This window comes from Antennarius striatus, chromosome 1, assembly GCF_040054535.1.
Source record: "Antennarius striatus isolate MH-2024 chromosome 1, ASM4005453v1, whole genome shotgun sequence".
NCBI lineage: Eukaryota > Metazoa > Chordata > Actinopteri > Lophiiformes > Antennariidae > Antennarius > Antennarius striatus.
The window spans coordinates 9,137,342-9,238,463 of NC_090776.1; the positions used below are offsets into that span (position 1 = coordinate 9,137,342).

Sequence of the window (101,122 nt, forward strand, 5' to 3'; positions counted from 1 at the left end):
GACGGAACCCACATTATTCCTCCTCAATCTGAGGCTCGACAATTGGCCGGACCCTCCTTTCCAGTACCTTGGAGTAAACTTTCCCAGGGAGGCTGAGGAATGTGATGCCCCTGTAGTTGGCACACACCCTCTGGTCACCCTTTTTAAAAAGAGGAACCACCATCCCAGTCTGCCACTCTTTCGGCACTGTCCCAGACTAAAGAGGCGTGTCATCCACGACAGCCCCTCGATCCACGACCCAGTGTGCTCTGGTACCAGGTACCCTTATGAGCCTCCTTGTGTTCGACATGGTGTTAGTTATGAAAAATCCGTGACTAGCACAGAAGTCCAATAACATAATAACACCACTCGGGTTCAGATCAGGGAGGCCATTCCTCCCAGTCACGCCCCTCCAAGTGTCTCCATCATTGCCGACGTGCGCATTGAAGTCCCCCAGGAGAACAATGGAGTCCCCTGCAGGGATCCCGTCAAGGACCCCATTTAGGGACCCCAAGAAGGCCGAATACTCTGAACTGATATTTAGTGCATATGCACAAATAACAGTCAGAGTCCCCCCCCCCCCCCCCACAGCCTTAAGGCATAGGGAAGGGACCCACTCATCCACCGGGGTAAACTCCAACACAGCGGTGCTCAGCCAGGGGCTTGTGAGTATCCCCACACCCATCCTGCGCCTCACGCCTGACGCAACTCCGGAGTAAAACAAGGTCCAACCCCTATCCAGGAGTTTGGATCCAGAACCGAGGCTATGCGTGGAGGTAAGCCCCACCAGATCCAACTGGTAACGCTCCACCTCCAACACAAGTTCCGGCTCCTTCCCCGGCAGTGAGGTGACATTCTACGTCCCCAAAGCCAACTTCTGCCGCCCGGGTCTGGTCAGTTGTGACCCCCTGTCGTCACTGCCACCCATATGGCAGCGCACCCAAACCCATCGTTCTGCCCTGCGGGTGGTGGGTCCACAGGGGTGGGAAGAATCCACGTTGCCTTTTCGGGCTGAACCCGACCGGGCCCCGTGGCAGACCCGGCCACCAGGCACTCGCTGACGGGCCCTCCGTCCAGGCCTGGCTCCAGACGTGAGCCCCGGGCTTCCTCCGGGTAGGGTCACATTTTTCCCTTTCCGATTTGTCATGGGATCTTCTGAACCATTCTTTGTCTGGCCCTTCACCTGAGACCTGTTTGCCTTGGGTGACCCGACCAGGAGTACAAGACTCCCGACAACATAGCTCCCAGGATCCTTAGGGCACACCAACCTCTCCACCACGATAAGGTGATGGTTCCTTGGAGAGGAACATAGTTAATTAGTTTGTCATTAGTTTCACCTGAGACTAATTTAGCACCCTGGCCTGTCTATTTAAGGCGCTTCACTTCTGTTCAGCGCTGTCACAGCGTTTTCAGTATTCTTTTGAGCAAAGTATCTCGTATGCCAATTGTTACTGTATTACTCGACCACTTTTTATACGACCACGAGTTTAGCCTTGCTTTGTCTGTTCTTGCTTCAGTTTGACCCCTTGCCTGTTCGACCACGATTTTTGGATATCCCACTAGTGCACCAACCACCACTAGAACTGAAGAAGACTCTTGGATGAGAGGTGAAACGTCGTCAAGAAACGTCCAGTAGATTGATTTAAATAGCTTTGAATACAACAATTGATAAATGTCAATGAGAGGTAGTGGCAGATATGTGTTCTCTCCATTTGTTTGTTTGTCTTTTTTTCTACCTGTAATATGTATTACAAGGTATTCTTTGGATTAATTTATGTGACTGGATGCAATTCGCAATCCATCCATTTCCATCCGTTTGCTATCATCTCATCTACAGTGTTTATCCATCTTGTGGGTCAAGGGTCTACTGGAGCCTATCTCCGCTGGCTACGTGAGAACACCACCTCTTTTGGTGTGACCAATTCACCTAAGCTGTAAGTTTTTGGGGGTGAGAGGAAGCCAGAGAACCCAGAGAGAACCCAGTTGGACATAGGGAGAACATGCAGTAGAAACTCCACACAGAAAAGCACACAGAGTCCAATACCTTGTTGCTGTGAAGCAACAGTGCCACCCAATATGTCAATGTGCTGCCATTATCTTTATCATAAATGGAAAGTATTCGTATTTATTTGAGGAGCGTAGAAATGTTTTTGTCAACTGATGTAGCTGAGATCATTTAGATTCAGAGGCAAGCACTGAATAAAAGTAGAACAAGAACCAATGCAGTCAGAGACTGCAACATCCCGCGACACCCCTGAATTCCAATTTTTACTCGGACCTACTTGCATAGTCAAAGAGCAAAGCTAGTGATCTGACCTACTTTCATAGATCAATGAAAGTAGGTCTTTCTATCTTATCCGGTTCCTGAGTGTACAAAAGTTAAAATTTTCATTTTCATCCCCCTTGCCACCCGATTAATGTGCTTTTTGTTTCATCTTTCTAACTGCAACGGTGGCCAAGATATTTGGTGGACTAATGGATGGACAGACGGAGGGACAAACACAAAGAAGTGATGCTCCATCTTTGTAAACATCGATCACAGCATGAAACAACAACACTGGACTTCTAGACCTGAATATTTGGCTCATCATTCCAGCAGGGAGTTTCATTTCCTGTGAAATTGAGTTCCTCACCTCCTGCCTCCTCTCATATTTAAAAAACAGTAAAGATAAAGGAAAAATTTCAACGCAAGGTTTAATCTATATTAAGCTAATTTCTGCTGACAAAAAACCCCTGGGAAACACACTACTTTTCAATTTTAATAATTCATTGCGATCCAATAATATAGTATAAACATTTTAACAGGCCGCAGTTCGATGATCGACTTTGTGGTCGTGTCATCGGACTTGCGGCCGCATGTCTTGGACACTCGGGTGAAGAGAGGGGCGGAGCTGTCAACCGATCACCACCTGGTGGTGTGTTGGCTCCGATGGTGGGGGAAGATGCCGGTCCGACCTGGCAGACCCAAACGTATTGTGAGGGTCTGCTGGGAACGCCTGGCGGAATCCCCTGTCAGAAGGAGTTTCAACTCCCACCTCCGGCAGAACTTCACTCATGTTCCGGGGGAGGCGGGGGACATTGAGTCTGAGTGGACCATGTTCCGCGCCTCCATTGTCGAGGCGGCCGACCGCAGCTGCGGCCGTAAGGTGGTCGGTGCCTGTCGTGGCGGCAACCCCAGAACCCGTTGGTGGACATCAGCGGTAAGGGATGCCGTCAAGCTGAAGAAGGAGTCCTATCGGGCCTTTTTGGCCTGTGGGACTCCTGAAGCAGCTGATAGGTACCGGCAGGCCAAGCGGAATGCGGCTTTGGTGGTTGCTGAGGCAAAAACCCGGGCGTGGGAGGAGTTCGGTGAGGCCTTGGAGGACGACTTCAAGACGGCTTCGAAGAGATTCTGGTCCACCATCAGGCGTCTCGGGAGGGGGAAGCAGTGCAGCATCCACACTGTATATAGTGGGGATGGGGAGCTGCTGACCTCAACTCGGGACGTTGTGACTCGGTGGGGAGAATACTTCGAAGACCTCCTCAATCCCGCAGACACGCCTTCCCATGAGGAAGCAGAGTCTGGGTTCTCTGAGGCAGGCTCTCCTATCTCTGGGGTTGAGGTCACCGAGGTAGTTAAAAAGCTCCTCGGCGGCAGGGCCCCGGGGGTGGATGAGATCCGCCCGGAGTTCCTAAAGGCTCTGGATGTTGTGGGGCTGTCCTGGTTGACACGCCTCTGCAACATCGCGTGGACTTCGGGGACAGTGCCTCTGGATTGGCAGACTGGGGTGGTGGTCCCCCTTTTTAAGAAGGGGGACAGGAGGGTGTGCTCCAACTACAGGGGCATCACACTCCTCAGCCTCCCTGGTAAGGTCTATTCAGGGGTTCTGGAGAGGAGGGTCCGTCGGGAAGTCGAATCTCGGCTTCAGGAGGAGCAGTGTGGTTTTCGTCCTGGCCGTGGAACAGTGGACCAGCTCTACACCCTCCGCAGGGTCCTTGAGGGGGCATGGGAGTTCGCCCAACCAGTCTACATGTGTTTTGTGGACTTGGAGAAGGCGTTCGACCGTGTTCCTCGGGGGGTTCTGTGGGGGGTGCTTCGGGAGTATGGGGTACCGGACCCCTTGATAAGGGCTGTTCGGTCCCTGTACGGCCAATGTCAGAGTTTGGTCCGCGTTGCCGGCAGTAAGTCGGATTCGTTTCCAGTGAGGGTTGGACTCCGCCAAGGCTGCCCTTTGTCACCGATTCTGTTCATAACTTTTATGGACAGAATTTCTAGGCGCAGCCAAGGCGTTGAGGGTGTCCAGTTTGGTGGCCTCAGTATCGCGTCTCTGCTTTTTGCAGACGACGTGGTGCTGTTGGCTTCATCAAGCCGTGATCTCCAACTCTCACTGGAACGGTTCGCAGCCGAGTGTGAAGCGGTTGGGATGAGAATCAGCACCTCCAAATCTGAGACCATGGTCCTCAGTCGGAAAAGGGTGGAGTGCCCTCTCCAGGTTGGGGATGAGATCCTGCCCCAAGTGGAGGAGTTCAAGTATCTTGGGGTCTCGTTCACGAGTGAGGGTACAATGGAACGGGAGATCGACAGGCGGATCGGTGCAGCGTCTGCAGTGATGCGGACTCTGTATCGGTCTGTCGTGGTGAAGAAGGAGCTGAGCCGAAAGGCAAAGCTCTCGATTTACCGGTCGATCTACGTTCCTACCCTCACCTATGGTCACGAGCTATGGGTCGTGACCGAAAGAACGAGATCCCGGATACAAGCGGCCGAAATGAGTTTCCTCCGTAGGGTGTCCAGGCTCTCCCTTAGAGATAGGGTGAGGAGTTCGGCCATCCGGGAGGGACTCAGAGTCGAGCCGCTGCTCCTCCGCATCGAGAGGAGCCAGATGAGGTGGCTCGGGCATCTGGTTAGGATGCCTCCTGGACGCCTCCCTGGTGAGGTGTTCCGGGCACGTCCTACCGGGAGGAGGCCCCGGGGACGACCCAGGACACGCTGGAGAGACTATGTCTCCCGGCTGGCCTGGGAACGCCTTGGGATTCTCCCGGAGGAGCTGGATGAAGTTGCTAGGAAGAGGGAAGTCTGGGCTTCCCTGCTTAAGCTGCTGCCCCCGCGACCCGACCACGGATAAGCGGAAGAGAATGGATGGATGGATGGATGAAACATTTTAACAATACTGACAACAACCAAGCTTGTACTAGACATAAATCCTCAAATAATATATTCCTGGTGTGGTTGAGAGGAAGCCTTTTAAAAAGCATGCCAAAACATCCGATATAATTCAAATGTTATAAACGTTGCAAAACTTTTTCATAATGTCTGGTATGTCCATTTGGCGGTCCACCCTTGTAAATTACTGGACATGCAATAAAATGACTGCTTTAAGAGTGAAGCCTGTTGTTTTTGAATACATACACAAAAGTAAATTCCCAAGATGCACTAGATGGATGGATGGATGGATGGATGGATGGACGGATTCGTTTTAATATTTGTCTGAAAATTCAGATGAGCCTGTGTGTCATGCTGCTGTTACTTCTTTCACCGCTAGAGGGCAGACACACCAAAGACAGAACGGGAAATGCAGTCCGGAAACGGTAGGAGCCGGAGAAGAAGTCGGACAACAACAATCCAGTACAGCTGACGAGCCCAGAGAACATCACATAACGTGGAACAGACGAAAAGGACGAAATGCCTGTTATTTGTGCAGCAACGGGATGCAACAATAAGTTTGTCAAAGGGTCAGAAATACGATTTTACAGGTAAATTGTTTCTCCATTTTATCCTTCAACAGTTTGCTTAGCTCCGGGAGTCAGCCCGGAAAACACAGTCGGTCGAGCTCATTTCAGAAACTTTCAGACATTGGAAATAAATGTATGTGTGCACAGGGATGCAAGTTAAAACTTACAGTGGAGATTTTTCTGATGCTTTTACTCTCTGCAATTTACAATAAGGACGTTTAGATGTGAAGCTGCAGCTCAAATGTTCCCTAGATTTATGCAGAACAATTAATCTAACAGTTTAACTCCATCCAGTGCTCTCGATCACCTGCTGGGAGAGACGGCTGAAAGGAGTGGTTGAAATAGGAACTCCTCTTTCTCTTTGTTTTTCAGGTTTCCCCTCAGCAAACCTCAGCTAGCAGGCAAATGGGTTCACAGCCTAGGGATGAAAAACTTCATCCCTACAGCTAACACCTGCCTCTGCTCAGAGCATTTCCGGCCAGATTGTTTCAGGGACTATAACGGCAAACAGTTCCTGAGGGAGGACGCAGTACCCACTCAGTTCACGCATGGCCAGGATTCATCAAAGGTGGGGTTTTATATGGCATTCAATAGCATTTGATTTTTCACAGTTTTTTTTTTCGGTCAAACATTCTATCCCATTTGACTTTAAAATAAATGATTAAATAAATGTGAATATTCTGTAGATTGAACTTCGTAAAAGAGGAGTGGTACCAAAAGAGACAAATGTTGGAAATAAAATTGGACCACAAACTGAACAAGACAGATTGAGAGAAGCCGTGAGTCTACGCAGAGAAAAAAGAGGAGGATTGAGGGTAAGTGTTCGTTTACAAGTGTCAGTACTGTGGCTTCATGCTGTTCCCATTCAAAATATTGTGTCTTGTCATTGGGATAAATCATTCACTGTACTTTAAATTACATCCGCATTAGACTACTTTCACTTGAAGAATGCTTAAAGTTTTAAGTAGTAACTTGGATAAAACTTAGAGAAATATCACAAATGTTCACGTTTCCCCAGTGCTGTTGTTAAACACAGCAAACCGAGGCTGAAAATATTCTGTATTCATGAGTCACATGACTCACAGCATCCCGCACAGTATACTGCTGTCACTGCTGCTCATTCTATCCATAATTGTTGTGCTAATGGTGACAAATGATGATTCAGTTCTTACAATGTCACAACCTGACAAATGAGACCAATGTTTGCTCAACACATTCATCTGACTCATCAAAACAAAATCAAAGGTCAGCTACTACTAGTTGTGAGAATCTCAGAGTAACACGTAATACTGTACATCACCCGCAATAATGATAGTATCGTTATATACCAATTCTGGCATGTTTTTTAAACTTTACAAAACAGTCGTGTGAGATAAACCACCTTGTCTGTTTGACTAAAGAAAATAAAAAAACACAGACTTTACCTACCGCACTTTTGTGGACAACTTTGTCATGTGGAGTGAGGAAAAGCACCTCCAACTCAAGTCTATGTTGTGCTGGACTTGAGGAGGATGAAGGGGAAGATAACCCCTGTCTGAATTCAGGAAGTCAAAGTGGACACTGTAGAGGACTAAAAGCACTTGGGGGGACCACATTGGCAACAACCTGGACTGGGGGAAGCACACGGACGCCCTCTTTTTCATACAAATACACAAATACACTACTGAGCACCATAGGAAATTTTTCCTGAATCTATTTCCTCTTCTTGGGGCTCTTGCGATGGGGGTGCGATGGTCCCGTCTCTGTGCGTTGAGCCATCCAGATGAGCCAGTCTTTTCCAGCGCTGGCGGTCTTGTACCAGCTGCTCTGCATCCTCCACAGCAATTCCCTGTTGTCTGATGTTGCCCGTAATGACGTCGAGCCATTGCCTCAAGGTCGTCTCCAGCCTGCAGCCTTGGGGTCAAACTGGAGATTCGTTGGTCGGGGCAGGCTGGGGTCCGTTACCGTGTTGGGCAGTTCAGCATCTTTTTCTGGTCAGTTTCATCAAGGGTGAAACTGACCAGGAGAAACGGATTTCTCCTGGGTCGGTTGTCAGCCCTCTGCAGGGTAGTCGGTTGGTGGGGCTGCCACCTCACAGCATGCAGACACACTGGGGTCTTTGTTCGTCTGGAGCCTACCCTTGAGACCAGACTGCCAAGGGTGACCCTACCAGGAGCAAACTCCCGACGGTATTGCTCCCCAGGGTCACTGGAACACACAAGCCCCCGCACCACGTAGAGACCAGACGTGGCCATCAAACTGTACAACTCCTCACTCTGTCAGTGATGGTGAGTGGAGTTCACAGTCAGTGATGTTTTGGGGTCTACTGACTGGACACTTCACTCTGGACTTCAAACCACCATGGTGGACATTTCACTCAGTGATGGTTTGGGCTCTATGTCGTCTACTGTTGTTGGTCCATTGTGTTTTATCCAGTCCGGACCAAAGTCAACATGGTCTTACCAGGAGATACTTGAGATGCTGATTTCCTTTAAAGGAGGACGTGCCATCTGTCCACAGAGCTAAAACCACTCAGAACTGAGTGAACTGAGGTCGAGTCACGTGACATGAACCCTGTAGGGAATCTGATGGGTTGAGAGAACAGAAGAATATGAGAAATGCCAGAGCTGGACTCCGCTATCAAATCAGCTTTGTTTCCATAACATCTCACTTCCTGTATCACTGCATCGCTACAGGAAGTCCTTCAGAAGAAGCCCCAACCAAGTATCGAAAGCATAAATGGACATTCTTTTCTGAAGTCTGATTTTAATTTGTTATAAATCCTTCTTTGATGGATCATATTGCAATATTTTCTTGCTGGGTTGTGATTTTTATCAACTGTAACCATAATGACTGAAGTTAAAACAAAAAGCTGGAGATGTATTTGTTACAAGTTACTAACAGAGGTTTCACTGGAACCAGTCACAACAGCATCTGCTGGTCTAATTGTTTCATTTGAAGCAGAACTATTCCTGCCCTGCCTGAAGAGTGGAAAACATTTTGATAAGCCTGCATCCTTTTATTATGATCAGCTGAAACAAAAATACAAACTACTGTGGACCTGATTTTACTGTAACTTTAACATGTTTGTCATTTATGACAGGGTGGACGAGGAGGCCGTGGAGGAAAACTGATAGCAGACAGGTGAGAAACTGTTGTCTATCATTCTTCTTCACTAAGTGAATCATGAGAAATATGTGTTATAGTTTCATCCCTTTTATTGTTATGAATCAGGGAATTAATGTTTTTGGAAATACAAAGCTCTTCGTCTTGTAGCCCATCTCAAGATAATCCTACTGACAGGTTTACGTAGGAGGGATCCTGTGCATTGGTGGGAAACTTGATTCTTTTTCTGACTCTATTTGTTTTGTGTCCTCCAGTCATTCATGAAACAAACTTTCTACACTGAAGAGGGCTGGAACAAATAAAGCCTGCTTCTGACATTATTAATATACTGTATTTCTCTTTGGTTAAATTCTTACCAAATCAACTTGACTGAGATATACCTGTATATTTGTATGCACTCACTGTTTTAACAGCAGTAAATCAAAGATTAAATACTAGTGCTTTGAACTAATGTGCCATTGTTGAAGGGGCAGACACTCTAATGTCTCACTGTGGTTTTAAATAGTAGGATGAAATGAAGTGATGGAGCAAGTAATAGTAAGTCCCAGTAATGCCTGTGGTATCACAAACAGACATCTTTTTGGATGTGGCCTTCATCAGAGTCGTCACAAAATACATCGCAAACTAGGGCTGCACAATTCTGGAAATAGTTTCTTTTTTTCCCATTTATTCATTTTGTATACCCAATTCTTAGGGAGGCTTAGGGTCAGTGTTCTCTGCACCTTGGTCCTTGATCCTATGTAAAGCTGTGCCACAAACCCACACTCCAAGTATAAAGCGGTGCTTTTTAACCATAGATTTGGCACTTGTTTCACATGGCAATTCAGATTCAAAGCAGGAAAAAGTCTAAACTATGAAACAGTTGAAGCTGCAAGCAGCATCGATTGAGCCTTAACATGTTGACAATTTTGCCAGATTAGAGTATTTTAGTTGTACAAGTACTTCCTTGTTCATGGTTAATTTGCCACATGTTGTCATGGAAATTTCTGTAATGAAGGCAATCACAAGGAACTGTAAGATTTTATTTTACTGTGCTGCATCAGATAGTAGGTAAGTGATACAAGTCAACCTATAGCTGGGCTGTATGTCTTACTAAATTATAATTCAGTGAGTGATCATTTTTATACAGGAGAAAGGTATGCAAAACAAAACATTCCCTATGAAAGAAACCATACTTTTTGGTCATAGTCAACTTTATTGTCAAATGTACCATATATGCACGACATACAGCACAGATGAAATTACTGTCCTCTCAGACCCATTCCATACATACGGTGGCAAAGGCACAAGAGGAAGCTCGTCATGGGCTCTGGCCTTGGAAACTAATTCTGGACAGTCAGTTTTAATAAGTAAGATAAAAACATGAAAGAAAAGTGTAGTCTAAATAAATGAGATACAAACATGAAACAGTATTCTTCTGTGAAGACAGAAATTAAAGTTTTTCCATCAAAAGGTATGACAAGATCATTACAGTTATGCAAATTCACTGGATAACTTAGTCATCCAGTGAATTTCTAGTTTCTCATTCCTACTTTTAAGGTAACAGGGCTAATACTATAGGACTTAATTTTATTTCAAAACATGAAAATGTAAAATATAAATAAATTCACAAGTTTTTACAAAAGTCACAATTTTGAATAAAAATGGTTTACTTCATGTTTGATTGAGGTCATGGCACCCAGAGGCTTTTTGGTAGATCTCCATGCACTTAATGTGTTTACCAAATTTCAGAATTGTGTGTAAAATGTAATGTAGGTGCTACTTTATAGACATTTTCATAGTGCCAGTTTGTATTGAAGCATTTTGTGACAAACAAATCTGAAACCCACTGCCTCCGCTCGGTGCCTACATTTTCATCCAGCCTGAATAATTCAACCAAGTTGATACCAATGGCTTCCACTGCAATTCAAGACTGTTGTCAACCATTAAATGATTTTTTCTTAGCCAAAAATGCCTATTCACTGCTAGGGGAGATGAGATGTTGGATGAATCCACATCAGCTTCACATCAGCTCCACAAGCCAATGTTACAGTATTTTTCTGAATACCTGTAGAAGATGGTGGTTTGAGTGGAAGCTGTAAAAGACAGACCTAACAGACAATTATACACGAACCACTACATTAGATCAGTGAGAACTTCTGCATAATATCCTTGCAGACAACAAAAGCTGGAAGTCAACATCCCAATCTGACTGTCATCCAGTTGGTGTTTTCAGGGTACAAGGCTTACCTTGATGCTCTGGTCTGTTTAATGAGAGCTTCATTGAATCTGAATGAGGATTTGAGTGTTTCACACCGATGACAAAACCTGCAACCCTGGCTTACCTGTAGGTTATCAATATCATCAATATTTGGAACTCTGTGAATTAAGATCTTTAGGTTCAATAAGGAGATTGGTAGTAGCAACTCTATATAGAGCAGTAAGACCTCCAGCACACAAAAACACACACACACACACAGACACCGTGGAAGTATAATAAGAAAAATATATTTAAATTTATCAGGTTTGTTCAGTTTCCTCCCTTCTTTCCACTTCCCTTCTTTGGTTTTATCAATGTATGTCACTCCTTTCTTATACCTCAACTAGGCAATTCAAATATATAAACAATACACAAAAATGCTGCAAAAAAAATAAAATAAGTGAGTGTACACAGGAAAAATGCAAAAAAAATTATTCAATCAACCGTCAACCTTAATATGTTTTAACCCTTCCAATTATCCGTCGTTGGGCCCAAAAAAAAAAAATAAATAAAATATATATATATATATATATATATATATATATCCTGAGATCTCAGTGGAGGAAAAAAACAACAACAAAAAAAAGTTCCAAATTCACCATGGAAGAGGGGAAAGAAGTGCTCCTCCTTGAAGTCTCTTATCAGTTTATTCCTACCGTCCTCCTGAACGGCTCAACTATTGGACAGGGGTGAAGTCTTCCCAGGGTTGGTGTTAAGGATCATCCACTTGGTCATCTGGGAGAGTTTTCCCTCAAAAAAAAAAACCAGCCTGCACAGCCAGAGTGTGCAGAAAATTATATATGGTCTTAACACCAGCAGAATCATCACAATAGAGATGTTTTTTATTTATGTTGTTATACTAATAGTCCATTGTCTCTTCATTCACCTCTCAATCAATCATATTAGCGTTTTACTCATTTCCAGAACATTAGCTTGTCCATATACACACACATGTGCTTACTTAATTTGCATTTACAACCAGCATAATAATCACAAAATAAAACACTGAACAGTACGCAAACAGATTTATCCTGACTGTTTTTTTACTTCATACAATCTTTTATGGTAGCATTAAACAAATGTAACGAATGTCAGTATTGAACAGCCAACTCACCAGGATAATCAATGGAAAACACTTGAAAGAAAAACGCTAATTGGCTCTGCTGTGTCTCTCTTGTAACAGTGGGAACACCACGTTACCAACTTCCACGTTATGGGAAGCTACAACATATTCCGAAGTTATTCACTGTGTCTGATGAAAAAAAATAAAAAATCACGGAGCTCTCTTTCTGCTTGCCGTTCCCTGTATTCCTCCAGCTTCACCTGTCCACACGAGCCGTCCTGGTTTTTATTTTTTACTTCCTGGTTCTAGGGAACATCCCCCCCTCCACTCAGGGAGCGTCTACAAAATGCACGCATTAAGGGAGTGTCTGTAATTTAAATTAATTACTATAAACCTGGGTTACACAGGGTTTCCCTCTGCAGCAAATGTTTCATATTAATCATCACTTTCAAATCAGTGTGTGATGACTGTGTTGAATCATTAAATATATAAATTATGCATTTTATAGTCAGGTGTGATCATTTTATACTGAAATTAAACTGGTAATTGAAGAAAACCACAGGGAGAGAACTGTTTGACGCAAATGCAGAAACACTCAATAATGTCCCTTTTTCGTCTCTCTCCAGCAGACAGAACTTTGGAGCCAAGAGCAAAGTGTACGACAGCAAAGGCCGGCTGCTGTCCAACAACAAGGACATGTGTGACTGTCTGGATGTGGACTGTATGGGCTGTTTTTACCCCTGCCCTGAATGCGGCTCACGAAAGTGTGGAGTGGAGTGCCGCTGCGATAGGAAATGGCTTTACGAGCAGGTGGAGGTGGAGGGGGGTGAAATCATTCGGAACAAGTTTGCTGTGTAGTAGCGCTGACTTTTTGGCCTTTGGATGATTTTCTTGGTTTTTTCTTGAGCTCTCCTGCAGAGACAGCCTGATGGACCACTTGAGACTGTGATAGAACCTTTGTCCCATTTAATATTCTACAATTTGTTGTGTTTAAAATGTTAAAGATTGTTGTTCCCTCCTCACTTAAAGGTTTATATATTTCTTTAAACAAGAAAAATGTTGTTCTGCATTAATAAATCCTTCAGTTCGGTATCTGTGCTGCTGTTTTGTTACCTCTGCAGAATTGGGAGTAACTTTGTTTTCTACTGTCTTAATGTCTCAGTTGAAATCTCCAACTTTCTTAGTCCCATTTTTTGTTGTTTGCTACTATCTGCTAGAATTGTTTACAGAAACCAAATATTTGTAGAATCACAATGTGTCTAACATGGGTTAAATACTGACTTACAGTTTATACGTTATTGATCCTAAACTAAAATGAACGTCTGCTGTAACTTTCATCACCTTTGGGCTCTGTGATACTGCAAAGAAAGGTGTTTATTTGGCCTCCCAGTTTGTCTGATCCCGTTCCATCAGTGGAATGAACCGAACAAAGGAGTCTCATCCACGGACTCCTTTCCTGCAGGATTTAAATTTTCTCCTGCTGATGTTTGTGCCAGATATTGCAGCACGCCTTCACAGATGTGATGGAGTCCATGTCTCAGTGGTTCAGAGCTGTTCTGCCACAAATGGAAGACATACAATGTAGAATTTGCAAATTTGTGCTTTTGATTTTATGTAGGAGTCCTACAGACGCTGCTGCATGACATAGAATTATCTTTGGTCAGTGCACTGATTACCCTCCTGTGCTGCTAAATGTCATGAACCCATTAAACATGCCAAAAAAAAAAGCACCATTAATGATTTTAGGCTGTTAATAGAGACGTTGTTTGATATGGATCTGAGTCATCTTAGTATTCCATTGAGAAAATTCCCTTCTAAAATGTAATTTTATTCCTACTAGGGCACATAAAATCAAGACTAACACACACAGAAACAGTTCAGGCTCAGTTCACATCCTGCTGTCGTTGAATTCAGCTCAATAACTCATCTTCCTTTACTCTAAATCAGAGGTCCCCAACCTTTATTGTGCCACGGACCAGTTTAACTTCAAACAATGTTTTCACAGACTGGCCTTTAAGTTGGATAAATACAACAAAATAAAATAATACCATGTTCAAAGAAACTCCAAAGAAGTTTGTTTTCTTTGCTTGCTTGAGAGTTTCAATTTAGCGGTAATCTGTTTTACTGGCAGGTAGTCATGTGACCGAGGCAAGCATAAAGAGTGAGTCATAGACAGATGTGAGGGAGGCAATCAGCTAATTTTCCAAAGCATCTTTCAGGAACAGATAATAAATAAATGTACTCTCTGTGTGGCCAGGCACCGATTGGCCCACAGACTGTCTGCTGGCCGGGGGTTGGGGACCACTTTTCTAGGTGCTGGTCACAGACCATCCTCTGGCCTGGTTCCTGTCTGTTTGACTCTCGGCTAGTTTTACATTTTCCTAGTGCCCTTGACACTAGTAGTATCTCAAGGCAGTAACTGCAACCAACAGAAGTTGTTCGGGTAGTGCAGCTACTCCACATGTGCAGTGGAGAGACATCTCTCAGCACAGTGTGAAGAGCATGGAGAAGATGCCAGGACACAGGCCAGTTTACTAGGAGAGGTGGAGGAGGCCAAAGGATGGCAGCAACCCAGCAGCTGGAACACTATCTGCTTCTTTGTGTATAGAACAAAAGGAAGAGCTCTGCAGACCTCTAAAATGACCTCCAGCAGGCCACTGGCAGAGTGCAGCCAAAGTGACATTTGTCAGAGAACACCAAAATATGCATTTCACCACTGGCACACTTTTCACAAATGAAAGCAGGTTCACCCTGAGCACGGGTGACAGATGTGGCAAAGATACCGTGGAGAAATTTGCAAATCCTCTATTATGACTGGTTTGGTGGTGGATCAATGATGGGATGCATATACCTGGAGGCCCACGCAGACCTCTGTGTGCTAGCCAGAGGTGCCTTGGCTCCTGTTAGTGCCGGGATGAGACCTTCAGACCCACTGTCAGAACATATGCTGATACAGCACATGATGGGCTCCTGATGTGTGGCAATGCCTGGTTTCATGTGGATGGAGTGTGCCAGCAGTTCCTGAATGATAAAGGAATTGATGCTATTGGCTGGCTGACCTGTTCCCCCAGATCTGAATCCAATTGGGAACCTGTGGGACAGCATGTACTGTAATATTTACCGCTGCCACAAGGCACTGGAGATTGTCCATGAGCTGACTGACACCATATTCCAGGTCTGGGAGGAGGTCCTCCTACAGCCGCTGTCTCATCAGTTGTATACCCAGATGTAGGGAATGCATTCATTCACATGGAGGGGATACATACTACTGAGACACATTGAAAGTGGACCAGTGGAAATTCAAACAAGTTGGATCAACCTATGTTCTGTTTTCCACTTTGATTTTATGCATGGTTCAAAATCCAGTACTCAGTGAGTTAATGATTTTGTATTCTTTTGATTGTTTTAAATTATTACACTATGGAATGTTCACTTTGAACATTTAGTTTATTGAGGGATATGTTATTGGGATATGTGATTTAAGTTTTACCTTTTATTCATTTATTTTTTGATCAGTATATTAGGATTACCATTGAGGGTATGTTATAATACCAACAAAAACTTAAGGCACCTCTGTCGATCCTTTGGTGTTAATAGATTACACAATTACCTTTGCAGAGGAATTTACATTCTTTGTTTTAGTGCAAGATAATTCAAGAAATACTTCCTGGATTGGTAGAAGAATGAGATAACAGTCAGGAGAAGAAGCAGGTAAATTTTAGTGGCAACATTTAGAGAGACCGATAATGAAATATTATATAATTTCCCCTAATAAGCCCATGTGCCATTTTTTCACTATTTAAATGGAGAGTTGTGTCAGGGGCCATGCAAGAGAAACAAATAAGCAGAACTGTTCTGGCAAGGACATGTAGGGCATGTACTTCCCTGGAGCATTTAAATTAATTTTGTTAACACAGTTCAGCCCAGTTACTGTGGGGATCAGTAAATTCTGAAATAGTTTCAATTTCCCATGTTGACACATACCTCTCACTGTATTTTTCCATTAAGATTACATTTGATTATAAATACTAACAAAACATGCAGTAATAAAATAATGCCATGCGCAAAGACTTTGAAGATGAATAATACTGCACATGTTTCTTTTTTATGTAAGTACAAAAAAACTGTAGTTCAGTAACCTTTTATTTCAATAAATAGTGCAAACCCTTAAGTATCATGCATTGTCACTGTGGCAATTCAAAACTAACATCTACAGTATAAATAAGGAGATATACACAATTTGCTTTAGGTTTTTTAAGCTTTAGCTGGAGGAATTAATCAGTCTGACACATAACCATTCAGTTTGTGACCTGTTCATTTCCCTCCTCCAGCTAAGGGACAGACTCGTCCATAAGCTTGATAAAGTGTCTATCTCAACAAGGCTGTGGCAGTCATTAGTGAGAGGGGAGAACAAACCTCTAGGGGACCACTGGATAAAAACAAGATGCTATTAAAGAGCTCCGATGACCTGAACGGCCTGAAATCTGTCAGCAGACATCCAGCCTGTGGAATTCACAGTGAAGAGATGTGACAGAGGGATTTTGTGACTGTAGAGTCAGAGGCTGAAACTACAACTATTAACATGGGGGTGAGAAGGTTGAAGGTTTGCAGCAATGTTGGCAGGATATCATAGTAATAGCCTGCTTATGTGTAGTTAGGCTCAGCATTAAGCATTACTAGATGCACTAAAATGGAAGGTGAAAAAAAAATTATTCCAACCAGTTATCACATGTCAACATATATTTGGAATCACTCTCTGACATACTAAATACTCAATCTGTGCATAATTCTCACTGCCCATTGAATGTACTTTATGCATGTTACGACTGCTGCTGACACCACAGTTGTGAAGAAAGACTATTTTTGGCCAACAGTTGATACCGTTTATTTCTTGCTCATAGACTTTGATCGCTTCTACACTAACATACCCATAATTAAAATACAAGACACTGATGATTAACAGGATAAAGTAGGGTTGTGTGCACCTATTAGCTTGAGTGTTGTGGGATCAATAACTTGCCCCTGGTAATTGTAGCTACTGTTTTCTGGAAATCAAGGAAAACAATGAAACTTGCTTTCAGTGCAAGTTTAGTCATTTCTTACTTCTTAGGCCTGACATTGTCTTTCTTTGAAAATGGTCTCACACAACCCACGCAAACACAGGGAGAACATGCTAACTGCACCAGGGCCTTCTGGCCATGAGGTACTGGTGCTATCCACTGCACCACTGTGCTGCTCCTGTGGTAGAAATTAGGTTTTTATAGAAATTTAGCACTGGTAGATGTGTGTGTGTGTCTGCTTGTACTAACAATGTGTCAATAGTATCAGGCAACCGCTTTCAACCATGTTTTGATTTCAAATTTATCATGTCCCACTCCTAGCTGTGTGCCTGAGGGCATTGGTAGTGAAATAAAACATGTTGGCGTTGTGATGCAGTGCAGGCCTCACGCAGTGCCTTCAACAACCAGTTCCTTCCTACAAGTCGGCTTTTACTCCTCACTAGAAGCATCTTTGATCAGCTTTGCCTGCAGGGTCAGTCATCGATCCATCAATTGACAACTTATGTTTCCTTCCAGTCCTGTCAAATAAATGGCCCAGCTCCATCTCGTATGATAACAAGATGAAGTTAAAAGAATACTTTCCTCAGTATTCTTTTAACTTCACCACATCTTGTTACTTGTGAGACAGTCAGCGAATGATCAGTGACTATTATACGAAGCAATGGAAGTGTTAGATCAATGTATATATGTTATCCCATATTTACTCGTTTTCATTTTTGAACTAATAAAGGTGTGTGTGTGTGTGTGTGTGTGTGTGTGTGTATGTGTGTGTGTGTGTGAGTGTCTTTTTATGAGTTGTGTTCAGATACGGGTCAAAAAGATCACAGCTGAGGTAGCATAGATGACTAGTTTAAGATGTAAACCTTGACCTGCTGAAAATAAAGACAATACCATATAAAGAAAAGGGTTTAACTCTTGTGACAGTATACCATACATGGTGCATTGTTGATATTCTTGTCCCCCATCCTTTAGGACACATTGTAAACAGGGACTGCCCAAATGAAATAAAAAGAGGGTTCGGCAGAGACATGTTGAGAACGGGGTGGAGATCTGTAGCTGATCACATCTCTGTCCGTTCTCCTCGCGAGTAAAAAATATAACTGTTGTCTTCTCCTTTTTGTGAGTGTGTTTTAAATGTTCTAGGTTGTTTGAACCTGACAAGAAGAAGGTGACCTTGTCTGATGAATCCCGTTTTATTTTACGTCATGTGAATGGATGGGTGCCTTTTGGAACTATACTTGATACTTATACTTGATATCAGGCAGGTGTTCATTATGTTATGGCTGATTGGTTTCTTCTTGTATCAATGTCAACTTAATTATGTTCATTTACGTTCAATCATCAAGATAGGATATGAAATTATGCAAACAAAAATTGAGATTTTATGTCTATTTCCTATGTTTCATTTGATTATTTCCTATTATGTGTTATTTCACCTGAAGAAAAAAATCACGTCACCTCCCAAATCAGTGTGTTTGTCGGTTGGTGGGTTAGTTGGCGGGTCCTCTCCATAAAGTTTGCAGATGACACGACTGTAGTGGGTCTCATCAACAACAGCGATGAGACAGCCTACAGGAATGAGGTGGGCCTCCTGGTTATGTGGTGCAAATGCAACAATCTCTATCTGAATGTGGAGAAGACGAAGGAGATTGTTGTGGACTTCAGGAGAGCACCTACCCAGCATGCTCCACTAACCATCAACGGTGCTGCAGTGGAAAGGGTCAGCAGCACCAAGTTCCTGGGTGTGCACATCTCCAAGGACCTGTCCTGGGACCGCAACACCGCATCATTGGCCAAAAAAGCCCAACAGCACCTCTACTTCCTCCGCAAGCTAAGGAGAGCAAGAGCCCCACCCTCCATAATGCTCACCTTCTACAGAGGCACCATCGAGAGCATCCTGACCAGCTGCATCACCGTGTGGTACGGCGCCTGCACCGTTGCCTGCCATAAGACCCTGCAGCGCATTGTGAGAGCAGCTGAAAAGATCACTGGTGTCTCTTTCCCTTCCCTTACAGACATTTATAACACCCGCCTCACCCGCAAAGCCATCAGCATTGCAGGTGATCCCACCCCCCCCCCCCCCCCCCCCCACAGCCTTTTCAGCCTACTGCCATCAGGTAGGAGACCGCAGAGTCTGCGGGCCAGAACCAGCAGGCTCAAGGACAGTTTCTTTCACCAGGGGGTCAGGAGGCTCAACTCCCTCCCTGCTCTGCCCCCTGCCATAGCCTTGAACTCTACCCTCACACTGCCCTGCCCTCCCCCCAGCACCTGACTACCTATCTCTCCCTCCCCCGTCAACTCAGGGACTGCGCACACGTCACTTCCTCTTTGAGATTAGAGTGTATAGAGATGTTAACCATCTTGTGTTTCGTCTCATACTTCGTGCTGTACTGTCTGATGTACTGCCTGTGTTGTACTGCCTGTTGTACTGCCTGTTGTACTGCCTGTCTACTGTGGGTCAGAGACAATTTCATCTGTGCTGTATGCCGTGCACATATGGTACACCTGACAATAAAGCTGACTTTGACTTTAGTTGTGTGACAAGTCAGTCATTGTTTGGTGTATCCCATTATATTTAGGCCTCAATAGGGGTTAGGATTACAGTCATGGATTGAGTTATTATCTTTCGTATTTCATGTTTTCAACATTATCTCCAATTTCTCTGAATATATTTCATAAATCAATACATTTGTGATATTGAAACTATGGTTGTCAAATGTTAAAATGAATTTCCGATTTTTATAAATCTCAGAAACACTTTAACAGAAACACAATGTGTCCTTCCTGCTTATAATAATTTAATGTTTATTATTAAGAACTACTTATTAAGTATTAAAGGGGATACCATATGTTGGGATACCCTATATTGGTCAGCCAATATACCTACTATACAAAGTTTCTCTGCTGTGCCACTGACATCTGTACTAACTTACTTCAAACAAAAATTGCCTTACGCTTCATTAAAAGTAATCTAATGGAATGTAATCTACTAAAGCCAATTTTGAAACATAATGTAAGTTATGACATACAAAAATACATAAACATAGATGTTGCATGTTTATTTTAATACCAAGTGACACAAAAGTTACAAGCTGATGCCAGATTGATGATGGCTTGCTTTAAAAGAGCAGACAGCTGGGAATATCTTCAAGAAGGCGCCCGCAGTCCGTGTTTCCTTCGTTGCAGGTTGTACAGCTGCAGTGTTTGGCCACTGGGTAGGTGACGCTCACTGGACATCCTTTAATGTGTTTGACTTCATAGGACCACTCCCCGTTACAGATGCTCTGTTCAGCCCGGTCACCATGGCCGATGTAGACAGGATACTGAGATGGATAAGTTGGAAAAACACAGATGTCATGAAATAAGGGTACAGAAAATTAGTAGACTGCAACTAACTTATCCTTCTTCTCTGAACCAGCACTTTGTCTGTTGAAGGCCAGTGTAGAAATATGATAATCCAACATGGTGAACCCAGTGAAGGAACACCCTGCACCTCTTTACGTATTAAGGGAAAACATTAAAACCAATTAATAGTTTCATGTAATTGTGCACAAATTAAAATACAGTACAATTTTAATTAGATCCCATTACTATCAACATCATTAGATTTCTACCGTAAATACCTTAAAATAGCTAAAACCTGACAAGATGCTCATTCACAGATTTCACTTTGCACCTGGTTATTCTCACTAAAACCCTGTTTTCAACATGTTCCTTATTTGTATTATTCATTTAGTTCAGAAATTGGCCTCTGATTGATTTACATAAAGCTTTGTGGGGATTAATGAAATGGAAACACCACTAAGACTAAATGCAGGAACATGATGGCAGATTGGAGCCCATATATGCAAAAATATTCCTGCATACAACAACTTTTAGGCAGAAAACTTGAGTCACCCATTACCTCAAGATAGCAATGCCCCGCACACATGGTGGTGTGGACGGACTCGATAATGCCACAGCTCTCAACGAGGATGCTGACGTTGGTTGGATGACAACCGAGGATGCAGCTGTGCCCCGTCCTCACCAGCAGCAGCACTGCTGCCATGACAACCAACTGCATCCTCTGCTTGGTGCAGGGCAGACGTCTACCACAAGAGGGGATCAGATCTCACATCAAAAAGTTTCAACTTTAAACAAATACATGACATTTATTTGAATGACATGATTGATTACAAAGCTGTGATAAATTTATTCTCAGAGGTTAAATCAAATTTCCCCGTAGTCAAACCCTTCCAACTTTCTGGCAGGAATTAAAGGGAAGGTTCACTGAAGTTATACCCCTCCATACAGATGCAGTCACCAAGAGTCAGAGGAGAAATGAATAAAGATTGATGCACATCCAGGTACAAGATGTCCTTTCTGGATTGCTTGTTTTCTTTCTACATTGTGAGCGGGATTTTTCACATTTCTTTGTCATGAAAAATACTAAGGTGTAATTGAGTAATACATATTTGACTAATAAAAATTCAAACAATTCTGATCATAATTCTGACATGGTTTCCAATTGCACATCCAGGTCAGTATGTAAAATAGATTTATTTAAAGATCAGCGTTATACACTATGGGGGGGGGGGGGGTTGTAATGGAGAGGAGTTGACACCAACGTTGTCAATACCATTTATGAAAATTTAGAGCCATTCCAACACATTTCATGTATCTTTGGGGGGTAAAAGTAAGATCTAGATGAAAAATAGATCTGGGATTTATATTTCTGTTGACAAGTCATAAATTACTGATGATAAACACATGCTTCCAAATGATAGGGGTGTGTTTATACGTTTTCAGGCTTCCACTTATTTTGTGCACACACGAGTGTGTCCAATTTTTAGTTGACAGGCTTGAATGAAAGGGCTCTTACGTGAAAAACCTATTTTTCCATTTTTCAGGTTTTTAGTGACAGTCAGGTCTGTGCTGTCCTGCTGCTTTCTACATTTATTTGAGACGTCTGTCTTTTAGACACAAAATACAAAGGATGTGAATGGAGTTTGTTTTACTCCAAAAAATGCTTCCCTATTCTTCATCTTCAAAGTCTCAGAAGCTCACACATCATTCAAATAGTGTCCCAGTGCTTAAACTGTAAATATGACAATGTGTGTTAATTAACAACCAAAAATCAATGAAGTACCTATAATGTAATAATTTTAAAATATATTAACCATCCATCCATCCATTTTCTGCCGCTGTATCCGCTGTAGCGGGTCACGGGGAGCTGGAGCCTATCCCAGCTGGCATAGGGCGTGAGGCGGGGGACACTCCGGGCACGATGCCAGTTTAGGATTTATGTCAGCAGAGCTTTCATAAAATATATAATTTAAACCCACACCTACAAGTGCAACGAGAGACAGAGAGAGAGAGAGAGGGCGAGAGAGAGAGAGAGAGAGAGAGAGAGAGAGAGAGAGAGAGAGAGAGAGAGAGAGAGAGAGAGAGAGAGAGTAAAAGGGGCGTACTTCATGTTAATGTTGTGGCATATTGTTGAGCTATAGCTCTAGAACATCACAGTGTTGTCATTACCAGATGGCTGCAGCTGGAAGTGAAACACTGTCCTCCTAACAAACTATCATGCCATGTTTGCTGGAAAAGACAGGAGTGATGGTCAGGCTCAGAGATTTTGTTTTATGCTGGAAAAGAATACGATGGCTATAAGTGTGATGAAACATTAAATAAATTATCCACTACTTTTTAAAAAATAAGCCTTTTGAGGGTTTTTTTTTGAAGATTATTTGAAAATCCCTTTTTGAGTGTGAATATGATCATTAAAGAGTGACTTATTGGCACAAAATTGGGAGAATGTATATAATGAAAAAGACATTGATAGTGCATATGAAACTTTTATAAAAAATATTCACATCATTATATACTAAAAATTGTCCAATAAAACAATGTGACAGAAATCAAAAGTACAAAGATCGACCATAGTTCACAAAGGGATTACAAAACGCCCGCAAAAAATAAATACACTATATAAAGAGTTCATTAAAAGACGAACTAAAGGCAGAAAATAAATTTAAAAAAATAAAAAATAAGTTAACTAATATTATAAGGGTGTGTAGAAAGGAATATTACAGTAAAATATTATGTAATAACATAATATTACATAAAGGAATGTGGGACATATTAAACAGTGTTATTAAAAATGGTACTAAACAACAGAGCTACCCTCAATATTTTGTTGAAAATAACATGAAGATGGATCATATGGATGATATTGTCAACAGTTTTAACAGTTTTTTTGTAAATGTTGGACCAAAACTGGCAGATGAAATCCCAGATCCATGTTTAGATGACAAGTGGAGTGACACCCTTATAGAAAGGAATCCCAGTTCAATGTTCCTCACAGCAGGGGAGGAAAGGAAATAATAGATATTGTAAATAAATGTAAAAGTAAACCATCTACGGATTTAAATGAAAAGAGCCATAAGAATAATTCATAATGTCGGTATAGAGATCACACAAACCCCACTATTCTTAAAATCCAGAATATTAAAACTCACTGACATTATCATTTTCAAACAGCACAACTCATGTACAAAGCAATACATAAGACACTTCCTGGTAATATACAAAAAATGGTTTTTAATAGAGAAGGGAATTATCATCTGAGGGGGGAGCACAACTTAAAATATCAGAGGGCACGTACAACAATGAAACGTTTTTGTGTTTCTGTTTGTGGAGTGAGGGTGTGGAACAGGTTGGGTGTGGAGCTCAAGCAGTGTCCAAGCATGATCCAGTTTAAAAAGCGCTACAAGCAAATGGTTTTCACTGGGTACAGGGGGGGGGGAAGGGGTCTAACAATCGGGTGTTTTCTATTAATTCTATTTGTAACTTATTTTTCCTTTTATTGTCTTTTCTTGTATATATGTTTAGTACTTCATTTGTTTATTTATTTTTTGTACTTGGGGAATTAATGTCAATGGAGAAGTGAAGAAGGGGTAGGATTCAATAAGCTTATGCTTCCTCCTACTCCTTTTCGAGCATGTTTTGTGTGTTATTAGAATTATTGTTGTCTTCATTTTTGTTGTTATTCTGCGCACATGTTCGAAATAAAAGCATTCATTCGTTCATTCATTCATTCATTTCTCAGTTCGAGAAATCATTTGATCTTCCTTTCTTTCTTCATATTTCTTTGAGCTATGTGGTACATGCAGCATGACTGGTCTAAGGTTCTAGTAGGATCACTGGTACTCTTGTCCAACATTAGCTTTTTAAAAAGCTGTGTGTTAAATTTCAAGCAAACATCAAAACAAACATCGCTTGTTGCCAGCCAGATCACGTGAGGTCATCAGGAAAGAGGTTCAAAATATGATACATTTTACCACAGGAAAAACTACCATGGAACCGTTGAAAGGGGTTCTTCAACCTTTCACCTCAAATAATCATTTTGTAGCATTGGCATGTTAAAATGACTCAAATGTCCAGCTTCTCAGTTTCATATGGTGTATATCACTTTCATGTAGCATATATGTGTGAGCTGCTGTTGCCCCAATGATTCTCTGCCAAGCACGTCTCTGACAAGAATGAATGTTTGGTAGGGGCTGAAACAAATTATTCAGGCTAAATACTAGAAAACAGCAATAAACCTGAGACTGTCAAGGAAGAAAAGTTATCAATAATCATTTACATATTTTTCTTTTTCAAGATCATATCGATGAAAACTGAATTAGAGCAGCTGTAATCTACCATAAGTCTAAATGCTTTAAAGTAACCAGCACATAATGAAGATGTTTGGACAAAAGCAAGCAGATGCAATTGAATTAAATTCTTTGCTAATAGTACTATGTCCTCTTACAAGTGACTCAAGTGAGAGAATATAAGTGAGGACTATATTTCTAAATAAAGTTATTAGCAATATCACAACTTTATCAAAAACATATGTATTTAGCAGTTACATGTAATGTGCACAAACTGTGAACAGAAAGCATACCTGTAGGGTTCTGCTGTGGTCGTGCTTGTTTCTTCTGTCACCCTCTGAAACATCTGTAACAGCTTTCAAGCTGCAGCTGTCCTCTGTTACTTAAATAGAATGGCTCATAAATCCCTTTAATCCATTCAACCTTGGGCTCTGTGTAATTTTTCCTACCTGCTTGGACTCAAAGCAAATCCTGCGTTCTTTCCCACATTTGTCCAGGGGTGGGTTCAGGCTCAAGGCCTTTGCTTCTGCCTTTGAGTGGGAGTGAGATGGTATCTGCAGAAATCTTTTTTAGCCTACATGAGTCAAAGGCTTAAGTGGAACACAGAAATAGAAATAAATCAACCCCCCACGGTAAGATTAAAAACACAGACATGAACTTTAGTAATTAATTTATTCCACACTCCATCTTCAGTGCTCACAGTCACATGTTGTCCATGGGAGACTCTCAGACAGTTCACAAGCTTCAGATTTCAAAACATTTACACTTTTTTAAAATCTATTTATTATGTATTTTTTAAAAATTTCTGGCTTTGATTTTTACTTGTTGGAACAATGAGACAATTTCAGTGACATTGGGGCCTTCTGTGTTGTTTGCAAACCCACTTTGAGACATTTAGACAAATGAAAAACCATCCATCAGAGTTTATTTTGATCCCCCCACCAAGCCAAAAGCGTTTCTCTCAGTCGGATAAAGTAGTTGTTCTAAAAACAGATACACCGACATCTACAACTGCAGATATTGCTATCGATATTCTCAGTCTGTACAAATAATCTAAGTTAATCATAAATGACTCAAAACTACCTTCTTTTTTTAATTAATGAAATGCAATTTATTTCTGGCAACAGCGAACCGGAGAAAATACAGCAGTCCATGTAACAGTCATGTATCAAGGTAAAAGAGTATTCAAGGAAAGAGTACACATACAGGATTTTGGAGAATTGTTACGATAAATACTGTTTATTATTAGATCATTAAAACATTTTAATGTTGTATTTTTTAGAGATGTGGCTAAAGGAAATGTTTTTACTTCCCTTCAATTATTTAAGAGTTTTAACTGTCTTAGAGTTTAAGGTCTTTGTATACAAAACAGGTACGACTGAAAGGATAACTTGATTAATTCACTGACAAAAAAATAAATTATCAGCTATTTTGTTTGAGCATTTCTTCAAAGAACTTTCAAGATCAAGGTTTTAAAAATGTGAGAATTTCTGCTTTTTCTCCTGATGACATTAATTATTCTGTAATTCTTAAAGTTTGCTCTTTTCGATGAATAGATTAAGCGTTGTGAAAATCATATATGCACCTTTTCTGTATTTTCTGTGCACAATATGAACAAAATGAAATCAAACAACTTTAAAAAAATACCAAAAAAAATGTACACTGTCTGACTAAATGTTATTTACATCACCGCTGCCTTGCTATATCAACATACACCTGATCCAGACTCTGTTCATCTCAGTGTCTCAGCTCCTGTCGTTTGCGTTGCACCACAGGCAGAAGAGTCTGCAGTGACAATTATATTCTATTTGGGCAGCAGCCATGCTTCATCCAACTGCTGCTCTGTCTGCCATTCATGAAGTTGTGCAGCATCCTGGCCAGCTGAGTGGCCATACTGGTTCAGTACCAGCCTGACAATGACTTCCCGTGTCTCTGCTTCCCTCTGTGATAACATTCCTCAAGGAAACTTCAACTGAAATTTATCACCGTTAGCTTGAAATTTTGTCCTTAATGAACAACAGTCACGACTGATTAATTTTGTATTTAGAGTAGAACAAGCCTTTTTTTTTTCCTTTTACGTTTAAATAGAAGCAGGCAATTCCTCATTAACAGAGAATCTGCATCTGCACCCAAACTTGATTAACTAAAGCATGGTGCTAAGACCATTACGTCACATGCATTGTATGAATCTGCTAACTACACAAGCACCTTATTTTACTTATAGCACAGCAGGGAAGAAGTGTGGTTTCACATCAATGCTGTGATCCTAAAATAGTTTGTGTAGCACTACATTAAAAAGACCTTAATGTCTGTGTGAGCAACTCATTTCTTTTTCCAACAGCCCTAAGCAGAGAAAACCTGCCTTGTCCACTGGGAATCAGTTTAGACATGATGGATGAGGTGATGGTTTCAGTGCACAGGATGATTTTCTGGTTCTTTACTATATACTATAAAATATGTTGTTGCTATTTTAAAAAAAAAAAGCTTATTTGGCTGTAACAGCACAAATAAACTTCACATGAAGCCTCACATCATGCTGACATCACAGATTTGAATCCGCTCACTTTTTTTGGTAGATCAACAAACACATTACTGTAACGACATCCACAGACCCTCTCAAGCATGATTTGTTCCCCTGTGTGCAGAACGTCACCTCCTCTGCTGCTGCCTTCTGCTTCTGACTCTGTGATCAGAGTCAACCGTAGACAGAAAGTCATTTAAAAACATTGTTTCACATGAAAAAGAATTTGTCTGGGCCCCTGAACGCAACTCACCACTACACACTTATTTTTTCACCCACCTTCCATCAGGTCTAAACTAAACGCCTCCACATCACTCCCAAGGACAAAACTTTTGTTTGGTGGCTGTGGATGTTTCTGAGAGCAGGCTGCGGACGTAGGTGTGTTGATGTGTATCAATGCTGATTCTTCAGCGTCCTCTTTCCTCTCCTTTCTCTACTCACTCCATTTACATAATAAGTGTCATCTATTGTTTAATTTTTCTAATACCTAACTTGTGCACAATGCACCTGGTTTTACTCAAGACTTTCTTGAGATTTGATAACTTCATTTTTCATGGAAGCCAGGCACTTTGTGACTTCAGCTTGCCCTAAAAAATCTTTCATTCATGCATCACAATAGTGAGAAAGACAACATTTTGGTTCAAAGAATTCACCAAGGACAGTAGAGATTAAAAAAATGTTTTTTTTAAAAAACGTGGCAATTTGCAGAATTTATAAGACAGGTAGATTTTGTACGGCGAAACCTCAAAGTTGATGTGTCGTATTTTGAGAGAACCTTTTAAAAATAAATCAAACTTGTTGCACAGCAGCAGAACATATAGAAGTTTGGATGTGGCATCTACAGCTTAATTCCCCACCCACCCCACCCCCACCCACAGATTTACCTGGGGGTATTGTAAATGATAACAAAACCCCCTGAACCCCTACATAGAGCCTGAGGGTGGTGGTAGGAGTGACAGATTAAATAGCAGTAAACAAGAGCAGGGAGAGGGACTGGAAAGAGCTACATCTTAAACAGTCCGCCACTGGGCTCAAGCTGAAGTCTGAACAGCTTGCAGTTTCCACTGCATCCTCCTGTTTCTGCCCATGAAACATCAAAACAACATTTTTGCAATACATAGCAATGCAGAAAGTCAATGTAACACTCCAGTATGTTTGGTATGTTTAGCATCTGACCACATTATTCAGAGCATATGTATGATCCTTGATGCTAAATAGCTAAATAGCTAAAGCCAGTATTTACAAAAACTACCAATATAATTCTTCGAAGTGGCCTCAACAAAAGCTCACAAACCCAAGACATTTTTGACTGATTTTTTTTTTTTGTGACTTATTTCAATAAATTTGGAAATCTGGTTATTTGTCTTTATATTGAGGTAACTAATTTAGGTTTAAACACACACGCGCACGCGTGCACACACACACACACACACACACACACACACACACACACACACAAACACACTGTATATATACTGTATAACACAAAGTGTTCAATACATCTATAAAACATTTCAATTTCAGGGCGGTCCAAATAAAAGGTGTGCCACAAGGAACTTGAAGTGAAATGAGCATTGCAAAGGAAACTGCTGAGTTGTCTGACAATAGATTACCCACAATGCAATTCATTTACTGTTGCCCATGACTGCTGACACGATTTCAAACTTACTCCAACCTACCTGATTAGAAGTGATGATTTTGGAAGTGGGAGGAAGCCTGAGAACACGGAGAAAACCTACGTGTCGTGCCCGGAGTTTGCCCCGCCTCAGGCCCTAAGACAGCTGGGATAGGCTACAGCTCCCATGACCCACTGCGGCGGATAAAGTGGTGATTAGAAGATTGATGGATGGACCTCTGGAGGAAAGCAAAGAGAATATTATCATGTAATGGTAATTTGCTTTTAAATCTCATATGTTATATTTGCATTTGCCATTAGAAGCAAAACTTGACCGGTAAAGTTTAACTTTTCTTATTGCATGTCTTTCTCTTAAAAATTACCGGCAAAAATGTCAAGTTTCTCTGCCATCTTCAGCCAGTTTTGAATTTCAATGAAAATCATTTTTGGATTCAATGTTTGCTATGTCGCGGTGCACTGGCGTCACACCTGGAGTTTTCCCCGCCTACGCCTTCAGTCAACCGGGATAGGCTCCAGCACCCCCGCGACCCGCCACAGCTCCTGAAGCGGTAGGTGATGAATGAATGAATGAATGAATGAATGTTTGACCTTTTTCTTTGTAAAAATCCTGTAATGTGAACAATGCATTGTAAATAAAAGTGTGTAATAATATTCTGGAGGACTTTATGAGAAGATGCAGCTGTGATGCAGCTTTGGCTTCAGCTCAAAGTGCAGCTGAACTATGCTGTAATAAGGTTCCTCTCCCCACTCTATCACATCCTATTATTACTGACCTCACAACTCCCCCTGGTGCTGACTGAAATGAATGCTCAATGAAGTGAAAGAGGTGAGTGTGCATGTTGCGTGTGCTGTGGGTGGAAGGAAGGTTGCATACATGTTGTTCGGACCAGGACAGAGCTGCTGTAATTTCTCAGGTAAGTATGTGAAATATAGAGATGTCGGTGAAGAGAAGCTATCAGGAATCAGTCAGTGATATTTGTACTTTCAGTAGAACTAATTATTCCAAGTGTAAATCTGACCTCGATTCTACATTTTATTTCAGATTTCTCCTTGTGAAACTGAAGAGACACAATTTTATGCAGAAACTGTACAAGAAACCAAAACTATCCCTAGAGGACTATTACATCCAGAGATTTTAAAAACACCTTCAAGGATGAGTCCTTAGGGAAATGCATCAACAGTTTCCATTCTAGAATAGAAAGCTGTCCTAATTAGACTTTTTGATTTAAACAGACTGGTTGACTTAAATGGACTGGGCTGAAGGGGCTATGGCCACTGGTTGTTGTGCATCCCTGTACCAGGCCGGTGGTGGTTCATGCACAAAAAGCAAATACTGTGTCTACATATTTAAATTCAACCTGGGGTGCAAATAATACAGTTGTACTGTCCCATATCTCAGACTGATCCACAGAAATCTAAAGCAGCCTCAGGGTGATCAATATCACTGACTCGGCGTTAACCTGCCACGTAATGTCTGGTTTTTAAAGTTTGATAGGTTATCACATTGGTGCTCTGTAGTCTAATTTAGTATGAGTCAACATTTCACACCGTTGCATGCTATATGCTCACTACATGTTGGATGGCACAGAAATGTTTACCGGCATCTTTCACCTCTTGGGTTTCTACCTGATGACCTGATGAAGCTGAAATTATTCATTTATATGTATTATTATGTTTCGCATTGCTTCCGTTGTAGTTACAGTTCACAAAAAGGTTAAGGTTGGCCTGGTGTTGGACTCCTACCTTTCCCTTCTCCTCCAGATACAAGAGGTCAGCTCATGTGTGTCTGATCATAACATGATAAACATTTGTTAAAAGTCAAAATTGTGACATCCCATAACTGCCTGCTGATGTACAACATCAAACCACACTCGGTGGTTTTCATTCTGATTCACAGTCAATGCTCCGAGACGCCTGAAAATAAACAAACATGGTGACTTTGTTCATGAAGAGATCACAAGAATTGTAGAAACAGTGTGCATTAATAATTCTATGGTTTTTTTTTCAGGAACATGAAGACAATGTTTGCTTGACATGGACATAATTAAAATATATGTGTGATAAAACACCTGTAGGCCTGGTGCTATTATGTTCAGTATAGTAAAAGACGTTTTTCTGTAACTTTGGTCCAGGGCCCAGAAATCTTGACTTGATGAAGAGAAAAAATAAAAATTTTCCCGTTTCTTTCTTCTTCTTTTTTAAAAATTTTTACTTATTGAATATTAAGATTTCCTCTTGGTGAATAATGTCAAAATATGTTCCAGGATATGAGAATATTAGGAGGATGAATTGAGCTGAAACCGTTCGCGCACCAGCGTTTCACGCTCCAATCCCCAGCTTGTATTCCACGTTACTGCAGGAATAAATGGAGAGTAACGCGTTACTTTTCCGAGTAATGACACCGGTTGCCACCCAGCAGTGACGATGGAGGGCAGAGGAGGTTCGGGTGTTAGACTGCAGCACGGTGCGCAGTGACTATCTGCATCCACTGGAGGAGGACCGCGCACCGCCAGCATGCGCTGCGGTACAGGAACGACTTTCTCATCGAGGCTCTCCATCGTCACACACACAATGGGAAGGGTAGCGGAGTGTCGGTAGGGCTACAGCGGTAGGCATACAGATGTGTGGACGCTCACTCTCAACCGTGGGGCCATTTCGCCTCGCCTGTGGGAAGGTAAACTTTTACCCACCCTCGCATCTTTTGGCCACGGTGGAGGGGGAGCCGGCTCTGATGCCGTAACGCTGCTGGCACACCTGCTTCTTGTTCTTTTTTTTTTCCCCTCCGGTGATTGTTGGTGGCAGCGTGTCAGGAGCGATGCAGCAGGACTAAAGTGGAAATAGATCCTGTTGAATTGAGACAAGACGTCGAGACGCAGCAAAGTGTCCTCAGAGTGCGTCAGACCACGGATGTATTTGCTGGATTGATATGGTCGCTGGTTGGATACGACGAGGGATTTCTAATATTACCTCCCGAAAAATCAGGAGGGAATTTTGGGCAAAAACGATGAACTGCATCTTCACGTAGCATCTCTCCTCCTCCTCCTCCTCCTCCTCCTCCTCCAGTAGATGTGCTTGTAAGGAGGCTGAGAGGATTTGGTTTGGCCCCTTTTCAAATGTAAGTATAAATGTCAGAATGAAGGGAGGTGATTTTAGGGGGAATTATTTCGTGCGTAATGTCCGATGAGGACCTGAATTCTCTAAATTACATTCACTTCCGATATGCTCAGTATTTACTAACACTAATTCTAATGCAATGATACAAACAACACTATTAATAGTGATAATATTTATATTACAATCAAGTTTTATCACCTTCATGTTGCAAAAGATGCGTAGTAACCCGGACTATGCGGTCGCCAAAACAACGAGTGTCTCCATTAATCATGTCTCCGACTAAACCAAATTGCTGATTTCTCTTGTCTTTTTCTTGCAGCTCTGGAGAGCGCCGGAGGAATAAAGTCATCCAGATTCACCGGAGCGCCACAATATAACAACAAAGATCCATTTTATATGTCATCATATAAAATGGCAACCAGGAATGACCACGGAGGATCAGGAGAGGCATTTGGGCGCAAACAGCGGTTGTGGAGAAATTAACCACCTGATGGGCACTGGACAAACCGAGGGCAGACAGTTGTTTTTTTGTTTTTTTTTTTTTGGGGGGGGGGGGTCGCTTGTTGACTTGGTGATTTATAATGCTGGACAAATATAGGGCGCTGCAAGTTTGACACGGCGCGTCTGCGTAAAAGGAACGCTACCAGCCCTCACATGCTGAGGTTATGGGCATGATGTCATGACATTTTGGTGGCCTGTTCCTAAACGAGGAGACTGGACGATCAGTAGATCTGATCATGTAACGACGCGGACTGCACTCAACCATGGACCTAACTAAGGTGTGTTTTAGATTCAGATATTCTGGCGTGATGATTGGTTGATTCCGATTGGTCGATGCCTCGTTTCCTCTCTCTCTGCTCCCTCTGAGCTGCAACTTTTTATCCTCTGGCCTGCATCAACCTCGCCTTGAGGGCCATTTCTAGTGGAGCTCACGTTCACCAACTCACTGACTTAAAATGGAGTTTGCCATGGTGGGGGCGGACGGCGGGTGCAGCAGTCACCTGCCTTACGGATATGCCCAAGCCCGTGCGCGGGAGAGAGAGCGCGAAAGGGAGAGACAGGCCGCCCAGTCCAGGGCGGCTGCGGCGGCGGCGGCCGCTGCCGAAAGTGGGTCCAGCGTGGAGGCAGGAGGTGGGGGTAGCAGCGGTGTGGGGGGGTCCACCTCCACCTCAGGCGCTCATCTCCATAACAACCGCCAGCATCAGTCTCGCGCCGCCTCTTCCACGAACGCCAACATCAGCAGCGGCGGTACCGCCTCCTACTCCTCCTCCTCCTCCTCCTCCTCCTCCTCCTCCTCCTCCTGTCAGCCGCCACAGCACCAGCAGGAGCCCCAGCAGCAGCAGAGAGTTCTCAGAGAGCGGAAAAAGCAGCGCGGCGGACGGTGGAGACGCAGCCGGACGACTCTCGGAGGAGATCTGCGCCATTCGGAGCTGGCGCTGCTCGGATCGGAGGAGGACATCATGATAGAGGAGGAGGAAGAGGCCGACGGGGCAGAGGAGGAGGAGGAGGAGGAGGAAGAGGGGGGCAAACGGGGGAGCAAGAGGTCGAGTTTCGTGTATAACATGGATGATGAGGAGGAGACGGTGTCCCTCACCGACAGGAGACCCCAGTCCGGCTACGAACACGCGTACAGCGAGTGCGGCTGCTGCGAGAGGGTCGTGATCAACGTGTCGGGTCTGAAGTTTGAAACTCAGCTCAAGACTCTCACTCAGTTCCCGGACACCCTCCTGGGGGACCCCGACAAGCGAATCAGGTACTTCGATCCGCTGAGGAACGAATACTTCTTCGATCGGAACCGGCCGAGCTTTGACGCCATTCTTTATTACTACCAGTCCGGGGGGAGGTTGAAAAGACCAGTCAATGTCCCGTTTGACATCTTTTCCGAGGAGGTCAAGTTTTACGAACTCGGGGAAGAGGCGATCCTCAAGTTTCGGGAGGATGAAGGTTTTGTGAAGGAGGACGAGAAGCCTCTTCCAGAGGACGAGTTTAAACGCCAGATCTGGCTGCTGTTCGAGTATCCCGAGAGCTCCAGCCCCGCCAGGGGCATAGCGGTGGTGTCCGTCCTGGTTATTGTCATTTCTATTGTCATTTTCTGCCTGGAGACGCTGCCGGAGTTCAGGGATGAAAAAGAGTATCTGCAGCCGAGACACAACTCCACCCAACCGGACCACGGATTCACTCCCTTCAACGACCCGTTCTTCATCGTGGAAACGGTTTGCATCATCTGGTTTTCCTTTGAGATTATAGTTCGCTTCTTTGCCAGTCCCAGCAAAACGGCGTTCTTTAAAAACATCATGAACTCGATAGACATCGTTTCCATTTTGCCTTATTTCATAACTCTCGGCACGGACTTGGCGCAGCACCAAGGCAACGGGCAACAAGCGATGAGTTTTGCCATCCTGAGAATAATCCGCCTCGTCAGGGTATTTCGCATCTTCAAGCTGTCCAGGCATTCTAAGGGGCTGCAGATCCTCGGGCACACCCTGCGCGCCAGCATGAGGGAGCTGGCCCTGCTCATTTTCTTCCTGGTCATAGGTGTCATCCTGTTCTCCAGCGCGGTCTACTTCGCCGAGGCGGACGAGCCCACCTCTCAGTTTACGAGCATCCCCGACGCCTTCTGGTGGGCGGTGGTGACCATGACGACGGTGGGCTACGGTGACATGAAGCCCATCACCGTAGGTGGGAAAATAGTGGGCTCCCTCTGCGCGATCGCGGGCGTGTTGACCATCGCGCTCCCGGTGCCGGTCATCGTGTCCAACTTCAACTACTTTTACCACAGAGAGACGGACAACGAGGACCAGACGCCGGCGGTGGAGAGCATGCCGCCGGGCTGCCCGTATTTCCCGGAGTTTTTACGGAAATTCAAGGGCTCTCCTTCAGGATCGTCGTTGGGTGACAAAGCGGAATATATGGAGATGGAGGAGGGGGTGACGGAGTCGCTATGCGGGTTGGACAAGAGCCCCAGTAAAGGAAATGGCACAGACATAAGCAGAAAAAACAGTACTAACTCAAAATCCATTCAGACTGACGTGTGATTCCAGTAGTTTCATCCTTTTCTTTTTTTCTTTCCCTAAGGAATAATATGCCCTTATTAAGATACTGTATGTCCATGAGTAGGTGGTCCCACTAATGCAGGTTGAACGAGCTTCTCACACCCCTCACCATCATCATCATCATCATCATCATCATCATCATCATCATCATCATCATCACGCACACAGCCGCACGTTCACGTGACCACGCACACGCTCCTCAAATGACAAGTTCAAATGACCACACACACTCTCTCTCTCTCCTTGTCATCACAGCAGTTTCTAAAAGAATCCTCTCCGTGATCATGTAGGATCGATTCTGACAAATATTTGGCTTCTAGGTTGATTGACTGATCGAACCTGCGCGGGCTTCCGAATCAGACAAACGTCAGATCCAAATTGGCCATGAGACAGGCTATGCATTCGCACTTTATGAGTTTCATCTGTCAGCAACAGGAAGTGTAGGAGAGATCGTTTTGCTGTTATGCAATAAAGTTCATATTTGTTTGCACTAACGTAGAATTTGCGCTGGGTTTGGCTGATTTTCTTTATTTATTATAGTGACAGAAACTGTAGGCAATATTTTAGTCATTCTGAGCTGACAACTTAGCCGAAAAATGTCTAAGTAACTTCCTCAAAGACAGAGAGCTAAGGATATTAATAACCTCTTTCATACGCTGCCAATAAAAATTGGACACCATTAAAGGAAAAGCCGAAGACAGATAAAGGCTTTTGTTGCCGTTCCAACACCTAATATAAACAAACAGCTTATTGATACGACATAGCATTTAGTATTCATCAAACAAACCAGGGCTACAATTATTTCTATGACATCTGCATTAATATGCTTTTTCCACAAACAGGCCAAAAAAGCCTTGTGTTGTTGAATCTCCGTTAGAGCAAAGCACAGGAATCATCAGATAACACTGGCTGGAGAAGAGACTTGCTCTGCCAGGTTTTGTATGGACGGGCTTGGGACAACACTTTCCCCAATGAAACCACCTCAAAATGACAATATCCCTTTACATGGACGGAGATGGAAAGCTATAGCAAAAATGACTCTATTTTGAAATCTCCTTGGAGGGGAGCCTTTGAGCAACGTCCATCCCTGTCCGCCGAACTTCGTGCACAAGATTTTTTTTTTTTCTCTCTCTCAAGACGACTATGATTATCTCCGAGCTCAGAGAATCATCGGGATGTGGATGTCTTCCAAGGTATGTGCAGTCTACTTTTGTGCATGACGCTGATTATTATCCAGTGAGGATGAAAACTACTCTCGATGTTTTGGTAGTGGGTGAAAATGTTCCCAAACATTTTTGAGAATTAGGATGAATCCAAAAAATGCTGAAGCCACACACCATGTTTAAATGTACAGTAATTCTAACATTTGTCCGCCAAGGAATTCGTTTTTAACACTTGCTCGCTCCCAAGATCGGAGAATGACGCATGATTACGCATGCGTAATAGTGCGTAAAATGCTGTACATGGACGCTGGCCAAATATGGCGCACATTCCAGCCTGTCATGTGGTCACCTTATGTTCCTCCTCTGCAAATATTATGCTGCTCTGATGTCTCATATCCAGCAACACCACAAACACACTGTTTTTATTGTTAATTGTGATTATCTTGTGGGAGGTGATAACTGAATCATCCTGCTGAGAACTTTAACCGAAGGTTATTCAAAGGAGTATGTGGCTATTTATGTGTATGAAACGATTACTTGCCCTAAATGAGCTCAAGATTGTGAAAATGATTTTGAAACCCCTTTAAAAACTTTGGTACAACTTCATAACTGTCGTAACTCTAATAGTATAACTCATAACTGTCAAAGCATACATGGTTTTAGTTTTTCTTTTTAAATTTTGTCTCTGCTGTCCGCTTGTGTTATTGATAGTTGTCTGAGAAGCAACAGCAGGTGTAGCTGGAGGAGATGATGACATATGAAGCCAGAATATATTCTTTCCTCGCATTTGACATGTTAAACCATAATTCACCAAAATTTAATGTCAGAATTTTAAATTCTTTGGTCCTTATATCAAAACATGTCGTTCTCTAAGTTTACAAGTGACTTTCAGACATTCCTATGTAAAATGTCCTTTATTGTTTATGTCAGTAGAATGGTTGAGCTTTTGTTTACAGTTTGACACCACAGGATGTTTACACTGTTATCTGCTGAAGGGCAGAGTGAGTCTGTGCTTACCTTAGAGGAAATATAGTTTCTAGTTGTCAACTATGTAACTTCCACAACAATGATGTGTAAACTTTAAGCCTCCAGCAAACAAACACTGAGAAACAACATTTATGTAAAGTTGAAGATCACTTCTGTACATCAGGTAAAGGTTTGAAAGTTTAAATATTTGTAGATTCATAGATTTTGGATCGGTGTTTGAAAATCGGTTATGAAGTAATATTTTTTGGGAAATAAACCATCGACACGATAAACAGATACTGTATATTTCATGTCTTAAGTCAAAATTGTAACGGTGGCACAGCGGGTAGCGCTGTTGCCCCACAGCTAAACAGTTCCCGGGTTTGAGTCCTGTTCTGTGCGGAGTTTGTATGTTCTTTCTGTGTCTGTGTGGGTTCTCTCAGGGTTCTCCGGTTCCTCCCACTTCCAGAAGGATGAATTTCAGGTGAATTGGCCGATCCAAATTGTCCATAGATGTGAGTGAGTGTGTGCGTAAGTCATTGTTCGTCTTTCATGTGGTTCCGCGATGCACTGTCAACGTGTCAGGAGTGTCTCCCCGCCTCATGCCGATAAGTCCAGCGACCCCCTTGACTTGTGGAGGAAGCGGTACGGAAAATGAATGAATGAAAGAATGAATGAATGTCCCACTTCATTTCAAGATGGAATCCCAAAGTTAACATTATTTTATCCAAAAATAAATGGAGGACTATAAATGTTTCAGCATTTGGCATTCATTCTCAAATACTCAGGGAAAATATTTATTGACAGTGTTTTTTGCTATGTTTTATATAAACATTTTAAAAAGCAATTTTAGATCCCGGGCGGCTTATTTAAAAATTGGAAAATTGGAAAACCTTTATCACAATCAATGGATGGTTGCTTTCATTGACTTGATCGTTGCTCACCATCATTCACTCCATCACTGCCTCTCAGAATTCCTCAACACATAATCACCACATCAGCATTTAATAATATGCTGCACTGTGTTTTTGTATCCTCAGAGGAACTACACATACAAGATATATTCAACACCTGCACGCACACACACGCACACGCACACACACATACACACACACACACACACACACACACACACACACACACACATACACACACACACACACACACACACACACACACACACACACACACACACACACACACACACACACACACACACACACACACACACACACACACACACACACACACACACACACAGCCAGCCCAATCCTGGGACGGAGCCAACCCCTCTTGATACCTCACATTTCACACTTACATAATGTGGCTTATGGCAAGAGGCGCAATCCGAAACATTTTTCAAGCAAAGTGTGTGGGTCAGTTATATTCTTAGGCCTGTAGCTGCTGAGCCAATGGTGAAACAGCCTGTATCATCCTGAGCCACGCAACAGATCTGAATGGTTTTGACTGCTCATACCATCTCATTGTCACGTGCGCAGTGAGTCTTTGTAGAGCAGATTTAGACCATATGGTGGGGCCATGTGACAAAGTGAGAGTTATTTATGGTTATTTGTCAAAAAAGAACTCCATGCCTGTCAAAGGACATAAAGGCAAGGTGAAGAAATAAATAAAGTGAGTATGCAGTACACAATGTCAGATTAGGTTGTGTAATAATAGGAAGAACAGACTACATCAATAGACAGCCAATCATCAGTGTTGCTCCTGACTCTTTTATCTGTTGACAACAAAACATTTTCCAGTTTTAACTTCTACAGTGGGAAATTTGTAAACTGACTTTAAAGTAGTGAAACATAAAGACATCAGGGCCTTTTGGCCTGTCAGTCAGGTGAAATAAAGAGTGAAGGTATTCTAATCCATATAGATTAACTTTCACTGAGCTGGTGCTTTGCTTTTGTTAATGTTTATGTTGCATATGGTCTAAATAACTATATGATAAATAACTATTAGATTATATCTAGGAGATTTACAGTTATAATTCAGAGCTATAGTACTATACTCTTGTGAATGGTAAATGATACAATCCCCCACTCCAGCAGAGTGCCACGAGATATAATCTTGTGGCACTCTGTTTTTCTCATAAAGATCCCTGGGGTTTCAGAAGCCTCAGGTGTTTCATATGACAATGTCATTATACCTTTGTTTGGGAATAAATGAGCACAACAGAAAACAACAACAAAGTTTCTATTTTTTTTATTTCTTAAAACAGAAACTTTTAACATTAGAGTTGTGTGATTGGTGCCATTTTTACTTCAAACTAGTGGTTCAAGTAAATAAGAATGTTTAGTACGGCAAATTATATGTGATAATTAAGAAAGATTGAGTTCAAAACCACACACACACACACACACACACACACACACACACACACACACACACACACACACACACACACACACACACACACACACACACACACACACACACACACACACATGCAAATTTTCATCTTGACATCCAGACAGTGGGTGATGGTCACTGATGAACCTGATGAGGATGATGAATGATGAAGTTGGTAAATCTAGAAGAGTGGATATTGGAGGGAGGCGGAGGGCACGTGAAAGAGCAGCACGAAAGAGGGTGAGGAACAAAAACAGTCATATTTAAAGAGGGCAGCAAGATAATAGGCTGACAGTGAAGGTATGTCAAAGTGCTGCTGGACTGATGCGAGTAGGTGATTTTAATTGAAGTCCTGACGTATGACTGCAGGAAAATAATAGTGAGCATACAGGAGAGGTGAGAATTAGAGACAGGCATGACAAAAGTGTGCTAACCTTCCTGACTGAAGTTATGTAAGAGTGTCATTTAGTGTTCTGTGTATTTGATTGTTTGATCATTCCAATTGCCCATAGGTGTGTGTGTGTGTGTGTGTGTGTGTGTGTGTGTGTGTGTGTGTGTGTGTGTGTGTGTGTGTGTGTGTGTGTGTGAGCGGTTTCTTGTCTTTCGTGTGACTCCCTCAGTGCACTGGCGTCACGCTTGGAGTGTACTCCGCCTCTCCCGTAAGTCAGCTGGGATAGATTCCAGCAACCCTGATACTGCAAATGTGGGAAAAAAAAGCGGACAAGTAGATGAATGAATGTATTTGATTGTTAGCAGGATAACTTGAAACATTAAGAATGGATGTTAATAAGGTTTTGCAGAAAGGCTGGCCCTGGTGTGTGTGAGAAAAGTCATAGTCATGCCAAGCCAATCAGGAGCAGAGTAGGGACTCTTCCTGGTTTGCTGTAGTACACCTACATTTACTTGACTGAGGTAAAGTATTTATTGAATTATTGGTATTTAATCCAAAATGTGTCTCCCCCCTCTGGTGATGAAAGTATTAACACAATCATTGCTGACATTCCCACAGCAGACCGGACCCCCAGCTTTACAGGCATTCTTCAAATCTTACTCTTAAGGTTGATCTCCTTTGGTCTCATGGACACTTTCTTGTTATTCCACCACATTTACTCTATGTTGCTGTAGACTATTTTGTCGCTGCAGTGGCCTCCTTATTCAGATCTGGCAAACTAATCATTGCTGGTTGATGGATAATGCCTTGCTACCACTGAGGGAAGACAGGAAAGACACATTAGGCTAGTGCTGAAACAAATCCAGCATACTGTGAAATATGGAAATGTTTCTGGTGGTGTTAGACTTAATCTGTATTGTGTGAGATCACTGCAATCAAGCAAGGGCTTGTTTTTAACAGATGCTCCAGAAAGGAAAAGATAGAAAAGATACAGCACAATGACAAAGGACATGAGAGAAATGAAGAATATCTGTCATTTTTCAACTAATACAACAAACTACCAGAGTCAGATTCCAGCTTCAAAGGACTATTCATCATAAAACAGAACAAGGCTGGGCTATTAAAGGCTGAACAACTGCAGAGTAGAATGTCAGACTGGCCAGAGGTTTTCTGACTGTTGATTAAACACAGCAGAGTGGTAATCAGGCTTTCCATTGTGGTTCTCACGCTGGCATCCACATTTACAAATGTTTCACTGAATTAGGTCACTCATACCACACTGTCCACATTTTATGTGACAGTTATCTTGTCTGGAACAACCAGTCCTGCATAATGGACGCTAAATTGGTCTGACCACATTTGGTCAATGTCACAGTTGACCCTGCTAACAAATGGTTTATTTAGCTGCTTAGAAAATGACTCCTAACCGCAGCCAAGACACACATCCATCTTTTACATCCACTAATACCTGTTCAGAGTCGCAGCAGTTTAAAGTCCATCAGCGTATGCTGGCTGAGAGACAGAGAGCGCTCTGGACAGGTTGCCAGATAGCTGCAGAGGTAACATAATGACAGACACATTTACAGTCATCTTCATTCCTTAGGGGTATTTGTAGTTTAGTGCACCTGACCTTCATGTCTTTGGACAGAAGCATTCAGGCAGTGCCGTTACAGATGATACCCCATGGCACATGACAACCACACAGTGTCTGATTGTGGTGATGACAACACGCCAACCCCCGCACACCCAGCTAAAAAAAGTAATTAATGCAGTCTGATGCAACAACCGTACATTCTGCCTGACCTTCATGTAGGTTGTAATGAGTATTTGTTGAAACTGTTGTGGAAACTTAATTTTGCTCCATTTAACTCAATGGTAGATCACAGTAAATAAAAATGACTGTCGCCAAAGCAAAAAGTAGTTAAATAACACCACAAACTACAGCTGGCAATGTGACCTATAACAATGAATCAGTATTATTAAAAAGTTGAACCAAAAGTTCAAAAGTTGAACATTTCTCATCTCCTCATTAACTTATATACAAAACTGCATTCATTACTCGACCCTCGTCAAAGAAATAGAGGTTACATCATACTTATATTTGTTATGCACTCCTTTGCAGGGGTCTGGGGTAATATGTCATCTTCAGATGACTCTTCTTTATGATCTGGAACCCTCATTACTTCTGTGTTCAGCCTGTTCTCAAACATAAAATATGTCAGTTTAGTCAGTGACCCGACTCTAGAAAGTCTAATAAGTAAGAGAAAGCAGAGTCTGTGTCAGAACAAGGTTACAGTGGTCTGTTGAGTCAGACAGAGGAGCTTCAATTAGGAGTTCCGAGTTTGACTTCTGTGTGAAACCAAAAGTCAAAGTTGATGTGTTTATGAGTTACATAACTATCCTGGTTATTTTAGCCGTGACCGTGTTGCCCTGCATATGCAAAACTGACGTAGGAACACCAGGGGGGTAAATAGAGCTTATCTTAGTCCGAAGCTGTGGAACACTGACCAAGCTGCTGAATTTGAGGAATTGAGACTAAAACTTGTTGCTAGCCATCTGGTCCTTTGCTTATTTTTTTTGCATTGTGACCAGCTCCAATGCATCACTGGATAAATGTAAATCTAGTGGACCGTTTGGTAATATGCATGCTCGTACCTTTGTTTGTTTCTATTTGTGTGACATCCAGACATTAAAACTTTGTTCCATAGTGTTTACAATGTCTGTGGAGTGTGTTTCAATTGAACCACCATTCTCTTTGATGTCCTCAATGAGTTTCCTCACAGATAAAATATTTCTGCCATGAATGAGGATTCAATCTTAATCTCTTTATGCAGGAGGCTGAGCTGCAACTCATTTCTCATTTCTGACATAGTTTGCATATGAAGTTGTAGAGACAGTTACGATGGTAATGTTCACTGTTTTTATCTCATAGGACGGTGGGAGCCACTGTGCTAAATGCTATTAAGTACGTTCTCTCAATATTTAACACAAATGTGAAGGTGTAAGAATAATGGGACACTAGATACTTTGCATAGGTCGGTGCAGTCTGGAGGGCAGGTCTGATAAGCCAAGATAAGTAAAGTCTTCAAGGGAACTTCGTAGATTTAAATATTTTTTCAGGACATTAAGGCTATATAAAGCTTTAAATTTTGAAGAATTTGAGATTTTCTATTCTCTGACGGTTTTTCCCTGATCCAGCCAGCCATTTGCTGATAAATGTGATGCAAAGTCATTAATCAAGGAATGTTCGACAGACTGGGAAATGCTTAATAATGCTTAACTCGTTTTTGGAAAAAGTATATATGTATTGCTTTAAGAAGACTGATTCTATTAAATATTTGAGTCAAAGATGTGCTGTGATTGAAAAACTTTTTTTTTTTAAAACTAAACCAAAGCAACAATAAAAGTGGACTTACATGAGGGCAGAATTTCTCTCACGTCTGGTTACTTCATTAATCAGACCTGATAAAGGCCTGTCAGCAAACTGCAGCGATAACACAGACTAAAGATGTTGTCATAATGTATTTACGATAATTTAAGCTGACTCAAATTCCGTCTGTGAAAAGTTGTTAACAAACAGTTCAAATCGGACAGGACTGAATCATCAATGTTCAGCTGAAGAAGGCTACTGCTGATTATTGATGAGCTGTTGGCCGAGCTGGGAGACAGCTCAAAGAGAAAATCAGCCCAGCAACAATTCTAAAGTTGCTGGGCTTTGAAAATGAACTTTTTATGGAAATCAATGAAAAGTATGTGTTAATATTTATTAGCACGAGTTCCTTTCATTATGGTTGTTTCAGTAACTTACTTCCCACATTATTATCCTCAGTACTCGACAGACTCATCATACCTGACATCCAGCAGCAAAAGTGACCTTAGTTAATGCGCTCCAGTGATCTGATGGAAAAGGTGGTGTTTCCAATGGCCTCCTGTTCGAGGTGCACGCAGCACTACTGTGCAGAAAAAAGCACTCTTTAACATTAGCACACATTCACTGCAATTAAAACATGGACAATGGATTTAATTAATGAAGGCACGTGCTGATGGTATAAAGAACAAACTACATTATTAATTAGTGACTCCAGTAAGTGAGCAAGAGGTGTGCAGAGGACAGCAAGATAAAAACTCATCTTTACTCTGTTTATGTACAAAAACAGTTATGTCTGAATCAAATTCGGTGAAAAATAATTTTCATCAACAACAAATATGGCAGGGCGGCACAGTGGGTAGCGCTATCGCCGCACAGCAAGGCGGTTTGCTGTCTCTGTGTGGCTCCGCGGTGCATTGGCGTAGCACCCGGAGTTTCCCCTCACGCCCTAAGACAGCTGGGATAGGCTCCAGCTTCCTCGTGACCCGCTACGGCGGACAAAGTGGTTCGGGAGATGAATGAACTAATGAATGAACAAATACGGCAACAGTAGAGGACATTGTGATGTTGTGGCTTTTAAATACAAAGCAGCAAACAAAGATATGGACGTACTCATCGGCGCAGGTTGATGGGGTTTTTGTTTATTTAAATAATTTTGCACCGCATTTTTTTTTTTTTTTTGCTTTACTATTTCCGTCCATGATTGTCATGCATTACTTTTATTGTAGGTACTCCCAGTTTTGGTGGTATTATTCTGGTTCAGTAAAGCCTCAAAGTTCCTGCTGCTCCGTGTAGTTGTTCGTTCATTCATTCATTCATTCATTCATTCATTCATTCATTCATTCATTCATTCATTCATTCATTCATTCATTCATTCATTCATTCGTTCATTCATTCATTCATTCATGTTCAGTCCTGTTTTTAGGTCTGGAATAGGCTGAAGCCTATTCCTTCTGATGAGATAAGGCTCCTGGAGAGGTCGTCAGCTGTTCACAGGGCCACATGAAGGACAAACCACCAATCACAGTCAGTTTAGAGCCATCAGTTCACCTGCACTGCATGTTCTCAGTGTTAGCAGGCAGTCGGGGAACCGCTAGAGAACCCACACAGATATGCAGAGGGCTTTTATGGACGTTTTCCTCACCTGCTTCGAGGGTCCAATGGTAGTGCGTGTTACTCTCTAAAGTGTGAACAGGAGCAAATTGTCATTTGTGAATTTTAGCTATACACATAAAACCATAAATAAATAATTAAATAAGGGCAGCCTGGAGTTTCCCCCACCTCACGCCCCTCGTCAGCGGTATGAAGATGAATGAATGAATGATAATGAAATAAAACTCAATCGGCAAACTCCACACAGATTCCGGTCATCATAGTATGAAAACCAAACAAATACCCCGAACACATCAGTAACTAAGGACATTACAGATTACACTGAAGTGAACACAACTACTCTGCAGTATTCCTTCGCCGTGTGGCAGATAGACCTGGATGCTGTCAGACCTTAGGCGGTGTCATCCTACACCTCTTTCCCCTGTCTTGCAGAAAAGTGAAATATGTCTGACAATACAAACAATAGGACTAGCTGGCTCTATACTGCCTGACAAGAAAAATGTTTTCTTTCTTCAGTGGAAAGAGGCTGTTTAAAAGTCAATTTGACAACTTGCCCTTTCCCTGACCAATTAACTGCTCCACTGTAACACCTTACTTTGTCAACGCCATCATGTGATTTGCAAAGGCTGTTTGTAACCATCTATATTTCACTTTAACAATATTTTCATAGCCCTGTCTAAAAAATACAGTAAATGGAGATACCTTGGGATCACAGCCCCCGTGTAAATTTATACCAGCCCCTCTGTTTCCACGTAGCGCTTATATAAGGTGTCCATTCAACAGCAGCAACCTGATTCTTTGCTCCTTCCTCTGCAGCCCCTCATTCTTACTGGCTGCATTATATTGCATCACTGGCTTTATTACATTACATCTTAGACATGTAGATGGTATTGCCAATTGCACACATTCATAGTGTGTTTACAGTGCTGAGTTTCTTCACCCATATAAAAATCAACTGCTTCTGTATTCATAAGATATTGCCGTACATTTTTTAAACAAAATGTTATGGATTTCAAAAGGATGCTGATCTTGTTTTATCACTTCTGAAGTCATGGAAATAAATGACAAAATCAATATTGGCAATAAATAAAATAAAGTAAAGTGCTTTGTCATTTTAAAAGCATTGTATGCAAAGGTAAGAGTATGACTGGTCAAACTGTTGATAAAGTTTGCTGTCACACAAACACAATCTGGGGCAACGGAGGATTAGAGATTTGTTATGGCATTGGGAAAGGTAAGCATTTTAAAGATTTGTCTGATCAAGTTTAGGCTTTTCTCCCTCATTTTCCAGAGTGCTACCTATAACCCTGCAGTCTGCAGATTTTTATGAACAAGGTTGAGATTTGATTTAATGGAGCAGCTGCTCAGCCATAAAAAAGTTTTCTCTGCCGCTCCTCATGAAGATGAGCTGGTGAGCAGAGGAAGGCCGTCCCTCTGGTCCAGTAAACTTTTGAGCAGCCTCAGATGCCGATCATGCTGTGAAATCAAGAATTACACTCACAACTTGATAACCATTCATGCATTTCGAGTTTATTACCTGACTCTCAAAAGTCTTTTACAACTGCTTTGAGATTCTTGGTTTTGTTTGTATGTTCTGAGTGTAGGTGTGTTCTGGGTAAGGATAAGCTGTTTGAAAATGTATTAATGGTTACTAGTGACAATGTCAGTGGCAGGGTCTGTGTGTGTGTGTGTGTGACAGAGACTGTCACTCAACTAGCAAACCCTACTTGGCGCTTTGTGTCAGTGCATGAAGCGTGAAGCCACACACTCCGCTGGAAGACAGCAAAACTGTGATTGAAGAAAAATTATCTTAAAGTAGCTTGAAACATGTCGACACGGTGGCGCAGTGGGTAGCGCTGTTGCCACACAGCGAGGTGGTTCCCGGTTTGAGTCCCGCTCTGTGCGGAGTTTGCATGTTCTCCCCGTGTCTGCGTGGGTTCTCTCCGGGTTCTCCGGCTTCCTTCCACCTCCAAGAAGCATGCGCTTCAGGTTGATTGACCGATCCCAATATGAAACAAAAAGTAAAAAACCAAAAATGTAATTAAATTGATTTACTTGTTAATACTTTGTCACTCAAAATGACTTTTTTCGATATCATAAAGAAAAGTTTGTTTCATTGTCAACCGCATTTCTGAATAACCGTAAGCACTGATCCAGGTCATGCTTTGCTGCTCATTATTTAATGTACATATAAAGGACTGAAATGCAAGAAATCAAGGGGAATTTTGAGCTCTTCATTAATGAGTACACAGAAACTCACATTTTGTTGGGAGTGATGCAGTCATGTCCGGTCCCTGCTTATGTAATGTCGCATGAGGCCCATTACAGTCTTATCAGTTTATCTTATCAAAGCTCAAATTGCTTTGTAGTGTACAACTGTGTAACTCATAATGGTGAGTCAGGTTTTATTTAATGTAAATGAAATTTGAAAAGAAAGTTCTATTTTTCTTTTGTGCAGCCTGATTGGTTCGCAGCATTTTGATTCGATACATTATTGACTTTAGTTATTGTCATCGTAATCTGTCCTTGGATCAGCGGCAGTCAAAGCAGCAATTAAATGCAGACAGTGTGCTGTTAAAACTCTAAAAATACCTGAAGCTATTCATGATTGGGTTAGAGAACAGAGAAACTCTCATTTTCCTGAGCACTGAGGACTCCTGTAGGACAAACCATTCGTGATGACATTGTTTTGTACTAATGCCCTGTCATTGTCTACACATGTGGACACACTGAATCAGACTGACACAGACGGCCACAGCCAGTCTCGGCTTTGATGCTGCCAACAATCATTCTACTGTCCTCATCATGTTCGAAAAAACCCCTGTTTAGATTTATTTTCATCTTCCCCGGTCTCTCAGATTTAAGGAGCTTGCCGATTGTTTTAATGGTTTCAACTCACCTTTTGATAAGCCCTCAGAAAGCATCATGTCACCATTATCTAACTTCTGTATGGTTTATTACTCGTTTAGGATGCTGTTAAACAGGAATCATTTAGGATCAAATCAGAGAATTATTTTACTTTAATGTACAACTGAATAGGTTTATTTGTGCATTATTCCATGAGGTCTTGACAAACATTCGTGTTAAATGCTGATCGGTAATAGTTGGTTATATAAGGGCCACGTGTGCAGTCAACATCTATTAGAGTCAGACCGCTTCAAGTTTCACCCCGTGGTCAGTCTCAGCCGGCACGGACATGGAAAAAGCAAATCCTAGATGAGGCTGGATTAGGGGCCATCTCCTCCCGTATCGATCGCAGTTATGTTAGCTTGAGTCCAGCCTGACTGTAAAGCTACCTCGACTTTTGACCTGTAACCCCAGCAGTGTCTGGAAATGGCTGCCTCATGATCAGAGCACCACAGTCCTCATCTCCCACTCATCCTCCCTGCTCTTCTGCTTCGGAGTGACTAGATGCTTTTATGTGGAGTGACTAATGCTAGCGCTAAAGGGCCTGGGGTATAGCTCGCTGTGTCTGTGCATGCATTTGTGTGTGTGCACGTGAATGCTGTGCTCAACCAATCAGCATGCAATGGCGAGGACCGCTTACATCAATATGAGTCAGTTTTGTAGTTTACAAAGATTGAGACAACCTCCTAACACACACACGCATAGAAACAAACACACACACACACACACACACACACACACACACACACACACACACACACACACACACACACACACACACACACACACACACACACACACACACACACACACATTATCTCCATCCATTTGATTTGTATTGGTGTGTTAGTCCTACTGTGTTCTGACACACGCTAAAGCCAGCTCACACACATGACCGGTAATGTAAATGAGAGCTGAAGGCGAGACCGATGAGTGTGGATTGTTGTGGAGATTTTTGTCTAGATTTTTATCGTTTGCCCTTTTTATATGAGAAGAGTCAGGAAATGATGTTTGGATGTTCACTGATGACAACAGACATGGGGAACAAAAATACTTTAAAATCAACTTTACAGCACAGGGGCACTTTCCTAGAAACTTGAAAGAGGTGACAGTATCCTTGCATGTTCTCAGTTCATTCCGGATTTTTTTAATGCTCTTGTTAGTCGTCACCTTGTCACCGAAACATCAGCCAAATCAAAGTACACCTTTGTTTTTTAGAACTGATCTTCATACTCTTACCTCTGCAAAGCAGGTCATGCTTTTAGGACTATTTGATGTTCTATTTGTCTGATTACAAATAAAAACTACTGACATTATGATGTGAAACTTTGTAATATCAGGAACAAGTGTCTGGGCAGTGGTGGGACGGCGTCAAATCGAGACCCTGGGTCTAAACATTCCTGTTTGTGTCTCTAATGCTAGTTGAAAGTTCACTTTGGCTGCAAACGAGCTCAAGAGTGTGATTACTGGAATATATCCTCTATGAGCCTGTCTCTCTCGTTCTCTCTTTCCCTGTGTGTGTGTGTGTGTGTGTGTGTGTGTGTGTGTGTGTGTGTGTGTGTGTGTGTGTGTGTGTGTGTGTGTGTGTGTGTGTCGCTGTCTCTCTCTCCCTCCCTCTTCTTCTCTCTTGATCTCTCTTCATTTCTCTCTGTCTGTCTCATACACATTTATACGCTTTTTGTTTCCCTTTTGACTTCATTTGCAGCAGTAGGTTGGGTTTAATTTATTATTTATCATTTGTTTATGCCCTCTTACCTTTTATTCAGACAGTGTTATTGTGCTTCTCTGCTGATGCTGTCCTCTGATTAAATTTATGGCTTCCCTTGAGGTCAGACTTGTGGCTAAATTTTATTTTCTGCCGTAGTATATGTAGAATATATCCCACTGGGTGAATTTTATGTGGCACTGTATTAGGATGTTTAGCCACACTTCTGAAACTTATCATTTTTAATGTGTATGTTTTCAATTAGTTGGAACACAAAAAAAAACAAAACATGTGATGTTTGAATGTACGTTAAATAATGTTGTTTATTCAGTTAATCATTCAATAATTTGACATCAGGTATTGATTAGGCTGGTGGCCAATGTAGACCTACAAGACTCCTGCTTGTAGGAAACTTGTGATGTTTATATATTTGCTAGTTGATTTTGTAAAGTCCATGAAAGGATAAATAGGATGTGGAAATAATTCTGCCAGTGGGCAGCTGTTAACGTCTTTGACTTTGCTCCTACCTCTGAGGCTGAAAACCATCTTTTATGTTCATGAGAATTTGCTGTTTGATTTCCTTGGGCCAGGTCCACGCTTCTATTTTGGAAGGCTTACAGTGACGTCTGTTGGACTATGCAAAGAAACCACAACCTCCTCTTTTAGGATTTTTGTTTTACTTCTCAGGCCACTGACAGTAAATCCTTTCACCTTTCAGCTAAATCTTGGTTTTCTGTCTCGTCCTAAGATGGTAGACTCTACGCTTTGCTATTTAACCAACCACAGCACTGATGGAAGATTCCATTTCATTTTTGAGTTGAATAAAGGTTGATTTTTCCCTCAGTCGCAGTCTCTCTTTGTGGGCCACGGATCTTCTCTCCACATTCAAAATGAAGCATCAACATAAGACCAGCTGAAAATAGACTAACAAGTGGAGGATTTTCCTTAAACAGCAGATAACTGACTCAGTAATCACATAGAACAAGTTCAAGGTTTTGTTTTAATAATAGCCCGTGTATTTATGCCATCTCAGGACAGCCTGAACATTATACCTTTAAACTGCATAAAGAAATCTTCTTACAGCCTCTAAACTGTGACTGACAGAAATTCTGGCATCAGTGGAGGTAATATTGTGCTTTTAGTTTAATCTCTTCTTCATTGTTGTTGATTAATAATCTTCAGTGTCTTATTTGGCAGTATTTAACAGGGTGAAGGAATAAATACGCACATGCTTGAAAGAAAGAAATAACAAAGAAAGAAAGTAGGTGTGTGAATACAGAATGAATGAATGTGAGAGTGAAAGAAAGAAGTTAGTGAATGAGTGACAGAGTGTGAATGAATAGATGAGACAGACTGAATGAGTCAAATGGTGATGAATGAGTTAATGAGTAGAGCATAAACCTGAAATGATTTAATATTAACAAATTAATTCACTAACATTCGTTCTTTCATTCATCTTCCGAACCGTTTTATCCGCCGTAGCGGGTCACCGGGAGCTGGAGCCTATCCTAGCTGTCATAGAGCGTGTGGCGGGGGAAACTCCGGGCGCAACGCCAGTGCGGCAAGGAGCCACACAGAGACAGACAACCACGTACGCTCACACTCACACACGACAGGGCATATGGAACGGCCAATCAACCTGAAGCGCATGCTTTCGGAGGCGGGAGGAAGCTGCAGAACCCGGAGAGAACCCACAGAGACACGGGGAGAACATGCAAACTCCACACAGAGCGGGACCCGAACCCTCCCACATTGAAATATCTCTTGACACTGAGTTGTGTTTATTTCCTTGTGGAGTAGTGTGTCAGCGTATGGGGAAAGACACATTATTAGTAATCTCAGTGTTTGCCTCTCTGAGTTTCCTGTGAGCTAATTGGAGCCGTCCCATGTGTCCCAGCTGAGAAAATGAATGTTTGTGGTTAAAAATAGGTGCAGCATTTCCTGCTGTGCCAGGGACTGGATTTGTTTCCAGAAGTCACCACGTTGGCCCTGCTTGTTAACTCTAGTGAAGGTTCTACCTCTAGTGCAGTCGTACTTTAACACAACAAGATGCATAAAATTAAAAAGGGTAGGTAATTTCACCCCCCACGCTGTAACACCTAGACTCAGTTTGATGTTTGAAACCTTTAAACTGACTATGAATAGTAAAGCAAACCTCACATGCATTTTTGTTGTTCCGTATTAAACCACGAGTGGCACCTTACCAGATACATTTGTTGTCATTTTCATGAACAATAACCAAGTAAAGCACAGTAACATTAGCATCTGTGTCATGGTTTATTCTGGAGTGTAGAAAGTGCATTTGGAGGAGAGCCTTGTAGACGTCAATCACTGATCAGTCTTTCCACTGCAGAAAAGTGGATTTTTGTTCCCTTAACTTTTCCTACTCCATCCCATTACAAAGTCACTGCCAAAAAAAACATACATTTGGACAAAAAGCTCAGTTACCAGGCAGGGGAGATACAATGATCAGCAAGGTGCTTCATCCAGGACGAGGCTAAGCCATTGCACTACGGCTGTGCTGACCCCCCGCGATTTCCCCAAATGTGGGAATCTCAACTGCATCATTTATGGTAGAGGGGGACTGTGTTCGCGCTCTCCCCTGATAATTTGGGGCGGTGGTTTGGTTCTTGCCCGCCCCAAGCCATCCTCAGAGTGTGCACTGACAGTATCAGAGGTGTCAGCTCACCTACCAGTCACTGTCGAAGCGCCCTTGAGCAAGTTGCCATCCCCTTTACAAGCTGCTTAATTTGGGGTACACCCTGAAGTCGCTGCCCGTCACTCTTCCTCCCCTGTACTGTACTGATTTGCATGCTTACAGGCCACTAGTGTGTTGTCTATTTGTTTCATTCATTCATTCATTCATTTTATTGATACTGAAAGAAATTTGATGTTTGTATGGTCCTAAACATTTCATCATCCCAAAATGATTTATTCTTAGAATTGTCAACAGCATTTTATTTTGTTTATCTGACTATGGCAGTCTTCCCAACCACAACTTTGTCTCAGTAGATCTGGTGGCAGAAGCCTGGACGGTACGCATTTTCTATGTAGTCAGAAACAAAATAATGATCTAATCAAATCAGATTTTATATATACAGCTCCAAATCATAACGGACGTTATCTCATGACACGTTATATATAGAGCTGGTCTAAACCAGACACCCAACAGAATCCTAGTCCCATCATAGTATTAATAATCATATACCCAGTAAATGTTTGTTTGATGGAGCTGATTGAGCAGAAGACAAGAATGAAATTTTATCTTCTGATTTTTCATGTAGATTATGGGACCCATATGTCTGTGTTGTGTGTATGTTGCTCAGCGGTGCCTTCAGTCAAACACACACAGGATTCTGCCCTTTTCATCGAAAGCATTTCAACTGAAACCAGGACCATGAGAAATAAATCTATATAGACAGAATTGGCCGTTGTGTTGCACATGTACCAGTGAGATGATGATCCAGTGAGTCGAGTCTGAGTGACGAATACCTGAGATAGGCTGATGCCGAAAACGAACAGTTCTTTACAAATGCAACGATTCCAGCTCAGTTTGAATGGATGACATCAAATCACATTCAACTTGGTCCAGTTTTTAATGCACCCCCACCTGATTTGGTACTATAAGCCTGCTGTAACCAGATGTTTTGACTGGTATGTTTCTGTTGCTCACAGTAAATAGATGAACGTGCCAGTCTGGGTAATTAAACAGTGTAGTGACATTTGTAAGAAGCTAATATAAAGAAACATTTCAATCCATGTGCAGGTTGGGGACCCTCAGGGGTAAATCTTCAGATGAAACTTCCAGTTATCCTATAAATGAAGTTGTTTAGTGTTGGCAGAAGTTTACAATTTCTCTTTTCATTTTTTGTTCTACTGTTGTCAAACCTCCCACCCTGCACACAGCAGCCTCTCCCCGTGTGTTAGACTTGATCAAGTGGTTGCCTGTAATGTTGTTCCTTGGTTGCATCTCCATACATTATGTTGAAAACGCTCCCCCAGGATGAGGTGGAGGACGACATAAGTCATATGAAAGAACCCTGTGTTTGGGGAAAATCTAATCATTGTTATAGCAACGATGACTGGAATCTCCAACAGCGGCTATTTGTCTGTGGAAAACACTATCCTCAACAGTGTGTTTCCATGTGTGACCATCTGTTTGAGTTCGGTAAGTGCAAGTGTAAAAAAATAAATCAAAAAACACGTGTGAACATTTGTAATTCTGCACTTTATTCCATGTGTCACCATAAGTTTGGAAAATGTGTGTTTTGTTGAGTAGTGGTTTGCCAAACAGAAGGACTAGGAAAAAAAATGAAGGCTTGATTTTCTTAAGTGACTCAACCTCTTGAAACTTTAGGAGTAAAGCGCAACGTCTGCAGAGCAAAGGAGAGTCTCATGATATCAGGAACAGTTCAGGGACTTGGCTGTCATTCGACATGATGTGTTTAAGTGGCTCCGTGTAACAGCTGGGAAGCAGGTTTAATCCGAGTACAGGCCTGAATTATGCATTATATTGTGAATATTGCACCGTGTCTATTTAAATGCAATGCTTACCCCGTCTTGTCAGTGAACACGATTCCTGTTGCTCAGATGTCACATAGAGGAGAGAAGAACGGCTATATTTATAAAATAATATTAAATATTTCTCTTGAGTTTTTTGAAAATGTTTAACGAATGAGTTCTTTATTCTCTGGGTTTCAGGCTGGTTTGTTGTCTGTTGTAGGGGGAATGTTTTGTGATCTTTTAGGTCTCCCATGTCCTGTCAGCTTGACCTTTCTCACACATCATCAGTTCCTCCACGTCCTCCTGCATTTGATTTTTATTTATTAATATGAGCAGTGATGTGATTGTTTACTGTTGATTTTGATACAAATATGCTGCAGCACATTCTGTTTGCGTACAAAGTGTTGGGTTGAAAACAGCTCCAGGCCGTCTGTTATGTTTGACAGTCAGCATGTTAAATCCATCCACCATCGACCTCAATTCCACATATTGAGGTTTGATTATATGTACCGGTACACGTGTTTCTGTAATTGGAGTTTACCTGAAAATCAGGTGAGCCTCAGATCACATTAAGGAAACCAAGCAGAAACAGCCTGGCTCAGTCATGCAATAAATATAGAATCACTGTATCTTGTATTCAAAGTGTGTGAATAAAAACATTTCACTTAAATGCATCCAGTGCTTGGTCACACACACACACACACAGACACACACACACACACACACACACACACACACACACACACACACACACACACACACACACACACACACACACACACACACACACACACACACACACACACACACACACACACACACTGGACTCTATGTGGTAGTGTGCAGACAGAGGAGCAGTTATAGGGGTCTAAATGTTACCGGCTACATCAGAATGAAATGCTAATTTTCTCAGCAAGTGCTCTCAGCTTGTGATATTTTCTGTCGTGGATGAGTTTTAGATGAAAAATGCAGTAAAATGTAATTTAAAAATTGCGGCTACCATAAGTAAGCCCCCTGTGTCAATGCGGGTGAACAAGTTTTGTGCAGCTATAATTTAGCTGAACTTTGGAAAAGGGCTGCTGTGACTATTGCAGATGTATAACTCTGTTGGAAACAATAACATTGCTATCTTGTTATTAATAAGTCAATATGACATATGCTGCATGTTTGGAGTTTTGACCCTGACATGGGAAAAAAAACTGTTTTTGGTGCTATTTTAAGACCAAAATGAAGAAGACACTGACGAGATGTGACTGAGTGAACTTATTTGTATTGATATTTTGTGGAGGCTTAGCGGCTAAAGAAGGGGCACTTTACTCAATAAATGTATTTTGAGTTAATGTGGCTCCAAGGATCATAATCAAGCAAGTACCGTAATATACACCTGTATTATATGCTGACATATATCATAGCATGTAAATTTTTTTTTGCATCAGCCAGATTTAAGTCCCTGTCAGTCTCTTCTTCTTGTAAACTTTGAAATAATTTATTTATTTTCCAATAATGACATTTGAGTCCACAATTCGGCTAAACGGCAGTCCAGGAAACTGTCCCCCAATTGATCCAGTAATTATGCTTCACTCTATCCTGTTGTCAACCTCGAATGACTCATCAAGCCATATTCGATCAAACAAACAAAAAATTCATCACCTTCAACTGTTTGGAGAGGCAGTCTGCTCCTCCTGCGTCTTTCACCTTTTATCTTTTGTTGATGACATCCAAATGTTTTTCCCAGCTTCCTCAACATGATGCCAAAAAATCCATTCCTTTATGTCTTCAAGAGAAAATGACCACGTTTGTCCACCATGCCAAAAGTTGCAAAAAGAAGGTGGTGAGGCATAGAAATAGCACAAATTAATCTATCCCTATGATTTAGACAGCTCTATGCATTTTAAGTATCTCCTCGTCCATCTCCGACACACCTTGCTCAAAAGTGTGAATTATCCCTCTGTGGTCTAGTAACCAGAAGCAAGAACACGGGTTTCAAAGTTTGTGTATTGACCTTAAACGAAAGTGAAAGGTGTTGCTCATCAAAACATAAAATAGTCTTTTGAGTTTCTGCCGCTGCAGCCTCTCCTGCTATGCGAAAGTTTGTCAGGAGAATGGTTATCTACCTGGGCCGTGCACTGCAACTACCCGGGTAATAATTTTGTAGATGGTACAGCACTGCACTGTAGCTGGATTATAGGATGATGCTGCAATATTAACATTAACTATGGTCCTTTTCTACAATTTTCCTGCTGACCTCCCTTTCTTCTTGCACAAGTAGCTTTTCTATACTGCAGAGGAGAAGTATGTCCTCTTGTGGCGTGCAAAACAAAGATTGTATGTCAATACATTTTTAATTGGTTAAAATCTTGACAGCAGTTCATCAATTAGTGATTGGATATTAGCATCCCGAGTGAGAACAGGGGACTGGGCCGCTGTGAAATCATACACCAAGTTGATGCTGCTGTTCTTTTCCAAAATGAAATCCTGTACATCCAAATATTTACACAACTCATTGAAGTTGCTGCTGTGGGGATAGAAGGAAATACAAACTCACTTTTCTCCACATCGGTGGGTTCGCTTGCATTAAATTTAATGTAGCTTACAGATTTTAAATAAATAAATGGAACATGTGCCCTTTGTGTCTGCTGTGGAAGCAACCAGGTTCGTATCACAGGTCTACCTGTCATTGTGGGGGCAGCAAACTCTCGTTTCGCAGTTAAGTCCGTCAGAACTGTAACAGAATGGAAACTGTCGTATCTGTGTGTAGTCAAACCAAACAAACTCAAATTGTTTTGATAAAGAAGTGAGTCAATTATTGGATTTTTTTTCCATTATTCCACGAGCAAACACTATCTGACTTCATGCTGCACACAGCAGAGGTTGTGTCTACACAACGGCAGGGCTCAGTCATGTTGTTACCTTGCTGCTGGAGGTGTGCAGCCTGTTGCCTGCTGCTCCATCTAATTTTAGAATTCCTGTGATGTTTAAAACTGATCAGATGGTAACGAACAAAATCGCTGTTGTCTTGTGTCTTGTTCACATGAAACTAATATTTTCCATTTACTTAAAAATTAAATGTTTGAACTCCTTAATGCCAAGTTGAAGCAATAGGACATGTTCATATTCTGTATACTGTAGCTCTGTTACAATGAGGCTGATATGTATTGATGCTAGTGCATTGCGTCTTTCATGTTAAGACAATCTCAGTAAATCTGCTTGATGATGGTGGATAACAGTACTAATGGTGAAATTGTAAAAGTTAAAAGTAGAATATACTGACAATGCTTCAATTTACTTTATTATTCTAGTTTGAAAGGGCCCAGACTATAAAGGTGCAATTCATGCTAATCAGAGAAAAGTATGAAACTTTTAATTCTGACACAAATTTGAGACATTAAAACAATTGTATAGCCTGAGATGTTGAGTGTTATGAATATGGATGTCAGAAGTCTTATGAAGCGTTGAAAGTTAGGCCCCGTCCACACGATGACAGATTTTTTTGAAAACGCAACTTTTTAAAAACGCATGGAAAACGATTCGCGTCCACACGACAGCGTTTTCAAAAAAATCTCCATCCACACATAAGCAGTGCGTTTTCAAAGACTGCTATAAGCATGCCAAACCATGTGGTGGCAGCATTGAGTCAAATTTTATCCAATAGGAATCCTCCGTGTTTTGTTGTCACAACACACGGGCTCATGATTATGATGTCACAGCGGTTTTCGTTGCAGGCAAGGTGTCGGCGTTTTTAAAAAGTTGCGGATACACCGTCCACACAACAACGCAGACCCAGCGTTTTTTTAAAAATCCACCTAGGCCAGCGTTTTCAAAGAGTTGCGTTTTCGTTCCGGATATCTGCGTTGTCGTGTGGACGGAAGGAGTAAACGCAACAAAAAAGTTGCATTTTCAAAAAGTTCCGGCATCGTGTGGACGGGGCCTCAGAGTCTCTTCAAGGACTCATATTAATTTTAGAGCCTACAAAGGAGGAAAAGGTCGATGCAGTAAGAAAAAAAGCAGGAGGTGCTGCGAAGAAAAGAAAATATATATTTGAATCAAAGAGGCTTTTGGAAATGAGAGGCAGAGGAAGATTTACAATAGTTCAAAGAAATTCAGATGTTTGTGAGGACCTCCATTTCTCATGAAAGAATCCCAGTGACTTCTGTACTAATACAGTTTGTGGCCTACACCGGAAAATCAAAATAAAAAATGTAATGATTATATGAAGAAAGCCTTACCAGAACAGAGCTATTGAAGAGGTGTGTGAAAATACTGCAGGATAATTGATTGTCCTCCACTCACACAATGCAGGACCTCTTCCCAGCTGACATAATAAAGTTCCCTTATCTAAAAAGTGATTATCAAAACCTAATCATGACACTCAGAACACAGAATCCCTGAATAGTGAACAAAGTGTTCAGTATGACTCAAACAAAATGCTGCTGTCACCAAAAGCCCAAACATTGAGCAGTGAACCGATTAATAATGACAGAGCATCATCATTATTATTAGCATCATTAGCACTCATTAGCAAATGAATAAATCAAATTCACTTCCCTTTAAAAATGTATGTCAAATCCTTTATTTCATTCTAAGGTCTGTGTTTGACTGGTAATAATAATAATAATAATAATAATAATAATAATAATAATAATAATAATAATAATAAAATTTATTTATATTGCACTTTACATTATAAAAATCTCAAAGTGCTACAAAGACAAAGAGAGCATAAAACCTATGGTAAAGTAAACTAATAAAAACAGCACAACCCAAAAATAAGGTAAATACGTATAAAAGACTAAGGAAAGGCCTTTTTATTAAGGTGAGTCTTTAAGCCACATTTAAAAGAATCTACAGTCTGTGGCACTCTCAGATGGTCAGGGAGAGCATTCCACAGACTGGGAGCAGCCGAGCAGAAGGCTCGATCACCCATGCTGTGCAACTTGGTTCTGGGGACCTTGAGGAGGTTGGCTGTGCTGGAGTGGAGGGTGCATGAGGTGGTCTGGGGCATGAGGAGTTCCTTTAGGTAGGCTGGAGCGTTACCGTGTACGCACTGGTGGGTGAGGAGGGAAATTATATTTGATCCTGAGTTCCACAGGGAGCCAGTGCAGTGATTCTAGGATGGGGGTGATGTGGTCATATTTCTGCACCCTCATCAGGATCCTAGCAGCGCTGTTCTGTATGTATTGGAGCTTATGAATGCTCTTGCTAGGGATCCCGATGAGGAGCGCATTACAATAATCCAGCCTGGAGGAGACAAAGGCGTGTACCAGTTTTTCAGCATCGGACAGAGAGAGTGTGGGGCGGAGCTTGGCAATGTTCCTAAGGTGGTAGAAGGAGGTCTTGCACAGATGCTTGATGTGGGTGTCAAATGTCAAGTGGGGGTCCATTCTCACGCCCAGGTTGGTGACTGCTGTGGAGAGTGGAATGACAAGACCAGCAAAGGTGATAGAGGTTATGGGGGATGATCGTACTTGGTGTGGAGTACCGACAAGTATGGCTTCAGTTTTGGAGCAGTTGAGTTGAAGGAAATTGTGGTTCATCCACGCCTTAGTCTCCTCCAGACAGGCTGACAGTGCAGCTGGTGATGGAGATGATGACAGGGCTGTAGGAGACTTCGACTCCGTCCTTATGTAGAGCTGTGTGTCGTCAGCATAGCAGTGAAATGACGCGCCGTGCCTGCTGATGACACGGCCGAGGGGGAGCATGTATAGGGTGAATAAGACGGGGCCAAGGACAGATCCCTGTGGGACACCACAGGTGACAGGCTTGGTAGATGATTTAGCGCCTCCAAGGGAGACGCACTTGGTTCGTCCAGCCAAATAGGACTGGAACCAGCTCAGGGCCAAGTCACAGAGACCAATGGTGGAGTACAGACGATCCAGGAGGATGGCATGATCCACTGTTTCAAACACTGCAGATAGACAAGAAGAGATGAACATCCAGCATCCACCGCCATCAACAGATCATTGGTGACCCTTACTAGAGCTGTTTCAGTGCTGTGAGCTGACCGAAACCCAGACTGGAACTTCTCAAAGATGTTGTTGTCTTTGAGGTTGGTTTGGAGCTGAGCGGCAACTACCTTCTCCAGCACCTTGGAAAGGAACGGGAGGTTGGAGATGGGCCTGTAGCTACCGAGGGCTTCCGGGTCCAGAGTTGGGCTGTTCAGGAGGGGAGTGATGGTGGCAGTTTTGAGAGCTGGTGGAACATGGCCAGCCTGTAGGGAGAGCTTGATGACATTGGTGATCAGGGGACCAATGTCACCGATGTTAGCCTTCACCAGGGCTGTGGGGAAGGGATCCAGGGCACAGGTGGAGCTCTTCATCCTCCCGATGATGCGCTGTACGTCTTGCTGTGAAGTGTTGTAGAAACAGAGGAGAGGCTGGGAGACTTCAACTTGCGGGACGACAGCTGGAGCAGGGGGAGAAGAGGAGCCAGGGAGGAGAGAGCGAATGCCATCAACCTTAGTTCTGAAGAAAGACATGAATTCATTACACTGCTTCTCGTTGGTCTCTCTGTGTACCTGGGTTGGGGGTTTAAGGAGATTGTGTATAGCGGAAAAGAGCTTTTTGGAATTTCTGGGGCTGTTACTGATGATTTTTGAATAAAACTTCGACCGTGCATCTTTAAGGGCTTTGGAATAGGCCTTTTGGTGTTTGGGTAGGCCACCCTATGCATGGTTAGTCCTGATGCCAGGAGGCGCTGCTCAAGGACACGACCAGCCACCTTCATCTCCCTCAGCTCGCTGGTGAACCAGGGGGCAGAGCATGAGAACACGACTGTCCTGGTCTTCACAGGGGCATGGACATCCAGGAGGCCACTCAGGGTTGTGTTGTAGAAACCTACTGAGTCACTAACTGTTGAGAGGGTCAGAGGGGTGAGATGTTGGAGGTCCCAGGCCAAGGCATCCTGGTTGATGTTCTTGATGTTCCTGAAACAGATCTGGCGCATGGGCTAAGAATGAGGGGAGGGGAATAGTATCTCCATAGATACGGCCATGTGGTCCGACACGCCCAGATCGTACACCAGCAGGTTGGTAATGGGGGCAGCAGAGTCAGTAATGACTAGATCGAGGGTGTGCCCCCTGGAGTGTGTAGGTACATCCACATGCTGTGTTAGGTTGATACCGTCCAGCAGTTGTAGCAACTCAGTTGTAGAGTGGCAGGAGGGAGTGTCCACGTGAATGTTCATGTCCCCAAGAATAACCATGTTGGTGAATGTTGCACAGAGCATGGTAAGGAGGTCGTGCAACTCAGGGACAAAGGCTGGGTTTGGTTTGGGAGGTCGGTAAATGATTAGTATTGTCATGGAACGGGGGGGGGGGGGTTGCACTTAGCAGCAAGGCACTCAAATGAGGAGAATTTTGGCAGGGGGAGAAGGGTCAGTTCCAGTTCGTCACGGTGTAAAATGGCCAGACCACCACCATGGCCGGTGCTGCGGGCTTTCTCATGATAGATGTAGCTGGGGGGACAGGCTTCATTCAAGGCTGAGTAGACCTCAGGCCGATGCCGAGTCTCACTGAGACCCATGATGTCAATCCGTTTATCCACAATGTGATCATGGATGATTTATTTGTGAGGGATTGTGCATTAAAAAGTTCTATTTTTACAGTGGTTGGAGTTGTATTTCTCAGTAGGGGCCGGAGCACACTGAAATCCACTTTCCTGTGTTGCCTGGTGTCATGAGCTCTCGCGATGTTCCCGGAGTTATTTGGTCCCAGAGACCGAGCGCTCTGATGACGTGGAAACTGTGCGACGGTGGGGATGCCGCGACCCGGCTGCAGGACATCATGCTCTGTGTAAACAACTTTCCTCCGAGAATGTACTGAATGTGAATGTACTGGTGTAATGCGTGCGGACATCTCCAGTTGACTTCATTGAAAGGTTAATAAGCCAAAATTGTTTTAGATGTTTATTGATGTGCTAATTTGTTCTTTTCAACTTCAAAACTGTATCGGATTAGACAGTGATATAAACAAATGGCCACAGATTTAATATCTTTGTTGCGTTTTCAGCTATAAATTATTATGTCAGCTAAACCCGGCCTTGCAAACTTCCAAGTGTCACATTGAGATGAGTTAACCCAGACAGGTTACAGTCTTTCTGTACCAATCTGGTGTGAGGAATGAACACCTCTGTTTAATGCGTCTAGAAAAAAAACATAGTACTAGTCCACTGGATAGGAGATGATAATTTTAAAAAGAGTCAGTGCTCGCTAGAAAGACTCTGAAGACTCTGATTTCTGCCAGGAAAAGATGGCGGTTGTTATGTTCTCTTAAAGTTTTTTACATTTTTTTTACATTTTCCATTTGCAGCAAACACAGATTCAGAAACAGAAACATATAATTAAGTCAGAACCTCAGAGTGGCATTGCTCTTTTCTTGATTTTCTTAAGAAAACAAACAAATCAAGATGTCTGAGGAAAGCAGACAGGAGACACTGTGGCAGATGGGACTGAAACTAATTTAGCAGTTTGACAAGACTTGTGGTCCAGCTATGGGAACACTTACACTGACAGAGGCAAAACATGCAGCACCACAGTAACCATGGGAAAGTTGGTTAGCATCAACGTCCAGCTTCTGGTTTAGTGTGTTTGAATTGGGCCATTGTTGTTGAAAAAAGGGAACAGTGTAGTTGAGAGTGAAAAAGTTTTTTAAAAAAAGTTAATTTCAGTGTTTGTTTGTTAGGGTTTTTTTGTTTTTGTTTATTGGTCTCTGTATCAACATTATGCAACAACACAGCAGCTTGTGTAATTGTTAGATACCATCCAGCATGCGTGTTTAATATCGAAACAATAAATACCGTCTTACACTGTGAAGTTTGGCTTCTCTTTAGGAAATCAGGTTGAATGACTTTATTTGTTTGATTAATTTAAATATAAGCCCAACACTGACCCAGGCTCAAGTTTGACATCCACTCATTACTTCTAAGTAAAGTTTAACTGTAAAGCCACTATCGATTATTTCCTTCTAGAAATGTTCTGATTAAAGACTGATCCTGTCAACATTTGCTTTGATGGTTAAGATTATTACAGTAAAACACAGCAGAATCACAGCTGCTTGTTGTCTCTGCAAAACAACTCATGTCACTGACTAGACTGCTGTACTTTCATCCTTATTTACTATTTACATTATTTTATCGTACAGGTTTGTGACATTTATGTATTCGTTTATCTATTAATCTTTTTTCATTTATTAATTTATTTTGTTCATTCATTACCGCTTTTTCCACTTACACGGGTGACGGGGGTTGCTGGAGCCTATCCCAATGGACTTACAGGCATGAGGCAGGCAGATTTTCTGGACACGTCACCAGCACATCGCGGAATCACACAAAAAGACGTGCAACTACTCACACTCACACACTCGCACCTATGGGCAATATGGAACCGACGAATACACCTGAACTGCATGCTTCTGGAGGTGGGAGGAAACCAAAGAGCCCGGAGAAAACACGCACAGGAACGGGGAGAACATACAAAACTGCACACAGAACAGGACTCAAAAACATCAGAAACATCTTGCTGTGAGGCGACAGCACTACCTAAGGCACCCATCTATTAACATGCTAGTAAAAAATACTAATACTGATACTATTTACTTTGTTTGAAAGAAAGTATATTTTTGTTTTTAAATATTTCACCTATATTTCGTAATATTTCAGAAGAAATATTATGGAATAGGAAAAGACAATCATAATGTGTCAATTTAGATAATACCCAACGCTTGATGTCAGGTTTCACCAGTACTGACTTTGCACAATACAGCATCCTGTTTGAATTCCTAATAGCTATGATAATATAAATTTGATTTATGAGGACATGTCAAAAAATTTGTTTCAAAGTGATGCACATCAAGACATGAATAAACAGATCAGGATGAAGCCCAATAAATGATAATAGATATACAGTATATACTATATTGATCCCTGAAGGGAAATTAATTAGATATATAAATATAAAAATAAATATAGTGGACTGTTATGAAATGTTGGCATGCGAGGGTTAATGACTGGATTTTTTTAGAGAGATATGTCATTTAAAAGATGTTTTTGAACACACAGTCACCTTCTGTCTTGGGCCGGGACTCCGGAGCAGCCGGTGGAGACCTGGCAGAGGATCTGAGTCTGAGCTCTGGCTCATTGGGAAGCAGCTTCAGGTTCAACCATGTAGCTGGAAGCTGGAGCATGACATGCTTTAAAAGCAATCGGTAGAGTCTTCAAATCCATTCTAAAACTGACAGGTAACCAATGGTGTGAATCTAAAACAGGGCTGATATGATCTTGTCTTCTGGAGTTTGTGAACAGCAGAGCAGCTGTATTTTGTTCCAGCTGAATGCCGGAGACAGTTTCATGGCTCAACCCTGAAGACAGAGTTGCAGTAGTGTAAATGGGATGCAGTAAAGACATGGATGATCTTCTCCGGATTGGTCCAAGAGAAGAAAAAAAATCTTTAAAATTTTGAAATGGGCCAGTTCAACTTAACACAATTACCTGCTTGCTTTAAAACATATTGGATAACTGAAATTGTGCATAAAATGGGGTTCTGAGTGGGCCATTAGAGCAGCTTACGCCTGTTTAAAACACAGCTGCCAAGTCAACAGTTGTTTTTGCTAATGGCTGGTAATTATCTACAAGTTAGTGCAATGTGTAGTGTTGTGTGCTGCCCAGAGTCTCTACATTGGCTCAGGCCATTGCCCTTTTGGCCTTTTAGCTGAAGTTTTTAGTTATTTTTTTTAAATTGCTGCATGCCTCAAAATGTTTACATATGATTTTTCGGAGCAGATGATGAGTGGGTGGTAATAATCCTGACGATGTCTGGTCTCATTAGGATACTGGAAGATGACTCGAAGGGTGATCACATAAGGGCAATAAGGGCAAAAACCATCAAACACTGTTCAGGCAAAGCTCAATAGCAGTCTAGTGCAGCTGGAGTCAAGTTAAAATGAGTCAAAGACTTGTAAAGTAGTGCAACGGCCTGTGGTCACAACATGGACTCTGTTTCTGATTTATGAAGCCAATTTTTTTCTCAGTTACTGGGAAAGTAATCAGACATAGGCTAGCAGAATTTCCACTCCCACAGCTAGCAATTCATGCATGTATATGCTACTTTAATCACTCCAGCTCCCCCAGCACTACACAAACACATTTGGCAATGTTTGCAGGTGGGATGATGATCGGGAATTGTCTCTGTGCTGCTTCCTTGGCGTTCCATGCAGGCAGGCGTCTGGCAGCTCCGTGTGGTTGTGGTTGTCAGTCTTCCCCAGGCCAACAGAGTTTGGCAATGACAAGAAGTAGACATATCACTTCTACTAAAGTGAGAGGGAAACTATTATTGCAGGGAACAGAAGGTGGTTGAAAAGCCTTGAAATAAACCCAAATCTTGAGTTGTAGAGTTCATTAGAGCTGTTGGTTGTGTCTCTAGTTAGCAAAACAGCCTTCTTGAACTATATCATCTTTTTACTGCTGCTTCATGCTTTTCATTGTTCTGTAAAACGAACCAAAAATCTCTCTGCTTTGCTCAGTAGTGAATGTACAGATAAATGTGCACTAAAGCTACACAATATATCACCTCTCAGAAATGATCAAAGCTTCTTGATTTTCTGCTCATGCAGTACATTTGGGGTTGTTGGCCATGCTTGAGAAATTAGACCAGTCTGCTGATATGTGTGATCTTCTGCAGCTGTTTCTAAAGTAATTGCATTTTCACTGGTGTATCGGGCCAACCAGTTGAAGTTTTAATCTTGTGTGGTTTAATTTAAAGGGTTGGGCAGCAAGTGTTGCTCTGTCATTTCAGAGGAATAAACTAATCTAGTTTTAGGATTAAATAATGGCCTATTTGACCAAGAAGAAAACCTAGATTAACTCAATCAAAGGAATTTGAAGAAGCAACAAAACAAACCTTGAAGACTCAGTAATTTTCAATGTGGGGAGATTTCTGTTCACAACTTGAAGTCTTCAGGTTCTAAAATAGTGCAATTTATATGGACGTACTACTTGAATTTGTGGACCACCGGCTGACTTACGTTTATTCAGTGTCACAATCTTTTCTTTGCATGTGTTGTCGTTTTATATTTAAAATAAAAATGTCCCTGTCTGAATTTCCCACAAAAATACATGTTAAAGACACATTTGTCCCAATTTAAGAGGTGGTAGATTATCATGTTTGTGATTGATAATCTGTTTTACTTTTAAAATCAGACTTTCAAATGGAAAGACGTCAGGAACATGCCACTGACTGTCACTAAGAACAAAAAAAACTTTAAAAGGGAGACTAAACTGAATGACTGTCATAAATAATTCAACAACATTTCTATTGTACTGTTTTATTACTTTACAGTGTTTAAAATGTGTTCATTGGATTATTTGTATGTTATAATAAAATAACATCCCTCTAATTTATGCTCATTCCTGAGACTTACAGCCAAATATGCCAAAGAAACATTTTGATTGGTTGGTGAAAAACGAGTTCCAGCTTGTACAATGTCCAAGTCAGGGATGTATTGTCAGCGACCTTAATTTAAAAAAAAGAAACATGTTTTTCATGGTTGGCAGCACAATCGGCAGCCGTTCACTTCAGCTGGTGGTAAGCAATCGAAGGTGTTTCATTAATCCGATGTTAAACTACATGTGTGAGAAATGTTTTTAGGGGTGGGGGTGGGGTTGCTTTGAAAGAAGGACGACGTAACTGACGGGAATGAGCAGATAATGGTAGTTCTCAGCTTTTTTTTTTAGGATGCTTAATGTAGCGCAACCGCAGTTAAGATCTGCACATCAAACGATTAACAGACAGTGATAGAATAAAATCATGCATCTGTGTCATGAAGGAAATGGGATAAAGCAGCAGCGATTTCCAGCTAAGAGTACTAAATCAGTACTTAGCACTTATCATTTAATTCATGGTGCTACAAATCACACCCTTAATGAAAATATTTATTTGATGCTTTGTCTTCTCTCCCATGACAGATGCACAGACGATGAGGGAAGATGAACCTTTTGAGTCATTTTCACATTTCAGGCCAGACTTCATTTTTTAATTACCTGCTGTTGACATTGAAATAATTCATGCTAACCCATTTTTCAGCTGATTCTATAGTATGTGGTGTTACGATGCCACGTATTCTGTAAGTAGCTTGAACAGAACATTTGAATAGCTGCTCTAGTTCAGAGAATGTATCTCACTCAGCCATTTTTGTGGCCTACATCTCCTTCTGAGTTGACCAAGGCATTGTGGCATTGATGATGTTTTTTGACCACTGTCTGTTTGTTTCCTGCCTTTAATTTGCAGTGACAGTCCGCCGTGGTGTAATGTGCCTCGCTACGTCGCACATGTGCTCTCCAAACTGCACCTCTCAGCCTCCGACACAAACATAAACAAACGCACAACACCTGAAGCTCAGCTCGTCATGCAGCTAACATGTCTAATGAATGCTGACAGGGAAACAGTCAGTTTGGGTTCCATGAAACACGTTGGTGGACATTCCCACCTAAATGAACAGCATCGGATGAGCAGGTGTGTGAGACTTTTACTCAAAGGAAAGTGCTGACAGAAAGCTCAGTAGCAGGATTGAAATGAGCACGGTATTTGCTGTGTCCCCAGTGTGCATTGTGCTGCACATACCGCCGGTCCTGGCCTGAATATTTATAGTCCATTGTGTGTTCATTTGTGTATATTTGTGTGTGTGTGTGTGTGTGTGACTGGGAAAGCCAGTGTGGATCTTAGAGCCCTGCAGGGGTGTGAGGCAAGAAGCAGCAAGAGGCAGAAAATCCCTGCTGTCTTTGGATTAGTGTCAGCAAGCAGGAAGCCAGGCACTGTGCTACATGTGCATGTGCACCCTCATAAAGTAAGTCCCTGCAGAATTATTCTACTTATATCATATTTCTAGCCAGGTTTGGAACACTGCATCCTCAAATTAGCATCTTTTCTGATATCGTGTGGTGCTGATGTGCTCATTTGTTGTGTGTTGACACATTATGCATCTTTCAAAGTATTTTTTTCTTTTTAATTGTGTGAGTTCTGCTTCAAAAAGTGATGTGAATCCCTTGATTGTAAAGTTTCCTGAGCAGCTTGTAAACAGTTATTGGTGTTTGTTGATTGGATTCATCCACATTAACGCCGATAAACTCACGATAACACATCTTAAATCCTTGCTAAAAGACAGTCATATTGTTTCAATTCATAAGTTTCATGGACAGCATTAAGACTTTCTTTGTATGAGGTGACCCACATGTGGAAATCTTGCTGGTGTGATGACAATAATTCAGAACACTTGTGACACAGATAAGAAGAGTATTAACAGAAATGCTTTATTGTCAAAGTGGATATTCTCAAATGAGGCAGAGCTTTACTGCCGTCTCCCATAATCATGTAGTTTTTGTTCAAATGAAATTAAAAAGTGAATGGTGAGTTGACAGTTTCCCTCCTGTGCTCAACCCAAAGGGTTTTTCTGTGAATGTGTTTTCTAGATAACAAAGCACACGTGGAAATTAGAAAGCAGATGTCAATAAGATGAAGCCACAAATACTTTGTAGTGTAATGTTTAGCTATACGGCGCGGCATTGTGCGGCATTCCACATATTTTCCAAGTTTTACCTTTCACTACTGTGCTTTTACTCTGCACCTAGATGGATTCGTCCAACCATGGAGGTGTTGCTCCATTTCTGTAATACAACAGAATACAACAGAAATACAACAGAAATTATCTTAGGTAATTCAACCTGTATCCATATTTGTCTCTAAAGCAGAGCATGAATGGCTTTTAGATCACCATGACATCGACTGGGACTTGTTTTGACCACGACATTTTTAACAGTAGAGTCCCACAAAACTCTTGAAACGCATTTGAATTTGCTGTTGTTTTTGGCCCCACTGCCTCACTTTTTTTTTGGGGGGGGGGGGGGGGGGGTCACATCTCGAGTAAAGACTGAAGCAACTGAGTATTAACAAATTTGTGAATGCTCATTAGTTAATCATATGCACCGCGGTCAGTGGTAATATCTTCATCATTGCTGTCACAATGGTTCTATCTACATACTGAATGTGGTCTTACAGCTACTCTGTGCACTGTGGTTTACCTCTGCAGTCACATATATTCTCTTGGCCATTGTCCTGCTGCATATTTACTGTAAAGGAGCAGTAAATTATCTGGTAATGTAGTGTGTCTGTCATCTACAGGCAGCAACAAAGTTGTCGAGGCTTCGTCTCAGCCCACACCCATCAGGAAACCAACAACTGCTTCAGTAAAGGAACATAATGTCACATGAATGTAGTTACCTTTTTCCTCGGCGAGCAGCTCCGATCAGCAGTCACCAGACCCAATTACCATTTTCCTTCTCGTCAGTCCTTTAGTTTGGCATTGTTGATTTGACGTATATGAGTAGCCATTCATTATTACGGTCTTAGAAATATGTTGATTGTGTATATTTCTGTATTTTTCCAACTGCATTGATCCCATCTTGCTTTCTGTCGGTTGTGTGTCATTAATATGAATTCATAGCAATACAGGAACGTGTGTGTATCCTGACTGGACCTTTGTGAAGGCTCACACAAGATCCAGAGAGGAGAAAAAACCAGTGAGGGTGGAAGAGAAGGAGAGCAGGCGTAGCAGCATAGTGATCCTATATCACTATTCAGGAGGATTTTCAACAAACACCAGATTCTTGTGTATTTTAAGCCAGGCAACACCCTTAGACAAAGACTGGTCCACACAAAACACCCCACCCCACACAAAAGAGCAATCTGGTATATGGAATTAAATGCATTGAGGAATGCTCAGATGTCTACAAAGGGAAAACCAAACAACCCCTACACAAGCACATGGCTCAACACAGAAGAGACGACTCATCAGGACAGGACTCAGCAGTCTCCTTCACCTCAAGGAAGAGGGACACTCAATTCAGGATACTGATGTTCAGAATTTGGACAGGGAAGATAGATAGTTTGAGAGAGGAGTGAAAGAAGCCATCTATGTCAAAGTGGAGAAGCCATCTCTGAATGGGGGGGTGGTCTGCGACATCACCTTTCACACATTTACAATCAGGTCCTTTTGAATCTCCTTACAAGAAGACTCAGCAGATTAACCCGGGTGATGTTTTGTACGCTAATGACGCAAATATAACATCTACACACACAAGTGGTAGGTGGCAGGACGCACATTTCAACCTTGATACTCCAATAAACAAGTCTCTGAACGGAATATAAATCATCCATCTATGCTCACAGCGTGTTTATGTTTCTGACTCACAATAGCGCGTCAGTACAGGTTACGCCTAAAATGCAACAATGAAAAATGATCAACAATTGAGCATTTATTAGCCATGAGAACCGGATAATAATCACGTAACAGTATCGGCTGAATTTTTCAAGGCTATCTTAATCCTAGCCTACTAAACTCTGATTGGCCAGGTAGTTCTCTGACAGCTGAGCACAGCCAGTAACAGATATGAAATGCTGAACAAATCCATGCAGTGCAGGCAACGAATAGGAGGCCTGGACAGGGATTGAGTCAGACTTCATTGAGAAGACCAAGTCCAGGATAAGTTAGTTTGATGATGTCTTAATTGAAATTTGAATCTAAGCGTAAAGAATGAAGAGTTTCAGAAATCAAATGAAATAAATGTTGAGTCGTTTGAATTTATCAGCCCCATCAACCCCTTGCAGTTATGTTAATATCATTTTGTGATTTGGGGCTTTAATCTTCCCACACATAATGTCATGTCTGCAGGTTGTGTCTCTTCCAACCGGATGATTTCTGACAATATCATAATGATTTTAAATCCAGTGTCATGGAATGAAACGGCCCCCGGGCTTTAGATTGTGAAAAATGAAGGCTTGTGGTTAGCAGGTTGTTGTGTAGCCTTGAGGAGACCGTCGACTTCAACGACAGGGTGGAGGATTAATGGAGATCTGCATATGACGCTGAAAACAATCCTGCTTCCTGCTGAGAAACTAAAACTTTCTGGTGTGCGTGCACCTGGCAGGGTTCACATTAGTTACTCATTTGTCTTAGGAACCCGAGAATCAGTAATTGTTTGATTTACTAGGTTAGCGGATTCTGCACTGCGCGCCTATATCTCGTTTTTGAGTTGTTCTAGACGGATGTTGGATGTGTCCAACAGATTGTCCGAGTGAATATTTCTGTGGAGATCTTTATAGATATGTATTCTGTTTCACTTGCAGCCTTAGAGGACCTGTCTGTATGTCTGGAGTGGACTTGTTGTCGTGCAGTATTATTGTATGTTCTCAGAGGAACCTACAGACAGGGGAACCCATTCAAGATGAGCCTGTGGAGATTAAAACCTTTCCTCTTACTCGGTGTCAAGAAACTTTTATATTAGTGTTAGAAAAGTGAGATTTAGTGTAGCAGATGTTGGAGTCAGAGAATGTTTGTACCTGTAATCTAAAAGAACTCAGTGTTGCAAAGGAAGCACTGATTAATAATTTATATGAACGTGCCCAAGTGTGTTTTGAATTAATTTCTCAGATATTTGTAATGTACGATTACAACCTGAGATTAAAAACCAACAACCAACCATCCATCTCTGTTAATTGTAAAAGCAAATGTAACTCTTACATTCTGCTGTAGAGTATACTGTGAAGGTGAAAGAAACCATTTAGTTTATGTTTGCCAAGAGGTCCCTATTAAACCGGTTATTTCCCAGTTATGTGTGTCCCAGAGGTAGTCTTTCCTTTGGCCCTGGAGGAAAACAAGCATCCCTCTGTTTCCTCCTGTTCCTCCTCTTCCTGCTACATCTGGAACCTCGACAAGAAAGGTTATTTCTGCCGTGCAGACATCGCTAAAAAAGAAGCCCATCTTTATTTTTAGTAAAAAAAAAAGAAAAAAAAAAAGAAAGTTTTGATTCAACCGAGTGCATCTTGCTCACAGCCACCCCTCGTGTGTGTTTGTTCAGGTGTGAGGCTGTGGATGAGGAACGAGTAGCCTATTTTTATTTGTGAGCATGTGAACACAGACACTCACTTCTGTTGCAGTGAGTCAAGAATTATCTAACTAAACATGACTATTTTCTATCTTCAGTTCTACTTTAGTCATTCAAATGCCAACAATTTCAATGTACTTAGTATTTGAGTGGTATATGTGTCTGTTTCCAGTGGTTTTCATTCCTGACCACATATTCTTCTCACTTTCTCCCCACCTTCCTGCATTTGATCACGATGTTAGCCGTGATGTTCATGTCAGGTGTCTTCTTTCTGTTTCAAATCCCTGGTTATTTGAAAAGCTCTGAGACTCCTGCAGCTCCAGGGTTCATATATTATTTTGTTTATCGGCCCAATTTTGTGAAATACACAAGAATTGAACTGGAATCTTGCTTTATCATATAGGCACTGTTGGAATAACTTCATGACATTAATATTAATAGTTATGACATTAAGGAATGTACTGTTACGAGTAAAGGACCATTATTAATGATAAACTGTTATATCTTCAACTCAAGTTTGCAATCAGAGCTAGCATTTCCAAAGTTTGCTATGTTGTCACCCCCTACTCTTTTTATGCTCATTATTTTCAATAAACCCACAGAACAAATGACTCACTCACATATCATAGCCTCCCATTAGAAAGAAATTAAAGCTTAATTAGTTACCATGATGTCTGCTCATAAAATCACGGGAAGGTCTGCTTTATTGTCTTTATGTAATGTACTGCGCCGTGATAACGGCCTTGAACCGCCGATCACAGCGTGGGTCACCTGTTCTCATGTGACTGCAGCACCAGGGTGCATTTAAAATGTCATTCATGTGGTGCAGTGAATCAGGGGTTAGCACTGTCACCTCACAGCGACAAGGTTCTGGGTTCAGATTCCGGGGCGTTTCTGTGTGAAGTTGTTCTTCTGGTGTCTACGTTCCCCCTTCTTCAGCTTTTAGATGCAGTTCACAAATACAATATTTGTGAATTGGTTAATGTGAGTGTGAGCATGAATAGATTTTTTTATTTATCAATGTGTTCTGTGGTGAACTGGTGGCCTGTTTAGGTTGTATCCTGTCCTTCAACTGTGTTATTCTGGTTTAGCCCTGTTTCCCTCCGACTGTGGGCTGCTTGTTTAAGCCATGCAGAGGTGGTGCTTTTATTTTACACATGTATGAATGTGAAGCGCAACTTCAGAACATTTTTGATTTTCAGGGTAAGCAGAAACCTGTAAAAAAGCACGGCACGTCACCATGATAAGTTATGCCGACCCAGGGCAGGTCATCTTTGACTTAACTTTCAGAGCACCGTTACTGACCAATCAGTTCTCTTAGAGGTGACAACTATTTGTCAAGGAGCAGAACATTAGAGGGAAAGTCCTGTAAAGTCCTCTTCGCTTTTCTTCTTCTTCTTCTTCTTGATTTGATTTTTAAAATCATCTTTATTCATAAAATATCTAGTAATTCGACTTTCATAAGAGTCGAAATACAAGACAGTCATGTTGACACAAAATCCAAAAGAAACTCACGCAAACAGGAACTCACGTTTCAACAAGTAATATGAAATGTAAGAACATAATCAAAATAGAAGTGAATTTAACCAACTACTGACTGAACACAAGTTCCTCAGTCAACAGGAACATGAGACACTTTTGACACACTATAGGTTTGTAAAAGTGTCTAAAATCATTTATAGCTCTGAAATATTTAAAATCATTTCTGATTCTTGTTTAACACATTCTTCTTAAAATGGCTTCTGTACTGCAGTCAGACAAACCCTTAACCTTTTTCCTCTTGCTTAGATAAATTGCCATGAAAATCTGCTTTATTGTGATGTTCATCGGTTTCATGCTACTACAGGAACTGACTGAAGCAAAGCACCTTTTGAACTTTGCTTTTATATTCATGGTGTGTTCACTTCCATTTAACACTACTAATGGAAATAATGAGGATATTACATAAGAATATGCGTAAGTAACTACTTATTTTCATGGTACACAAATATACAGTCAGATCTACTCATGCTTTAATGAAGCGATGGCGGAATAATAAGTCTTTTAGTTTATGCAGTTACATTTTTTTTTCAAGCAGCTGCACTGATTTTCGCTACGACCGTGCTGCTTGTAGCCTGAATGATGTGTTTACCTAATAGAGTCGTTTATGCTTCACTTATAGAATAGGCTGCTGTGCTGACAGTAGATCTATGTACGTTTAGAATGTTTCTATGGCAACAGAGACAAACTTATAGATATGAACCAGAGTTTCCTAGGTTTAATTCAGCCAGATAAAGGAGATGTATCCTGAATTGTTTGAACCGGATTAATAGTCTCACATGAATTCATGTTCTCGCTTCAGTGGTTTCTAACCTTATTTTGTAAATATTCAGAGTTGAATGGAATTTTATATTTGTCCTTTTATCGTTTGTGGTGCACGGTCTCTCCAGGTAAATACAGGACACACTACCTGTTTGTATTTATGTTGCCTCACAAACAAACTAAACATGAAATGAAAACAACCAAGGGTTTAGGTGCAAAGTCTTAATAAGGGAATTAGATTAAAAAAAAAGAAAAAACAACTCAGTATGTTTGTGGTAATTGCTGTGAGCCTGCTGCAGCTATGATTGCGTACAGAAGGTCTGCAACTCCAGAGAGACAATGAGGAAATCCTGAAATTATTGAGGTGGAGAATTATACAACAGCTGCTCTGTTAAGAGAGGATGCTTGTCTTAAATAGTTTGCATCTTAATAAGCACAAATAGACGTGACAGAGAACGGTTATTCTGTGAAACATTTCACCCTACAGGTGGGAGCCAGAATGACATGAACACCTAATGAAAAAAGCAATTCTAAATTGAGCTGAATCAACAGTACAACACACACACACACACACACACACACACACACACACACACACACACACACACACACACACACACACACACACACACACACACACACACACACACACACACACACACACACACACACACACACACACAGGAGGCTAATGTGAGGCTGAATGTCACTTAGCTGCACAGCTTTATGCTGTGTGTCCATTGCTGAACAAACGGTTCTCCTTGTCACCGCTGTTTGCCTGTTAGCCATAGATTGTCGGGACCTCCTGGGGCCCATTTATTGACAAATTAAAGCTTGTGTCTTGATTTCACTTTTTGTTGTTTGTTTTTAAAGCAGCAGATTGGCCACAGATGATTTTGTCTGCTGGAAGCCTAAACTTCATGTGCTGCTAATTTGCATTCACCCAAATATGCAGTGTGGTGCCTCTGTAGCAGCCATTGCAACGGCAGCTAGGTGTTTTAATTTGTTTTGTGCATTTTGAGCTGAAAATGAACTTTTAAAATGAGCATAGGGATCACATTTTCACATCAGGTAAAGAAAATGATTAAATTTACAATCCTTGAGAACAACACATACAATACATACACTATTGGATATTTTAAAAAAATCATGAAGATTGGAGGATCTTTCTTGTGACTTTATTGTATACAGCTCTGAAAGCTTCTGTTATGGCTTAGTTTTGAGATAACTGTTGATTTGTCTCCCTGTTGTCCTCCTGTCTCTATTACCACAGCTGCTAGAAGTCATTTTAATTTAAAATGCATGTGAAATAACAAATGCTGCATTTTTAGACATTCACATTCAGTCCATATTAATAGCTTGATCTAAATTAAGTGCATTCATCTATTCCAGGATCAAACAAACAATAAAGAGTCTGTTCACTGCCTCAGTCTGTGTTCAGTCAGCTAGAATGTTTAGGTCTGATAGAAAACATGAAGTGGCTGGAATTTTCAGCACCTCCATTTTTCTCTGCAACAACACAAGCTGATAGTGAATGAGTATGAAATCATCATAAAATAAAATAAAATGAAAATGAAATGAAATTTCATAAAATGAAATGAGCATATTTTTGAGGTATTTAAGGTGAAACAAAAGTGAAAACGACATGTTAAAAGATAAATATTGCTAATTAAATATTTATAAGGGGTAAACATTGATCAATTATAAATTAGGCTAAGCCTGTGAGTAATATTCTGCTGTTGCTGTGTTTAACATCTCTTTGAATGTTTCAGAAGGAATTGCTTCTTAATGACTTAATGATTATCTTTATTGGGAGGCATCTTGTCCAGCCTCTGCAGCATCAGCCTGGCAATGGGGCAAATTGTTCCATGTTCATTTTTCCATTTTCTCATAAATGATGATACATTTGCATTGGTTTCTTTCTCTCTTTGTTGCAGTGCTGCCAGTTAAAAGGAGAGGGAATATCCCACACACCTCTGGAAAAATTGCAGAGAGCAACAAAACATTGTGACTGGTCATCTGAGCATGAGCGGAGAACGAAAAAGCAACAATGACCGACCGGGACAACGATCGTTCGGACAAGTGGGGATGAGAGCGACTGTGTGACGTCGTTACACAAACCCTAGAGGGTTGAGACTGGAGTTGACAAATTAGTAAGTCGTGGCCCAAAATGATTGCCTTAATTACTACACATATACAGATATATGAGGTGATGAATCTAAGAGACTTATTAGAGTTCAAAGATGTTTTCTTTACATGTGAAAAAGTGTCTTGTAGGGAACAGATGTGAATATTTTAATATGATAGAGATAATGTTTGGTTGTACTATCAACATAATGTTTTAGTTGGGTCGGCTTTGTAGATGTCATTGATTACTAAATGGTGAGTTTGCTCTCTGCCTCTGTGCAGTCAGCACTTTGACTTAATCTATTTTTATCTTATTTCATATTGTCAACCAAACACGGCTGGCCTGAGCGACTCACAGACACGGCAACAAACTTGTAATTCACGTGTTGTCATAAACACATGAACGTTTTCATTCAGAACTTGTATAGACGGTCGGGACAGAAAAGTGAGACATTTATTGACAGACTCAATGCAACTTGCTGAAAGACATCAGATGAATATGTTCTTACATTAAGATCCACATTTAAATAAAGATGTCAGGCACATTAACACCGTCATAAATATCTGCCGCACTCATTTTCTATCACAGAAGAACAGAGGATGAAACTCAACGGGCCGCCACTGCCCGAGAATCATCCACGTCAAGATGAAATACCTTAGATGAAATACCTTTTTTTCTCAGATGCAAATTTAGAGCTGACCAGCTGCTTTGTCGATATGTTTTCACTTGGAATTTAACTGTATGCAAAAGTAACATGGACGTTGTTATATATTTTTTTAAACCTAGCCTTGATAATTACATAACCAAAGGTGAAACCCTGAATTTATTGTATGTCGTGGACTTCTGGAAAATGTTGTGGTATAGATGCACACTGAATAGGAAAAAAATGTAAATAGCAGACATTTATACTTGTGTGTCCTAAGATGTGTTGCAGGTAGAGTACTTTGAGACTTTTTACTTTCTTTGACTGTTATTACCATCAATCCTAATCATTTGTTTGGTTTGTCCTTGCTGTACGATCATGTTTTTGGTATTGCTGAAATGCTGCTCCAACATTCTTCATTTTCATTTTGTTGCCCAGGTTTCCACTTTTTTTAAAAAATATTTTGCTCATTAAACATCCACCTACTTGATGATTTGGCATACCAAAACCTGCTGTTTTTGAAGCAGCTTTGTGAGAGAGGCATCGTATTTTGTCCCCTCTTTCAAATCTGCAAAGTCGTCCATGAATTTAAGGATTAGAAGTGTCCATTATCAGTTATGTTTATTTATGGAAATAAATAAATAGGGAGTCATATCACATATTATTAATGACGTCAGTTTTATGTTTATAATTGTATAATCCTTCAAAAAACACCCTTTATATGCTGTCAGCTAAAATGGAACAGTGAAATATAGAGGTCTTAGTGTCTTTTTCCCTCTACCCTAAAAAAGTCCCTACTGTTTTCATATCTATAATTACCTCAGTGATCGTGCTCCTCAGAAAAGCTGTTGAATGTTCCAGACGTTTCCTCGGTGTCAGCGTCGCTTAGCCACAATAGCTTTAAAATTGATGTTGATATATTATTACAACTTTTTCACAGCATCCACTTTGACATAAAACAGTGGGGTAAATAAGGGTCTGATTGTTTCACATCAAAACGAGCGCTGCTGTTTTGCATGCTGTCTCAATGTGAAGGCTTTGCTCCACTAAGTGGAACCACACCTTTAATTCACTTCATTATAGAAACCAGACATTACTTGCTGTTTCAAGTCAATATGGCTGCTGGGACAAAGATGCAAATATAGATGTTTCAACAGGAATCCCAGAAACTGTATCGATGTTTAGGAATTGATTTGGATAGTGGTTCTATTACAGATTAAAAGAAAAACTGTAGAAATAGATCTGAAACTGAACATTAAAGAAGTGTTTGACAGAGGATATAAGTTTATTTTGTTAACTTAAATGTTTGATAAGTAAAAAAAACCATCAAAATCATGCGAAGAAATGTGAGTGATCCCAGTCAGAAATTATTTTTTTTATTTATATAAAAAAGGCAAAACACAAAAAGAACACATTATATTACTAGACCATACAGACAGCATCGGCCCCCAAGTTTAGTCCCCCCCCCCCCATTTCTTCATGGAATTTGTGGCCCCAATCCAATCTCCCTGTGACACTACCATGGAGCTCAACTCCACACATAGTGCCCCCTTCTGGCAGGAGGACTGCAGGTGCATGTCTTCTTCACGGACCAGCCTGATGACCACCTTGACCAGACAGAGAATCATGAAACATGATTTCTGGGCCCGTAATGATCCAGATCACCACCAAAATCTAATGGACAGATCCGACCTAATCAATTATCTATAAATACTTGTTCCTAATCTTTAATATAACAGACAAACTAAACTGTGTGTTTTTATTCATTTATTGGTGCTTTGACATCTAAGTGGAAAAGTGGAATTGCTGCAAGGTGATGAAGTGCTACTTCAGATGAAGTGCATCTTTTAATCACTCTTTATGAGAATTTTGAGATGAACATAGAGAATAGAAAACACTTCATATTATGAAAACTAATTAAATGATAAACCCAACATCAAAACAGTAGATATCACTTTAACTTTGAAAAGGACGGTCAACTAGACGGAGGTGAGGCAGCACACCTTAAAATTCAACAGAAGAAGATGGAACAAGGTCAATCGCTCGATGAGAGAGCGTCTCTTGTCAGACGTGTTTGTTCCTGTAATGACACTGCTGTCCTTCATAACACAGCAATACTTTTATTCTCCCTCAAATGTCCCTTGGCATTGAGGTGGGAAATCGGTGTAACAGATTTTCTGAATATTGATCTTTGCTCCTTTTCACACATGACCCCATGTCAGGGACAAATCAGACCTATGAAAGGGACCTTAGATAAGAAACTGACTACTCTGTAACTGTAGTGCAGCAGACATGAGGTTAGCTAGAAAACATCAAGGAAGACAACCAAAAAATGGTTCGGCGTATAATTGAAGTTTTTATTGGAAGTTTTGACACTGTTGTCGGAATTAAACATAAATGATTTAGTGTGTTAATACATAACCTTCCAAAGCTTCTGATTGTCAGGTTTTGAACGAGCCAGGCTAATTTAGCATCCTTAGGTGGGGTATGATCTCAATGTGAAGGACAAAATGGCTCCAAAAATATCCAAACAAATACAGATCAAATGAAAATGTTAGTTGATGTTATTATTGCACTAATCTTGGTTTTCAAGCTGCTCCAAACTGACCCTTCAGTTGTTAAATGTGGCAACCCAGATGCACAACCACAATACCAGCAGCTGATAACGGCCAGAAGTGCTGGACAAACAAGAGGTGAACATGGCGAGGAAATGTGTTTAATGGTACAGTTTCTAACTCATTTCCACTATAGAAAAATTAAAGCAATTTATTTTAATATGAAGCTAAAATTATGTTAAGGTGTACTGATGTAGCATTTAATCTGTGGTCATTTCTGAAGCAGAATCCGGATGAGTGACCTCAGTGAGAGATGAGCACCGAATAAAAAGTTCTCAGACAGCAACATGGATATTTATCAGGATGCCAACCAGGTCACGTCATGACTGTAAAACTATTGTTTAGCCTAAACACAAATCCTGTTCGTTTTACTTGGTGCAACTTGACATTCAATGGAGATATACTGTAAGTTATAACTTTTATGATAAATATCGCTTATAACTCTGGGAGGACTACCAGAAGATCGACCCAACAGTGAAGATCAGTGTCGGCTATCACTTTAAAATAAAATCATGTAAAAGATCCTGGGGATCGATTTCACACTATGAGATCCTGTTTCCTCAGTTCACTTCTTTCTGAGGTCCAAATACCTCTGAAAAATAGAGTCATTTGAGGATGGATGGCTCCACGGTAGAAAACTATTTCTTCCTAAGAAATAAACTAACCATAGATAAAACACCACGAACACCAGCCTAAAGTTTAATATTTATTGATGCAGTAAGCAGCTCATATGATTTTCTCATTTGTTTTACACGAAACAACCTGATCCTGACTCTTAATTTTTAATTTCCACATATAAAATATTACTTTAAAAGAGCGATAGAACAGTCCTCCATTGTCATGATTTATTGGGACAAACAGCAAACACAAAACGAGGTTGTAGTAATGAAAATATATCTGAACCAAATGATGGGGATTAAATATTGAAATATTCACTGGTAAGTACGGGTTGAAGATTTTACTTTTCATTTATAGCTGTAAAGAAATTCAGATGTGACAGTCTAGCTGTAATAAACCATAATGTTATAGTATTTATATTTTCACCTGTTTTTAGGTGGGTTTTGAACTGGAGCTGGAAATTAGCCACAATATATTAGGATTCATCACAACTGCAAAAGACAGATTTTATCTGCCCAACCAAATAAAATGCGGCCCAACCTTCTAAAGAACAGTCCAGTCTGGCAACTAAGCTCCTTTTGTCTCCAGTCAATGGGATGGAGGTGTGGATCGGGTAAAACCCATACATCTACCTTTGTAGTTTATGAACTGAATTTGGTTTAACGAGACTCTCCTTTAAATGTTTGTCTTGTAAACTCATGAGGCACCTTTAAAAAGAAAAGAGAGTAACTGAGATCAGTATCATCAAGTTATTACCACCTGGGATAGTAGAAGATGTAAAAAAAAAAAAAAAAAAGTGTTTGTTGAAACATCCACCGTGTTGGAACCCATTTTACGTCTTAATCTCCTTCTTAACAAGGTGGCTCATGATGTGTGCTGTAAAACTGTTAACAGTGACGCTGTTTGTCTTCCTTTAACTGTGCTGTTATATGACTGGATATACATGGCTGGATTTTACATTGTTTTGGACCATCTGCCTCCTAGAACAGTGTTAGAGCTCTAGCTGGAAGTGTAGTGAATGCAGCGTTTGTCTGTTCACATTTGTGTTTTGGACATTGCGTCCGAGTCGAGACAAATTAAATGCTTGGCAGAATTCATGTGTTTGTTGATAGGCTTTGTGAAGACATTTAATTTCAGCATATCACTCAAATTAATGGGTTGATAACAGCACTCCAGAATCCTTGATGGTCAGTGCGTAGAAGAATAATGAGAGGAAGGCTCATTCTTTTTTATGTTATGACATTGATTAAATGATAAAAGCCGTCCTCATCTTGAAGATCACCTTTGGTTTTATGAGTGTTGGTTTGGATTATGATAAATCAAGAAGGGATTAGCACCCCACCCCCCATCCCACCCCCCACCACCTCCATGAAATATTGACTGGTCAGTTGGCTTGACACAAAAAAGTAACGAATACATGTGAGTAGTCCTGTGCATTGTGATAACACTTCTTTATTTAACAGGCCGCAGAGAGATATCCATCACAGATAGAGCTGCAACAATTACTCATGCAACCAGTTTATTAAAAGGTAACAGATTTTTTGTTATCAAGTAAAAATGCTAAACAAGCTCTGAATCCGACTTCTAAATATAAAATCATTAGTTGAAGCCCAAAAGACAGACAAAAAAAACCAACATTGCGATGTTATGTAATCAATTAGGTTTCTGTGATCATTGCAATGAAATGATTCGTGTTTTTTAGGTAACAAGAAATCCAATGTGAAACATCTGGGGGGGATCAATCGCACTGCAACAACAAAACAGACAAAACACAAAAAAATAAAATAATACACAATAATATAAAACTCTGGTAAATTTACAGCTAGACAAACTCAAACGACATGTGACACATGGAGCGTCTCCTCAACAAGTTTTCCAAATGTAAAGACAAAGAATAATTCTGCATGTTTAATTTAACTGTCAGTCAGTGTTTAAACGAGTACTGTATTTTAAACGTCTTAGTCTGCATTTAGACTTTATGCTTAAATCAGATAGAACTGGTTCATTGCGGTTTATCTGCTTCATTCAACAGAGTTCAACACATGCACACTCAAACACACACACACACACACACACACACACGTATGCACGCACACACACACACACTATCAGGTGAGGGACGAATACAATTAAATTCTACACTCACGTGTGAGGACGGGGTTCAGTCTATGCAAGCTGGTGTGGTTTGGTCGGCCAAGTCCACGGTCACATCTGATGTGGTTCTGATCCAGTGCATCTCCATCGGTTATGGTTCTGTAGTCCGCATGTAGCCAGCAGAGATGTTGCTGCTCTTCTGTCGTCCTGTACTTACTAAAGCAGCGTGGATGGCTGTCAATAACGGCCACTACACTATGGTGAAGCAGGTGGAGATAGTGGTGGGGTGTGATTGTTTAAATGTTACTGCTTCACATATGTGTACATTTAAACCGTCCATCTGCCGCTCTATCGCCGCTCACAACAAAGGAAAACTGACAGTAACCAGTAATGAACATGTAAAATATTTCTAATTCAGGTGTTGAGAAATATTCATGTGAATTTTGGCCAACCTTCTTTTATTCTGCATGATGCTCTGTATTTGAGAAAAATGCATCCTAACCTGAGGTATGTTGCTGTTCTGTTCGTGAGGGTGCTCGTCCCTCCTGACCTTCATTTTCTCTTTTAGGTTTCTTCTTTGTTTTGTTTTTTTTGTTTTTTTAAAAACCCAACAACTTCTGGATTTTTTTACATTCATAACATTTTGTAGACAGCAATATGAGATGTGATTGAAAATGGAATATGTGCAATGTTGATTAAAGAAAAATATAATATATTCAATAAAAATTCAGAAAACAGACATGTTTTAAGGTGTGCTTCTAGTGCATTTCCTGTGATGATTTAGCTTAAAGCATTTACTCCAACAAAACGTCACCACAATCATCAGCTCACACACTGCCACCTTATTGATTACCTTTTACTTGCGATTTACGCGTTCTCTTTTATTTCTGATGTACACAATATGTTCAACATTTTATGGAAATCTACCAGTTTAAACCACTCTGATTCATCAAAGCAGTGTGTTGTTTCCATACCAACGACTCACTGTACTCCTGTCACCTGTCAGCTTCCACATTTTTCTGTATGTAATTTATAGATTCATCCCCAAAAGGTAAACTTGTGGGTTAGCCATTTCTTTAAAAGCTGTTTGGGGGCCTAAGAATGATGACACAGCTCCATTTTGTCCATGAAATTGAGGTTACCGCCTAATTTGCCTAACTTGGACAGAATACTGCTGACAGGAGAACACTTACAACAATGTCAGTCTGTCCGGATCTGTTGGTGCTGCTAAGTCTATTAACACTCTTCCCATGTAGACATGCTACTGAATCACTTGTATGTCTTGCTGTATGGTGTTCTTTTTGAAAGGTTGCATCGCCCACTACTGTCCTGGCATGCATAATACAGCTTTTTCATTTTTTATTTTTTTTTAATCATTTTTTTAATGGAGCATCTACGTGGATGAAGACCATTGTTGTATGAGCGGTGACTGTTATTAAAAGCGGAAATAAAAAACTGTTCTCTGTTCTGTAAATGAATGAACGTATAGAGATAGCGTATAGTTTATAGGAGTACAGTTTTTTAATCCTAAGGAAATGCTGACAGGGAGTAACTTCTAACTTCTAACAATGTTTTTGCCATGTTGTGAATTAATTGTATTAACTGGACTTATCTTTTACTTTTTAAGGCATTTTATTATTGTTTGTGATATTAAAATTTAAGATTCCTCTACAGTAAAACCGGTAATGTCATAGTTTGGTATTAAGCTGTATTAGACGATAGTAGGAGGTCATATTAGCTGCTTGCTAAGTAATTTAGACGTCGTTGCTAATATTCAGAGATGATTGAGAGAATCAGAGCAGTGAGCAGAAATGACTCACATTGATCTGCCTTTCCAATAAAGTTAGCTTTGCTGTGTTGGTAATGTAGGCAATTTAAAGACAAGCTGAAAACATTTTTTCAACTCGCTGAACTCATCTACGTTTATCTGCTGCTGCTGTCTTCGCTACAGTAATAGTGGTGTCTCTACGGAGCTGAACGCATACATTAAGCAACAAATTAGTCTATTAACAGGATTTTTACACCTTCTCCTATAAAAGATACAACTTTTTTTAACCTCCATGGTGGGGTTGTGTCGGCAGCCTTATTAGTAGCCAAATTTACTCTTCATAAAACTGAAGGAATGGAAATGAGGCATAAATTACCTGCCCTCTGGTCATGCATGGACATGTTTCCAGCTCTTTGCAGCTCTTACTGTTCCACTGTTGAGATCATCCTGCAATTATAATTTAGAGATCCGAAACGCCGCAACAATAAATGATTTCCAGAAATGAATTCTTTTACTCAGACATACAAACACATTACTCTAATGTCTTGGTCTCACTCTACAGATGATAATCTAATACAGTCAAACCTCGGTTTTCGAATGCTTCTGTTCTCGACCAAATTCGGCTCTCAACCAAACCGAAAGGAGCCGAGCGTACCTGAACGTGACTCACTCGGGAGCCGAGCGAACTCGAATGCCCAGGATGCTTCCTCCGTAGCGCATTCGTGTTCAAAGTCCGATAGGATATCTTTTATTAAAATAAAACACAGCGTCTATTTCTACACTTTTTTATTAATGTTAAACAGTTTACAGTGCCATTTATGGTGTAAAAACAGTAAAAAAAAAAAAAAAAAAGCTTAGAAAAAGTTGTTTTTTAGACTTGGAACGGATTAAAATTATTTACATTAATTATAATGGGAAAAATAGTATCGGATTTCGAAAAACTCGCTTTTCGAACAGCCTTCTGGAACGGATTATGTTCGAAGACTGTATGCTAAAACTCAGCACAGCATCTTCCTGATGCTTCCATCTTTACGTGCATCATTGGCATCCCTGACAGAATCAGCTGTGTAAGCAGGGCATCAGCAGAGCATCACGATGACAGTACATTTTCATCCATGGTGGCTTTTTACGGCGGTTGCTTTTGAAACTTGATGCCCGAGTCATTCATGTTTGACACGTCCTAAATATTTTAAATGGGTGTGTTGTGGTGCAATTACATGACTGCTGGACAAACACCAGTTCAATGCGTCAAACTGGAGATGGGATGTTGTTCTTACTGAGAAAGACATAAGTTTTGTGAAGAGGCAACACTTTGGCCCAGAGCAAAGCCCTCACAGACCCATACAAAGTAACAGCAAACACTATTTATTATTTTTAATGCTCCACATGCCTTAAAGAGACCGAATGCGTTGTGTCCTGAATTCGTCTTACATCACTGCGACAATGAAAGGTCGATGACTCTGGGATCAGGTCACGGTGAGGTTAGCCCAGCACTGCAGAGTCTACTGTGTGTGTGTGTGTGTGTGTGTGTGCGCACGCACACACACGCACACACACACATGCACGCACACAAAGTAGATTACCCCTTTACAGCCAAGAAGGTTTCTAAGGTCTATCCTTAAAAATCATGCACAAATTAAAGATACATAGAAAAAGTGACCACAGACACACACCTGATGTTAGCTACACACCCATCAGGTTCTTTCAGATGAATGCTTCAGCATCCTAAGCCAACCTGAAAAAGCAACCATGCAGAAGGCATCACTTGCTGCTGTGCAAAGTACAAAGTGTGAGATGGTTTGGAAACTTTTGCTACGAGGATTGTTGTTTGTTTTTTCCATCCTACATATCCAATTATAGCAATTATGTGATTATAGTCAGTAATTTTTACGCTTCATTCTTTAATCAAAATCTGTTTGAACAAAATATCATTATGAGATGTATTAAAATAGTAGAATTGTGTACCCCAAAATGCTATCTTTTTACCATAATTCCACCTACAAATAATCAAATGACAGAATGTATTACTCTTTTGGTCATGACCTTCATAAAATGTATTTCATAAACTCTCTATAAACAATTTTCACATCAGAAAATGAGTATTTCTTGTTAATCTCTGGTTAAATTTTTTTTCAGTTAATTCATCCTTGACGAGAAAAATGTTGAGAACATGACAAGGACTTGAAGACATCATTTTACGCTGAAATCCCCACAATACCTTCTAATCTGTGTACATGTCAGCTATATGTGTATCTAATTAAGAGTAAACATTTTCCTTGTGTTTTCCTATTCATTGGAGTCAGAAGCTGCAATACAGAAAATGTTTCAGCTTTTTGAAAACATGGTGTAAATAAAGTGTTTCCAAATCAGTTTTGGGTTCCCAGAGATCGGAATTACACCATATGGTTTAAAAATGAGTCCCTCAGCTCTTGAATTTTGTGACACTGTTTTTCTGAGGAGCTCTAACAAAAGTTTAATGAAGTAAAAAATGCCACCTGACTATTTATGAACATACTTTTGAATAAATGATGGATTTTCTTTTCAAACAAACAATTCCTTTGAATGTACTTTTACAATTTCATAGCTGACTATTTAATATTTGAGACTAAACATGTTGTTTGTAATTTAATTATAAATGTCACATGCAGACAGAGCAAAACAAGTCAGAGTGCTGCCACAGCAGAGACTCGGCTTCACACTTGTCACAGCCTCTGCTGCTTCTGTCAGTGGAGGCTACGGTCTTCCAGGAAAAGACCCCATCACTCACAGGTGTAAGACAACACCTGACAGGAAACAATATCTCGGCACATGGTCACAGGCTCCTCTCAAACATTCATGCAAGTGAATTTGGCGTTCATTGTTTCCCCTGTGCATGGAAACCCAACGCCGCTGTGCTGCATGCTCTGGTCCCCCGAAACCCAATCGCTCGAATCCCAAAAGGTACCTGCCTGATGCTCCTCTCGCGGGACTGCGGATGGAAAACTTGTCAGCAACAATTGTGCTTAGACAAACAGACAAACTCTTCTTTAGCATTCAAAAAAAATGTCTGTGGGCCTTCTGCCAGACAAATACAGTATGACTGAGGCCAGTGACCTCCCCAGGGGAACATTTACCAGCTTCTGCACTTAGATCCGGGGGCGCTGACCTTGGATTTACTCCCCTGGCACATTTTTTTTTTTCATTTTCACTTTATTTAATTTGCCAGTCAATGACATTGGATAAATGTGTTGTGTAGGATACAGCATTTTACTCTACGGTTTGCACTTTTCAATGTGTAGAATTTATACTGACAAAATGGAGATTGTGACTGACCATCGAGCAGACCAAAACATAAACTGATGTATAGACATGCAATTTTATGCAGAAAACTGCATAGAAAAACACTTTATCGAGACAAAGTGTTTTTATTTTGATAAGACTGTGTATTTATGATTTTCTCAGTTCAGAAACAATATGTGTGGCATTCCCACTGTTTGCAGTTGATGCTGTCTCTGTGTTTTATTCTTTACCAGAATCTACTGACGTTCAATATTTTCTTAAAAGCTGATTTGCAGACACTGTCAAAATGTCAAATTTTAGATGCTGAGAGCTGTATTCACAGACCCCAAAATAGAGCCTCTGACAGATCTTCATCAATCTCTGACACTTCAAGGTGTGAAAATGGAAAGGGGTCAAGGGTCAAAGTGTCCAACCCCACATGCACCCAGCAGGTCTGGCATTTTTGTGTCAGACCCTCCCACAGCACATAAATGGATCCATGCTGACGATCATCGCCGGCTGTCTCTACGATAAGGTGGAGGTGAGTCTATTTCTGCTTGTGTTTTCTCTGCTCATGCGGTGGAAGAAACCAAACAGGTGACCGAGTGTGTCCTCTTCCACCTCGATCATCCCTCTACTTTATGCCAGACAGACCCTGCCCGGCTCACTCAGACAGGTGATGCATGATAGCCCAAAGTGGCTGCACAGCTGGGTCACCGCTGAGCACCTCAATGCTCCGACACATTTGTGGATAGCCGCTCAATTCATTCAGCTGCAGATTGTGTGATTCTGCAAGAGTAGCTCAATCTTGTAATGATGCCGCCTGAAAAGAGAGAAAAAGCGGGGCAGGGATCTCACTGACATATCCGACTTAGTCATGTGATTGATCAATTGAAGTGTATTCCCCAAACTCCCAAGGATGCTGGGAGCGGAGGAGCGGGTAATAACTTCAGGAGGGGTGGGGAGGATGGTTTCTGTGTTGAAAAGCACTTGGGGTTAGTGTATGAGGGAAATTTCTGTTTGTTGTCATGGTAACAGGGAGTGTGGACTGGAGCACAAACATATCCCTAACATAGAGGCTTGATTAGGATCCAGCAGCTCCTTACAGCAAAGCTCCCCTCCTCCATTTTCAACATGGGGAGAGAGACGATTGTGTTGCAAATGTTTAATGATCCATAATGCTCTGAATCACATGAAATATACACATCAGTAGCGCTGAAGACAAAAAGGCAGACTCTTGGATGTAAAGCTTGGCAGTAGCTCTATCAGGGTTGGATGTAGAAGCAGGGGTGTGTTGCATTCATTTCAGTGGATGTATGGGATTCTAATGAAACCATCCATATAAGGGGAAAGAAAAATAAAACAGCAACATTTGTTCTGAGGGTGATGCTGAAGAACTGCATGTTTTAACAGTTTGGTTTTATTTCTCAGACCATCAGAAAAACAAAGGATATTAACTAGTCACGATTACCAACATGATGCATTGTGGTACAAATACTCCTAGAAATATTTCACTCAAGCCACATATGCAACAGCAGCAAGGACACTTTTAGATGAGATTCCATATTTCTGCATATTTCATACCGCTGCCGGACTGAAAACAGGAGGATGTAAATCTTTATTATGTTGATTCTTCCTGACATTTTGCCTTGTCTCGAAACTTGTACTGTGAGGAAAAAAATAAATGTAACAAGATACCATAAATGAAATTACCATTAATAAAGTGGAGTAACTCCTCTAATATCTGGGTGACTTTCCAGACGGTGAAACAAAAATAAATTACAAAGGAACAGACTGGTTTTATTATGAGTCGCATAGTTATAGAAAAAAAGCATCAAACTATATGGTGGTTTTCTTCAGAGCAAAGAGCATGATTAAATCAAGACAGGTGCAACAATCCTATCATTTGTCAAGTCTGTGATGTTAATATTTGTTCACAATAGTGAATTATCTGAGTTCTATAAATGTAAAAATTCCAGATCTCAATGTCTGGAACATAATGTGGATCCAGATCACACACAGCATGATAGTGCTGTGGATGGGTACAGATGTTATCAATGGGGATAGAAGTAAAAGCCTTGTTTTTCCCTTTAAACTACAATTTTAACATGATCCTGTCAAAAATAATCCATGAAAATGATCCAGATTACTGCCAAAATCAAATGGATTATTCATTGGGCCAGATTTTACCTCAAGATATTCCATTCATACATTTTTGAGCAATCATGAGCACAAACAAACGAAAAATTCACACCTTTTTCAAAGAAGTTATTCCCGAGGTCTGAAAGGATGTGGAGCAATAATGCAGAACAAAATGGTTCAACACACACTTTTAAATAGACTGCATGAAAGGGCTTCCTGTGATTTAGCCCTGGGATAAACTGACCACCCCTTGTTTCAGTCTGTTTGTCATTTCCACATACAGAGAGGACAGAGGTGGAAGGTGATTCCCCACAGCCCACAGTGTTTAGACAAAATACACAAAAGCACAACTGTCACATTTACAAAATGGAAAATATAACCTGCTTCATGCCCAGTGTGAAGATAGATAGATAGATAGATAGATAGATAGATAGATAGATAGATAGATAGATAGATAGATAGATAGATAGATAGATAGATAGATAGATAGATAGATAGACAGACAGACAGACAGACAGACAGACAGACAGACAGACAGACAGACAGACAGACAGACAGACAGACAGACAGACAGACAGACAGACAGACAGACAGACAGACAGACAGACAGACAGACAGACAGACAGACAGACAGACAGACAGATAGATAGATAGATAGATAGATTAGATAGATAGATTAGATAGATGGATGGATGGACGGATGATCGATGGATCAATGGATTGATGGATGGATGAAGGCAGACAGACAGGTGGACAAACAGGCAGGCAGGCAGACAAGTTTGCTTGTTTGTATTCAGTTGAGGAGAGACTCCCTGTCTGTCAACAGAGACCCTGCATTGGATCTGTGGGATTCTGCACTTTTGAACCTTTCTGACTTCTGCAGACTTAAAGATCGTTACACAATGACAACACATTTTACTCACGAACAACACAAACAAACTCTTCCTGTTCTCATTCACATGTAAAGACAGCGGCTGAAGTCAGCAGCATGGCGAGTCTTGGTATCTGTCAGCCATTCATACCGACTGTAAGCCGCCGCACAACCGCAGCTGTAAACTGTCAGAAGTCTATTTTGATTGTCTGTGAGTGTTTGAGTTCTTTAAAAAAACGGCACACTTCTTCCTTTTCTTCAACAAATCACAGCTAAAATTAGCATGACCTTTTTCAAAAACGTGTTTTTTCAGGCACAAAAATAGAAATCAAATGACTCGCAGGGAAACAAAAGCCTTCCCCCATTCTGCACATCACACAGTCTGCTCTTAGGAGTTGAGGCTTTTGCATAAAATGAGCATTGATAAATTTAGCTGTCCTTACATAACTCACATTCAGTCTGAATCTCACTGATGAAGCAGAAAAAGACGTTTATATCATTTCAGCTTCACCCTCTGTTAACGAAATTTTGCGGTAAAGCCGCAAATGTGCAGCAGGAGTGACAGCAGCACTTGACAAGGAGTAGGCACAGGGAAGTCACTAAGCTGACGAATCCCTTGCTGTGAAGGTAATGTTACAGAAGTATTTGTCAGAAGTTATTTAACCACCCACCCCCTCCTCTTCCTCCTCCTCATCCTGAACCTTCAGCCTTCACTTGAATATCTACATTCATAAACCGCAAAGAAGCTGCCAGTTCTTCGCTGTTACCTGTGCTCAACTCTCATTATGTGTTGTAAAAGACTCTGACAGTACTTTACATTTTTAAAAAATGAACAGAGTTAATATTCAAACAATAGATGTTTGACAGATAAACGAATAACCACTGTCAGTTCTGCTGGATGTGTTCCTTTCTCTTCACTGCGTCTGGATGCAAGAAACGCTCAGAGGCACTGAAGCGTGATGGTGACAGATACCCATGAAGGAGTGAGGAGAACCCGCTCTCCTCTTTGGATGGACAATTCTGCATCCATTTGAACAGTGTTGTCGACATTTGCTGTCACTGACTAACATATTGTATAAAGTCAGGAATCAGGTGATGAATTTCAGAGACACACAGTCCTGACTTGACTTGTGTGTTTGATAGAGAGAGCAGGGTAAGCGGGAAATAAATACAACTGCAAAGCAAAATGTAATTGATCTCATCACAGGAAGCAATCACCTCTCATTGTACTGTTGATCAGCCGCTTCTGCACTCCATGGAAACATCCAGAGACTTCAGGGGAGAACATACTGAAGGGCTGCACACAATGTCTTCCAATTCTCCTCTGGCAAAATGACCATCCAGCCATGCCAAATGTGGATCAGGAGCGAGAGAGATGAACATAACATGGGCAAAAGGAATTCTGGGTAATATAATGCCTGCGATAAGCCTTGAGATACTCCTCTGTCCACTTTGTTCAACATGAGCAGACATTGTGAGGGTTGTAGGCCACGAGGTGGATGGAGTTGTCTCTCTACCGCTAGTTTTGATGATGCAACATCGACAGAGCTGCAGAAAAATGGAGACAGAAGAGCTTTAAAATCAAGCTGAACAAAACATTTTATCAGGAAAAGCATTTTAGAAATTGTGTTACACTTGCAGAGGGGGCAAGAAATTAAGAAATGGATTCTAACCTTCAGACACATGTTACTTAGAAAATTGTGCAGCAACATAACTGTAAATCAATGCTAATGTACATGTGGTGGTTGTTCTATGGGGTTCATCTGCTGCTCCATCGTCATGACTTACCGAATTCATTTGAACTACTGTCCAGACGAACTTTTTGGTAGATTAAATTGTCTGTTGATCAATACATATCTATCAATAAACACATGTCCTTGTAAAGTTAATACTTAATACGTAAGTGTTTGGTCCCTGTTGTTCAGACAACTTAATTAAATTGTAAATTAAAAGTAAATTAAATTTGCTTTTGAGCAGTACGTATTGATCAATACATAGGGCTGGGAAATGTTGTAAAAATTTGTTGCTTCTATTAAATTGATTCTGATAAATAAAACACAACTCAAAGCAAAACTGAATTATTGTCTGGCCCTCATGCTAAGACATAGAGTTAATAAATTACTTGCAGGTTCATATTAATTTCATAGGGAGAGACTCCCTGTTTGTCAACAGGTAAGATAAATATTGTTTCAACACACCAATCTGTAAAGTAAGGACAATTCTACAGCTATTTATTATAAAAATGTTTCACTCTCTCTCAAAGATTGTTGTGCTGTGAACACTGATCAGGTGTATCCATGGTGATGGTAAACATCTGCAATAAACCATACAGAAACCAGGATAGATGTACCATGAACACTCATTGCTTATCAATATGCTAACAAATCCCAAGGTGCCAGACAAACTTGGCAGTAACATCTACTCACTCACACTTCATATCTCTCTGAAACGTGAAGGACGAAGTGTCAGTGAAAGGCAGATGGGAAGCCCGGTCCCTGAAGCCTACTTCACTAATTGAGGTCTAATGATATGTGATCTTAAAATCCACTCAACTATTTTTTACCACATGTTTGGGTATATACTGTAAGACTCCTGACATCTGGCTACAGATCTTTTTTCCAAAAGACTCAAAATGGCCTTTTGCTCTGTCTTGTCCCCTCATGTAGACACCAGCTATTGGCTTTGCACTGCAGAAACATGACTATCAGCCGGTTTCTGCTCTGATACTGATGGACCCTAGTTACAATCATCAGCTATAATCTACTTTCTACAATGCCAAAGGATCAACCATATTTTTTACTTCTTCAGGTGTTTAGTATTTTGAACTTAGAAGCTCAGTTTAAATGTTGCTCAGTGAACTTCTTTCTTTCTCCACACAGATTAACTGAATGCGATGTTCTAAATAAAAACAAAACAAAAACGCAGTGTCAATATGGGATGGTTGTGAAAAGACTGTGGTGTTTCTGGTATCCCTTTTAGAGATTTTAATAATTACTACCCAGTGATTAAAATTTTATTATTTGAAGTTTTGTAACTACATTCAGTGAAAAGGTACATTTTCCCATAATCATGAGGAAAAAAGCACTATTCTCCCAAGGTAAAATATGTTAACATCTGATCCTGAAACAAAAAATTACTGCACTTTCTGTTGTTCTAGCTTCTGTACTCCTTAGTACAAAATCTAAAGTTGCATGATAAGATTTGAGTATCTTTCCATTCATGATGCTCAGGTGTTCATGTTGCCTCACATCCATCTTATCATTGCCATACAGACTAAAAACAGCAGCAGAATCATTTTTGACACTTTTTTTTAATAAAGATATGATATATTCCTACCTTCTTCTGTTTGGCTATATTAAATAGGATTTCATACCTATGAGAGAACACTTGATCAATGCATCTGCTATAACAATTCATTATGTTTCATAACCTATGTGAATTTGTTCTGGTGCACGGGCATCAAGCATTGCTTTACCAAAAAGTTATAGGTGCTGAAATTTTAATTTTTATAAAAGATCTACTGTGCTGTAGCAAATAGGTGACAGGATGACAGTGAAATATATGAATACTGAAGTTTCTGTGGAGAGAAAAGGGAGGAGAGAGGAAGGAAAAATAATATACACTATATACCAGGGTTCAAGGATTAAACATAAAACTGCTCTGATGCAAATAAACAAATAAAAAACCAGCATTGTTTCAAATGAACTCAGGGTAAATATCATATCTTGGGTTTATTGTATTGTAATATGAGTTTTTGGTGTCATTTCATCTCCAGTTAAATAATTTAAATGAGGCCAAATAGCATCCTGATAGTGAGATGTTTTGCCTCCAATCATAAATAGATATGCTACATAATGTGCAGACATATCCTCAATGCCCTAATTGATTCTGCTGCTCTACGATTCTTCAGATGACAATTTGTTTTATCGGTGATAAATTGGATTTAGCAAAGGCCAGTGGGATTAAAGGAGTGCTCTACGCGAGCCAATCAGAATGAATTGGCACACTAAAAAAGTTTTGAGAGGCAAGTTCGCAGCTACCTTCTGTTCACTGCTACTGATCAACAGAAGAGGCAGACTAGCGGGGCAAAGTGATGGTGTCGCTGGTCCAGGTACCCAGAATGCCTCGACAGAAGCATTAATATCTCTCTGTGAAATTCATGCACCATCTAATGAGTTCTGGACTGGTTCTGGGTCTGTGCAGCGCAAGCCTCAGCTTTTGCTTTGTTGTCTATCCTAAAGTCTCAAAGCTCAATTTTTTTTGTAGCTCACTGAAGTCTGTGCATGAACTACTATGTACTATTTTTGTTTAAACCAAGATTTTGGGATGAAGATAAATCATCTACGGAAAGACATAATGTTCATATTGAATCACCGTGAATGTGGAACGTTATAGATGCAAGTTACCTCTAATAACATCTTTTTTCCCTCTGAATACACTTACAAGAACCTACCTCATCAAAAAAAGACCAAAGCGTTATTTTCAGTGATACACACTCTTTTTACAGTATATTCTTATATGACAAGAGTTTTTTCATTATGAAGATTCAAAGGAGACATTGTAGGGGTTTGTCCACAAGGATTTTCTTAAATTTAATAGTAAGAGACCACATACGTATATTGTGTGTAACAGAGGTGAAAAAAAAAAGTTATATAACAAAAAATTATCGAAAACAATGATAGTCTGTGACAATGGAATGGTGTATATTATCTTTGCTTCAGTAACATACTATGGGGTCCTCTGACCTACTTATTTTCTACTTTAAAGGCTCCTCATCTTATTGCATTCAGCACTGCCAGCGTCAACATGATAGAGTACAGGCGCTCATGTGATAACTGATTTGCAACATAAAAATGACATAATCTCAGGGAACGTTCTGTCTGTTTTTGCATTTTTCTGTTTTCTCATTATAGGCAGTAAGATGTCAACTTGGAACATGGAAGTGTGTTTTTCTAAGACATAATAGCAGCACCACTGTATTCATGCAATTTCCGCTACAGATTTTACGATAACCTTTGTGGTACTAATGCACCACACTACTTCTAATACAAAGATTTTACTACTTTCACACTGGTCACTCATAAATTTCTGCAGGTGGGTTTGAAGGCGACATACCACATGTGACGGGGGCGGCAGTGGCTCAGCGGTAGAGCGGGTCGTCCAATGTTCCAACATAGGCCGTTTGATTTCCGCTCCCGCCCAAAAACAACCGGAGTGTGTGCTGACAGGGGGAGGTGTCAGCTCACCTCTGGAGCACTGCCGAGGTGCCCTTGAGCAAGTCACCGTCCCCCATTACAAGTTGCTCATCGGAGGAAGGAGCTTCCTGCCTGTAACTGCTCCCAAAGTTTATTTTTCTGAAATAGAGAAGCCACGCTCCGACTGATGTTTGACCAGTATTTATTTCTGCGGTAATACCGTAAACACCGTGAAAAACTGAAATGAAGTATTACAAACAGAAGCATCTTATTAGTCCAAAAATATGATACAAACATTAATATTATGCACACAAAGTAAAATTAAAAGACAAACATACCGTGTGCGCTTTCTGCCTCAAAATTTAGGAGGAGTTAGGAGTTGTTTTATTTGTTTTTCTGAACACACAGCTTCTCTCTTTCTGCCACTGTCTGCTGCATGTGGTGTGTAGATGGCTTCAAACGGAACAAACCTTGCTACACCCTTAAATCAATTAGGCAGGTAAACTACTTATTAGTGCAGCTGCTCTGTACAACAAGTTTTCCCAGTAGATCTCGCCACTCCTCCCAAACAAAGGTAAACGTCAAAACAAACTATTTACAACATTTTAACAGGACAAACAAAAACAAAGAAATTCCACTCTGTTGTAATGAACACCTATGGACAGTAACACTGCCACCAAAATTACAAAGATTTGTGTTAGCTACAAAACAAACAAATCTTGTAAGTTTTCATACACTGGTGATCAACCTACACCATTTCAGATCTGGGAAAAACTTATGAAATGACCTTATTTTATGTTTAGGACGTCTGTTTTTCTTTTTGTTTTGTTTTATTTATTTATTTTTTCATTTCAGTAGTAGTTTAGGAATTATTCTCAACTAGTACCACAAATTTATGAACCGGACGCTAAAGATAAGATGGTTGCTTGAGGCATTCGCCTTTCCTTCCTAAATCTCTTCGTCCTATTTGGATTTGCATACCCACAGGCCCCTGTGTGTGTGTGTGTGTGTGTGTGTGTGTGTGTGTGTGTGTGTGTGTGTGTGTGTGTGTGTGTGTGTGTGTGTGTGTGTGTGTGTGTGTGTGTGTGTGTGTGTGTGTGTGTGTGTGTGTGTGTGTGTGTGTGTGTGTGTGTGTGTGTGTGTTCCGGGCCTGTACACACTATATAGATGCATGTAAAACTACTAAACTGTGTGTAGAGTGGAGACTTAATTTCCCCTTGGGGATTGATACAGTTAATAAAAAAATGTAGTAGTTTGCAATTGGAGGGTCATGACAGGATGAGGTGGTGAGTTGTCCGTACACCAGAGGCCTGTACCATAAAGCTGGACTACGGCTTAGCGAGATAACTTCAGGCTTAACACTGGCTTTTCGGTACCATAAAGGTGCCTGATTTTCTATCGGGCTACGTTGTCGCGGTAACCTATGCTGAACACCTAACCTGCTCCGGAGCAGGATAAGTGCAGGATAAGAGCCCAGCGGGTATAACAGCCCCACCTACTGACCAATCAGTTCTCTTGGAAAATGGGCTGTCCGTTTTATGAGAACCCGGTGGATCTTGGTGCACAGCTTGTGTGAAGAGCGCTCAGGCACAAGAGAATATTTAGAGATCGCTGTAATCCGTTCGAATTGCCTGAACTGTACGAAAGGTAGAGGTTTTGGGGAGAGGGGTTACATTACATCTGTCAGCTGCTGGAGCCTTACATCAGTAATGTAACGCACCGCAACCACGCGCTGACAGTCCCGCAGACAGGGTGTATTGCACTGAGGTTCTTTGCCACAGTTAATATATTTCTCAGTGATGTTCGTAATTATTATGATGTCCTTAAATCCCTCGTTGGATGGGTTACAAGCAAGCCACAGATAAAATGCCATTAATCAATTATTTGTTTAAGTAAATCATGGATTGATTCATTCATAGGTACTTTTATGTATTTTGTTGGCGATGCCGAAAACCTCGGGAAGAACACAGTATGTAGAGCTATTCATAAAGTCGCGGGGGCTACAATCTCATGCCATAACAAAAAATGTTGTACACACATACATTTATGGAACACACAAATGTTACCATAGTCAGATATACAAGTGCAGTCATAGTGGGGAAGTAATATTATAATGGCACTAACTTCCGCATTGACACAGTCGGAGATTTAGTGCCAGCGATCCTTGCGCCGTTTGGCAGCTGCAACTGTGTTGCTTTTTGCCTGGATTATTGATTTGTATTGCTCGTATTTATTAATTATTATTGTTAGCTCCTCCGTTGTGAAATATGCGGCTCGGGCCGGTTTGTTGCATGTTTGCGATTGGTCGCATGCAGCGACTTCCGCCCTTTTTATGTGAGCACGCACAGATCTAGAGTGGACAAGCCTGAATTGAATTAGCGAGTTGATAGCCGGCTTTATGGTACCGAAAATCCGGAGGGCGGATGTCTCGGTAAGTGAAGCCAGATAAGTAAGAGGAAGCCCGGCTAGGTTCATCAAGCTTTATGGTACAGGCCTCTGCCTTCAGAGATCCAGTGTTCAGAAAGATGTTGCCCATGAATGGTCACTGCTGTGTGCTTATATAGTGCTCCAAAGCATATTATTTAGCTCTCCATGCTCTCTTTGTGCCTCTACCAGTTTGTCACTGGAATGAAGTGAACAACTAATGACAAACAAACAAAACAGAGATGGCATGCTTTTAGCAGAACAGCAATTCTAATCTGATAAGTTAAAAACATCATACTATAATCACCAGGAGTTACATCTGCGGACTGATGGACTACACGGACTAAACATACACCGATCAGCTATAACATAGTGACTACTGACAGATGAAGGCAATAATACTGATTATCTTTTAATCACGGCACCTGTTAGTGGGGGATATACTGTATATTAGGTAGCAAATGAACATTTTGTCCTGAAAGTTGAAAAATGGGCATGTGGAAGACTTTAAGAGCCAAATTGCAATGGCTTCTCCAACACAACAGCTCCTGTGGGGTGTCTTCACCCACAGTTTGTTGGCTATGGAGCTAGAGAGATTCAGACTATGCTGACCCCAGCCCACCACCAAATAACATGTGCCCAAACAATGGGCATATGAGCATCAGTATTGGACCACGGACAAATAAAAGTAGGTGGCCCTCTGATCTGATGAATCACATTTGCTTTGTATCTTTGTGCCAGATGCTTGTTCATCCCTTACCTGAGGAACACATGGCAACAGGATGCACTATGGGAAGAAGGGAGGCCAGTAGAAGCAACGTGATGCTCGTCAATGTTGCAGAGCATGTGCACCCTTTTGGGGAAACAATATTCCCAGAAACAGTGGCTTCTTTCAGCAAGATAATGTGTCCTACCACAAAACAAGAATAGTTCGGGAATGGTTTGAAGAACATAAGGATGAGTTTGAGTTCCTGAATTGGCTTCCAAATTCCCCCAATTCCAATTCAGTCGAGTACCTGTGGGATGTGCTGCACAACCAAATCAGATCAGATTGTCTTTCAAAGTTTGTGCACACAAATGTGTCAAGTTTGTATTTCTACATCCACCTACTTGAGACTCCTAGGATACAAGTAGGCTCAAGTCTACTGTAATAAAGCTGCTGTAAACAGTTCAGACTACTCTGCACCACAGCTAGCACAGTTTTGTGCACTGAGGTCAGCTGCAGATGTGATCAGATCCTTTTGTGTTTTTGTGATTTGTCAGGTACATGCAGGTTGCTGGATTTATTCACAGATCATTCTGCTTCTTTATCTCTTATTGCCCACCTCATTGGATTCTTCTTGAAACATGGATTCATTCAGAACAGTTTGCCTCTTCTGACTGTAGCAACATGGGAAAGAGCGTATTTCCTCTATCAAATCCATTCAGGGCATTCAGGGGGTATTTGAAGCTTTGTTTCTCACAGTGGTTCTTGGAAAAAGACACTGCCATCCTCTTTAAATGAAGGATAATCTGTGAGCTTACATTGTGTGTGTGACATACTTTAGCTTACAAACAAAAGATGAATTAGCTGCAGTTAACAAAAGCCAATTGGAGTGGAAAAAATTCAACGTCACTAATAGGCTTTGTGTTTGAACACAAATTTGACATCAGTTCATCCAGCATGACTTGACAAACACGAAGTGAACAAAATAAAAAAGACCTTAATTGTCTCTAAAATTGGAGACGGTTATTTTTAAATCATATATTGTCACAAGATTGGTTTTAAAAAATTTTATGAGTTTTTTTTTTTTCTTTCTGGTCAAATCTAAAAAAATATTGCTAATGCGAATCATGATAGCCTTTCATTAATATTTCACAACGCGGTTATCAGGTAAGTCATGAATTTATAACAAAGACAATTGAATATCTTCTTCTTTTCCTTTCGGCTTTTCCCTTCAGGGGTCGCCACAGCGAATCAATTTCCTCCATCTAGCCCTGTCCTTTGAATCCTCTTCTCTCACACCAACTACCTTCATGTCTTCCCTCATTACATCCATAAACCTCCTCTTTGGTCTTCCTCTAGGTCTCCTGCCTGGCAGTTCAAAACTCAGCATCCTTCTACCAATATATTCACTATCTCTCCTCTGGACATGTCCAAACCATCTCAGTCTGGCCTCTCTGACTTTATCTCCAAGACCTCTAACATGTGCTGTCCCTCTGATGTACTCATTCCTGATCCTATCCTTCCTGGTCACTCCCAGAGAGAACCTCAGCATCTTCATCTCTGCTACCTCCAGCTCTGTCTCCTGTCTTTTCCTCAGTGACACTGTCTCTAGACCAAACAACATCGCTGGTCTCACCACAGTTTTGTACACCTTTCCCTTCATTTTAGCTGAAACTCTTCTATCACACATCACACCTGACACTTTCCTCCACCCGTTCCATCCTGCCTGGACACGCTTCTTCACCTCTTTTCCACACTCTCCATTGCTCTGGACTGTTGAGCCTAAGTACTTAAAATCCTCCACCTTCTTGATATCTTCTCCCTCTAACCTCACTATTCCACTTGGGTCCTTCTCATTCACACACATGTACTCTGTCTTACTGCGGCTAACCTTCATTCCTCTCCTTTCCAGGACAAACCTCCACTTCTCTAGCTTCTCCTCCACCTGTTCCCTGCCCTCACTACAGATCACAATGTCATCTGCAAACATCATAGTCCATGGAGATTCCTGTCTAACCTCGTCTGTCAGCCTGTCCATCACCATAGCAAACAAGAAGGGGCTCAGAGCTGATCCCTGATGCAGTCCCACCTCCACCTTGAACTCCTCTGTCGCACCTACAGCACACCTCACCACTGTCCTACAGTCCTCATACATGTCCTGCACCGTTCTAACATACTTCTCTGCCACTCCAGACTTCCTCATACAATACCACAGTTCCTCTCTGGGCACCCTGTCATAAGCTTTCTCCAGATCTACAAAAACACAATGCAGCTCCGTCTGGCCTTCTCTGTACTTCTCTATCAACATCCTCAAAGCAAATACTGCATCTGTAGTACTCTTTTTTGGCATG

General features: G+C 41.1%; 3 protein-coding genes and 1 non-coding gene across 8 annotated transcripts; 3 read left to right on the plus strand and 1 right to left on the minus strand.

The window, feature by feature from the left end:
- Positions 1-5,556: 5,556 nt before the first annotated feature.
- Positions 5,557-14,139, plus strand: arl14ep (ADP-ribosylation factor-like 14 effector protein). Of its 2 annotated transcripts, none has more exons than XM_068310330.1 (5): positions 5,557-5,709; positions 6,061-6,256; positions 6,375-6,503; positions 8,771-8,811; positions 12,722-14,139. In XM_068310330.1, the coding sequence occupies exons 1-5, from the start codon at positions 5,639-5,641 to the stop codon at positions 12,951-12,953; spliced, it is 669 nt and encodes a 222-aa protein (XP_068166431.1). In that variant the 5' UTR covers positions 5,557-5,638; the 3' UTR covers positions 12,954-14,139. The 2 variants fall into 2 exon arrangements, with proteins under 2 accessions (XP_068166431.1, XP_068166439.1); XM_068310338.1 differs by having other exon boundaries at positions 12,725-14,139.
- Positions 14,140-20,274: 6,135 nt separating this feature from the next.
- On the minus strand, positions 20,275-25,220 carry LOC137592289 (gonadotropin subunit beta-1-like). The gene is made up of 3 exons (XM_068310353.1): positions 25,080-25,220; positions 21,060-21,243; positions 20,275-20,478 (listed from the first exon to the last, which is right to left on the minus strand). Exons 1-3 carry the CDS (start codon positions 25,130-25,132, stop codon positions 20,275-20,277), a joined length of 441 nt encoding a protein of 146 aa, XP_068166454.1. The 5' UTR covers positions 25,133-25,220.
- A 7,793-nt stretch (positions 25,221-33,013) lies between these two features.
- On the plus strand, positions 33,014-78,538 carry kcna4 (potassium voltage-gated channel, shaker-related subfamily, member 4). 4 transcript variants are annotated; one of them, XM_068310264.1, is made up of 5 exons: positions 33,014-36,303; positions 67,038-67,584; positions 67,783-67,915; positions 68,697-68,779; positions 76,247-78,538. In XM_068310264.1, exon 1 carries the CDS (start codon positions 33,014-33,016, stop codon positions 35,090-35,092), a length of 2,079 nt encoding a protein of 692 aa, XP_068166365.1. In that variant the 3' UTR covers positions 35,093-36,303; positions 67,038-67,584; positions 67,783-67,915; positions 68,697-68,779; positions 76,247-78,538. The 4 variants fall into 4 exon arrangements, with proteins under 4 accessions (XP_068166365.1, XP_068166347.1, XP_068166371.1 ...); XM_068310246.1 differs by lacking the exon at positions 68,697-68,779; XM_068310270.1 differs by lacking the exons at positions 68,697-68,779; positions 76,247-78,538 and adding an exon at positions 69,247-69,333.
- Positions 52,022-52,186, plus strand: LOC137601108 (U1 spliceosomal RNA). Its single transcript, XR_011037027.1, has one exon. It is a non-coding gene; the product is annotated as a U1 spliceosomal RNA (small nuclear RNA).
- Positions 78,539-101,122: the final 22,584 nt, after the last annotated feature.

Coding starts and splice junctions, on each gene's coding strand:
- arl14ep (XM_068310330.1), top strand. CDS start 5,639: ATGCCTGTTATTTGTGCAGCAACGGGATGCAACAATAAGTTTGTCAAA. Junction 5,710..6,060: donor TCAGAAATACGATTTTACAG/GTAAATTGTTTC, acceptor TTTGTTTTTCAG/GTTTCCCCTCAGCAAACCTC. Junction 6,257..6,374: donor ATGGCCAGGATTCATCAAAG/GTGGGGTTTTAT, acceptor AATATTCTGTAG/ATTGAACTTCGTAAAAGAGG.
- kcna4 (XM_068310264.1), top strand. CDS start 33,014: ATGGAGTTTGCCATGGTGGGGGCGGACGGCGGGTGCAGCAGTCACCTG.
- LOC137592289 (XM_068310353.1), bottom strand. CDS start 25,132: ATGTTTCAGAGGGTGACAGAAGAAACAAGCACGACCACAGCAGAACCC. Junction 21,244..25,079: donor ACCACAGCAGAACCCTACAG/GTATGCTTTCTG, acceptor CTCTTGTGGTAG/ACGTCTGCCCTGCACCAAGC. Junction 20,479..21,059: donor CGGGGCATTGCTATCTTGAG/GTAATGGGTGAC, acceptor TATCCATCTCAG/TATCCTGTCTACATCGGCCA.